The sequence below is a fragment of the Anomaloglossus baeobatrachus genome, chromosome 1, assembly GCF_048569485.1.
Source record: "Anomaloglossus baeobatrachus isolate aAnoBae1 chromosome 1, aAnoBae1.hap1, whole genome shotgun sequence".
NCBI classification, from domain to species: Eukaryota; Metazoa; Chordata; class Amphibia; order Anura; family Aromobatidae; genus Anomaloglossus; species Anomaloglossus baeobatrachus.
The window spans coordinates 368,521,501-368,665,679 of NC_134353.1; the positions used below are offsets into that span (position 1 = coordinate 368,521,501).

General features: G+C 45.7%; 1 protein-coding gene across 4 annotated transcripts; it reads right to left on the minus strand.

Moving 5' to 3' along the window:
* Window positions 1-57,195: 57,195 nt before the first annotated feature.
* POFUT3 (protein O-fucosyltransferase 3) lies at window positions 57,196-91,295 on the minus strand. 4 transcript variants are annotated; one of them, XM_075337810.1, is made up of 7 exons: window positions 91,161-91,295; window positions 89,113-89,252; window positions 84,386-84,472; window positions 82,816-83,000; window positions 81,963-82,242; window positions 75,180-76,015; window positions 57,196-58,214 (listed from the first exon to the last, which is right to left on the minus strand). In XM_075337810.1, the coding sequence occupies exons 4-7, from the start codon at window positions 82,891-82,893 to the stop codon at window positions 57,972-57,974; spliced, it is 1,437 nt and encodes a 478-aa protein (XP_075193925.1). In that variant the 5' UTR covers window positions 82,894-83,000; window positions 84,386-84,472; window positions 89,113-89,252; window positions 91,161-91,295; the 3' UTR covers window positions 57,196-57,971. The 4 variants fall into 4 exon arrangements, with proteins under 4 accessions (XP_075193925.1, XP_075193926.1, XP_075193927.1 ...); XM_075337811.1 differs by lacking the exon at window positions 89,113-89,252; XM_075337812.1 differs by lacking the exon at window positions 84,386-84,472.
* Between the last annotated feature and the right edge of the window lie 52,884 nt (window positions 91,296-144,179).

Genomic DNA, 144,179 nt, shown 5'->3' on the forward strand with positions numbered 1-144,179 from the left:
ACCAAGGACACTGCAATACTACGCCTGTGTTTTTCCTGCCAAGAGATCCAGAAATGGTGCAAAAAATTCTGCACCAAATGCGTTATGTAGGAACATACCCTTACAGTTGTTATCAAAAATCAGAAATGTCAGGGCCGTCATTAAGGCATTACTACCCTTTCTGATGTATGGGACCCGGTGAAAAGAGGGGGGACAGGCCCTGAGGTAATTACTTAGCTTTATTAGCCCCAGGCCCAGGCCTGATTCATAGCCGCGGCCTGCAGATACGTAACAGCATGGCGTCAGCACAGTTGGCCGACCGTGTCTGATGTCATCATTGATGTCGGACACTGCCAGCCTGCCTGCTATTGCTTCGACCACTTTATGATGAGTGTCTGCTACCACATGGCGAATTTGCATGTGATATACTTCACGTGGTGATGGCGCCAGGGGTGGGCTAGGCAGGGGGCATATAACTCCCAGGCCAGTTCCCAGGTAGCTTTACTTGTGGTAGGGATACTCCAGTTCTCTTCATCTTGTATCAAAATATATTCATATCTTTGAGATGTAAATACATAACAGCCGTCAGTGGGGCTGAGCAGTGTGCATCATTCTGCAGGTCTAAAATGCAGCAGTGTGATGAGGCAATCATGCTGCAACCTCATCACACTGCTTAATCAAAGCAGATCTGCGGGGATGAGGCAAGCGCTCCATGGAGGAGTTGATGATTATATGTCCTAACATTTACTGGGGAGATAGATAGATAGATAGCTTGTACAGCTATTTAGCCAATTAAATTAAAAAGAAATTACATTGTGTCCTCCCATTTGTGATAGCCAGTTAAGGAAAAGCAGACAGCTCCAGGATGATGTTATCAAGATGCAAACATCCATTGTTATTGAGCTTTTCCCAGCCTAAAAAATAAAATACCACCCTGCAGCTGCCCCAGAAGTGGCACATCACTTTAGATGCGCTAATTCCGGCACTTTACCCAGCTCCTCCTGATTGCCATTGCACCAGGGCAATCAGGGTAATGGTTTAAGGGGTTGATATCAACTGTGTAATGTCAGCTGGCATCAAGATTAGGGGTTAGTAATGGAGAGGCATCTAGCACACACCTCCAATACTAACCCAGCTACTGAGCACACAGACTGATTGATATACGCGACTAACCTTAGGCCTCCTATCCCTGTCAGCCCTGGGTGATGATACAGACAAATTAGTTACCCTGGACTGTGCACTTCTTTCTCTCTGTGGTTTTACTGCTTTGGGTTAGTACACTCCTTTGAGTTAGTGCACTTATCTCAGAACTAGGGAGGGATTGCCTAGGGCCTAGTCACCGCAGAATGGGGGCATCACTATAAATTAGGACGCCGACCCCCGTACTCTAGGAAGGGAAAGGTCAGGGCTGTGGCCCCTTTATCTTTTTCCTCTCCTATTATTGTTTTTAGTGTTGTTTATATGTATGCATGTAATTTTGATAATCAATAAAAATAATTTTATATAAAAAGTAGAAAAGACTGAGGTTTTGATAACCCAGTAAGACTAAAGATTTAAAAAACATACCAAAAAAAATATATTTAAAAAAAACACTCCCTGACTCTCTTTCTTGTTTACCAATTTATTAAAAACAAACAAAACATGTAGATTCTAAGTAGTCCATGGAATCTGACGTAGTCCACCTTGGAAACCTTAAAGCCATAAAAAGAGAGGTAGAGATAAAAACAAGAGACTCACACATTTACCAATTTATTATGAAGTAAAGTTCCCACGTCTGACATAATCTAGTGGTTTCCAGAGTTATGGAGTTATGAGCGTTGATGTTCCTGACATAACTGCTTATCACAGTGATGAGCTGTGATTCTCCTGACTTCACTACTTATCTCAGTGTTGAGCAGTAATGTTCCTGACATCACCGCTCATCACAGTTTTCAGTTTAGCATAGTGCAGCATGTGCCAGGACCGGCTGCTACTCAAAGCCTATGGAGCCTCGTTCTGAGTCTCCATAGTCTTTGATCCAGGTAATCGAGGAATGGCGTGGGAACCACTGGATTACATTGGATGTGGTAACTTTACCTTCAAAGAAATTGGTGAATGAGGGAGTCTCTTGTTTTTATTTCTCTTCTTTTATGACTTTCAGGTTTACATTGTGGACTATGTCGGACTCAGTGGACTTTTATTTATTATTAATAAATTACTGAATCAGATATTTTTATTCCTTTTTTAATCTTTACACTTACTGGGTTAGTAATGGAGGTGTCAGATAAACACCTCTCTAATACTAGCCCCTAGGCTGACAACTGACACTACACAGCTGGCATCAACTCCATAAACCATTACCCTAATTGAAAACGCATTAGGGCAATTGGGAAGAGGCAAGGCGAAGCACCATAATTGGCACATCTAATGTGATGTGCCACTTCTGAGACAGCTGTCAGATGGTATTTTTAGGCTGAGAAGGACCAAATAACCATGGACCTTCCCTGCCTGATAATATCAGCCCGCAGCTCTCTGATTTTACATTGGCTAGTTATCAAAAATGGGGGGCCCTATGTTGATTTTTTTCTTTTAATTATTTTATTTGGTTAATAGCCATAAAATCTATCTATCTATCTATCTCTATCCATCTATGTATACATCTTTGCACAAACTTAACACAAAAAAAAACCATTCATTTCAGTGTCATGCATTTTTTCCGGTATGTGTCCCATAGATGTCATGTAGATGCCATCCATGTGCTGTACGAGTTTCATCTTTGCTGCTGGTAAAAAACAGACTTGTCTCCATGTAGATCAGATGTACACGCACATGATTCACATGGAGAAATGGTCCATGTGAAAACACGATGGTGTGAACATCACTATTGATTTTAATTAGTATGCATGTAAACGTGTATCCGGTACATGTGAAAACAGGCAGCACACATACTGGAAACACGAACGTGTGAAGACTGATGGAGAGAGTTCTCAGCCAAATATGTAAGCAGTCACAACCTCCAGTACTATACTACAAAAAATTGACCAGCACCTCCTAACATAATAAGGCAAGTGTAAACAGGTGAAAGCTGCTATTACTCTATAATACACAAATAAAAGAACACAGAAGCTCTCTGTAAGCACTAAGCTGTATGCAAACTTTGAATATATGGAATTTGGACTGCATTACTGTTATATAGAATATATTTACAAAATGAAGGTACTTCGTGCATGAATTGACCAATTCATGTGAACCCACCAGCCATGACATGGCAACCTTACTTTGATGAGACCTAATATTTATCAAACATGCCTGAATGGGTACTCCTTACTGCTTCATAGTCAGTTTGCACAAACAGTGCTGTATTTAGGGCTCTGGAAGCGCACAATCAGGCCAAGGTTGCGCTATCTATCATAGCCAGTGGAAATGTTCAGTATGAAAATTGGGGAGGCATACAGGTGCACGGAGCGCTTGGCCACATCATGGGTGTAATAAGCCCCTTCACTTGCATATTGAATAAAACAAGTTTTAAAAGTAATTACAGCAATGAAATATATACTGCTGTATGTGTGCCGACCCTGCAGCAGTCGAGCCACTCGAATCTGGGGGTTGCTGCTGCTGTGGCTCGAGGGTGTCCGGACCCGGGGCTCGAGGCCACTATCAAATGAAAAAGGATATATTTACAAGGGAGAGAGAGTTCGTGACGCCACCCATGGTTCGCGGTAAGGGGAGTACCGCTGCTACCGATGGGAGCATCCGGGGGAGATGGAGCGGGGCAGCCAGATGGAGTTCCCTCCACGGGTAGGGGTGACCCCGGGACTCTGGATGGTGGAACGCTGGTGTAGGGGAGCGCAGGGCTGGTTGGAAGCATGGGAGGACCATGTACTCACTCAGGCAGTGTTGGTGATGCTGCGGCCGCAAAGCAGACTCTGACAACAAGGTAAACTAAGTCTCTGGGTGCCGCTGCCCTCTTGGGGGAGCCCGTCCGTTCCCCTATAGTAATGCCGGGTGGTCCGGAGCCTGCCTCCGTGCACAAATTAGAAGTGTTCTGGTGGCCCGTTGGCGTTAAGCTGTCCGGGCCCTGCTCCCTACTTGTTGGTAGTGTAGCTGTGCTCTCAATGGCTCACGCTTGGGATTTCTGTGGCCTGCGTGGGTTGGAAAGCCCTATATCCCTCGTTGCGCTAGTGCCCCTGATCTCTGAGCTTCTTGGGGACAGTCCATAAAGTCAGTATCCTCCGCAGGTTAATTGCCGGGTTGCCTGAAGCTACTCCCCAACCTAGGGTCCAGTACCCCGTTGTGCTTTCGGTCCAAGACCGGTTATTAGACTCGAGTTGCTGACCATCCTCAAAGACCAGGTCTAGGACCCAGCCTCAATACCCTGCGACCAGGTCTCCGACTCCTCCAGGCCTAGACCACCGTCTGTGACCCAACCTCTAACACCCAGAGAGCCACCACTCCCCTAGCTACTCACTACTTGAGAGCTACCACTGTTCTGTCTCTACTTCCCTCCCAACAGTCTGCCTGACCCCTAGGTGGGCGGCCCTATGCCAGCTCAGCAGCCCACTGGTGTGTCTGACAGGGTGTGGTGTGAGGTGTTGTTGAGATTTGGATGCGGATGAAGGCAGTACTATAGGTTGGTAACCCAGAACTATGGGAGGGTTGAGCCCTGCACAAAAGAATAGAAAGTGCAGTACCCTGTGACGCCCTGACTAGTCCTGGGGCGTCACATGCGCTTTTAATAGGGGGGGCTAACGCCATTATATAACTGTTTAATTTGTGTACTTTGTATTTCGGAGGTAACAGACTCCTTTTAACAAAACTGTCTACACAAATTATCTTTTTATGCTAATAGCCGCCAATGTAGTTTTGCCTTCATTTCTTATCATGTTCTTGAAAAAGCCAAAAGTCAGTTTTTTCTTTAAAAGTTTTTATAAATCCCACAATAAATCAATCTTAATCTACCGGTACTGCCTGAATCTCCTAATGCACTTACTTTTAGCTAAATAAGAGGCCACGGGAATAAAGAAGTGTTGACATTTACAGAGATCAATTGCTTAAAGGGGTGGTCGAAATACAATACAAAGTAATTTTCATTCATAATGCATATCTATTTAAAGGAAATATGTCAACAGGTTTTTACTACCTTATCTGAGAGCAGCATGATGTAGACAAAGAGACCCTGAATCCAATAATGTATCTCTTAGTTTACTGGAACACTTGGAGTTTTTAGATTTTGCAATACAGCAGAGCTGAGAAAGCTATCCTCGCCCACCCCAGGCTCTGTGTATACAATGTCTATAGACAGTAAGCTGACCTAAAACTGACCTAGTCTGCAAATAATAATTTTCTGCAGTTACACAATAACACACAGGGTGATAAGAGAGGCATTGATGAAATCTGTGTGTTCACTTCTGTAGCATTCTGCCTTCAGATTACATTGCAAAAACATGCTGACAGATTCTCTTTAATGCCATAATCGAATCTTACAACCTAACTGTTTTTGGGGTATTTTCTACTTCCTTTTTGATGACTCTTCATTTTAAAATCCCAGTACATGCTTGGATACTCAAACAAAGCATCATCAGGGAGGAGAGGATACGGTCATTACTGCAGGCTATGCCTCCTCCCTGAAACAAACTGTCATCAGTGGCGTTTGTTTCAGGGGCTGGGCCAGTCTCTGTGCAATATGCACTGTGTGATGTGCACAATGACAGCATACGCTCTCGCTTTCTCAGATCCGTAGTAATATAATTGTAATATAAACACCCAGTTTTCAAACAACAACTCTGCCACTGCACTTGTGGGGGTGGCGCTGGTGCCGCACACAAAAAAAATCTTACAAGGCTCACTGATAATGCACAGAGACTAGCCCCGCCTCAAATCGAAGTTCACTGATAATGCTTTCTACAGCCTCTGCCTTTTGATGATGCTTTGTTTGAGTATTCCGACAAGTATTTGGATTTTAAAACAAAGAGTCACCAAAACGGAAGTAGGAAAAAAGAGATAGTGTAGTTAGGGAAGGATAGGGCTGTCTTAATTAAAGTATATTAGAACATATTTTAGAAGGCATTAATTTGTATTTTGAAGCAGCCATTAAGAAATCCATATCTATGACAGAATCGGCTAATTGTCATCTAATATGTATGGACCCATTTACATAGATTATATAAAGAGTTCTTAGGTAATTAAGTGATATCACAGGTCTGCAAGGGTAAAATTGTTTGAAAAATAAGAGGTGATTTTTTTATACTTTTGACCATTGCAAAAAGTTCAAAAAAATTCAATCACATACAATTTTTTCACAAACACTAAAGGGGGCTTTACACGGTAGCGATATCGCTAGCAATTTGTAGCGATATCGAGCGTGTAAGTACCCACCCCCGTCGCACATGCGATTGTTTGTGATCGCTGCTGCAGCGAACATTATCGCTACAGCAGCGTCACACACACTTACCTGGTCGGCAACGTCGCTGTGACTGCCGAACAATCCCTCCTTCAAGGGGAGGGACGTTCAGCATCACAGTGACGTCACCGCAACGTCACCAAGCGGCCGGCCAATCAAAGCGGAGATGAGCAGGGCGTAACATCCCGCCCACCTCCTTCCTTCCTCATTGTGGCCGGCGGCAGGTAAGGAGACGTTCCTCGCTCCTGCGGTGTCACACATAGCGATGTGTGCTGCCGCATGAGCGATGAACCACCTGGATAAACAACCCTTACCGATTTTTGAGTTTGGGACGACCTCTCCATGGTGAACGATTTTCACCATTTTTGAGGTCGCTTAAGGTCGCTGGTCAGTGTCACATGCTGCGATATCGTTAATGACGCCGGATGTGCATCACTAACAACTTGACCCAGACAACAACACATTAACGATATCGTAGCGTGTAAAGCCCCTTAACTCCATAGGCTTTTTCTTAATCTTTAGTGGATGATTTTGGTGTCATGAGATTGGTTAGAAATGAGTGGAAGCTGTCCTGTAATTCGCTGCTGTGGGTAGAAAAGATTTTCTTAACCCAGCTTCCAAAGAGTCTGGTGGTATCCCACCATAGCATATCTTTAATTTTACCTCAGCAGTATAAGAACTGAAAGCTGTAATTTATAAGTATGGGGAATAAAGGCAGATTTTTGGATAAAGTTCATAACAGTGTGGTGCTGTGCTTACCATGATTCCTTTCAGTATTTAGTGGTTTTCATGGATTAAGCTTTTATTTCTAGAGAAGACAGACAGACAGAGAAGACAGAGAGTATGATATAATAAGGGACAATGAGAGTTTAGGGTGGCTGGGACATGCAAGGAAAGCTGGGAGGCAAAGAGTAATTAATGTGTTAATAGTAGAGATGGGCGGATTCACAGTTAACCGCGAGCGGTGGGTCCTTGTTATTTTATTTATTTTTTTCAATCCGGTTCCGGTTTGGAATCCAGTCCTCATATAGCTCTATGGGGACCAGAATACGGATATTAAAAATGTTGGTAGAAGGGATAGAATGATAGGAGCTTGCGCGCTGTATTTACCGAGGCTCTGTCATGGCGGTACACTCCTTTCAGGTAGCGCATTCACTTCCGGAGCCTATAATTAACCTTCATTGAATATGCACTGCTTTCCCCGCCCACCGGTGCCTGTAATTGGTTGCAGTAATACGCACCCCCAGATTGAGTGTCAGTTGACTGCTTCCATTCAAAGGCCCTATGCACATCTATGTTGTACAGTAAATATAGGTAAATAAATAAAACAATTGGTGTATGGTCCCCCATATTATGATACCCAGCACAGATAAAGCCCACGGCTACTTGTCTGCAGCACCCTTCCCTGCACTTATCTTGGCTATGTATCAAAATAAGAGGAACCCCATACTGCTTTTTTTTATATTATTTAAATAATTTAAAAAAAAAACAGCTTGTGGTGCCCCCAATTTTGACACCCAGCCAAGATAAAGCCTGACAGCTGGGGGCTGGTATTCTCAGGCTGGGGAGGGCTATGGTTATGGCCCCCCAGCTTAAAATTAGCATCCTGTAGCTGCCAGGGATTGTTCCATCCATTAGATGTGACAATCTTGATGCTTTACCGGGCTCTTCCTAATTGCCCTGGTTAGCTGGAAATAGAGGTAATGAGGGGTTAATAACAGCGCACACTGTTATCAACCCTAAAATTACTGACAGGTAGGTGTCTTTGAAACCCCCCAATCACTATTCTTATAACATGAAAAGAAATAAACATAAACATTGAAAAATCCTTTATTTGGAATAAAATACAAGAAACACCCTCTTCCACCACTTTATTAACCCCAAAACACCCCTTCAGGTAAAACATAATCCACATGAGGTCCCACGATGTTTCAACTCTGCTACATCAGAGTCACAGCGAGCGGCCATAGAGTGAGTGCATTATGTGTAAGTGCAGAAGGAGAATGACTAGGCTGCACTATCAGTGGTGATGTCACTCAGGTTATTTGTGGTCACAGTGGGAGGTCCCTCTTCCTGTGACTGCAGGTAACCTGACCTCAGGTGACCTCAGTAAATTCATTGACCTCACCTCAGATAAAACCTGCATTTCCTGGCAGAAAACTGCAGGGGTTTTGTGAAGAGATGTAGATTTTGTGCTGAAAATTTTACACCATATTCCTGCACCCAATCTACACCTGGCAAAAAAAACCCACACTTTTTTGTCACATTTTTGATGCGGTTTTGACGCAGTTTTCTGCCTGGAGATGAAAATTTAGTACTGAAATGTCTGCACCAGATTTCAGCACCAAATTTGTACCTCCAGTCTATGACCCATAATCATCAATATTAATAGAGATAAACACTTGAAATAGATCACTCTCTTTGTAATGACTCAATAAAATATGTTTCATTTTTTTGTATTGAATAACTGAAATAAATTAACTTTTTGATGACATTCTAATTTATTGAGAACCACTTGTATCTATATACTGCACAGTACCATTTCTGCTGTCCTGGACGGACAGCACGATGACGGGTCCACGCGATGTGTGTTATGGGCAGTGATTTGCCCACGTCACACAACTGATGGGGGCGGATACGCAGGCTAGTGATATCGGTCACGATATCGCAGTGTGTAAAGCGGCCTTAAGTGCTGTGATATAATCCCCTGTAGTGATAAAGCTCTGCAGTGGATTATAGAAAACGCAGCAAAAAATGCAGAAACAATTGACATGCTGCTTCTTTTTTTTTCAGCAACAAAATCTGCAAGGAAAAAAGAAGCAGCGTGTAAATATACAGTGCCTACAAGTAGTAATTAACCCCCTGCAGATTTAGCAGGTTTACACATTCGGAATTAACTTGGCATTGTGACATTTGGACTGTAGATCAGCCTGGAAGTGTGAAATGCACTGCAGCAAAAAAGAATGTTATTTCTTTTTTTTTTTTTTTTTTAAATTGTGAAAAGTTTATTCAGAGTGTCATTTATTATTCAACCCCTCAAACCACAAGAATTCTGTTTGGTTCCCCTAAAGTATTAAGAAGTATTTCAGGCACAAAGAACAATGAGCTTCACGTTTGGATTAATTATCTCTTTTTCCAGCCTTTTCTGACTAATTAAGACCCTCCCCAAACTTGTGAACAGCACTCATACTTGGTCAACATGGGAAAGACAAAGAAGCATTGCAAGGCCATCAGAGACAAGATCGTGGAGGGTCACAAGGCTGGCAAGGGGTACAAAACCCTTTCCAAGGAGTTGGGCCTACCTGTCTCCACTGTTGGGAGCATCATCCGGAAGTGGAAGGCTTATGGAACTACTGTTAGCCTTCCACGGCCTGGACAGCCTTTGAAAGTTTCCACCCGTGCCGAGGCCAGGCTTGTCCGAAGAGTCAAGGCTAACCCAAGGACAACAAGGAAGGAGCTCCGGGAAGATCTCATGGCAGTGGGGACATTGGTTTCAGTCAATACCATAAGTAACGTACTCCACCACAATGGTCTCCGTTCCAGACGAGCCCGTAAGTTACCTTTACTTTCAAAGCGTCATGTCAAGGCTTGTCTACAGTTTGCTCATGATCACTTGGAGGACTCTGAGACAGACTGGTTCAAGGTTCTCTGGTCTGATGAGACCAAGATCGAAATCTTTGATGCCAACCACACACGTGATGTTTGGAGACTGGATGACACTGCATACGACCCCAAGAATACCATCCCTACAGTCAAGCATGGTGGTGGCAGCATCATGCTGTGGGGCTGTTTCTCAGCCAAGGGGCCTGGCCATCTGGTCCGCATCCATGGGAAGATGGATAGCACAGCCTACCTGGAGATTTTGGCCAAGAACCTCCGCTCCTCCATCAAGGATCTTAAGATTGGTCGTCATTTCATCTTCCAACAAGACAACGACCCAAAGCACACAGCCAAGAAAACCAAGGCCTGGTTCAAGAGGGAAAAAATCAAGGTGTTGCAGTGGCCTAGTCAGTCTACTGACCTTAACCCAATTGAAAACTTGTGGAAGGAGCTCAAGATTAAAGTCCACATGAGACACCCAAAGAACCTAGATAACTTGGAGAAGATCTGCATGGAGGAGTGGGCCAAGATAACTCCAGAGACCTGTGCCGGCCTGATCAGGTCTTATAAAAGACGATTATTAGCTGTAATTGCAAACAAGGGTTATTCCATAAAATATTAAACCTAGGGGTTGAATAATAATTGACCCACACTGTTATGTTGAAAATTTATTAAAATTTAACTGAGCAACATAACTTGTTGGTTTGTAAGACTTATGCATCTGTTAATAAATCCTGCTCTTGTTTGAAGTTTGCAGGCTCTAACTTATTTGCATCTTATCAAACCTGCTAAATCTGCAGGGGGTTGAATACTACTTGTAGGCACTGTATATATAAATATATAAGAAAAACTAAAAAAAAAACAAAAAAAAAAAAAAAACGTAACTTGTGTTACGTTGCATATTTTTATATATATATATATATATATATATATATATATATATATATATATATATTTATTTATATATATATATATATATATATACACACATATACATATATACATACACACACACATACACTGTGTGAAGAATTATTAGGCAAATTAGTATTTTGATAACATGATACTTTTTACACATGTTGTCCTACTCCAAGCTGTATAGGCTTGAGAGCCAACTACCAATTAAGTAAATCAGGTGATGTGCATCTCTGTAATGAGGAGGGGTGTGGTGTAATGACATCAACACTCTATATAAGGTGTGCTTAATTATTAGGCAGCTTCCTTTCCTTTGGCAAAATGGGTCAGAAGAGAGATTTGACAGGCTCTGAAAGGTCCAAAATTGTGAGATGTCTTGCAGAGGGATGCAGCAGTCTAGAAATTACCAAACGTTTGAAGCATGATCACCGAACATTCAAGCGTTTCCTGGCAAATAGCCAACAGGGTCGCAAGAAGCATGTTGGGCAAAAAAGGCGCAAACTAACTGCCCATGAATTGAGAAAAATCAAGGGTGAAGCTGCCAAGATGCCATTTGCCACCAGTTTGGCCATATTTCAGAGCTGCAACGTTACTGGAGTATCAAAAAGAACAAGGTGTGCCATACTCGGGGACATGGCCAAGGTAAGGAAGGCTGAAAAACGACCACCTTTGAACAAGAAAGATAAGATAAAACGTCAAGACTGGGCCAAGAAATATCTTAAGACTGATTTTTCAAAGGTTTTATGGACTGATGAAATGAGAGTGACTCTTGATGGGGCAGATGGATGAGCCAGAGGCTGGATCAGTAAAGGGTAGAGATCTCCACTCTGACTCAGACGCCAGCAAGGTGGAGGTGGGGTACTGGTATTGGCTGGTATCATCAAAGATGAACTTGTGGGACCTTTTCGGGTTGAGGATGGAATGAAGCTCAACTCCCAGACCTACTGCCAGTTTCTGGAAGACAACTTCTTCAAGCAGTGGTACAGGAGGAAGTCGGTATCGTTCAAGAAAAACATGATTTTCATGCACGACAATGCTCCATCACATGCATCCAACTACTCCACAGCGTGGCTGGTCAGTAAAGTTCTAAAAGATGAAAAAAATAATGACATGGCCCCCTTGTTCACCTGATCTGAACCCCATAGAGAACCTGTAGTCCCTCATAAAATGTGAGAGCTACAGGTAGGAAAACCAGTACACCTCTCGGAACAGTGTCTTGGAGGCTGTGGTGGCTGCTGCACGCAATGTTGATCGTAAACAGATCAAGCAACTGACAGAATCTATGGATGGTAGGCTGTTGAGTGTTATATTGGTTTACCTGGTGAAAATAAACAAGTGAGATGGGAATATATTTGTTTTTTTATTAAGTTGCCTAATAATTCTGTACAGTAAGGCCATGTGCTCACGTTGCTTTCTGTACCTTGCAAAAATAAACGCATCCTCTGGCAGAATTTGTCAATGTCAAATTTGATTTTGACCACAAAAACGCTTGAAAAACGCATGCATTTTGAGTAAGTTTTCCTTGCGTTTTAGGTGCGTTTTGATTGCTTTTCACATGCATTTTTCTTGCTTTTTGTTAGTTGCGTTTCCAATACATTGTCCTGATAGAATAAAGCTACCAGAAATGAAAAAAAAAAATAAAAATAGACATCTACTGATGTCATTTCATGCTACCAAACATTTATTACATTCTGTTGAATAGGTAGAATCTCTTAGAAAAAGTCTTTGCAAAGTGGTACTCTGTTAGTTTTGGATGTGATGTAATCAGGGAAGCCCTTGAGCTCACTTCCAGGCAAAAACGGATGTGTTTTTGTTGACAAATATACATGCAGATCGCATTAAAAATGCAAGTTAAACGCAATGATTTGAATCTAGGATGCGTTTTGATAATTTTTATTGACTTCAATGTTAGCAAAACGCTGCCAAAACGCTCAAAAGAATTCACATGTTGCTTTTTCAAACTCAGAGATTTTGACAAAATTTTTGTCACAAAATATGCATTTTTTTGGATGCATAGTGCGCACACAATATGCCTATTTCCCATTGACTTTGCTTGGAAAACAAAATGCATGCATTTTGGCATTAAAACGCTGCAGTTCAAATGCTGCGGAAATCCATGAAAAAACGCAACGCACACACACAGCCTTACAGGTACCTGCAAAAACAGGTATCCTCTAAGCCAAATCTAATAAAACCCACTCCAACTTCCAAAAATATTAAGCTTTGATATTTATGAGTCTTTTGGGTTGATTGAGAGCATAGCTGTTGATCAATAATAAAAAAATCCTCTAAAATACAACTTGCCTAATAATTCTTCACACGGTGTACACATACACACACTGAACATTGCCACTTCTCCTATCCTCCATGATGGTTGTTATTCTCAGTATGTGCTCTAAACGGGGTGTTACACGCAGCGATATCGCTGGTGAAAGCACACGCCCCCGTCGTTTGTGCGTCACGGGCAAATCGATGCCCGTGGCGCACAAAATCGCTTGGGGCCGTCACACGGACTTACCTTCCTAGCGACGTCGCTGTTGCCGGCGAACCGCCTCCTTTCTAAGGGGGCGGTTCGTGTGGCGTCACAGCGGCGTCACTAAGCGTCCGCCCAATAGAAGCGGAGGGGCTGAGATGAACGGGACGTAACATCCTGGCCATCTCTTTCCTTCCGCATTGCCGGCGGCCACAGGTAAGCTGCAGTTTGTCGTTCCCAAGGTGTCAATTGTAGCGATGTGTGCTGCCTCGGGAACGATGAACAACCTGTGTGCTCAATAATCCACGATTTTTTAAAAAGGAATGATGTGTCAACGATGGACGATAAGGTGAGTATTTTCCATCGTTAACGGTCGTTCCTTGCTGTCACACGCAACGACGTCGCTAACGATGCCGGATGTGCGTCACGGAATCCGTGACCCTGGCGATATATCGTTAGATACGTCACTGCGTGTAACGGGGCCTTTAGGGTATGTGCCCACGATCAGGACCCACTGCGTCCTGGACGCGGCGGGTCCTGACCTGCGGGGCCATGAGTCTTCTCTGCAGGAGACTGCAGCTGCCTGTGTGCACGATCAGGGTTCGGGGCGCTGCAGTCTTTCACTTGTGTTCTCCCTATGAAGGACGCTTACGACTCCGTAGCAAACAATTGACATGCTTGTTGCTCGGAAAGCCACACCGCAGGTCAGTTTTCGCTGTGGGCCGCATACGCACAGTGGGAACAAGGTTTCTACAAATCCCATCTACTGTGCTTGTATTATACAACGCAGTGTTTTAGATACTGTGAAGACACGCTGAATCCAAAACACTGCAAACACTGATAGCAGATATGCAGCCTTAGCCTTCGTGTCCACGCTGCGCTTTTTTCTTACATACTGTAATCAATACTGCAAGGAAAAAGGTATCCCAGCAAAGACTATGAAAATTCTGAAATGCTGTGCCCACGTTGCAGATTTTTTTTCTTGCAGATTTTGGTGCAAAAAAAATCTGTGTTTTCGCTATATCAATGCATTAAAAAAGGCATAAAAAATGCATGGAAAATAAAAATGCTAAAACGCTGAAAAAAATGCACATTTTTTCTGTAGCCTTTTTCCTACCAAGAGATGCAGGTTTATGTGCTGAAAAAATCTGCAACGTGGGAACATAAACTTACTGTGTAATATTTTGGATATTTCAGAGGGCATGCTTTTATCAGTGGGTGTGGTTTTATCAAGGAGCGTGGCTTTATTAGGGGTGTGAGATCTTTGATCCAGTAAAAATTGAATAGTAGGTTGGAGTAGGTTAGCAATCCCGCATCTGACCAACATGTATGGGTGGGGGCACTAGGTCCACCGGGGTCCATCGGACTCCAGTAACGCCACTAAATAACACTATAGTTTTTTTAGTATTTGGTTTGGTCTTGAAATGTCAGTTACCTTTTTACCTTTTAGCAAACACATAAATTGATATTGATACCACTAATGCTTATAAAAATGTTTGAAAGAATTAATTCATGTCATTCTTTTTTATACGTCTAATTCATGTTTCCATTCCATTGAATGCCAGTGTTAAAGTTCATTCAGTTTCAAAAATACATTGCAGACGGGCTTGTGCGCAGTCTGTGCTCAGGGAGCCCACAGGAGAGACCTAGGTATTAAAATAAAATCTATATGGCAGAAATTCATCATAAGATCTGGCACCAGGGAGTCTAATCTATTTACTCAGACAGGAATCTTTAAGCTGAGCAGCTAATGCATCATTTCATGATAATAACTCTAATGAAAGAGGCGGCAATCCATGGCTGCAAATAGTATTACGAGAGAATTGTTTCAGAGGAAACTCTGACCCGAGGATAAATGTATTATCCCACAGAAGACAGAGTAGATAAATATAAGGTCATGCCAGAAAAACAGACCTAGACATTGAATAAATGTATATCGGCAATTCTCATGACAATGTCGGAGAACATAAAATAATGTGCCAACGTTCTAGAAAATCCATAATTCCTCTTCAAGAAAAAAAAAAATACTAAAATTGTTAGAAATACTGTTTTTTCATAAATGTGATCAACATCAGACATAAGAATAACTAACCAAATGGTACTTTTGTGAACACAAACTATTGACTTAAAGATTTTTGTCCAGGTTCATACTAACAACCCAATGACAATGAATACTGTCACGCTTCACTTGTGGGGAGCACAGAAGCAAGTTGGAGAGAGAGCTCCAAAATGCAGTTAGCAAAAAACTCACAAGAGGGCGATAGTGCACACAAAAGAATAGTCAGCTAGCCAAAGTCTTAGGCTATGTGCGCACGTTGCGTAAATACATGCAGTTACGCTGCGCTTTGTAGCGCAGCGTAACTGCATGCGTCCTGCGTCCCCTGCACAGTCTATGGAGATTGTGCAGGGGCCGTGCGCACGTGGCGTTATTTTATATGTCGTGACGCCACTCACGGTTTGCAGTCAGGGATGTGGATGACCGCCGCTGCAGGTTATACGAGCGTCTAGGGCGGATGGGGGTCTGCAGCCAGGTGATGTAGCCTCCCGTGAGTGAGGCAGGCCCCATGGGCTCGGGTGAGCAGAGAAGCGGGTCCAGGAATAACACAGGCTGAGTCCAAAAGTCTTTAACTGATTTCTTCTCACTCAGATGTTCTGTGAGCTAACCCGGGCGTTGCTGTGATCAACCAGGTAGGACCAGGGTCTCCTTCGGGCCAGTCTGAGGGTAACCAGTTAGCTCGCCTTCCTAGCACTTCTATGTTCGGATAACCCCCTGACTTGAAGTACCATGGGGGTCTATCCAGGGAGTTGCAACTGCCTTTTCTCCCCTGTGTTTGGCCTGTTTGCCAGCAGCGTGGACCAGGTGAGATGGCTTCAAGCTCTGTCTCCTTATGGGTCCCTGCATTGCTGCTGAGGCTCGGACTCTGTGTGGTTGGTGAGGTACTTGTAGTTCCCCTCACCGGCAGGTTTAGCAGATAGTTAAACTGGAGTCTGCTTTAGGGACCTGTCACCATACGTGCCTAGTCACCAGGAGCACCTCTTTACTCTGACTACTCGGTGACCATTCTCCCCCGCCAACTGTCACTACACTGTGCAGGGTCTGACTAGTGGCTGCGCGCGTATCCCCTGGCGACCGCCGCTCACCACTACCAGACTGGCTCGTTCCACTCTTTTCCTGACAACCTCTGCACTTTAGCTCCCAGCCCCTCCACTACACCCCTTGACAAGAATTGAAGGCCAGACCCCTCTGGAGACTGCCCAAGGGTCCCATCTAATGGTGTGGGAGACCTGGTTGCTATGTGTCTGTGCGTACACACCTCATTCTGGCCCTTTGTATTACCTGGAAGTACTGTCTCAGCATGGGTGCAGTACTCAGTGGTGCCTGAACGGGTCAGGAGCGCCACACATGTACCGGCTCAGTGGCGGCAGAGCCATGCATGAACCATGACAAATACAACTATGGATAAGTCAAGCAAGTACTTGACAATTAGCAGTTTACATACATTGATGTAGTAAACCCTAACTGCACAGCTAAGAATAGGAGAATTTTCTCTGCCTAAAGATTTAAATGGTACTCTTCTTTTTTGCAGTCATATTGGTAGAAACAGATACATCTTATTATACCGGTCTATTTAAATATATAAATATATATATATATATATATATATATATATATATATATATATATTACTAGCTGTACTACCCGGCTTCTCCCGGTTTAATAACTGCTGTTAGCAAAATAGAGTGTATTAGCAAAAATATATTCTGCACACAAAAAACACAAAACAAATAGATAGAAATGCAATTATTAAAAGCCAAAAACTAAGCTAATAGAAGCATTTCACAACATATATTTCAACACCACAGATATTCCACACAGATTTAACTAAATTGGCCAAGTAATGTGCTCTGTCTGCCTCTTTGCCCGTCTGCCTATTTGCCCGTCTGTCTCTTTCCCCGTCTGTCTCCTTCCACATCTGTCTTTTTCTCCGTCTGTCTCTTTCCCGTCTGCCTGTCTCTATCTCTCTGTTTCTTTCCCCATTTTTCTCCCTGTCTCTTTGTCTGGGTCTTTTCCTGTCTGTCTCTTTCCCTGTCTGCCTCTTTCCTTGTCTGTCTCTATTTGTCTCTTTCCCCGGCTGTCTCTAACAAGGTCTGTGTCTTTCCCCATCTATCTTTGTCTCTCTCTGGCTGTCTCCTCCTTCCCTGTCTGCCTGTCTCTGTCCCTGTTTGCATGTCTGTCTGTCTGTCTCTTTCCAGGTCTGTCTCTTTCCAGGTCTGTCTCTTTCTGTCTCTTTCCCTGTCTGTCTCTGTCTGTCCCTCTCTGTCTCCGTCTATCCGTCTCCCCACCGACATCTTATTACCTCGCATATAAGATTCTTATACTATGAATGTTTTTTGTTCCTATAGCAACCACTCACAGCTCCTACTAATAACCTGTAGTTCCAGGCCCCATTTACTTTAATGGAGGCATATTTTTTGGAGAGTAACTGTAAAGCGCGAGGTTAAATTTTCCTGTCAAAACATAGTCTGCAACGTTCCCTGGGTCACATTAGGTGTCTGTGCAAAATTTCGTGATTGTAAAAGTGACGGTGCGGATACACTTTTCGTTTCACTTTTTCCCCATTATGTAGATAGGGGCAAATTTGATTGGTAAATTGGAACACGCGGGGTTAAAATTTCGCCTCAAAACATAGCCTATGACGCTCTCGGGGTCCAGACGTGTGAGTGTGCAACATTTTGTGGCTGTAGCTGCGACGGTGCAGATGCCAATCCCGGACATACACACATACATACATACATACATACATTCAGCTTTATATATTAGATATATATACACCAGTATATTTGAGGTAAAAAAAAAAAGTCGGAGATTGTTTTCCTATAAAATTACTAAAAATATAAAAAAAAACTATTCAGATTATGTGATTATATTAAGAACATACTCTATATAACTTGTGCTGATTTAAAATTATGCTTTACACCCAATCAACTTTACACGTTTTTAAAAGTTCTTCAATCTGAATTTACTACTGCTCGAGCTGGAAAAAAGGTTTTTTTCCTCATCATCTGCTATAATTTTTAAAACCAAGTCATAATTCAGTAAACAACATAAAATCCCTGCATCCCTGGAATTGCAATAAGCAATACAATACAGTCTACACATTTTCATTGTGATCAAAAATGGATTGATTGCTTTTTTTTTTCTCTCCATGAAAGCCATAACAAAAGCTAATACAAATCTAATGTTTATACATGGCTGCCGAAATGGCCCCTAAAAAACCTGCTGCTCTTCTTGCAATAAAAAGTACTTCAAATATACAGTCGTGGCCAAAAGTTTTGAGAATGCTACAAATATTAATTTTTACAAAGTCTACTGCTTAGGTTTTTCTAATGGCAATTTGCATATACTCCAGAATGTCATAAAGAGTGATCAGCTTAACAGCAATTACTTGCAAAGTTAATATTGGCTAAGAAAATGAACTTTAACCCCCAAAACACATTTCAACATCATTGCATTCCTGCCTTAAAAGGAGCAGCTAACATTGTTTTAGTGATTGTTCCATTAACACAGGTGTGGGTGTTGATGAGGACAGGGCTGGCGATCAGTCATGATTAAGTAAGAATGACACCACTGGACACTTTAAAAGGAGGCTGGTGCATGGTATCATTGTTTAACCATGGTTATCTCTAAAGAAACATGTGCAGCCATCATTGCCCTGCACAAAAATGGCCTAACGGAAGAGTATCGCAGCTACAAAGATTGCACCTCAGTCAACAATCTATCGCATCATCAAGAACTTCAAGGAGAAAGCTTCCATTGTTGCCAAAAAGGCTCCAGGGCGCCCAAGAAGGACCAGCAAATGCCAGGACCGTATCTTAAAACTGTTTCAGCTGCGGGATGGGACTACCAGCAGGGCCGAACTAGCTCAGCAATTGCAGCAGGCTGGTGTGAGTGCTTCTGCACGCATTGTGAGGCGGAGACTCTTTGAGCAAGGCCTAGTTTCAAGGAGGGCAGCAAAGAAGCCACTTCTCTCCAGAAAAAACATCAGGGGCCGACTGATACTCTGCAAAAGGTACACGGAGTGGACTGCTGAGGACTGGGGTAAAGTCATTTTCTCAGATGAATCCCCTTTTCGATTGTTTGGGACATCTGGAAAACAGCTTATTAGGAGAAGAAGAGGTGAGCGCTACCACCAGTCTTGTCTCATGCCAACTGTTAAGCATCCTGAAATGATTCATGTGTGGGGTTGCTTCTCAGCCAAGGGAATCGCACCACTCACAGTCTTGCCTAAAAACACAGCCATGAATAAAGAATGGTACCAGAATATCCTCCAAGAGCAACTTCTCCCAACTGTCCAAGAGCAGTTTGGCGCCCAACAATGCCTTTTTCAGCATGATGGAGCACCTTGCCATAAAGCAAAGGTGATCACTAAATGGCTCATGGAACAAAACAGAGATTTTGGGTCCATGGCCTGGAAACTCCCCAGATCTTAATCCCATTGAGAACTTCTGGGCAATCATCAAGAGACGGGTGGACAAACAAAAACCAACAAATTCTGGCAAAATGCAAGCATTGCTTATGCAAGAATGGACAGCTATCAGTCAGGATTTGATCCAGAAGGTGATTGAGGGCATGCCAGGGAGAATTGCAGAGGTCCTGAAGAAGAAGGGTCAACACTGCAAATATTGCCTTCTGCATTAACTCATTCTAACTGTCAATATAACCTTTTGGTGCTCATAATATGATTGCAATTATATTTCTGTATGTGATGTAAACATCAGACAAACACAATTAAAAACCAGAGGGCAACAGATCATGTGAAAAAATATTTTTGGTGTCATTCTCAAAACTTTTGGCCATGACTGTAGTGAGGCTGACATTGAAATTAAAAAAAAAGTTATGACCGCTAAAACTATGAAAGCGGAAAGGGGAAAAAAAAAAAATCTTCTGGTTGTCTGCATCACAAAAATGCTATTGTGTATGAACTATGTGTAAATAGCTACTTTATAAATTCTTGTGCATACTATGTAAATATACTGTATGTGCAATGTGTAAATATGTATGCAATATATTAGCATGTGCATATTGTGTGAGATTGTATGATTGTATGCTTAATGTTATACATGTATGTGTGTATTTATGTTAGTGGGGCATATCATATGGGTTTGTGACCCAAACACATATCCTGCACAGGGGTCCAGTTTTGGAAAAGCCATTAAAAATATCAAATTAGAGTTTAACCCCTTTACCCCAGAGCCCGTTTTCACCTCTCTGACTGGGCCATTTTTTGCTATTCTGACCAGTGTCACTTTGACAGGTTATAACGCTTTAACAGATCCCTTTTTTCATGACATTGTACTTTATGGCAGTGGTAAATTTAAGACAATATTTTTTGCATTTCTTTGTGAAAATATCAGAAATGTAGACATTTTGAAAATTTTGCAATCTCCAAACTTTGAATTTTTATGCTATAAAATCTGAGAATAATGTCACACAAAATAGTTACTAAATAACATTTCCCACATGTCTACTTTACATAAGCATATTTTTTGAAACATCATTTTTTTGATAGGAAGTTAGAAGGGTTTAAAGTTCATCAGCAATTTCTAACGTTTCTAACGTTTCCCTCAGTCCAGTACACCACTGCGCAACCAGCTCTGTCCTCACCTATTGTACCATCACCCATTCCCTGTAGACTGTGAGCTCTCGCGGGCAGGGTCCTCTCTCCGCCTATACCAGTCTGTTTTGTACTGTTAATGATTGTTGTACGTATACCCTCTTTCACTTGTAAAGCGCCATGGAATAAATGGCGCTATAATAATAAATAATAATAATAATAATAATAATTTACAAAACCATTTTTTTTTTAGCGACCACATCACATTTGGAGTCACTTTGAGAAGTCTAGGTGACAGAAAATACCCAAAACTGTACTCCTCAAACTGATGAAAACCACATCCAAAAAGTTTAGTAATGCTTTACGTGCTTCTCCTAAACTAAACCAATGTAAAAAGAAAAAATTAAAATTTAACTTTTTCTCACAAAAATGTTACTTTAGACTATTGATGGGCACACCCGGACTGTAAAAGTCCTGATCTGTGCGGTTTCAAAGTTACCCAGGTGCGGAACCCAGGCCCGGGATTCTGGATGTTGATCTAGATCCGGCACTGGGGAAATAAAAAAAATATTAAAGGAAAAATAAAGAAAAAAGATGAAACAAGCGCTTCATACTTACCGAGGCTCCGGCCTGGCTATACACTGCTCCTGCGGCCTTCCCTTCACTTCTGTGGCTGCTACATACTGCTCATGAATATTCACTGCTTTCCCTGCCCACCGGCCATGCCAGTGTCTGTGATTGGTTGCAATGAGACTCGCCCCCCCGCCTATGTGACAGCGTCTGACTGCAACCAATCACAGGTTCTGTCTGTCAAGATATGTACTTTCAGCAGAGCCTACAGTGCATTTTTACAAAGATATTTAAAGGAAACACTGTGAGCCCAATAAACTAGTTTGTCTGACAGCTATAAAATGTATATGGCTAGCTTTAGGTCTTGAAAATCTGGAAGGAGGGGCAGCCTTAACCAATGATGATACTGGAGGTGCGATTCAGACTAGATCATATGCTCTATAGGCACTAAGCTATAGTCTCATATTATACCTCTGATTTAAACATGAGTTAAGCAGGAAGATGGGAGAAAAATAATAATAATTTTATTCATTTATATAGCGCTATTAATTCCATAGCGCTTTACATACATTGGCAACACTGTCCCCATTGGGGCTCACAATCTAGAGTCCCTATCTGAATGTCTTTGGACATAGGTATCAACCCACATATCAGTTTTGAGCTCTCAACTTGACAATTGTTTTCAATGGTTATTCTTATCTTCATAGATGAGTATTGTTGGATATTGCTTTTAAAAACAAGAACTTTGACATTTTACTGGCTGAGAATACATATCAGTGCTTACAAGAACATATGTAGTAGAAATAAAATCTTTGGGCGCACGGCAGGCCTCGGAAGGGAAGGTGCGCCATTTGACTGTAAAATTGGCTGGACTCATTAGCAGATGTAATGTCACGTTTGTAGAGGCCCTGATGTGCCTAAACAGTGGAGCTCCCGCACAAGTGACACCATGTTGGAAACTAGACCGCTCAAGGAATTTATCTAGAAGGTTGGTGAGCACCTGGAACCCCCGGGAGCGTCACAGAAATATAGAACGTTGAGACGTGAAAATGAAAAATTACATTTTTAACTTAAAAAATGTTTTTCAATGCCAAATTTTTCAAATTCACTAGGGTAATGGGAGATAATGAACCATACAATTTGTTGTGCAATTTCTCCTGAGTATACCAGTGATGTGGAAGCCCCCTATATTTGCATTAACATATGACGGAGCTGAATAGGGACTTGCGTTTTTGTGGGTTCAGTTAAACGCTCTTTGGTGAAGATTTTGGTGCAGAACATTTTGGATTAGTTCACAGTTATCTTGTGCTCTATGCTGAGCACTTACATTGGGGTTTCCATCTACATCTCCAAAATACATGATTCAGGTGAAACCCGCGATGGATTAATTCGCTAATGAGGCAGTAGAGTTTCTCTGGACTCTATTTGTCTCTGTTCAGTGGTGTCCATCATTTCAAAGATTAACAAAACTGTTGATGACTGCACTTTTGTGAGCGTATGAAAAGTGGCATAAAAAGATGGACAAAGCCGGATCACGGGCCAGATGTGAGTTCAAAGTGACTCGCTCTGCCTAATAAAATTTAATTTTCCATTGGGAATTTGTCTGAATCGGGTTTTTCAGAGATTTAGGTTATGTGCCCACGATCGGCACACACTGTGTCCCGGATCCAGCATATCTTACCCTGCGGAGACGCAAGTGTTCTTCGCAGAAGACTGCAGCTGCCCGTGCCCATGATCAGAGTTTGGGGCTCTGTGGACTTTTGCTCTGTTTTCTCAGCTGAGGACACTTATGTCTCTGCAGCATAAATTGACATGCTGCATCTAGGGAAGCTGCTCTGCAGGTCTGTTGACGCTGAAGAGAGAAGAAGCACAATGGGTAGGAGATTTCTATAAATCTATTCATTGTGCTTATATTGTACAACACAGTAGTTTGGAAGCAGCGAAAACACACTGTGTCTACAATGCTGCTATTTCTGAATGTGGTCACGTACCCTTACACATAATCCCTGGTGTAAGCGCTCAGCCTGGGGCACAGGATAAATATGAGCCATGCCATACTGCGATCTATTAGAGACAGAATGAACAAGTCAATAGTGCTTGAAGAATTGGCAGTATTGATTTATTTTTTACACCATTCATTGTGCAATATAAGTGATTAGGCGGCTTTATTCCTCGGGTCAGTATGATTACAGCGATACCAGATTTATATAGTTTTTTAGGTTTGGCGACTATCATACTAAAAACACTTTTCATAAAATAAAGGTTCTTTTGCAACACTGAATTTTGAAAGCGATAGGTTTTATATTTTTCTGCTAATAGTCATGTGAGTACTTGTTTTTTGCGGGATGAGTTGGAGTTTTTATTGGTACCATTTTTGGCCACATACTATGTTTTGATCACTTTTTATTTCTCTGACATATTCAAAATATATATCATGCAAACAAGAATATGAACATCGGGAATTTGATCATTCTGATATTCTAATTCTTTTTTTTACAAGAAAGTTAATGCTGAAATTTCTGTGTAATAAATATCTTATAGAAAGACAAAATACAAGGTAAATCAAGGATTGTTAGATAAGGCTCTGAAATAGTGTCCTTCCAGACCAACATAGTAGTAAATTCTATATATGTAAACACTGGTCATATATTGTGGAGCCAAGTTGTTGATACGCTATTTTCTTTCTTTCTTTCTAAACTCCCAGTTAATATAAATCTTTATCTTTGAAGTCAGTCCAATACTCCCAACATTCATGTAATTAGTGTAAATTTCCTTGTGAGTAGGAAAGTCTTCAGCAATAAAAATGCAATGAAATAAAGTAACAGGTCACTAAGTCTACATGGAATGTGCGCAGAATGCATTTCGTTTATCAAGAAATTTTAATGATTGGTCATTGTAAAACTTTGTGCATGGCTGTGACTATTAATACAGCTTAGCACTTATTGCAAATCATATTTCTTGCAGAAAAAGAAATGTGTATTAAAAATATTTTGCATCATGAATAAGATAAGCTATGATTTCCATGGTACAACAATGGTTATATTTACTTACTACCATCCTACTTCTCGTACTGGACATAATTATATTCCAACTTTTTTGCCCCACTCGTCTCTAAACGCAGACAATATGTCATAGATAAAGACACACAGCATTTAAATCATGTAGGACGTTTATTTTGCATTTTACTTACTGTCATATATTCACCCTAAACGACAGTGACATCTACTGGCACAATTAGATATAACTATTAAAGCATTAAAAAGAGATTCAACCCCTGGAAACAAGACAAACTATTTTTACCTCCATAATAAGAAAAACGTAATCATTTTTAGTGAGCTATAGTGGTTGTACCAATTCTAAATGCTAACAAGGTACTTCCTAACGCTATGCGCCCACGGGGAAAGTGTCCTGTGGCTATATCCGCAGGACATTCCGCAGGAGCTCCCAGGAAACCGCAGCACAACTTTGTCTGTTTTAATGCTGCGGTTTTATTGCGGAATGTCCTGCGGATATGGTGCGGGCATTCTGCATTGAGGATACAGTACCATGGCTTCGGCACTGCATCCTCAATGCATGACAGTTCCAGGAGGTATTTGTCCGGTCGTTGATTCCTGTATTACTCCTAATTACCGCTACCCTGTATAAATAATACACGGACACTGCTTATGACTTGGTTAAATCTGCCACAGCAGCCCTTTATTGCCTATTGTTTACACACTAACACAAGGGGGCGCCGTCCAACGGGCATCCCCAACATTTAACAATAGGTAATGCCATAATAATACAGTACGTAACACAATACGTAACCCTGGGTAACCCAGTCCAGAAACCACCTTCCACCACCAAAACATGATCCCTGGCCGCGACACACACACCGGGCCGGAAATGAGGTACTAATCACCTACAGATCAATACCCCAACCTTGCAAGACCCCATGCCTGCAAGATCCCTGTAACCGGAGCCACTATATCCTACCAGTGACTCTCCAATCAAATAACATTATCCGTTAAACCGCCTCTGGACCAGACCTACCCCCGCCACAAGTCCGGTCCAGAAGCCATACACCACCATCGGAACACAATCCCTGGCCGCAACACACCGACCCAGAGATACGAGGCATTAATCACCTACGGATCAATACCCCAACAAGTGACTCTCCAATCAAATATCATTGTTCGTTAAACTGCTTCTGAACCAGACCCACCCTGCTATAGGTCCAGTCCATAAACCATATTCCACAACCATACACACGATCCCTGGCCGCAACACACCGACCCAGAGATAAGAGGCATTAATCACCTACGGATCAATACCCTGCCTTGCAGAACCCCATGCCTGCAAGATCCCTGTAACCGGAGCCACCATATCCTTCAAGTGACTCTCCAATCAAATAACCTTGTTCGTTAAACAGCTTCTGAACCAGACCCACCCTGCTATAGGTCCAGTCCAGAACCATATTCCACCACCATAAACTCGATCCCCGGCCGCAACACACCGACCCAGAGATAAGAGGCATTAATGACCTACGGATTAAAACCCAAGAGCCTAACAATAAATGAGACTCAAAACCGTAAAGCCCATTACCGACTTTAATCTAACAACATCCCCCGGCCACAACCACCAGCCCGGAGATAAGAGCTATTGATCACCCACAGACCAAACCCTCCATACCATGCATAGCTCCAAGCCTGCTCACCATTACCTGTCACCAGAGCCACTATACCCAACCTGTGACTCTCGGCAACCACCAACACTGTAATCTAACCTTTGGCCACAACACTGACCCATGTAAGAGGCATTGAACACCAAAGGAGCAATCTTCCACCCTGCAGAGACCTTGTCCCTGCAAGTTACGAGTAACCACAATCACTGAACTTACTAGGGGCACTCTATCCAACCAACACTAACCATTAGAGCTCCTCTGGACCAGACCTACCCCCGCAGCTGTGACAAAAAAGAGGAAGGGGGGAATAAACCCCATTATTAATGTTGAACGTACACATATATATATATCATACACAGATACTCCCTAGTGATCTCCCATTTTGTTCACCCACTGACAAAAATTCCTAAATGACAATAGAACAACATAACCCACAAAGCAAGATTCACTTCTTTTTTTTTTTTACAATATCTCCTTTAAAATTTAAGAATTATACATGCATAAAAAACCCAACAACAATAACAGTACAATTCAGAAGGGAGAGTGGGTAGGAAGCTGTCGTCTAGGAAGTACAAGAGAAGGTAACTGACCCCCACCTCCTCCTATATACCCATTCAGCTCCTCCTTTTCCTCCCACCATACTCCCCCTCCCTAACCAATCATCATCTTCTTCCACCTGCGTATAATAATATCACCATTTAACCCCATCATCTCCCTACCCTCCAGACTACCATGTCGCCCCTACACTCTATGGGTTCCATGGCTTTCTGAACAAGTGCTGCAGTGATCGGTGAGTTCATACTTACCTCCATCACGCAGCACTTCACTTTCCGGCCGTGTCTGTCAGTGTCTGCACTGTGCAAGAGAAGGTGGGCGGGCCTGCACTAGCTCTGGCTGTCACATCACCGGAGCTTGTGCAGGCCCCGTCCACCACCTCCTTCCTGCTCCTGGTTCCACCGCGCTCCACCATGCTCCTCTGCACCGAAGGAAGTGACTCCAGTGTCTTCTATCAAGGCAGGTAAGTATGGGAAAAACCAAAAAGAAAAAACTCCTAAAAAGATATTTTATTCTAATCAATATTAAAACTTGTCGATATAAAAACCACTGCTCATCCAAATTTACTACAGTGATACATTACAGTGGGTGTAATAGGGTGATAGACTCGATTGGTGGGGACAGTGTTAGTGGTTTCCTGTTCTCAGAGTAGGAGCAACATTAGTAGTTGCATTAGTCAACTCAGATATATCAAGACGTGGTTTGGGGGATGAACTATCTATCCCTCCCTTTCTCCTACCTAACAGCGGAGGTGTACCATAAATTGTTGGGTACCCCCCGCTCCACGTCGTCTCTCCCTAATATCTCCCTCCAAACTAGTCACTCAAACCCGGGAGGCCCACCACCAAGGAAATAGGTGCAAATAATCACAATGTGTAACCATAATTAGATATATTACAGCTTTTTCTAGATATTGGATGGATCTCAGATCAAAAATTAGTTCATATATACATATGGATATATAGTCCCAGCAGGGAATGACTTATCTGCCGAGACCATCCAGTATTCTATCCCGACGCGTTTCCCCCCTATATTTTTTCTAGGGGTTCATCAGGGGACTGATCCGGATTAGATCTCTAGGAAAAACAACATATCCAAGACATAATATCATGTTCTATTCCAATAAACCAAAACAAGTTATGGAACTACTGATATCGGCATATGAGGGGGGCATACCTTATATCTTAATGACTGACGGTCACAACGACAGTGTGGCATCAACCGCCCATAGTAAGGGCATTCAGTCCGTAGTGAGACGCTGCTCTCAGTATTCTGCAGGTCCCATAACATCAGCTATCAAAAACAACATATCATGAAATACTTTCTTGTTCCCTTCCAAACAGCCATACAGTTCTCAAAAGGCTATGGAACTAATGATATTATCAACAGAAAAGAGACATACCTTATATCTAAGTGAATGACGATCACTGAGACAGTGTGGCATCAATCGCCCATAGTAGGGTATTCAATCTATAGGGAAACGCCGCTCTTAATGTCCTGCAGGTCCCATGGTATCAGCCAGCATGTCATACAGCTTCCCCCTCTCTTTCATTGTCTTATACACTATGGAACTTGTAATTCCCGCCTCCCAGTATCGCGCCGGAAGTACAGGATGTCTCACTTCCGCATCCGCTCACCGGGACTATAGCGTGACGCAGCACAGCAACCAAACGGAAGTGATCCGAAGATCACTTCCGTAGCTGCGCAGTATGGTGCGTTCCACGAAGTGCAATCCGGAAATAGTCATCCGGCGTCATTTCCGGTATGTGTCCTTCCTATTCCTCCTCATAGTCTGCCAGCCAAAATGCCTCGCTGGAAGCAGTCTGTGTCATCACTTCCAGTGTGCGGCTCCTAAACATTTCCCCCCATATGCGACATACAGCAGTTCCTGGTGAAAATTAATCAGTGTTATTCGCATAATATCAATGGAAACCTACACCTAATTACGCAGATATAAATTAGATATATACATACAACTACTGACAGCAAATATTACTGTCAGTCAATACAGCAACAAAATTATTGAAATTACCCTGGCTACATATATACTTATAATACCTCTCGGGTATAGCATTATATACTCATTTGATACTCCTAGATGAAACTGGTGTAACTAAGAACCTCATTAAGTCCTTAAGAGGTGGGAGGAAGAGTGTGTGGCCTCCTCACTTCGCTTCATGAATATCCTCTTGGAAGAGGAAAAAAAGAAATTTGAGGAGACCAACAAGACTCTCACTACCCTTAGAGAAGAGGCCCTTAAATTTAATAACGACTCTGACTTCCAGATCAAGGAATTGGCACTACAAGGTGCAGTAGAGAAATATCAGCAAAACCTTAAGAGCCGTAAACATAAACATTTTATTAGGGATCTGGAAGATTTCAAGGAGAGAAGGGCCTATAATCTGACAGAAGGGGGAGGTGACATATCATCTTCGGACCTCTCAGACAGTGAGAGCAGATCGAGAGAGAGAGGTCAATATAGATCTAGGGGAGGTACACAGTCTGCTGGACGTGGTGGGATCAGAGGATGTGGTGCCCTGGGGGAAAACAAAAATCACTATGGAAATCAGGACCAACGAGGAGCACATACCTCGGGTTCAGAATCCTCCTCTTCCTGTGGACCACCAGCCTCTTTTGTACACCAGAACAATTTTTTAGGGATGAGGGACCCGTATCCCTTCCGAAAAAGACACAACAGAAGGGCCAAAAAATGGTAAATGGAGGCCAAACAGACGGTCAACAGATTGTCAACATTTCGGACTATAGACTGTCTGAAATGGAAGAGAGGGTCCTTGGATATGGTTTATCATTCGTTCCCACTACACGTTTTGATTCTTTTGTTTGGGTCAAAGACCTTGAACTGTTTCTGAGGAAACTCAGATGGAGGAAGTACTTCAAGTATAATGATCTGAATGAGTGTCAGAAATTGGGGATATCCCCTGATATGCTCCCAGACGTCAGACTATTGGCAAGTCTATCAGAGGTTGACAGGACAGATAAGGGGGTTGGTCCATTTACCAACCTGAAACCTAAGAATAGGAAAATGCCTCCCCCCACTGAATGCACAAGTATTGACATATTTTCATCACTGGTGACAAAGGAGATACGTAAAATAAGACCTGGACTAACCAGTAGTAAAAGTAATCTTACACAAAGAGAAAGAGAAGCCCTTATGTCCCTCGATCAGAATAAAGCCATAACAATAAAGCCCTCCGACAAGGGGGGCAATATTGTGGTTATGAATACGGAACAATATCGCTCCATGTGCCTTCAACTCCTTTCAGATAGAGCCACATATGCGGTGCTATCAGGAGATCCTACATCTGAGTTTAAGACAGCCCTTACGGAAATTGTGCAGGAAGGGTTTGAGCTAACTCTCATTTCTAAGGATGAAATGGATTTTCTGGCACCAAGGGAGGTGACAATAGCGACATTTTACTCTACACCGAAGATCCATAAGGGGATACATCCCCTGAGGGGACGGCCCATAGTGTCAGGCATTGATGCTATGGGCCAAAACCCCAGTATTTATTTGGATAAAGTCTTAAGGGAGTTTGTGAACATACAGCCCTCTTTCATCAGAGACACATCAGATCTGCTGAGTAAAATAGATGGTATACATATTGACGAGGATACGATCCTTGCATCAATTGATGTCGAACAACTGTATAGTTGTATACCACATGATAATGGCATTAGAGCAGTTGAACATTTCTTGGAGACAAGAGGGGTACAATATAGAGAACATAACAGTTTCATAATCAAACTTCTCACCTTTGTGCTTACTCACAATTACTTTACCTTCCATAACAAGTTCTACCACCAGCTCAGGGGTACTGCAATGGGGAGCCCATGTGCTCCCACTTTTGCAAACATATACCTGGGCTGGTGGGAGGATGCTGTGGTCTTTGGGGACGAGGATGTCACGTGGAACCCCCAGATTATCTTCTGGGTGCGATACATAGATGACATCCTCGTCCTCTGGAGGGGGGATGCAGCATCCTTCCTGAAGTTTGTGGCACACTTGAATAATAACAGCTTTGGACTCAAATTCACCTGTGAGGTGGGAGGTGATAGATTGCCGTTCCTAGACATCCTTCTGACGAAAAATGTTGATGGGACCTTGGGAACGACAGTCTATCGCAAACCAACGGCAACAAATAGTTTGCTTAGGTGGCAAAGTCACCATCCTGAGACTCTACGTAGGGGCATACCGGGCAGTTTCTCCGGTTTAGGAGAAACTGCTCCTCGTTATATGATTTCCAACAGAGGGCAGTTGGGCTTGGAGATAATTTCAGGGAAAGGGGGTACCCTGAACACGTCATTCAGACAGCCTTTAGATCTGCCTGGGGCCAAAAGAGGGCCACACTGCTAGCCCCTAAGCCTAAATCTGAACAAGATAAGATCACTAGACTGATTGGCTCTTACGATGATGAAAATAGCAGGATCATGCATATATTAAGACGACACTGGGGGATATTAAGATCGGACCCTGACATCTGTGAGTACATCACACCCCACCCAAGTGTTACTTACAGAAGAGGTAAAACCATCAAAGATTTTGTGGTCCATAGCCACTATGTGGCGGAGAAAGCACCAGGATCATGGTTAGAAAGGAAGCCTCACGGGACTTTTAGGTGTGGGTCCTGCAAGTTTTGCCCGTACATTGACCAGAATAAAACCTTCAGCAACCATCAATCGGGAAGAGTCTTCCATATCAGGGACTTCACGAACTGCCGGACGGAGGGTGTAGTATATAGATGCACCTGTACATGCCCGCTTAGTTATATCGGCAAGACAAAACGACAGCTACGTGTCCGTATAGGGGAGCACGTGGGCGATATAATTCAAAAACGAGAGACGCCTATAGCGAGGCATGTAAATATGTGTCATGGAGGAGATTTAAAAAGTATACGTTTTTAGGGAATTGAAGTTGTCCCGAGACCAATCAGGAAAGGAAATTGGGATACTAAAATCCTGCAGAGAGAGGCACGTTGGACATTCCTACTGGAAACAGTCAGTCCAAATGGACTTAATGAGGTTGTTAGTTACACCAGTTTCATCTAGGAGTATCAAATGAGTAGATAATGCTATACCCGAGAGGTATTATAAGTATATATGTAGCCAGGGTAATTTCAATAATTTTGTTGCTGTATTGACTGACAGTAATATTTGCTGTCAGTAGTTGTATGTATATATCTAATTTATATCTGCGTAATTAGGTGTAGGTTTCCATTGATATTATGCGAATAACACTGATTAATTTTCACCAGGAACTGCTGTATGTCGCATATGGGGGGAAATGTTTAGGAGCCGCACACTGGAAGTGATGACACAGACTGCTTCCAGCGAGGCATTTTGGCTGGCAGACTATGAGGAGGAATAGGAAGGACACATACCGGAAATGACGCCGGATGACTATTTCCGGATTGCACTTCGTGGAACGCACCATACTGCGCAGCTACGGAAGTGATCTTCGGATCACTTCCGTTTGGTTGCTGTGCTGCGTCACGCTATAGTCCCGGTGAGCGGATGCGGAAGTGAGACATCCTGTACTTCCGGCGCGATACTGGGAGGCGGGAATTACAAGTTCCATAGTGTATAAGACAGTGAAAGAGAGGGGGAAGCTGTATGACATGCTGGCTGATACCATGGGACCTGCAGGACATTAAGAGCGGCGTTTCCCTATAGATTGAATACCCTACTATGGGCGATTGATGCCACACTGTCTCAGTGATCGTCATTCACTTAGATATAAGGTATGTCTCTTTTCTGTTGATAATATCATTAGTTCCATAGCCTTTTGAGAACTGTATGGCTGTTTGGAAGGGAACAAGAAAGTATTTCATGATATGTTGTTTTTGATAGCTGATGTTATGGGACCTGCAGAATACTGAGAGCAGCGTCTCACTACGGACTGAATGCCCTTACTATGGGCGGTTGATGCCACACTGTCGTTGTGACCGTCAGTCATTAAGATATAAGGTATGCCCCCTCATATGCCGATATCAGTAGTTCCATAACTTGTTTTGGTTTATTGGAATAGAACATGATATTATGTCTTGGATATGTTGTTTTTCCTAGAGATCTAATCCGGATCAGTCCCCTGATGAACCCCTAGAAAAAATATAGGGGGGAAACGCGTCGGGATAGAATACTGGATGGTCTCGGCAGATAAGTCATTCCCTGCTGGGACTATATATCCATATGTATATATGAACTAATTTTTGATCTGAGATCCATCCAATATCTAGAAAAAGCTGTAATATATCTAATTATGGTTACACATTGTGATTATTTGCACCTATTTCCTTGGTGGTGGGCCTCCCGGGTTTGAGTGACTAGTTTGGAGGGAGATATTAGGGAGAGACGACGTGGAGCGGGGGGTACCCAACAATTTATGGTACACCTCCGCTGTTAGGTAGGAGAAAGGGAGGGATAGATAGTTCATCCCCCAAACCACGTCTTGATATATCTGAGTTGACTAATGCAATTACTAATGTTGCTCCTACTCTGAGAACAGGAAACCACTAACACTGTCCCCACCAATCGAGTCTATCACCCTATTACACCCACTGTAATGTATCACTGTAGTAAATTTGGATGAGCAGTGGTTTTTATATCGACAAGTTTTAATATTGATTAGAATAAAATATCTTTTTAGGAGTTTTTTCTTTTTGGTTTTTGCTATAAATACTCCTATTTATATATGGTAGTTTTGGTTATAAAGGTAAGTATGGGACCCTGCAGAAAAATCCGCAAGAATAATTCACATGCTGGAGATTTTTCCGCAGGGAAATCTGCATTATTTCTGCTGCGGAAAAAAACGCAGCATGGGCACAGCACTAACCAAATGCCATAGAAATGGCTGGAGACTCACTGTACTGCGGATTTTTGAAAAAAAATTGCAGCAAATTCCGCAAATTTTCCGCAGCAAGGGCACATAGCTAGGGTTATTTTTCAAAATTGTGTTTATCAGTAACTAAAATTAGAATTTTATTTTATTTGTCTCTGAGAGTTGATCCCAATTATAATTGTATGTTAGAGACTACCATGCATAAGGCTCCAAAGAACTTTGATAAACATGAAATTTTGATGCTGGCTCAAAGCAAATCTTGTGGGCAGTTCCTGGTAGACAGTAATCGGTATCTATTGAACTGGCATCTCTGTCAAGGCTTATGGATGCCAACAGGGGAAAGTAACTTTTAGGGTGCTCACTAGATGAGGTATATCCTCCAAGCCTAAGGTCTGGGTGGGCACATGGGTCACAGACATCGGTGAAACACGCAACTGAAGCATGCCGGGTACAGTCAGCAGAGGGACTGTAGATGCTGTTGATGCTGGAAACCTCAGGCAGGTAGCAATACTGGAAACCACAGGCAGGTAGGTAACTGTGAACCTAGAAGCCACAGACAGCCAGCAAGATGTCCTGGAGACTGCAGGCAGGGTGTGCGATACTGAAACCACAGGCAGGTGGACCGCTGAGGAACTCGAAACCGCAGTCAGGTAGGCAGCTAAGGAACTGGGAACCGCAAACAAGTAGGTAGTGGAGTAACTGGAAACCATTGGCATATCCACGACTTAGACATTACCGGTGACAAAAACGTTGGATTTTTTCGCTGAAGGGTGTATTTGTTCCCAGTACCACTGTGGCATCATTTTAATGGCTTAAAGGGAAGGTGTCATCAAAAAAAAAATGTTTCAATAACTGAAAAAAAAGTATTAATGTTTTGTTTAAATAATATTTTGTTTTTAATTCAGAAAAATAAAAAAAAAAATCTAAAAGTTTGATATTTTCAACTCTTAAACACTAGGGGGAGCAGCTGCTGAAATCCTGCTGCAGAGCTACTGTAGAACTAGTTCACATTACAGCAGCAGTAAAAGTGGGCAGAATCTGCTCTCCTGTGTGTAATGTCACCTCCCTCTTCCAGTCTGGGTGTTTCCAAAAGGATAAGCGAATGAAGTTTAGGATCACAGTGCGGAGCCATTTTGTTGTTGGCCGCAAAGTGATTATAATAGACTGCTTTCACACTTCAGTTTTTTTCCATCACTTGTAATCAGATTTGTAACTTATGCTGACTGAAGTGTTGCAGTTTGTGGTCTAACTGATGTGACTGATCCTGGGAAAAAAACTGATCCGTTGTTTTGTTTTTTTCTCTCCTCTGTGAAAGGTTATTTTGGGGGGAAGAGAGAGAGAGAAAGAGTGAGAATCTGAGAGGTGCAGTGCAGACTGACACAGGGAGATAGAGAGATAATGAATACAATTCCAGAAGTGCAGTACAGACTGACTCATGGAGAGAATAAGAGAGAGAGAGATTGAATAAAATCCCAGAGGTGCAGTGCAGACTGACACAGGGGGAGAGAATGAAAAGAATTCCAGAACTGCAGATCAGACTGACACAGTAAGGCTGGGGCCACACGGGGCACTAGTGAGATCCTCGCATGACACTCGGCTCACGATGGCAGCACAGCAGGAGCCGAGTGTCATGCGAGTGTCACTGCGACTGAGATCCTATCATGCGATCAAACCGCAGCTGCGGGGAGTGGGCTAGCTCTGAGGAGGGGCAGGCTGGTGGTGAGAAGGGGAGGGCCAGCACTGCGGAGGGGAGAGAGGGATTTATCTCCCTCTCTCCTTCGTAGCCGGCTATTGCCATTCTCGCCCTACACTTGCGGTACACCAGTGTACTGCGAGTGCAGTGCGATTTTTCTCTCGCCCCATAGACTTGAATGGGTGCGAGAGAAATCTGGATCGCATTACAGTCTCAGCATGCTGCGATTGTTTTCTCAGTCCGATTAGGGCTGAGAAAATAATCGCTCATGGGTGCTGGCACATAGGTTAATATTGGTCCGAGTGGAATGTGATGTTTTATCGCATTCCACTCGCACCAATTTTCATGCCGTGTGTTTTAGGCCTGAGAAACAGGGGGAGAGAGAGAATCTGAGAGGTGCAGTGCAGACTGACACAGGGAGAGAATAAGAGAAAGAGAGATTGAATAAAATCCCAGAGGCACAGTGCAGACTGACACAGGGGGAGAGAATAAATAAATTCCAGAACTGCAGATCAGACTGACACAGTAAGAGAGAGAGAGAGGAGGTGACTATAATGCCAGAGGCGCAGTGCAGAAAGACACAGGGAGAGAATGAGCGAGAGGAGAATGAATAAAATCCCAGAGACGCAGTACAGACTGACACAGGGGGAGAGAGAGAGAGAAGAGGGGTCTATAATGCCAGAGGCGCAGTACAGACTGAAACAGGAAGAGGGAGAATGAATAGAATCTGAGAGGTGCAGTGCAGACTGACACAAGCAGATAGAAAGAGAATTAATAGAAATCCAGTGGCGCAGACTGGCACAGGGAAATAGAGAATAAATAGAATCCTAGTGGTGCAGTGCAGTTGGACACAGGGAAAAAAAAAAGAGAGCATGAATAGTCTTAGTGGTGCAGTGCAGACTGACACAGGCAGACAGAGAAAGAGAATGAATAGAATCCCAGAGGTTCTGTGCAGACTGTCACAAGGGGAGAGAGAATGCAGACAATCTCAGAGGCAGAGAGAGAGAGAGATTTACCAGAAAGGAATTTACACATCTGAGCATGCTCAGTTGGTATCAGATGGATCCATCACAGGAATCCGTTATTTGACGGATTCTGACGGATTCCGCCCCATAGGCTTCCATTATAACCAACTACGGACACCGATGGAATCCAGCACATTGCGTTTTTTAAATGCTCCAAAAAACGTTAGTGTCAGGTGCTTCCGCTGGCAGCTCAGTCACTCCACGACTGATCAGTTGCTCGGCGGATGCAACGCAAGGCTATCAGTCGCAATCCAACTGATTCAGTTGCAGGATTCAGTTGTTTACAAAAGCAATGGATTGTTACTGAGGCAAATTAACGGAAGTGTGAAAGTAGCCTAAAGTGTCACCGAGGACAGCTGCATAGTCCTCCACTGTATCCCTATGCCCCGCTGCTGGTTGTCTCCCTCCCTATGCTCCGCTGCTGGCTGTCTCCCTCCCTATGCCCCGCTGATGGCTGTCTCCCTATGCCCCATTGTTGGCGTTCTCCCTAAGCCTCACTGTATCCTGCATTCCCATATACTGTGCTGCCAGCCATGATCGGAGGTCCGAGGTGACATGTGGTGAGGAGGGGTGATCCGTAGTGCAGTGCCGCTCAGGCTGCAGATCACCGCTTCCAGCTGCATGCACTCACCTCAGACCTGCACCACCGGCAGCCTGTCATGTCAGCGATCACAGTAGCAGCAGCAGCAGATGGAGGCCCGAGGTGAGCACACGTGGGGAGGGGGTGGTGAGCAGTAGTGGTGTAAGCGGCAGAGCGGGAGGGGGGGCTGATTGGCAGAGTGAGACGGGAGCTGAACGGCAGAGCGGGACGGGGACTGAACAGCAGAGTGGGGAGCAGCACACCAGGATCAGTAATGGTGCAATCACCAGTGCCCAGCGTCGGTACTCACCCCATCCATCCCGGCGGGTGACAGGGAGAAAGTGCAGCACACAGCACAAAGATGGAGCTGATCTTCTCCCTTTGCTGTGATCTGGACAGCCCAGGGGGCGCGTCCATTTCACAGCAGACACCTTCTCTATGTTACTAAATGGGGTCGGAGTCCGACCAATCTTCCATACCCTGGGCAAAAAAGAAAGCCGCGGAGACACCATCACATGTTTCTCAATGCTGCCAGGAAACTAGCCAGGTCTTTCACCGGGAAGGAACCAAACCATGTTGATATAGTACTTGTTTCACTGTGGATAATGACACAATTTCACCAGCTTCCGCCAGCATTTTCACAAGGGGTATTTTTTATTGTTCCTGGATTGATATGCACAAGTCTGACCAAAGCACGTTCATCTCTAGTACACAGAACCCTTCTACTTTCTGAGCGGTATGATGGCTAAACATTCCCATCTTGTTTGTACTCGCATAGAATTGTTTGTGCAGATTAACGAGGCACCTTCAGGTATCTGGAAATTGCACTCAAAGATGAATCAGACTTCTGCAAGTCCACAATTCTCTTCCTAAAATCTTGTCTGATTTCTTTTAACTTTCCTATGATGTTACATAAATAAGCAGTGTGTTTCAGGTGTGCATTGAAATACATCAACATGTGTGTTTCAAATTAACTCAAATGCTGCCGATAAACCTATCAGAATCTTCCAAAAACATGACATCATCATATGGGCTGTCCCATATTGTTTAAAGGCATGGTACTTCTGACTTTAAAGAAAGTAATAAAAATGCCTTAAAATATTCTCTCTCTCTCTCTCTCTCTTTCATTATTCTGCCATTTGGCAAATATAAATAATTATGGTTCCTAATTGACCTAAAACAGGATAGGCTTATTCCAATTTCCTGTCAGATAGTGAGAAAAACATGCAGACGTGTCTTTTTAGATGTATAGTGTATGTAAACTCCTGGTTTCAACTGTACATATTGTATAGTCAGATAATTTCAATCTACAATAAAAATAAAAAATGTAAATGAATGAATATGTTTATATAAAATAAAAAAAATACACGGTATATATCGGCATATCTATATATATAATTGCCTTATTCTGTCTGTCTGTCTGTCTGTCATGCTCCGAAATTGTGTCCTTACGGTGACACAAAGCTGATTGGCCGCTGGGCTCGCCATGGCCCCGCCCCCCCACACGGATTGGCCTCTCGCCCCGGCTCTCTGCAGGCCCCGCCCCCCTCACGCAATGCACGCTCGCTCTGGCCCAACTGACACGGGGCTCCGATTCCCAGGTGAGTACACACACATCAGATCACACTCACTCTCACACACACCTCACACATCACATCCACACACTCACAACATGCTGGGATATCGCTTGCTTCTACACCGGCTCCGTCAGGATCCCGGCAGCGCCAGACATAACCTTGCGATGCTGGGATCTTAACGGAGGCCGTGAAAGCTGGTAACCATTATACACATCGGGTAACTAAGGTCCCTTAGTTACCCGATGTGTATCATAGTTACCAGTGTACACCGGCTCACACTCACTCTCATACACACCTCACACACACATCACATCGCATCCACACATCAAGGTCCTGCAGCTGCGGAACATACATAACATAACAGCACACACACACACACAAATCAGATCACACTCACACACACCTCACACATCACATCGCATCCAAATACTCACAACATCCTGGGATATCGCTTGCTTCTCGGCGGCGATATTGCGCTGTGAGCTTCCAGGACCTGACGGAGGATCACATGGCCAGAAGCATGTGATATCCCCGGATGTTGTGAGTATCAGCGCGTATGTGCAATATCGTCAGTGTCTGTGTGTGTGAGTGTATGCGATCGGGTGTGTGTGAGTGGATGCGATCGGTTGTGTGTGTGAGTGGATGCGATCGGTTGTGTGGGTGAGTGGATGCGATCGGTTGTGTGGGTGAGTGGATGCGATCGGGTGTGGGTGAGTGTCGGCAGAGGAGCACTGCATGCTGGAGGAGGCTGGGAGCAGAGAGGCTGATCTTGGGGAAGGCTGGGAGGGGGAGGCTGGAAGGAGAGAGGCTGAGCAAACGTGCTCCATCCGCCATACTGCGCACTCCCCATCGAGCTGCATCCCCCATGCTGCGCACTCCCAAACGTGCTCTATCCGCCATGCTGCACACTCCCAAACGTGCTCCATCCGCCATGCTGCGCACTCCCAAACGTGCTCCATCCGCCATACTGCGCACTCCCCATCGTGCTCTATCCGCCATGCTGCACACTCCCAAACGTGCTCCATCCCCCATGCTGCGCACTCCCAAACGTGCTCCATCCGCCATGCTGCGCACTCCCCATCGTGCTCTATCCGCCATGCTGCACACTCCCAAAAGTGCTCCATCCGCCATGCTGCGCACTCCCAAACGTGCTCCATCCGCCATGCTGCGCACCCCCCATCATGCTCCATCCGCCATGCTGCGCACTCCCAAATGTGCTCCATCCGCCATGCTGCGCACTCCCAAACGTGGTCCATCCGCCATGCTGCGCACTCCCAAACGTGGTCCATCCGCCATGCTGCACACTCCCAAACGTGGTCCATCCGCCATGCTGCACACTCCCAAACGTGGTCCATCCGCCATGCTGCGCACTCCCAAACGTGGTCCATCCGCCATGCTGCGCACTCCCAAACGTGCTCCATCCGCCATACTGCGCACTCCCAAACGTGCTCCATCCGCCATACTGCGCACTCCCCATCGTGCACCATCCGGCATGCTGCGCACTCCCAAGCGGATGGAGCATGATGGGGGGTGCGCAGCATGGCGGATGGAGCACGTTTGGGAGTGCGCAGCATGGCGGATGGAGCACGTTTGGGAGTGCGCAGCATGACGGATGGAGCACGTTTGGGAGTGCGCAGCATGACGGATGGAGCACGTTTGGGAGTGCGCAGCATGCCGGATGGTGCACGATGGGGAGTGCGCAGTATGGCGGATGGAGCACGTTTGGGAGTGCGCAGTATGGCGGATGGAGCACGTTTGGGAGTGCGCAGCATGGCGGATGGAGCACGTTTGGGAGTGCGCAGCATGGCGGATGGACCACGTTTGGGAGTGCGCAGCATGGCGGATGGAGCACGTTTGGGAGTGCGCAGCATGGCGGATGGAGCACGTTTGGGAGTGCGCAGCATGGCGGATGGAGCACGTTTGGGAGTGCGCAGCATGGCGGATGGAGCACGTTTGGGAGTGCGCAGCATTCCGGATGGTGCACGATGGGGAGTGCGCAGTATGGCGGATGGAGCACGTTTGGGAGTGCGCAACATGGCGGATGGAGCACGTTTGGGAGTGCGCAGCATGGCGGATGGACCACGTTTGGGAGTGCGCAGCATGGCGGATGGAGCACGTTTGGGAGTGCGCAGCATGGCGGATGGAGCACGTTTGGGAGTGCGCAGCATGGCGGGTGGAGCACGTTTGGGAGTGCGCAGCATGGCGGATGGAGCATGATAGGGGGTGCGCAGCATGGCGGATGGAGCACGTTTGGGAGTGCGCAGCATGGCGGATGGAGCACGTTTGGGAGTGTGCAGCATGGCGGATAGAGCACGATGGGGAGTACGCAGCATGGCGGATGGAGCACGTTTGGGAGTGCGCAGCATGGGGGATGCAGCACGATGGGGAGTGCGCAGTATGGCGGATGGAGCACGTTTGGGAGTGCGCAGCATGGCGGATGGACCACGTTTGGGAGTGCGCAGCATGGCGGATGGAGCACGTTTGGGAGTGCGCAGCATGGGAGATGCAGCACGATGGGGGGTGCGCAGCATGGGGGATGGAGCACGTTTGGGAGTGCGCAGCATGGCGGATGGACCACGTTTGGGAGTGCGCAGCATGGCGGATGGAGCACGTTTGGGAGTGCGCAGCATGGGGGATGCAGCACGATGGGGGGTGCGCAGCATGGGGGATGGAGCACGATGGGAGGTGCACACCTCCCCCCAACACACACACACACGCGCACTGCACAACACACACACACTAGGAATCACAAACAACGCCCTACACAGACACCCACACACACAGACAACGCTGCACACACAAATATACGCACATACTGCACAACACACACATTGCTCAAAACATACCTCCCCCCAAAACACACCACACACACACAAACCGCACAACACACACACACACACACAACGCTACAGACACACAGCGCTCCACAAACAACGCAACACACATACAACACCGCTCTCACCCCCCGCGACACTCAGAACATGTACAGCGCCCTACACAAACACTTGGTAACTACACACAACAACATATATATATATATATATATATATATATATATATATATACACATTTTATACATATTTTATACACTAGAAGGTGGCCCGATTCTACGCATCGGGTATTCTAGAATTTACGTATTGTGTAGTTCATGTATGATTTTTGTTTTATATATCTATATATATATATATATATATATATATATATATATATATATAGATATATATATATATATATATATATATATATAAAACAAAAATCATACATGAACTACACAATACGTAAATTCTAGAATACCCGATGCGTAGAATCGGGCCACCTTCTAGTGTATAAAATATGTATAAAATGTGTATATATATATATATATATATATATATATATATATATATATATATATATATATATATATATATATATACATACATATATATATATATACATATACATATACATACATACATACATATATACATATACATACACACACACACACACACACACACACACACACCGGTGTCACATTTTGGTAAATACTATATTATATCTTTTCATGGCACCACATACCCCTAAGTGAAAATTGCCAAATTGTGCCCAATTACATATTTTCCCTCCCACGTGTCATGTGACTCATTAGTGTTGCAAGATTTCAGATGCGAATGGTGAGCAAGTGTGTTAAATTTGGTGTTATCGCTCACATACTCTCTCATACTGGTCATTGGATGATCAACATGGCACCTCATTTTATTTATGTATTTATTTCATTCAATTATATAGCACCATTATTTCCATAGTGCTTTACAGACGTGATCACAGCAAAGAATTCTCTGGGGATATGATAAAAAGAATTGCTGCTTTACATAAAGATGGCCTAAGCTATAAGAAGATTGCCAATACCCTGAAACTGAGCTGCAGCTTGGTGATCAAGACCAAACAGCAGTTTAACAAGACAGGCTCCACTCAGAACAGGTCTCGCCATGGTTGACCAAAGAAGTTGAGTGCCCGAATTCATCGTCATTTCCAGAGGTTGACTTTTCAAAACAGACGTATGAGTGCTGCCAGCATTGCTGCAGAGGTTAAAGGAGTGGTGGGTCAGCCTCTCGGTGCTCATATCATACGCCGCACACTTCATAAAATTGGTCTGCATAGTTGTCATCCCCAAAGAGAGCCTCTTCTAAAGATGATGCACAAGAAAGCCGGCAAACAGTTTGCTGAAGACAAGTGATTAAGGACATGGATTACTGGAAACATGTCCTGTGACCAAGATGAACTAATTTGGTTCATATAGTGTCAAGCGTGTGTGGCGGAAACCAGGTGAGAAGAACAAAGACATGTGTGTCTTGCATACAGTTATGCATGGTGGTGGGAGCGTTACGGTTTGTGGCTGCATGAGTGCTGCCAGCTGTGGAGAGCTACAGTTCTTTGAGGGAACCCTGAATGCCAACAGGTACTGTGTTATGACAGCATATACCTAATATTTTGTTGATAAAATTTACATTTTATTGATATACATTAAAAACTTAAAACAAAAAAACACAAAAAATTATTTCACAATGTGAAGGTTGCTACAATATCATTAAATTCTAGCCAAATTCTATGAAGTCACAAGAGAGGTGAGGGGATAAGGGTTTATTCATCAAGTACCTTAAACAATTAGCACAAAAAAGAAGGAAGGGTTTTTTTTAAAAAAACTTTCTTACGCTATTGGAATATATTCCTAGCCAATGGAGTACATCCTTACTTGACCAATGCCCCCATTCCTCGGCGGCTCTCCCTTTTCCTCACCCTCACTTTCCTTCCTCAAATATAATCAATAGGCCTCATTGTGAAATTATTTTTTGTGTTTTTTGTTTTGAGTTAAGTTTTTAATGTTTAACAAAATATTAAAGTATATGCTATCATAACGTTGAATTTTGTATACCCATCCAAAAAACGTTTTTCAACATGTACTGTGACAGACTGAGGCAGAGCATGACCCCCCCTCCCTTTGGAAACTAGGCCACAGGGCAGTATTAAAATAGCAATCCAAATATAGATAAGGTACAAAATCAGCATATAAAATACACCTTTTATTCCTAAACTTGTAGGAGCAACAGTGTTTACTCCAGAACACACAAGTCAGGTACTGAAAGCCATCACTACTAAAGGTGAAAAACACCCTGGTCACGTAGGTTAACCCAAAAAGGCACGCGCCCAGAGGGGTCACGTATAGTGATGGCCACTAGAATAACAAACACATGAAAAAAACTAAACAAACATAAAGGAAATTGATGTTGCTGTAGGCAAAGGACAGTGGTCCAATTGACAGAAAAAACACAACATACAAAATAATACCTAAAAAAACAAACAAGGTGCAATGCACTCCATTGACTGACAATGGTCAGTCATACAGATACATGAAATGCAATAAATTTTTAGGCATTAAAAGAGGAATGGTCTCACCCAATCCCTTTTGATGGAGGGACACGCAGTCTCTTGGTCCTGAGTAGTGGATACGTCCGCCATATACTGGCCCTACCACCTACCAGATATAAAATAACAAAAGACTGCTGTCCCAGACTTCCGTCCTGACAAGGACGGACCACAACTAGGTCTCAGACTGGACCCCTATGCTGACCCTGATGACATCCCGGCGTCCCGACGCGTTTCGTCACTAAGACTCCTCAGGGGACATGATAGTCGTCAGTCAGGTCCTTGCTGCCAGCCCTCACCAAACCATAGTGTCAAAGGTTCTGGCGTGGTCAAGATTAGGGTCATTTAAACCTGTGAGTGATATCATTGCTCCAATCAGAAGCTACATTCCACCTGATGCTTATTCAATCGAGATCACGTGGATATCCTCATATGGGTTTGGATTAAACATGTGTAAAACACACCCCCTATGTGATGTCACCAGCATTACACCAACGTGACATCCATATCCTCAGAGGGAGCTAGTCCAATCAACGATTAGGTGTATAGCTGCGACAGGTGCATACTCAGGAGCCCTCCCCACATCCCCTCCAATCAAGTATTTACTCACATCCGGCCGGGGAGGCACATCGCGTGTGCGCCGGCATCAGGGGGGAGGGACTTCCTCTCTAATCAGGTGTTTTGCTCACCTCCGGCCAGGGAAGCACATCCAGTGTGCGCCAGCATCAGAGGGGAGGGACTTCCTCTCTGGTCGGATGTTAATCCACTTCCGGCCGGGGACGCACATCTCGTGTGCGCCGGTGTCAGGGCGGGACTTCCTCTCTCCTCGGATGATGATACACATCCGGCCGGGGAGGCACATCTCGTGTGCGCCCTTCTCAGGGGGGAGGGACTTCCTGTGGGCCGTGATCATGTGATCGGGAATTTCCCGCATCACTTCCGGTCCCTGGTGTCAATCATTCCACCGCCGGAGCAGTTCCCACATGCATAAACAGTAGGGGAGGTGCTCCCATCATGCATGGACACGTCATCGGAGGTGGGCGTCAGGACTGCACCACGCATCCCCACCCGCTCCATGCCCAGTATGGAGATAAGGGGACCGCCCCCTCTCCATGGGGATACGGTCCGATCGAAATATAAATGCCATAGCGTGCATAACCTCCCACCCCCATAAACAACAACAGTAAGGGGCAAAATATTGCACAGAGGCATATAGCCAATAGGCTTCATCGGACAGATCATCATTCTTCATATGGGCATGTTTAGGGGATATCTCCAACACCTGAATACCTTAAACATAAAGGTTACAATAACTAAATCCAACCCAACAGGATAATCAAATCCACAAGGTGTTGTTATATTATCACATATGCATGCAGCTGAGTTGCCAGATGCATACATAATACTTGTGACAATTATTAATGAAAAGTAGGAAAGGCGAGAATAGGTTTCTTGCCATAATTCCAATGAATGTAAAGGTATGATTAGAATAAGATGGCAGCGAAATACACTCCATAGGAACCTAAATAAAACTGTTGAATAGTAGCTGCTCATTTAGGCCTTTGGGGGAGAGGGTTTCTAGCTGGAAGATCCATTTTGTCTCCCTTTGCAGGATGAATCTATCCCAATCCCCCCCTCTCTTTGGTCTCAGGACTTTGTCAATTCCAGTGAACCTCAGGACACTAGCATCTCCGCCATGTTTTTCAATGACGTGTCTAGCCACCGCCGTGTCCCTACGATGTTCAACGTCACCAAGGTGCTCACCAACCCTCCGTCTGAATTCATGGATGGTTTTTCCGATATATTCAAGACCACAGATACAATCAATCTTGTAAATAACCCCCTGTGTACGGCAGTTGATAAAATGCCGGATAGCATACTCTCTCAAGTTTACATTGCTTCTGAATGTTTTGGTGGTCTGTATCACCGGGCACGCAATACAACCTGAGCACCTAAAACATCCCTTAACCCCTCTTGTCAGCCAATTCTCCTCGACTGACCGTGCAAAATGACTATGGACCAGCCGGTCCGAGAGGGATTTACCCCTCTTATATGTGATTTGTGGTCTGGTCGGGAGAATTGGACACAAGTCCTTGTCCATTTGCAAAATGGCCCAGTGTTTACCTAGTATCCGACGTACATTATCCGCCCCGTTGTTAAAGGTGGTTATAAATCTGGTTATGCCGAACTGAGTCTCCTCTATTTTTTTCGGGACCAGAAGTTCAGTTCTAGGTCTTTCCCTTGCCACATCATAGGCTCTTTTAATGATGGTATTTGGGTATCCCCTCTCCTTGAACTTAACTCCCAGGTCATTCGCCTGTGTGTGGAAATCACCGTCTCTGGAACAGTTTCTTCTAACACGAAGAAACTGTCCCTTCGGTATACCCCTTTTTAGATGTTGTGGGTGACTACTGTCCCATCGGAGAAGGGAGTTAGAGGCTGTCGGTTTGTAATAGGTGCATGTCTGTAGATTCCCCATTGGATCTTTCTGAATAAGAACATCCAAAAAGGGGAGGGAACCTCCCTCCTCAAAAGCTGATGTAAACCTTAGACCAATAGTGTTCCTATCCAGACCCGCCACATAGTCAGACAACTCATCCCTGGCGCCATTCCAGACCACCAGGATGTCGTCTATGTAGCGGGCCCAGATCTCAAAGTATGATGTTAACTCCTCCGTTTCAGATGTAAAGATCATAGTCTCCTCCCACCAGCCCAGGAGCAAGTTGGCATAGGATGGGGCACAAGGGCTCCCCATCGCGGTGCCCCTGAGCTGGTGGTAGAAACGGCCATCAAAGAGGAAGACATTCTTGGTCAAGCAAAAGTCAAGGAGTCTCAACACAAAATCATTATGTTGCTGATACTGAGTACCCCTAGTCGAGAGAAAATATCTCACCGCCTCCATCCCTTTATCATGTGGGATGGAGGAGTAGAGAGCCTTGACGTCAATGCTAGCGAGAGTAGCACAAGATTGAACGCTAATACCCTCTAACTTGCGTAGAAGGTCTGGTGTGTCCTGGACATGAGACTGCAGGGCCAGGACAAAAGGTCTCAAGATTTTGTCAAGATATATTCCACAATTCTGTGTGAGACTGTTAATCCCCGAGACAATCGGTCTCCCTCTCAGGGGATTCAATCCCTTGTGGATTTTGGGGAGACAGTAGAAAGTTGCCACCACAGGATTTTTTTGGAGCAAAAATTCGTATTCCGTTCTGTCAATAACTCCTACCGACAGACCCTCATCCAAAATCCTTCTCAGCTCTTCCATGTAGGTCCTAGTGGGATTCCCTGGGAGAATCTCATATGTATCCTTGTCACTCAATAATCCCAAACAGAGATCAACATATTTGTCCTTATCCATGACGACCACATTGCCACCCTTGTCTGAGGGTTTGATGACAATGTGGTCGTCACTCTCCAAATTTTTCAAAGCTTGCATCTCCAAGCTGTCAAGATTATACCTGGAGTAAGAGCCTGTCACAGAAAGACTCTTAAGCTCATCCGTCACCAACCGCTCAAATATATCAATCGCTGATAAATCCCCAGCGGCAGGCGGCATCTTTGAGCTCTTGTTCTTAAGATTTGTAAAGGGGCCAAGACCCCTCAAGTTAGGGTCCTCTTCCTCCAAACTACTCAAGAGCCTTACGTCTGGAAGTAAATCAGATGGGATGTCAAGATCTTGACAGACCCTGGCATCCTGCCTGAGAAAATGCTTCCTCCACCTCAGTTTCCTAAGAAACAAACTGAGGTCTTTAATAGACTCGAAATGATCAAAATTGGCGGTTGGCACAAATGATAATCCCCTTTTCAATAAACCAATTTCTATTGGGCTGAGTGTCTTATGGGACAAATTGATAATCTCTATATTGGGTGTCATTTCCCTCTGTGGAACTGCCGGTTCCTCAGAAAATGGGGCTCAAAGGATTGAGTGGGGGAGGTGAAGTCCACCCTTTCCCCAGGTTTAAAACCACCCCTGCCTCTCCCTCTGCCCTTGTTTTTGTTTTTCCTGGACTTCCTGAAGTTTTCAGTATCGGAGGTTTCAGTGTCCGTAGAAGATGGCACTGTATGAGGGATATCTGGGCCTGGTTGATTATTAAGGACCTGATAAGCTCGGTTGTCTTTAAAGTCCAAAATATCCCTATTATACTGTGTGTTTTCGTTCCTTGAGATGGTACTGGAACCTTTCCAAACTATCCTGTAATTTCTTTTCTTTACTGGTAAAGTCCGGCTCACCAGAATATTTTTTAGTGACTTCAATAGATTCCCTAAGTTTGGCGTTCAGCTGTGAGAGAGTGGCCCTCTCCTCCTCCAGCATAATCTGCATCAATCTCAGGGAGCTATTAGTGGCCTCTCTCTCCCAGTTGGCCACAAATGAAGCACTTTTATACCGTGGCCCAACTGACAGATGAATTCTCAGTCCCCTTGGGACTATTCCAGCCTTAATGTAACTCTCCAGGGACTGAACCTCCCACCAAGAGGCAATTTGGTCCCTGTATACTTGAGTCAATTCATTAAAGGCTGCCCCATAGGATGGTATATATTTCTTCTGTGTGAACTCTATCAGAAAAGACGTTTCTGGCCTCAGCCAACCATTCCTCAGTATTTAGACCAGTGGAGAGGAACCCTGCCATCACCATGTAGTAAAATAGCAATCCAAATATAGATAAGGTACAAAATCAGCATATAAAATACACCTTTTATTCCTAAACTTGTAGGAGCAACAGTGTTTACTCCAGAACACACAAGTCAGGTACTGAAAGCCATCACTACTAAAGGTGAAAAACACCCTGGTCACGTAGGTTAACCCAAAAAGGCACGCGCCCAGAGGGGTCACGTATAGTGATGGCCACTTGAATAACAAACACATGAAAAAAACTAAACAAACATAAAGGAAATTGATGTTGCTGTAGGCAAAGGACAGTGGTCCAATTGACAGAAAAAACACAACATACAAAATAATACCTAAAAAAACAAACAAGGTGCAATGCACTCCATTGACTGACAATGGTCAGTCATACAGATACATGAAATGCAATAAATTTTTAGGCATTAAAAGAGGAATGGTCTCACCCAATCCCTTTTGATGGAGGGACACGCAGTCTCTTGGTCCTGAGTAGTGGATACGTCCGCCATATACTGGCCCTACCACCTACCAGATATAAAATAACAAAAGACTGCTGTCCCAGACTTCCGTCCTGACAAGGACGGACCACAACTAGGTCTCAGACTGGACCCCTATGCTGACCCTGATGACATCCCGGCGTCCCGACGCGTTTCGTCACTAAGACTCCTCAGGGGACATGATAGTCGTCAGTCAGGTCCTTGCTGCCAGCCCTCACCAAACCATAGTGTCAAAGGTTCTGGCGTGGTCAAGATTAGGGTCATTTAAACCTGTGAGTGATATCATTGCTCCAATCAGAAGCTACATTCCACCTGATGCTTATTCAATCGAGATCACGTGGATATCCTCATATGGGTTTGGATTAAACATGTGTAAAACACACCCCCTATGTGATGTCACCAGCATTACACCAACGTGACATCCATATCCTCAGAGGGAGCTAGTCCAATCAACGATTAGGTGTATAGCTGCGACAGGTGCATACTCAGGAGCCCTCCCCACATCCCCTCCAATCAAGTATTTACTCACATCCGGCCGGGGAGGCACATCGCGTGTGCGCCGGCATCAGGGGGGAGGGACTTCCTCTCTAATCAGGTGTTTTGCTCACCTCCGGCCAGGGAAGCACATCCAGTGTGCGCCAGCATCAGAGGGGAGGGACTTCCTTTCTGGTCGGATGTTAATCCACTTCCGGCCGGGGACGCACATCTCGTGTGCGCCGGTGTCAGGGCGGGACTTCCTCTCTCCTCGGATGATGATACACATCCGGCCGGGGAGGCACATCTCGTGTGCGCCCTTCTCAGGGGGGAGGGACTTCCTGTGAGCCGTGATCATGTGATCGGGAATTTCCCGCATCACTTCCGGTCCCTGGTGTCAATCATTCCACCGCCGGAGCAGTTCCCACATGCATAAACAGTAGGGGAGGTGCTCCCATCATGCATGGACACGTCATCGGAGGTGGGCGTCAGGACTGCACCACGCATCCCCACCCGCAGGGCAGTATTCCAACATTAAAATGACCCAAAATGCACCTCCAAGAGGACCACTACCTTGATAAAGAACCCGAGAGTAAAGGTGCTGGACTGGCCAACAATGTCTCCAGACCTAAACCATATTGAGCATCTGTACGGCATCCTCAAATAAAAGGTGGAGGTGCGCAAGGTCTCTAACCTCCACCAGTTCCGTGAGGTCGTCATGGAGGAGTGGAAGAGCATTCCAGTGGCAACCTGCGAAGCTCTAGTGAACTCCATGCCCAAGCAAGTTAAGGAATTGCTTGAAAATAATGGTGGCAACAGAAAATATTTATACATTGGGCCCAATTTGTCCATTTTTACTTAGGGATTTTCTCGCTTTCGTTGTCCGTAGTTTAGACATTAATGGCTGTGTGCTGAGTAATTTAGAGGACACACCAAATTTACACTGTTATACAAGCTGTACACTGATATAACGCCCATACCAGCATCCCCTCAGTGTCCTGCCCTTCTCCCACAGTGGGGATTTCGGTTCCCTCAACTGCCTGGGACTTTCTGCAGTAGCTGCCCTGTCCCCGGTCCATTCTGCTGTATCTCCAGAGCCTGTGTGCACCTCACAGACTTCCTGGTTCTGCCCAAAGGGTGTGCGCATGGCCACGACCCTTTTCTTAAAGGGCCAGCGTACTCTAACGCAGAAGTGCGTCTCAGGTCAGCTGAGAGGTTGCAGGTACCACATCCATCCATCCATCCATCCATCCATCCATCCATGTCAAAACCTCGAAACCTGCTGCCACTGTTACCCATCATCAGAGACTGTCTCTCCTGTACCCCTCGGGCCATTCGTCACAGCACTAGTCTTCCCGCATAACACCCTCATCATTAGAAGCACTGGTGAAAACCAGGTGTGCTTCCGCAGTCAAGCCCCTCTGTGTTTTCTATGTGCTGTGGCCGTGGGTCTGTTAAATGCCCTGCTTGCCCTAGGAGCATAACAACTGACTACTTTAGGCCTCCTTCACACCTGTCTCTCCAGTCTGTGAGGTGTCCATTTTCACACATATCAGCAACAGGACACGTTCACACGCACACTAATTGAAGTCAATAATGATCTTCACAACCCCGTGTTTTCATCTGGACAAGGTGTCCATGTGAAACACATGCTTGTTCGGGTGATTCACAAGGAGATAAGTCAAGTTTTTTTCTGGCAGCATGGGTCAAATATGGACACCACATGGATGGCATATGTGTGATATGTATAGGGAAAAAATGGATATTATAATAAAAAAATTATATCTAAAAGATGTGCAAAGCATGCAAAATGATAAATAGATAAAACAGATTGAATAGATAGGTGAATAGATATAGACAGATACATATAGTGATAGAGATAGCTTGTACAGCTTTTTAGCAGAATTAATGAATGATTTTAGAAAAAAGTTGTGGGTTCCCCCCAAATTTTCATAATCAGCACAGGTAGAGCAGCAGCTGCAGGCTGCAACTCTCAGCTGTCAGCTGTTCCTTGGCTTGTTTTGAATAATAGAGAGGGTTCCATGCTGATTTTCTTAATTATTTGAACAAGGATCCTCCATCTTTCAAAACCAGGCAAGGAACAGCAGACAACTGGGGGCTGATATTTTTAGGGTTGGAAGGGCCGTGATTATTTGTCCCTTCCTAGCCTACAAATAGCAGCATGTGGTTACCCCAGAGGTGGTGCATCTCTTAGATGTGAAAAATCTGGCGTTGTACCTATTACAAATACTGGGGCTTGATGCCAGCTGGCAATTCACTGCCGGCATCAACGCCATATATATTACTCTGTTACTGCATCAGGGCAATGGGAAGAGCCGAGTACAGCACCAGATATGGTACATCTAATAGAAAATAAATCAAGCATCAGGGGGCTAGGGTACATTTGTTACTCAGCCAAGTATTGTGGGTTCTTGAGTGCCATGCCAAAGTCCCAGTCCCTCATGTTTTGTGGCTGTTAGACAGCCAATAAACATGAGAGGATTGCCTGGCCTACACGGTAATGCTGTATACATGTTGGCTACTGAAAATACTGTGATTGACTGGCCACAAAGCATTATCAGATTTTATAGGAGACCCAGGTGTGCAATGCTCGACACACTGTCCTCTGGAAGCAGGTCAGGGAGAATTGCTCTAGGAGGGAGAGTTTAGATTAGGGCATGTTTTATACACTTGTTTTTAGCCTTCTTTAATCAATAAAATAAATAAAAACTTGAAAAAATTGCCATGTGCCCCCCCCTATTTTGATAACCAGACAAGGTAAAGCATACAGCTGAGGGCTGGTATTATCAGGGTGAGAAGGTCCATGGTTATTTGGCCCTTCCCATTAACCCCTTAACGACCGCGGGCAGTAATGTTACCTCCTAGCGGTCATAGTGTTACGGCCCGCGGTCTGCTGCTGGCAGCTTGCCGCAATCGGCGCACATCTCAGCTGATTTTCACAGCTGAGGTGTGTGCCTGCCAGGCACGAGCAGAATAGTTATCCGCTTGTGCCATTTAACCCCTTAAATGGCGCTGTCAATATATGACAGCGCCATTATAACGGCATCGGCGGTAAACATGTACTTACCGGCCGATACCGGAAGTCACGTGACGTGATCACGTGACTTCTGATGGTTGTCATGGTAGCACAGGGTCATGTGATGACTCCTGTATCTCACATGAATTACTTCCGGTTTCACTCGGCCCAGAGCCGAGTGAAGCAGAAAATGAGCATATCTGCTAGGAAAACTAGTAAAATAAAAAAAAAAGTAAAAAAAAGTTTTAAAAATTAACAAAAAAACCCCTAAAAAGTTCAAATTACCCCCCTCTCGCCCCATTGAAAATTAAAGGGTTAAAAAAAATAAATATACACACATTTGGTATCGCCGCGTTCAGAAATGCCCGATCTATCACAATATAAAATCAATTAATCTGATCAGTAAATGGCGTAGTGGCAAAAAAATTCCAAATGCCAAAATTACGTTTTTTGGTTGCCACAAATTTTGCGCAAAATGCGATAACAAGCGATAAAAACATAGCAGCTGCACAAAAATGGTACCGTTAAAAACGTCAGCTCGAGACACAAAATATAAGCCATATGAGCCATAGATCTTGACAAATGAGAACGCTACGGGTCACAGAATATGGCGTAAAACGTGCGCCACTTTTTTCAGACAAACTTCTGATTATTTTTAACCCCTTATATAAAAGTAAACCTATACATGTTTGGGATTTACAAACTCACACTGACCTGAGGCATCACAACCACACATCAGTTTTACCATATAGTTAACACTATCGCACTTTTTTTTCAATTGTTCTGCATTTGTAAATTTTTGCCGTTTTCCAGTACACCATATGGTAAAACTTATGGTTTCATTTAAAAGTACAGCTCGTTCCGCAAAAAATGAGCCCTCACATGACCAAATTGACTAAAAAATAAAAAAAGTTACGTCTCTCAGAAGAAGAATGGCGGAAAAAAAACAAAAAACGGAAAGCGAAAAATCGGCCGGTTGTGAAGGGGTTAATGAATGAGGGATAGTTTGGGAGAGTTTTTATTCAAATAAAAAAAAAAAAAAAAAAACCTGCAAAAAGTTTATTTCTTCTTTAGCTATGGGGGTCTCCGATAGACACCTCTGAATTATTAACCCCTAGGCTGAATGCCAGCTGACATTACATAGCTGATAACATTGGACAAAGTAGCGGTCTTCAAGTAGGGGTAAGCTCTTATTTAGTTACCACTACCCTCATTAATACTTGTCCAGTCATACACTTGAAATGTCGTACGTATTGTGCTTTATTATGCAATATTCAAGTTGATTGAGCTGGTGCAGACATTGCCATATGTGTTCAAAAATGTGAAAACGTAGGTAAAAATACACAAATTTACATACAAGAATGTGTTATTTTTATGTACAGATATTTTACCTTATGTTCTGGGGTTTCTTCAGATGAGTAAAAAAAAAGGAAAAAAGTACCGTATATTTGGTATCATCATTAGTAGAGATGAGTGAACCCAAGGTTTGGTTCGGTGTTTATACCAAAAACAGACTTTACAAAAAAACAGAGTTCAGGTTTGGAGTTCAGGTGCTTTACGTATAGAAGCCACGTGTACAAGTATTGTTGCGCTCAGGCACATTCAGTGCTCAGCACAGTTTGAGCTGCTTACAGTGTTTGAATAGCTCTCACTGGAGATAAAAACAGCGTTATCGGATGTAGTGTGCACAAAACAAAAAAAAAGGAAAACCCTGTACACCCTCCCCCAGAGGTTATATGTTTAAGGCTACATCCACGTGACTGTACCGTTTTTTGCGGTCCACATAAACGGTCCCGTTTTTCAATGCATGCATCCGTGTGACATACGCATCCATTCCATCCCTATACATGCCCGTTTGTTGGTCAAGTCAGTAAGTGGTTTGGCAATCTTGGAAAAAAATTGTCATAATTTACAATAGTAGTTGGCAAACCCAAGAAAAGCTGCAAGGCCTTCAATGACCTAGGTTGTACCCACTCCATAACAGCCTGGACCTTAGAGAGGTTAATTTGGAAGCAATTTTTCAAACAAGATATACCTCAAGAAAGTTACTTCTTCAACCAAAAAATACACATTTTTCAAGCTTGGCAAATAAGAAAATGTCTCAGTCTCTGTATTTCTGGCGTATAAGACTACTTCTTAACCCCTGAAAATCTTCTCAAAAGTCGGGGGTCGTCTTATACGCGGTGCATGGTTCTGCATGAGCCCATTATTTAGTAATGCCCTCCTACCGGTCCCCTTCTTACACACAGTAAACATTGTCACCTGTCCTCAATTCCCGCAGGGCCGTCAGCTTCTTCTGGCAGACTGCAGGCCCATAGACCCCTCCACGACAGCATCCTGTACACAGGGCCGCCGCCGCTGCCTTCATGGCTTTACTGCAATTGAATGGTTTGCAGTGCCGTAAAGCATTCAACTGCATTAAAGCGCTGACAGCAGCGGCGGCCCTGCGTACAGCCCGCGATAATGGAGGGGTCTATGGGCCTGTGGTCCGCAAGAAGCACTCCTCCATGATCACATCCCATACACGGCGCCGCAAAGCCTTCAACTGCAGTAAAGCCATGACGGCAGACAGCAGCTCCGTGCATCGGACGCTATCATGGACGGGTCTATGTGCCTGGTCGGCTTATACAAAACAAAAAACGTGGGATCCCCCTCAAACTGGATCACCAGCCAAGAGAAAGCGGACAGCTGTGATCTGGTATTCTCAGACTATGGAGGTCCACGGTTATTGGACCCTCCCCAGCCTAAAAATAGCAGACCATAGCTGCCACAGAATTGGCGCATCCATTAGATGCGCCAATCCTGGTGCTTCGCCCCGGCTCAGCCCATTGCCCTGGTGCGGTGGCAAACAGGGTAATATATGGGGTTAATTCAAGCTGTGTAATGTCTGCTGGCATCAAACCCTGGGATTAGTGATGTTGCGGCAGTAATAAAAAAAAAAATACATGGCAAAAATTTTTTATTTGGAAAAAACACTTCCCCAACACATTCCCTCTTTCACCAATTGAAAATAAAAAACAAACCTGGGTCTGGCGTAATCCAATAAGTGGGTCCCACGACGATCCATACTCACAGTCCCAGTCAATGAAGAACAGAATGTTCCCCATTGGCTGAGAGAACAGTGCAGTGACATCATTAGGTGAGGACAGGTCACTATAGAGGCTGACGAGTACCATTGTCATGAGGTTGGCTCAGTTCATTACCTGCGGTGATGAACTCCGCTGAACTTGTGATGTCACTTCTCGTCACTGAGTTCAAGACTGCCGCGTTCTCATGTGAAGTATTGCAGGAGCCCACGACGTCACAGCCTCGGGCTCCCGCGATACTTGATGTGAGAACATGGCGTCATGGAACTCAGTGATGACCGCTGACGTCATGAGTTCAGCGGAGTTCATCATTGCAGCTAATGAACTTAGCTAACCTTATGATGTTGGCACTCATCATCCCTGCAGCTGCTCACACACTGGTGTGTAAACTTCTTCGGGGCTGGCTAGGGGAGTGGGATATTATATAGACTGCAGGGGCATCCATAGATGGAAGCCACACGGAAGTGCTTCTGTGTGGCTTCCATCTATTTTGCGGACCCATTGACTTGTATTGGGTTACGGTCTACATTTTACGTAACAGAATAGGACATGTTCCATAATAACGAAACGGACATATGGACATGAATGGCACACTGAAGTACTTCCCTTGGCATCCATTCCTACACAAACATGGTCTTGTCAGTAGGTCTGCAAAAAAAAAAAAAAAAAAAAAAAAAAAAAAAAAAAAAAAAAAAAAAAGGAACTGACCAGGACAAACAAAATGGTCATCTGAATGAGCCCTAAGGCTGGCTGCATGCGGGTGGCGACCTGAACTGCCCATTAAGTTATGCTGAAAACGCCCTCTCAGCTTATACTCCAGTGAGGGTCCCATAAAAAATTCTCATCTGTCCTCTTACCTGCTTCTTGCAAACTGCAGTCACATAGACCCCTTGATGATCGTGGCTGGTGCAGGCATCGCCAATGTTGTCACCAGCACTTTACTTCACTTGAATGATTTGCGGTTCAAACAACTCAACCGCTAAATACCATTCAGTGTAGCAGGTGATAAACAAAAATGGCTATCTTAATAGAAAAAAAAAAATCTTCATGTGACCACTCCTCCAATATTCTGGACAACCTCCCTTAATCCTTTAATTTAGGTGAACTCCATTGTGTGTTTATATATTGTACCCCAGGGAAACACTAGCCCAGTACGTTATGAATACTGTACGATACTTGCATTTAGCACTCAGAATACATTTTCTTATTTGATTTGCACTTGACACTTTTAGCATTCCAGAAAACACAACATTTGAAGATCCTCCTTTAGATTGTTTACATGGTCTCCTAAATGGAATCGTAAGGATCCCTTCCTTACAGTTTATTTTATTACTTTAAACACTGATCCCATCTTATAATCCATCCACCAGAGGTCACCACATGCTGAAACATAATGCCAGAAAAAAAAGCAAACCACTTGACTGGGTTGTGGGAGTGATGGCATTCTGTGACAGATCATTTATCATTGTAATGATATAATGCCCGATTTCTGCTACCTTGTAACATGTAATGTTTCAGTTGTGTAAATTTTATGCTCCAGCCAAAGACTGATCCAAGACCTACTGGGCAAGAATAGTGCCAGATCAAGTTCACTCAACTTTCCATAAAGGCATTTACTTAGATTACAAAATTACATGAACATCACATCCTCTGTAGATTTAAGACAATAATCAGGTTACAATTAATTAACAAAACTCTGCTCCTGTATACCTTCAGCTGGTAAACTTCTGGGTTAGCCTTAGCCCTTCAGCCATTTCTCAGGACAAAAGTCCTCTAAGTTTAGGGGGTCAAAGTCTAAGAGTCAAATTTTCTTAGATAGAACTGCTCTCGATCAGCTGTCCTCAGTTCAGGAGTTTTGTAGACTTTCCTCTGTGGGGCATAGTGCTTCTCTTGATCTCAAACATGAGCACCCAGAGTTAAAAATGCTTACATAACGTAGGAACTATTGCTCCAACCATGCATACATTTGGCACATGACGCACAGTTAACCCATTAACATAGCACAGCCTAGCACTGGTCTTTGAAACTTTATCTGGTCCTGCAGCTTACGTGATATTTGAAATTGGGTTTGTTCATTTGGCTGATGAGGATTGGCCATCAATAACATATTGTGGGCTTCTACCAAGGATAGGCCATTATTGTTAGTTCTGGGAACCTCTGAATTAAAATCTGATAGATCACGGATCCCATAGTAGAGCAGTGCAAGGATTCTTAGTGCTATCTGGTAATAACCAAGAATAAGAAAATAGAAATTACATATTGGGCTCACAAGTTGGTGAAAAAGTAAAGTCTTAAGATTTTAAGTGTTCATCATTATCTAGATTTTCTAACCTGCTTGTTAGTAAACCATATGTACAATTAAAGAAAAATCAATTTGTAATTCGTAAAGTCTGTTTGAAAACAAGATTCCAAAATTCTTGAGATGTAAAATTTCTGTTCCTGTCGACTAACAGTCTGAGTGCTTTAGCTTCTTTTTTAGATTGTTCAAAGCTCGGCCTCCACAGTTCCCTCATACTGGTCTTCAAGGAACGTTCAGGAATAAATGAAAATGGTTTTGGAGCTGGACAAGACAAATGTTTTGAATCAGCTTTCCATTGCTTAGCTTGTAAACCCTGAAAAACAAAAATGATCTTTTATGAATGAACCAACACTAAGACATTAAACTTTTTGCGGTCTACTTTTAGACTATAGTGTATATAGACACAGTCGGCAGTCTTACTATAGCTGTCTAACATTTACTTATCATAAACACAGATGAGGCAGTCAGAAAATGTGCTATATAGATTTGTGCATATTGATGGATTTCCTATTTTAGGATATTCTTGAGGTGACATACCTAGTAACAGTGTTGCTCGCCAGAAATAAATTGGGTGCACCTTATAACTCAACAACACGGAGTTTATTTTTTATTTTTTTTTAACTGTAGTTTATTGAAATTTTTCACAAATAAAAGACTAAAACAGAATTGATTCAATATCCATTATATATATATGAACTAAATAACCTTGTAATAATGCAGGGCTATTAGAAAAAGAAGAACAAGAAATTTGAAACAGATGGTAAAACTGTAAGAAAAATAATACTAGACAGGACAGACATAACACAGAGAAAAGGAGAATTCAAAAAGGGATCACATGATCATAAAACAGGGTAATCTACTCCACAATATTCGTGTGTGATAGATATTATTTGGATGCTTAAATACTCCTATATAAATCATATTCAGCCCAATAATAGTCTGACAGAAACCAAACACCATTGAAGGTGTTGACTCTAATCTGAAGTTGTGAGCTATTCTATATTTCTAACATCTTTAAACACACCACTCTGGCATTTTATTTTTCCAGAGCTGGAGTGAGGTGTTAAATCTAAGCCCACGGCCGTATAATCCCCTTCCAGCAACTTCACCTTTTATGATGCCACTCTGGTCCTGCATCACCATCTTGTGTGCCTGTAACGCCACACTGGCTGGGAGTCAAAAGTTACATCAAAAACTCCCAATGTGTCTCTATGAGAAACAGTGCAAGGTTCTCATAGAGTTGTCTTAAGTTGTGTCCTCCGGCACGCCCCATAGAACACTGGAGCTGCCGGTAGGTCACAAGTCACAGGAGACCGACTGGAGCGGATAGACGATGAAGCTGCAAGAAGGCAACTATAATACAGTGGGCACAAAATTTCAATTTAATGCACAACTCCAGCCCCCAAAAAGCTGGAGAGCTGTTTTAATGCAGGAGCAAAGTTTTAGCAATGAGGACACTTCGGGTCTTTCCTAGTTTGTTGCTATTAAATATTTTGCAGCTATCAAAAGGTGGAGAAATAACTTAGCAAATTTTTCAAAACCAAAAAAATGTGGCTGTCTCCCCACACCTCCAACATTCTTCAGGTACAGTTGAAACCAGATGTTTACATACACTATCTAAAAAGACATCTGCATGTTTTTCTCACTATCTGACATGAAATCAGAATATTCAGGTTTCAGACACTGTGGAAAGGGGCGCATAGGGGCTTACCAGATAAAACCAAGATATAAAAATAAAGGTGCACTCACCTATAGGTGTTGTGAAGAGGTCACAACATCTAAAACCGCATAAATCACAGGTGGAGATGGCTCCAGCCCCGCAGGAATGAAGATGAACCTTTCAATGGAAAAACGGGGATCATTGCCGCGATTATCACCAAAGCCAGTAGAAATTATTAATCCAAGACTTTTATTGCATGCACATATACAGGTCTATGCGTTTCAGGGGTCTCTGACCCCTTCCTCAGGACAGTATATTATAGACAAGGACAATGATTGCAATAAACGACTTGGATTAATAATTTCTACTGGCACTGGTGAGAAGTGTGGCGGTGATCCCCGTTTTTCCTATGAAATCAGAATAAACCATTCCCGTTTTAGGTCAACTAGAATTACCAAAATTATTTACATTTGCCAAATGCCAGAATAAGAGAGAACGTTTTACACCAGTTCTGTTACTAGGAATGGGCCCAAATTCCTACCAACCAGTATGAGACGCTTGAGCAAAGAGATCCAAAACATTTCATCCATGTCATACAGTTTAAGGCAGGGGTCTCAAACATGTGGCCCGCATGCGGCCCCTCAGGCGGCTTTGTGCGGCCCCCAGGCCCATGCCCCTGTTCACTATCGCGACAGATGCAGGGGCCGCAGCCACTGTCTGCACTTTATGTCAGATGAATGTATTGCCGACGCTGCGCTCTCGCGCCGGCAATACAATCATCTGACATAAATCGCTGACAGGGACTGCGGCCCCTGCACCTGCCACAATAGTGATCAGGGGCACGGGCCTGGGGGCCGCACGAAGCAGAGGTGAGGCAGCGGAGGGAGCACGGGACAGGTGAGAAGAATGGTGGCTTTGTTTTGTGTGTGTATGTGAAGGACAGCTTAACCCCTCAGCGACCTATGACGTACTGGGTACGTCATGGCTCCCTGGTACTTAAGGACCCATGACGTACCCAGTACGTCATGGCGAAATCGTGGCCCCGGTGGCTGCGATCGCTTTGCAAGTACCTTAGATTCGGGGAGGAGGGGACCTCTGCCTGACCTCAGGAGGGGTGGTGTCTCCTCCCCGGACCTACGCAGGCTGTAATTGGCTGATGAATGCAGCTCAGCCAATCACAGCCACTGTAATTTTTCAGCCATTGAAATGACTGAAACATTGAAATCCAGCCATGATCAGTGCAGCTTTACCACCGATCATTGGCTGGAGCTGGGTGATGTGTTTCACACGCCCCCAGCTCTGATTGGAGAGATAGGCCTTGTGACCGATCTCTCCAATCACTGTGGATCTGGGGCCAGTGACCGCTCCCCTCAGCTTCACTCCAGCGTCTGTGTGGAAGCGAAGGAGAGTGACTGGTAAGTTATAGCTCCACTGCCCCCTTTCAGCCGCCGCCGGCCCCCCGACCCATTACTACAGGATGGGGACAAAGTACGCACATTACTACGAGATGGGGATAAGGCTGGGGGCATTACTATAGGATTGGGACATTACTATAGGATGGGGACATTACAAGGATGGGCACAATACTATTGGATGGGGACATTATTACTATAAAATGGGGACAAGGCTGGGGAAATTACTCTAGGATGGGGACATTACTATAGGATGGGACAGTACTATAGGATGGGGACATTGCTACAAGGGGACAAGGATGGGGAACATTACTATAGGATGGGGACCAGGATGAACACATTAGTACAGGATGGGCACATTACGATAAGATGGGGACAAGGCTGGGGACATTATTATAGGATGGGGATAAGGCTGGGCATATTACTATAACATGGGGACAAGGATGAGGCACATTACTACAAGATAGGGATAAGGATGGGGAACATTACTTTAGGATGGGGACAAGGATGAGCACATTACTGTGAGATCGGGACTAGGATGGGGCACAATACTACAAGGGGACAAGGTTGGGCACGTTACAACAAGATGGGGAACATTACTAAAAGATGTTAGTCCAAATTTCTATATAGTGCTAATTGTAAGACTAAGGGGCACTTTGCACACTGCGACATTGCAGGCCAATGCTGCGATGCCGAGTGCGATAGTCCCCGCCCCCGTCGCTGCAGCGATATGTGGTGACAGCTGGCGTAGCGAAAATTATCGCTACGCCAGCTTCACACACACACTCACCTGCCGTGCGACGTCCCTGTCCCTTGTTGAGGGGGCGGGTCGTGCGGCGTCACTGCGACGTCACACGGCAGGCGGCCAATCGGAGCGGAGGGGCGGAGATGAGCAGGATGTAAACATCCTGCCCACCTCCTTCCTTCCGCATAACCTACGGAAGCCGCGGTGACGCCGGTAGGAGATGTTCCTCGCTCCTGCGGCTTCACACACAGCGATGTGTGCTGCCGCAGGAGCGAGGAACAACATCGGACCGTCGCGTCAGCGTAATTATGAATTACGCCGACGCTGCACCGATGATATGATTACGACGCTTTTGCGCTCGTTAATCGTATCATCTAGGCTTTACACACTGCGATGTCGCATGCGATGCCGGATGTGCGTCACTTTCAATTTGACCCCACCGACATCGCACCTGCGATGTCGCAGTGTGCAAAGTGCCCCTTAGTTACAAGGAAGGAATAAAATGTAAAAAAATAAATAAATAAAAAAAATTGTTATATTTAAACAAAGAATATGCACGTTTGCTATAATAAACAAGTGAAAAAATGTTCAAAATCAGTGATCCAAAAGGTGTGTAAAAATAAAATTATATTATATATGGTACCAATAAAAATGTCACTTTGTCCTGCAAAGAATGCGGCCCCCCAAATTATTTTTTTCCTCTGTGCGGCCCATACACCCAGCCGAATTTGAGGCCCCTGGTTTAAGGGCAATGGTATTAAATACTAATGAAATGTATGTAAACTTTTGACTTTGCAGAAAGTAATAAAAAATGTATTAAAACATGCTCTCTCTCCTACTCGCATTTGGCAAGTATAAATAGTTTTGGTTCCTAATTGACCTAAAATGAGAGGTTTATTCTGATTTTATGTCAGATAGTGAGAAAAACATGCAGATGTGTCTTTATAGATAGTGTATGACAACTTCTGGGTACAACTGTATACAGTGTCTGAACATTTGAATTTGGTTTGTGAAGAATAGAAGGGGTGAGTCTAGCAAGTTACCAACAGCTGATATTTTTGGCACAAATTTTTAATCAATGTGTCTAAAATTATTATTTGTTGTACAATTTTGGTGCAACCACTGAAGGAGTACTTGTACAACAATAATAGCAAATTTTCCCTACTCTAACAATTTTTTTTTCATTGATATTTTTTTAATTGCATTTGTTTTTTGTTTTATTACCTACAGAAGTCTATAGCAGAAAAACACTACAGGTACAAATGTTTTTCCTTTTACCTTAATACACATAGGTTCACTTTTATCATGTATTTACAAAGTTTCCCATGAGAGATTTTCCCCTGACATTTTGCTTTGAAATACGTAATTACTTACCGGTAATGTGTTTTTTCCGAACCCATGACGGCACCACGAAATAAGGGTGCCGTCATAGGGTGAGGGAAAAATACGTAATTACTTACCGGTAATGTGTTTTTTCCGAACCCATGACGGCACCACGAAATAAGGGTGCCGTCATAGGGTGAGGGAAAAATACGTAATTACTTACCGGTAATGTGTTTTTTCCGAACCCATGACGGCACCACGAAACAAGGGTGCCGTCATAGGGTGAGGGAAAAATACGTAATTACTTACCGGTAATGTGTTTTTTCCGAACCCATGATGGCACCCTTATTTCGTGGTGCCGTCATAGGGTGAGGGAAAAAACTAAATTATTCTAGCTAAAATTATCCTACAGTAGATTAAAGAAGCAGTGACTGAGGTCAGTATACATTGATGTATCAAGGTAATCAAATCCGGTACAAGAGAATGTGGAAACAGCAGATAAGGAATTTAGGAAATGGAATGCATTAATGTATATCTCTGGCCGAAAATCAAACCGTAACAAACAACAATACAGATGTGTAATGACTATATACTCTCATAAACTGAACTGTTTGTGTTCCAGACATCAAATTTTGTGATTGTGCATTCATTATTTCCCTACCAACACATTCAGAATATGAGACAATGGGGTGTGGAGTACTTCATTAGTTAAAATGTTGCATTTAGAGATGAGTACAGTAAATCAATTTAATATAAATAGAGATGTGCGGACCCAAACTTTAAAGTTCAGTGTTTGTAGCGAACACAGACATAACAGGAAAAAAACAGTATGTGTTTGGAGGTCGGAGTCCTTACGTATGCAAACCACTCGAGCGAGCAGCGCTGTGCTCAGGTATCCGCTGTGCTCAGTCCAGTGCAAGCCGCTTTTAGCGTTTGAACAGCGCACACTTGGGGTAACAAAAGCATGATTGGATGTAGTGTGTGCCAAACAAAAAAAAAAGATCCGCTTACCCTCCTCCACAAGTGCACAGTTTATGACTGCCTGTATGTGGGGGGAGAGCAACTGTCTAATTAGTGATTAGTGATTTCCAATGAAGTTCAGGTCAAGTACAGGGCCAGATCAGAACTATACTGGCTGAACCCGCTGAACCACACTTCAACAGGTCCGCTCTTCTCATCAATAAACCCAAAACAAATTGACCTCAAACTGTAGAAAAAAGTTTACATAAATCCAATTTTTTTGCAGTTTACTTAATACTGATCCAACAAAATTGCAGCTAGTGGTAAATGGGCCAGGAAAAAATAAAAAAAATAAATGTTCCCCTCTCCCCAAAAATACATACAGCTGTACTCTAAAATGCTAACATTGAATAAGGGAACTCTGGTATTGCATTACTGCTATAGGAATATTTGAAAGAAAGAGATACCGTATTTTTCGGACTATAAGACGCACCGAACTATAAGACGCACCCTGGTTTTAGAGGAGGAAAATAGGAAAATAAAATTTTAAGCAAAAACTGTGGTCATGACACACTGGTATGGGGCAAGGATCTGCTGCTGACACTGTTATGGGGGTAATGCCCCCAAATTCTCTACTAAGGTGCCGCATCCTGGTAATTATCCTCCTACCTTGTATATACAGTATATGTCCGTCATCCTACTATATACCGTCATCCTGCCATATGGTATATGTCCGTCATCCTGCTATATACTGGCATATGGCAGCATCCTGCTATATAACCCCATCCTGCTCAAAATATACCCCCATCCTCCTCATATACCCCCATCCTGCTCATATACCCCCATCCTGCTCATAATATACCCCCATCCTGCTGATATGCTCCCATCCTGCTGATATGCCCCCATCCTGCTGATATGCCCCCATCCTGCTCATATGCCCCCATCCTGCTCATATGCCCCCATCCTGCTCATATGCCCCCATCCTGCTCATATGTCTCCATCCTGCTCATATGCCTCCATCCTGTTCATATGCCCCCATCCTGCTCATATGACCCCATCCTGCTCATAATATACCCCCATCCTAGTGTATGGCCGCATCCTGTGGCACATAAAAAAAATAAACGTTCATACTCACCTCATCTTACCTCACTCCTTGCAGCATCGGTCGTCCTCCCGTTTGTATAGGTGGCAGCGCCGCTGAGTGGAGCCGTCCCCGTTACCCTGCTGCATCGCGATCATCTCCTGTGTCTGTGCCGGAGGCTGCGTGTGGACACGTGCGCACAGCGATGACGTCATCGCTGTGCGCGCCGCTAGTCTCCACCCAGCCGCAGGCACAGACACAGGATGATGATGCGCGGGGAGCAGTGAATACAGCCGCACATGATCACTCCAGGCCGTAGTTGCCAGGGGTGATCATGCGGGCCGGCTGTTTATTCCCCGCCCATCATCCCGCCCACCTGTCAGTGCCTGCTTCAGCGCAGAGGGATGATGGGCCGGGCATGGGCGTGCATATTAAATGAGCGGGTCCACGTGGTCATGGCAGGCTGCTACAGCCTGCTCGTGCCCCCGATGACCCGCTCCACCGCAGCACCCTCATTCCCCGCAGACCTATATTCAGACCATAAGACGCACCCCCCCCCCCCACTTTCCCCCAACATTTGGGGGGAAAAAAGTGCGTCTTATGGTCCGAAAAATACGGTACTTAGCTTATGTATTGGCCAATGCATGTGAGCCTGGTAATCACAACAAGGTGATCTCTTATATTTTTACACATCGGGACCCTAACTTGAAATGCCTCTATCTGGGTTAAAAAACTATATGTCTGGGCAGAAAGGATCCAGCTATCAAAAAAGGTGGCCATAGCCTGGTTACTGGGCGGATGCTCAGTCAGAAAGAAATTCACTACAAATATATAAAGAAAACCTGACCTGCACATCCAACAGGTGTGAATAGGTGCCAGCTGAAAAAACATTATAACTACAAAAATACATACAGCTGTATTCTAAAATGCTAACATGAACTAAGGGGCTTATGTTATTGCATTACTGCTGTAGGAATTTGAAAAAAAGAAATATTTAGCTTATGTATTGACCAATGCATAGAGCCCGATAAGAGGGGTTATGTTATGTTATGATATATATAATATATATATATATATATATATGTGATCACCTTGTCATGGTTACCAGGCACCATGCATTGGCTAATACATAAGCTAAGTAACTCTTTTTTTCAAATATTCCTATAGCAGTAATGCAACACCAGAGTTCCCATATTCAATGTTGGCATTTTAGAGTGTAGCTGTATGTATTTTTGTAGTTATAGTGTTTTCAGCTGGCACCTGTTGGATGTGCCGGTCAGTTTCTTTTATATAATTGTAGTGCACCTCCCCAACCCCCACTTTTTTGCTTAGCTCCCTGCTCATGCCCAATCACATCACTGATTCGGCCTCATACAACTTCTTGAAGAGAAGATATCGGTGTGGCGATCAGATAGGAGCGCTAGGAAACAGGAGAACAGGGAGGATTAAGATTACAAATCTATTATTTAGTTTAAAAATCCTGTAATGGCCACTAAGCATTTCAACAGCTGATTGCTGTCTTCATCAGGACTGATGAAGACAGCAATCAGCTGTTGAAACGCGTACTGGCCATTACAGGATTTTTAAATTAAATAAAAGATTTGTAATCTTAATCCTCCCTGTTCTCCTGTTTCCTAGCACTCCTATTTGACCGCCATACCGATATCTTCACTTGTACTATCCCCTTGAGGGATTAACGGCAGAAGCAGCTCTGGGAGCGGTGAGCCTTAAAAGGTACTGTCACACATAACGAGATCGCTAGCGAGATCGCAGCTGAGTCACCGTTTTGGTGACGCAGTAGCGATCCCGTTAGCGATCTCGTTATGTGTGACACTTACCAGCGATCAGGCCCCTGCTGTGAGATTGTTAGTTGTTGCTGAATGGTCCAGGTCATTTTCTTCAAAGGCGATGTCCTGCTGGGCAGGACACATCGCTGTGTTTGACACTGTGTGACAGGGTCACAGTGACTGCTGAGATCGTTATACAGGTCGCTACTGCGACCTGTATTGTTCCTGCATCGCTGGTAAGATCTGACTGTGTGACATCTCACCAGCGACCCTCCCAGCGACTTACCTGCGATCCCTATCAGGTCGCATCGTTTTTGGGATTGCTGGTAAGTCGTTGTGTGTGACTGGGCCTTAAGGGTACAGTCACACTTTAGCGACGCTCCAGCGATCCCACCAGCTATCTGACCTGTTCGGGATCGCTGGTGCATTGCTACATGGTCGCTGATGAGCTGTCAATCAGGTAGATCTCACCAGCGACTAGTGACCAGCCCCCAGCGATGCGTGGAAGTGATGCTAAGCTTGGTAACTAAGGTAAATATTGGGTAACCAAACGCTTGGTTACCCGATATTTACCTCCGTTACCAGCGCACACTGCTTAGCGCTTTCTCCCTGCACTCGTAGCCAGAGTACACATCGGGTTAATAAGCAAACCTCTTTGCTTATTTACACGATGTGTACTTCGACTACGTGTGCAGGGAGCCGGCACTGGCAGCCTGAGAGCGGTGGACGCTAGTAACCAAGGTAAATATTGGGTAACCAAGCAAAGCACTTCGCTTGGTTACCCGATATTTACCTTGGTTACAGCTTACCGCAGGCTACCAGAAGCACATTCAGATCGTTGCTCTCTTGCTGTCAAACACAGCGATGCGCGCTTCACAGCGGGAGAGCAACGTGCAAAAAAAATGAACCAGAGTAGTGTGTAACAAGCAGCGATTTCACAGCAGGGGCCAGATCGCTACTCAGTGTCACACACAGCGAGATCGCTAATGAGGTCACTGGTGCATCACAAAATCAGTCACTCAGCAGCGATCTCGCTAGCGATCTCGCTATGTGAGAAGTACACCTTACATAACATTTATCAGGACCTACGGTTGCTGGGATACCGGGTTGCTCTGACTGCATAGGACCTGCGTTGACGTACTTCCGGGTGCTCGCGATCACGAGACTAACCCGGAAGGATTCGCTCCACTCTGCTCCCCAGGATCGTCAGACAGCTCCAGGCTCCAGCGGGACCTCGTGGATCCTTCACTGCATTAACCGGGGTTGTACACAACCTCTAGAGGTGAGCAGCCTCTGGGCATTACCTTAATCCCCTTCACCACCGGATGCTAGTCAGCGCATCTCCCTCTCTCCTTTGTAATCATACAATTTCTTGACTTATATAACCTAATCAAGACAGTTGAAGGACCCCAAGATCAAAACATTCCAGAAAGAACCCTCTGGGCCCTGTGCTGGCAGGACAGGAAAACAATCCAATGGTAGGTAGAAGTGGTAGAAGAGGGGCTTTTCTCCACGACTATAGTTAACATAGAGATTTGGTCATATATTAACTTTTAATTAGGAGGGCAATCTTAAAATAAAGATTATATGCAAGTTTGGCACAATAAGACTTTTCAAAATCAGAATGTTAACATAAACCTAACCATAATTTTGCATAGAAAAATGTAGACTAAAGAAAAAACTCCAGTGATAATATATCCTTAGGTTGCATGAACTCTGCCTCCTATGTCCCCTGAACATCCATTGTTTTTTACACTGCTACTCTGCTTCTTTACTTTGGCTACTGCATTGACATAACAAGCCATCATAATTGTTGCAGAGAGTATTTAAGCCATTTTCATTATAAATCACCTCTAAAGAAAAAAATAGCATATGGTCCGTGGCACCACCCAAATGATGGAGTGTGTTACTTGCTACTCCTTGTGAATCCTCTGCAAAACTCCACTGTGAAAGGTAGTGCTCAGCTTTCAAATCCCAAATACGGGAAAGCCAAATGTCTGTATGCCAGTTAGGTTGGCGGCACTCACCCACGATAAAAAAAAAAAAAATATATCTTTATTCATCCAACTTCACAAAATTAGTCACGGAGTTACCGTAATACAGGGGGAAAGGGAGAAAAGCAGGTATACTAGGTTCGGAACAGTGCACCTGCTTTTTCCTTCTCTCTCTTGTGAGGTAGCGGCGTTGCTTGGGCAAAAACGTGAGGCAGCAGCGTGTTCACACCAACAGTCTATTTATTGTTGCAGCATAAATAGATTCAATTTCCAACAATCAAAGTCTCTTCCGGATCACAGCCGGTGCATATAGACAAATCCTTGGTATAAAAAGTCTTGTTACCTTAGGACTCAGTTTACCACAGGGGTCTTGTTAAGGTTCTCCTAGGCTCACACTCTTGGCCTGTGTTCACTCCACACAGAGCCAGCTCCGCTCACACAGCATGTGGTAGCTTCATCAAGCCTGGCTCTCAACTGAGACACACCCTGATGTACTTTGCCAGATTTAAACTAAAATGCTAGACATGAGGATTGCTACAAAACCTGGACTGGGAGGAGGGATCTGTCTCCCTGTTACCCTTTGTGCTATAGTCCCCGACATAGCTATAGCAAACTCAGAGGGTTTCCAGACACATTCTGGGGGACACATAGCGGTCTTGAAATATTACCCCTCTGTCACTGCCTCACATATCCCCCCCCTCAGTTCAAACGGGTGGGGTTGAACTTTTGCCACCATACAGGGACCTCTGGACAGGGCATCCGCATTGCCCTGCAACCTACCAGTCCGGTGTTCCACAGAAAAGTGAAAGTTCTGCAAGGAGAGAAACCACCTGGTGACTCTAGCATTTCTCTCCTTAGCATTCCTCATCCAGACCAAAGGGGAGTGGTCTGTCACCAGGCGAAAGTGTCGCCCCAGCAGGTAGTAGCGTAGGGATTCCAGAACCCATTTTATGGCCAGGCACTCCTTCTCCACTATGCTACAGTTCTTCTCTGCCGGGGTGAGTTTTCTACTCAAATAGGTGACCGGATGCTCTTCTCCATCTACCTCTTGGGACAGAACTGCACCCAGACCCACCTCAGAGGCATCTGCCTGTACTATAAACTCCTTTTGAAAGTCAGGGTTGGCAAGGACAGGCTGACCACATAGGACTACCTTTAGCGCCTGAAAGGCTTCCTCTGCTTGTGTATTCCAGTGGACCATGACCGACTTCTTCCCTTTTAAGAGATCAGTCAAAGGCGCCGACCTTCCAGCAAAATTGGGTATGAATCGTCGGTAATACCCCATTATACCCAGAAAGGCTCTTACCTGTTTTGTGGTAAGGGGACGAGGCCAGTTTTGAATGGCTTCGATTTTGTTTACTTGTGGCTTGATAACCCCTTGGCCTATCACATACCCCAAGTAACGGGCTTCTTTGAGACCCATAGCACATTTGTTTGGATTCGCTGCCAGACCAGCAGCTCTGAGCGAATCCACTACCGCTTGTACCCGAGATAGGTGGGTGCTCCAGTCACTGCTATAGATGATGATGTCATCCAAATATGCGGAGGCATACAGTTGATGGGGTTCTAACACTATGTCCATTAACCTCTGAAACGTGGCCGGAGCCCCATGTAAACCAAATGGCAAGACGACATAGTGATAGAGCCCCCCTGGCGTGACAAAAGCGGTCTTTTCTTTTGCCGCCTCTGTCAGCGGCACCTGCCAGTAACCTTTAGTGAGATCGAGAGTCGTGAAGTACTGGGCCCGTCCCAGTCTCTCTAACAGCTCATCGACCCTGGGCATGGGATACATATCAAATTTCGAAACCTCATTTAACTTTCGGAAGTCATTACAGAATCTTAAAGAACCGTCTGGTTTCGGGATCAGCACAATGGGACTAGCCCATTCGCTCGTGGACTTTTCAATAACCCCCAGTTGGAGCATCTTTTTTACCTCCTCCGCAATGGCTTGCCTACGAGCCTCTGGTACCCGGTATGGCCTCAGGCGTACCCTTACTTGAGGCTCGGTGACAATATCATGGTGGATTACGGTTGTTCGGCCGGGTAGGCTTGAGAACACATCCGTATTCCGCTGCACTAACCTCCGAGACTCCCGTCTCTGCTGTTTTGAGAGAGAATTCCCTATCCTCACTCCTGATTCATCATCAGGGGACTCCTCCTTGGTTGTTGTCAAGGCACCTGAAGAGGTTAGGTCCAACATTACGTCAGTCACCATACATTCTCTGTCTTTCCACGCCTTTAGCAGGTTTACATGGTATATTTGCTCTGGTTTTCTTCTCCCTGGTTGATACACCTTATAGTTTACTTCCCCTACTTTCTCCCGGATCTCATAGGGACCTTGCCATTTGGCTAAGAACTTACTTTCTGCGGTATTAGAACTAAGACACGATCCCCCGGTTTAAAAGACATGACGGAGGCCTTTCTATTATACTGAGTACTTTGGGCCGCCTGAGCATCCAGCAAATGCTCTTTAACAATGGGCATTACTGCCGTGATACGATCCTGCATACCCATAACATATTCAACCGTGCTTTTGTGAGGGGTGGGCTCCTGTTTCCAAGTTTCTTTAACAATATCCATCAGTCCCCGCGGATGCCTGCCATACAGTAACTCAAATGGCTAGAACCCGGTGGAAGATTGTGGGACCTCACGGATAGCAAACATTAAATAGGGCAATAACATGTCCCAATCTTTCCCCTCTTTGGAGACCACCTTTTTCAACATAGCCTTCAGAGTTTTATTGAAACATTCCACTAGACCATCAGTCTGGGGATGGTAAACTGACGTGCGTAGCTGCTTGATCTGAAAGAGTTTGCACAGTTCCTTCGTAATTTTGGACATAAAGGGAGTGCCCTGATCGGTCAGGATTTCTTTGGGTAACCCCACGCGACAGAACATAGCAAACAACTCCCGAGCAATAAGCTTCGCCGAGGTGTGACGCAGTGGAATGGCCTCCGGATAACGCGTCGCGTAATCCATCACTACCAGGATGTGCTGGTGACCACGGGCTGATTTTACAATGGGTCCAATCAGATCCATAGCAATTCACTCAAAAGGCACCTCTATAATGGGTAAAGGTATCAGAGGACTATGGAAACGGTGCGTGGGTGCGGTCAACTGACAAACGGGGCAGGACTCACAGAACCTCTTAATTTCTGCGCCGACCCCTGGCCAGTAAAACCGCTGAAACATGCGTTCCCACGTTTTCTCTTCACCTAGGTGCCCACTCATCAGGTGGTTATGAGCCAATTCCAAGGCCTGACGGCGGTACGGCTGAGGGACCACCAACAGTTCCACTATTTCCCCCCAGATTTTATCAACCCGATAGAGCAACTCTCGCTTTAGAGCCATGTAAGGAGTTTCCAGCTTGGCACCAGGCCACTGGGGAACCCCATCAATTACCTGTACATTTCCACGTCCTGGAGCCAATGTGGGGTCCCGGAGCTGAGCTGTTCCAAAATTATCTGGAGACACGTTCAACTCTGGGATTGCCTCGGGTGGCTCAACCTCTCCTGCCATTACCTCTAGGGGGAACCTAGCAGGGTTACACTCTTTCCCTATACTGGAGACCCCTACGGCAGGTATCCCTGAGTCGGGATCGTCCAGCTCAGGGCCTGGTTTTATCATACACCTCGGAGGGCTGGGTCGCCTCCCACATAATGTCCAGAACAGGGGCAAGTCTCTTCCCAAAATAACATCATATGGAAGACTTTTCATCACCCCCACTTCATGTTGAACCTCTCCACATGAGGTAGCAATAGTGACCCTTTCCATAGGGTATTCACGTAGGTCTCCATGTATACAAAGTACCCCTACGTTATGTCCTGTGGGGTTTTCCCCGGAGACCAAGGAGGCATGTACAAGAGTCACTACACTTCCTGAGTCCAACAAAGCCTCTGCTGTATAGCCATTAACACGTACTGTGCAGAGATGGGGCTCCTCCCCCATAGTAACACTGCTTACGGCACAAACAGTATGGGCATACATTGATTCCCGGCGGGCGTACCGGCAGTCCATGGGTTCTGATGTGAGTGGGCACTGTGCCATCATATGCCCCAGCTGATGGCACCGCCAGCACATAACAGCAGAGGTGTCCCTGTTTCGGGTGTCTGACTTTGGGGAACCGGGACTCCGGCTGACCTTAGTCTGGGGTTTACTCTCTGCCAGGGCTGAAGACGGGGCAGCACCCGAGGAGGGACGGGAATCTTTCACCAACTGTGAAGGGGGCATATCCCTACGGAGTGCCCACCGTGAGGCAGAGTCCCGGACCAACTCCTGGGTAGCTGTGTAGCGTTCCACCAAATTCACTAGTTGGTCTAGGGTACCGGGATCCCCCTGGCCCACCCACCGTTGAATGGGGGCTGGCAAAGTCCGCACAAATCGTTCAATCACCACCCGCTCAATCATCTGTCCGGGGTTCAAGGTCTCCGGCTGGAGCCATTTTTTCACAGGGTCCAGTAAGACATGGGCCTGTGAGCGTGCAGGTTTTCCCTCCACAAAAGGATCACTGATTCACTCGCTGGGCCCGGAGATAAGTGTTAACCCCCATTCGTGCAAGGATCTCACCTTTCAGTGTGCCGTAATCCTTGGCATCCTCCGTACTGAGATCCAGGTAGGCTTTTTGGGGTTCACCTACCAAGAATGGGGCCACGACATCAGTCCAACGGTCGATAGACAATTTCTCTCGCTCAGCGGTCCTCTCAAACACGGAGAGAAAGGCTTCTGGGTCGTCCTCTGCACTCATCTTCATAAGTGCCGCCCTTACTCTGTCCTGAGCCGCAGGAAGGACTGGATGACCTGAAGTTACCGCTAGGAGTGCATCTCGCAGAGCCGCAAGCTGCTGAGTCAACAAGCTGTTTGTCTCCTGTTGCTGAACTAACGCCTGCTGCAGCTGGGCATTGGTTTGTTGCTGCTGAGCATTAGCCTGTTGCTGCTGAGCACTGGTTTGTGCAAAAGCCTGCTGTAGTTGAGCACTAGACTGGGCCAGCTGCTTTACAAGATCCTCCATGGTGACTGCTGAGTTAAACTGTAATTTTGCAGGCTTGATCATAAACATGTGGAAACTGGGTTGTTGCCCCTAGCAACCAGGCTGCAATGCCTGCAAGCTTCGTGGACCCGCCGATCCACTGCAAACAGTCAGTAAAAAAAAAAAAAAATTCTTTTTTTTTTTTCCTTCTTTTCCAAGGAAGTACATCTTAGGCCATTGCCCTTAGCAACCAGGCTGCCATGCCCGCATTCTCCACCATAATGTGAGGTAGCGGCGTTGCTTGGGCAAAAACGTGAGGCAGCAGCGTGTTCACACCAACAGTCTATTTATTGTTGCAGCATAAATAGATCCAATTTCCAACAATCAAAGTCTCTTCCGGATCACAGCCGATGCATATAGACAAATCCTTGGTATAAAAAGTCTTGTTACCTTAGGACCCAGTTAACCGCAGGGGTCTTGTTAAGGTTCTCCTAGGCTCACACTCTTGGCCTGTGTTCACTCCACACAGAGCCAGCTCCACTCACACAGCATGTGGTAGCTTCATCAAGCCTGGCTCTCAACTGAGACACACCCTGATGTGCTTTGCCAGATTTAAACTAAAATGCTGGACATGAGGATTCCTACAAAACCTGGACTGGGAGGAGGGATCTGTCTCCCTGTTAACCTTTGTGCTATAGTCCCCGCAATAGCTATAGCAAACTCAGAGGGTTTCCAGACACATTCTGGGGGACACATAGCGGTCTTCAAATATTACCCCTGTCACTGCCTCACACTCTGTATTACGGTAACTCTGTGACTGTCATTTTATGCAGTTGGATGAATAAAGAAAAGGTTTCTTAACGTGGGTGAGTGCCGCCAACCTTATTGACATACACACAATCATTATAAACCAAAAATGGGTAAACCTTCAAAAATAAGAAGATGATAGTGGCCACACAAACTCTAGAACAAATGAGATTCAGTAATTTACAAAGTGTAACAATGCTTTGTCAGTAGTCTCCTGGCAGCTCTAAAAAAGGCTACTATGAACAGGTGCAAGCCACTCATTCTACCAGATCCCAAGGGTTGCCCTGGTCTTCATCCTTAATTGCCTATACAGTGATCTAGACTTCCAAAGAGGCTCCTAGTTTGGGGCCATGGAGTTAGCTGATGGTGCAAGCTGGCAGGAATGGTAAGGTAGCCATTCTGAAATGCATAATCCTCTACGACAATAAGAGTACACTTCAGGCTAGATTATCAAAGGTACAATAGCAAAACTGATTATCAGTCATTTTTGTTACTCCATTTCAGTTATCACATTACCCATGTATTATGAAATGTTGCACCTACCTTTCTTTGTAGACGTATGTTATCCCACACTCTTCTGCACACCATACACTCAAAGGCATCAATATAATTGTCCTGTGTTACATCTTGCACAGCCCACGTTCGGTCCTTGATTGCGTGGATTAAGGGATCGTTGTTGATATGACCTTGTAACTTCCACTCCAAATACTCCATATACAAACTATCATTTCTATCCAGCTGTTTAATGTATTGCGCCAATTCTCGAGGGTGAGAAAATCTGCCCACTATTAGCACACTTTTATTACTGGGGAGCCAGTCTTCAATATTAGTGGCCCCATAATATATGGGAACACATCCCAGCTTTAAAGGCCTCCACAATTTCTCAGTTATGTAGTCCTCACAAACTGCATTTTCAAATGCAAGGATGAACTTATACTGAGCAAGTATATGATAAAACTGAGTGTCGTCCATAAAAGATGGGTTATTGACTTGCGGAGGCAAGTCTCGATTATGCAAACATTCTCCATAGGAGTCCACAGGGACATATTTCATTAGTTCTTGTATATAAGTGTCCCGATCTGATGGAGGATCACAGTCAGATTGCACATATACCACAGGAGCAAGCTCCTTTCTTAGAATATTCTTCTTCTGTACAGACACAAAGTACTCGAGTGATGTAAGGGTCTGGAGATCCTCTAAATACTGGCTTGTCAAAGGCAAGTGGGAATGTCGGCTAAACGTAGCTGTGTGGTTAAACAAAGTAATGGTTGGTGGATGAAACAGTTTGTAGTTGTTTTTTGGGGATTCTTCATGAAACAAAGCCCATTCATGGTATGGCTTCCGAGGAAGTGGTAAGCTGTCTATGTTGAAATCTGTGCCTAAAATGGTAATAAAATAAATATATATATTGTTTGTAAAGGCAATGTCCAGAAAATCTCACTGTCCTTCATGATATGCAAAACCTGCAATTATTCAATATACAGTGGAACCTTGGTTTACAAGAACAATCCTTTCTGGGAGTGTGCTCATGTTGGGGATGAGAATTGAGTATCCAGAAATACTTAATTCAGCCATTTCATAGACTCAGGTATATAGTTTAGTAAGATGTAAACTAACACACATATCTATGCATGTCTTTGTTCTCTTTTACTCTTTTACTAATACGTTTATATAGGTATATTGCATATTCAGTGTATTCTCCCTTAAAACAATATATATCTATATATATAATTGCCTTATTCTGTCTGTCTGTCTGTCTTGCTCCAAAATTGTGTCCTTACGGTGACAACCAGCGGATTGGCCGCTGGGCTCGGCATGCCCCCCCCCCCCCCCCCCCCGCACGGATTGGCCGCTCGGCTCGCCCTGGCCCCGCCCCTCCCATGGATTGGCCTCTCGCCCCGGCCCCCTGCACGCATTGGACGCTTGGCCAGGCCCCGCCCCCTCACGCATTGGATGCTCGCCCTGGCCCCGTCCCCCCGCATGCATTCCCCGAACCCACACGGAGACACCCGACACCCAGGTGACTGCTGCAGCACCCGAAGCCCACACCGCAAGACAAAGTGGAGAAGAGCCACTAGCTTACCCCGCCTCCTGACACACGTGTGCCGGAGCCGGCATAGGCTGGTATCCATAGTACACATCGGGTAACTATAGAAACCGCTTTCCTTAGTTACCGATGTGTAAGATGGTTACTAGCTTACCCCGGCTCCCGGTACACGTCAGCAGTTACCTTTTCTCCACTTTGTCGCATTCGGCGCGCTCCCGTGCACTGTGTACACTACAGTTGCCGCGCGACAACCTCCGATCACGTGTTGTCATGTGACCAAGCTGCCTTCAAACGTCCGAGTCACACATTCATATATATATATTATGTATGTATGTATGTATATGGCTGACAAAGCTGTATGTGTGTATATATATATATATATATATATAAAGCTGAGTGGAGGATACCGGGCACCGCTGATCCCTGTATGGCTGACAAAGCTGTGCTTTCAGGCAGGTGGAGACCTGGGTGCGTGTCCCAAAGCAAAGGCGATACAAGATCCACAATGAAGAGATGAAAGGTCGCACTCCAAAGGTCGAATAAAATATTTTTCTTTTTATTCCACGATCACATCAGGGGTACAGGTAGTGAGGGAGGATGAGGGTGTGCCACGTCGGACGACGGCAGCCGTTTCGCAAGTAACCTTGCTTCTACGGGTCCAGTGCATGCAAAGGTGCTGCATCCACCCTTAAATAACAGGTGAATTGGGTGCAGCATCCTTGCGTGAATGAAGTGCAAATTAAAAACATATACCAGCTGCACATGTATCAAATTCACATAGAAACTTATTACATATCAATTCCAAAATGGATTATAAATAATCGTAACATACATGGGTATAGTTAGAGTAAAAGATTAAATATAGTGTTCATTATAGTTTAACCAGAGACATCTCAAAAAACACTATAAAAAACAGGCTTATAGGAGAAAAAAAAAAAAAAAAAAAAAAAAAAAAAAAAAACAGCATTATAGGAACACTGACAAATCATTTTTGTCGTTCAGGCCAAGAGGACCGAGAGCATTTAAGTCTATAATCAATCTTGATTCCTTTCTAAGTAAAGAACGGTGCATATCACCTCCAGTGGGACAGGGATTAATTTTTATTACGCCTGCAAATTTTAAAAGGCGTGGATTACCACTATGATGTTCCTGCATATGGGCAATTAAACGTGGAGAACCTATCCCGGAGGTTATAGACTTAAAATGCTCCCTAAATCGAACATATAAAGGCCGAATTGTTTTACCTATATAATATTTTTGACAGGGGCAAAAAATAACATATACCAGATAGTTGGACTTACATGTGATAAGATCTTTTATTTTGAATAGCTCAGTAATAGCTATTCAAAATAAAAGATCTTATCACATGTAAGTCCAACTATCTGGTATATGTTATTTTTTGCCCCTGTCAAAAATATTATATAGGTAAAACAATTCGGCCTTTATATGTTCGATTTAGGGAGCATTTTAAGTCTATAACCTCCGGGATAGGTTCTCCACGTTTAATTGCCCATATGCAGGAACATCATAGTGGTAATCCACGCCTTTTAAAATTTGCAGGCGTAATAAAAATTAATCCCTGTCCCACTGGAGGTGATATGCACCGTTCTTTACTTAGAAAGGAATCAAGATTGATTATAGACTTAAATGCTCTCGGTCCTCTTGGCCTGAACGACAAAAATGATTTGTCAGTGTTCCTATAATGCTGTTTTTTTTTTTTTTTTTTGTTTTTTTTTTTCTCCTATAAGCCTGTTTTTTATAGTGTTTTTTGAGATGTCTCTGGTTAAACTATAATGAACACTATATTTAATCTTTTACTCTAACTATACCCATGTATGTTACGATTATTTATAATCCATTTTGGAATTGATATGTAATAAGTTTCTATGTGAATTTGATACATGTGCAGCTGGTATATGTTTTTAATTTGCACTTCATTCACGCAAGGATGCTGCACCCAATTCACCTGTTATTTAAGGGTGGATGCAGCACCTTTGCATGCACTGGACCCGTAGAAGCAAGGTTACTTGCGAAACGGCTGCCGTCGTCCGACGTGGCACACCCTCATCCTCCCTCACTACCTGTACCCCTGATGTGATCGTGGAATAAAAAGAAAAATATTTTATTCGACCTTTGGAGTGCGACCTTTCATCTCTTCATTGTGGATCTTGTATCGCCTTTGCTTTGGGACACGCACCCAGGTCTCCACCTGCCTGAAAGCACAGCTTTGTCACTTTGTCAGCCATACAGGGATCAGCGGTGCCCGGTATCCTCCACTCAGCTTTATATATATATATATATATATATACACACATATACACACATACATACACACACACACACCGACGCATACACACATAGCACACATGCATGTATACACACACAGAGCACATGTACACACATAGCAGACACACAGCGCACATGCATGTATATACACACACACACACACTGAGCACACACATGGATACACTGGGCGCATACACAGCGCACATGCATGTATATACACACACACAGCAGACACATGGATACACTGGGCACATACATACAGCACACATGCATGTATATACACACACACTGAGCACATATACACACATAGCAGACACACATAGATACACCGAGCGCATACACACATAGCGCACATGCATGTATACACACACACACAGCAGACACATGGATACACCGAGCGCATACACACAGCGCACATGCATGTATACACTCACACACTGAGCACATATACACACATAGCAGACATACATAGATACACCGTGCGCATACACACAGCGCACATGCATGTACACACACACACACACACACACACACACACACACACTCTGCTGTATACTCACCCAGCGATGCGGTCCCCGGCACTTAAGTCCCCAGCGCGGTTCCTGCTTCTAGCTCCTCAGGGCACTGAATATTCAGTGAGTATAATGAGCGGCGATAAGGAGCGGGAGACAACATCGCTGGAGAGAAGTAAATATAGAGAATATTTTTTATTAAAAAGACCCATATTTTCTCTGGTATGTTTTACACTGATGTCGCACGGATCACATCAGTGTGCCATCCGTGTGACATCCGTGCTGCCGAAGATACCTGCGTGTGTGCGTGCGGGGTCATGAAAAGTCACACGGTCCGTGTGCAAACATGGACATGTGAAGCACATCATAGAATAACATGGGTACGTGTGACATCCGTGTTACAAAACGCATGTCACACGTACCTAAAACACGGACGTCTGAAACCAGCCTACAGGAGCGCGCAGGATCCGACAAAGTCAAGAAAAGCCGGATGTGTGAAACCACTAGCTTACCCCGGCTCCCGGCACACGTGTGCCTGAGCCGGCGTACGCTGGTAACCATGGTACACATCGGGTAACTATAGAAACCGCTTTGCTTAGTTACCCAATGTGTAACATGGTTACTAGCTTACCCCGACTCTAGGCACATGTGTGCCGGAGCCGGCGTACGCTGTTAACCAGTGTACACATTGGGTAACTATGGAAACCACTTTGCATAGTTACCCGATGTGTACCATGGTTACTAGCTTACCCCGGCTCCCTGCCCATTCAGATCATTGGTCTCCCACTGTCAAACACGCCAATGCGTGCTGCACAGCAGGAGACCAACAAGCCAAAAATAAACCAGCACTGTCGCTTTGCATAGTTACCCAATGTGTACCATGGTTATCAGCTTACCGACGTACGCTGGTAACAAATTGTACACAATCCTGCAACTATGGAAAGCGCTTTAGTTAATTACCCAATGTGTACCATGGTTACCACCTTACCCCCGGCACATGTGTCCTTGAGCCGGCGTACGCTGGTAACCATGGTACACATCGGGTAACTAAGCAAAGCTCTTTGCATAGTTACCCAATTGTGTAACATGGTTACCAGTGTACGCCGGCTCCCTGCCCATTCAGATCGTTGGTCTCTCACTGTCAAATACTCCGATGCGTGCCACACAGCGGGAGACCAACGAGCAAGAAATGAACCATCATTATTCAAGACTTGCTGATTATATTATTATTCAATCTGCTACCCTACATACACATTCTAGACCACCCGATACGTTAGAATCGGGCCACCTTCTAGTATATATTATATATATATATATCAGCACATGTATTCTCAAAGATGGCTGCCGTATCCTGTTTGCACCCGAGACAGATGGACAAAAGAAATTCCTGGAGTCTGGACTGTCCAATCAAAGAGAGGATATGCAGATCCTATACGTCATGAAGCCCCGACCTACGATACTTGATTGGACTAAAACTTTTGTTTACACCCCTTTTACTTCGTGGTCTAGCTGTCCAAGAATAAAGATTTCAGTTTTGCCTCAGCTTCTGTCGTGTGAGGGAGTTTTATAATTGATTTAATTAATTATTATTCTTTCTCGTTGTGCACACATGATATTTTAATTTGGAACAACGGTCAGATCGAAAAGGGATGACTTGTATCCCATCCCTTAACACTCATAAACCAAGTTACTCGTCTAGCAAAGCAAAATTTCCCATCGGAAATAATTGAAACTCAGACAATTCATTCCACAACTTGTGCAATGTCTCACCCTGGCCCCCTATTGTGCCACTCCACACACGCACAAACATATTATGCTCACCTACCCTCCGTTCCCTTGGCGGCCTCTTCCCTGGTTCTTGTAGTCCGCAGGTATGTTTATCCGGTAACCATCATGACCGATGCAGGGGCTGGCGCTGTCACCGCTTCAGCAGCAGACGTCATACGCATGAGCCATTTGCCTCTGATTGGTCAGGGTGCTGCCTTTGGGAAGCACCTGCCCATGCATCGGTCGCGATGGTTACTGGATCCACATACCTGCGGACTACAAGAACCAGGGAAGAGGCCGCCGAGGTAACGGAGGGTAGGTGAGCAAGCATAATATGTGTGCGCGTGTTTGTGCGGACTGCAAGAGAGGGTCAGAGGGCGGTGAAAGTATGGAACCGGAAGTGTGTGCGGTGAGTATTTTCTCATACAGCAAAGCATTGCTCGTAAACAGAGTTACAAATTTACAGCAAGCTTTGCTCGTATAGTGAAATACTCGCACACAAAGTTACTCGTAAACCGAGGTTCCACTGTACTATACGTTTTCAAGATGAAACATCCAAATGTGGAAAACCAGTTCTGATTATATCCTTGCACTTGTGTCAGAAGGACATGATCAGAATGGGTTTCAGGCTCTTAAAAAATGAGTTATTACACTAGATTTGTATAAAACCAGAATACCCATGAAAGCAAACCAACAATATCGGTTTTCTCATACCATAGAATAGGATAGCTTTTGTTGAGGGATTCTGAAGGTATGTCCTGTTTATAGTGAAAAAGCAGGTCTCTCCACCACATTGACCCAGCCTTCCAGTCTCACCAGTCAACGGTGACCACCACAGCATAATGGGATAGCTGCCCACTGCATGTTCTAATTTTCTGTAGAAGATGGATTCATGTAATCCTTTAAGCAATGGACTGGATTCTTTTTGTTGGTTAGCATCATGTACCAACGTGTTCACTTTCTGCTTTTCAAAATTACCCAGTTCAACTATGACCTGTGGAAAAGACAATTGTGAATCTAATTTTGAAGAAAACACATTTTTACTTCTGAGATTTGTGCAGATATCGGTTAACATGGCAATTGTTTTTCGTTATGCCATGACACTTGCCAAATCTTTTTGGAAATGTATCCTATTGATGCCATTTTAAGGAAAAGCTCTTAGAACTGAGCCATTGCTGATCTAAAACAAAACCACTAGAAACCATTTGTGTGGATAAAGATATATCCTTCTCAATTCTTAGGATATCAAAATAGTTTGCATAGTTAATAGAGCGGTCCTACATCCTGTGTCTCGGAGCGCTGAGGTGTAGAAAAACTTTGAAGGGTATGCAGCCAACTCATTCTCTTGATTGGTGAGTATCTTGGGAATCAGCCACATACTCACAAAGTGATGGCATTTCTTTACATGATGAGGATAACTCGTAAATAGGAATATCTGACAACCACAAAATTACAAAACATAAAAGTGAAATGCATTTTAATAACTTCACATTTCCTTTCTACAGACATAGCAAAATTGAATGGGTTATCATTAATTATGGAAAACATTACATAATTTTATATTTACCTGGAGTGTCACCAAGAGAAAAAAGAATGCCACGATGAGGCATGAAACCCAAAACTTAACTCCCCAGATTCTAATCATTGTTCACTGCACATCATGGACAATGAATCTCCTTCAAAGACAGGGTTATCTGCAATTATATTCCATTGACTGCACATTATGCGTCATTTAATGGCCTAATATACATTCTGAAAAACAAGAAACAGGAAAAAAATTACCAGTAAGAATGCAATAGACTGATGAACCAAAAAGCTGCTTTTGTGATATTAATCTTGTCACAATGTAGTGAAATAACTGAACTTCATATAACACTTAGCCCCTATGGAGATACAATGTCAATATTAAGGTCTTTGTAGTCCAGGGGCATTGATAGGGTCCTAAAAGATCAGGGGTCCAAGCCTCAAATTACATATCTCCCCATATGACCAGCTGCTACTTAAAGGGAACCTGTCAGGTCCCTTATGCGTTATAACCTACAAGCAGGGTGATGTGTGGCCTAGAAACCCCTTTCTACTCATCCCTGTGTTGTAATATTGTGCAATATGAATGTATAAAAAAAAAACAAAAAACGTTTTATAACTTACATGTTCCCTATGTAAATAAGCAGAAGGTCTAGTCCCTTCGGCGTCGCTTCGCCCCATGGGCGTTTGCATGCTTTCTGTGGTATCACGCCCCTGTGGGCGTGATACCATGGATTTACATGAGCGACGTCACAGTCAGCTCGAGGAAATTCTGCGCATGCGCACTTCTCATTTGCACAGCCTCTTATCTGGGTGGTTGTTTGCCGGCTTTAGATGCGCTCTGCACATGGTTGGAACCAAAGAAGTCTTCTGAGCATGCACAGTGCACTTGTGAAACTGACAAGCAAACACACAGATAAGAAGGCTGTGCGAATGGCAAGCGTGCACGCGCGGGATCTCCAGGAGCTGCCGGTGACATCACTCATGTAAATACATGGTATCAGCCCCACAGGGCGTGATAACACGGAAAGTATACAAACACCCAGGGGACTAGACCCTCTGCTTATTTACATTGGGAACATGTAAGTTATAAAACTTTGTTGTTTATAAATTCATATTACAACACAGGAATGGGTAGGAAGGGGTTTATAGGCCAAACATCACCCTGCTTGTAGGTTAGAACGCATATAGGACCTGACAGGTTCCCTTTAAAAGAAGATCTATACATATATAATTACAGTATATCACTGTTGCTAACACTAAAACACACTATACAAAGACCAATATTACAAAAATTACTACTATACAGGACCAAAAATATTACTGCTACCCAATACCCACTACCATTACCACTATATAGTGAGTACGTAATATTACAATTTGACCATTACCTCTACAAAACAACACACATTATACAAAGACCAATAATACCACCATACACCACTACACAATACCTGAAATGCAATAAGCTGTTACTAAACTAAAAAAGAAAAGAAAAAAAGTGCTATTAAAAAGACTATTACCCCCATTTGGTGACCGTATAGTGGTAGATACCAGTCCTGCCAACCATATTACTGAGTTTACAGTATAACATATACAGTATAGTGACTTACAGCTGACGTTCTTTCTGATTGAGTCGTTCACTTTTCTCGTCTTTTTCATCTGGTCCGACACGACATCGTCTTCCAGCCGGGTCTCATCTGCAGAGATTACAACAAAGACACATCTGACTTCTCACATTTCCCACACCATCCCCATTGATTCCCAACCTGCACAAACCTATCATTCTGCCTGCTCTTCAGCATGGAACAGTAATCCCAATATTATAAAAATTATATGATTACCCCTCCACCAATTAATGCTACAAAGACAGTGTGCAAGATAGAAAAGGCCTTTAAAAATAATTGTGTCCCGTAAAAAGTACTAAAGCCCCCACTGTGCTACATAGCAAGTAATAATGCCTTTAATTCTCCTTTAAAAGTTATAATACCACAGGCACCATCTTCAAAGAACAAATACCATTGAATATTCCGTTTAAGTAACATTTCTCCCTCCACCCCCCCAAAAAAAGTTATAATTCTCCCTGAAATCACCAATCAAAACTAATAATGCATCCCACAGCTCCCTATACACTGTATTGTGGTCCCCACAGCTCCAATACACTGTAAGATGGTCCATACAGCTCCATTTACACTGTATGACAGTCCTCACAGGTCCAAATACATTACCATATATGATGATCTCCTCAGCTCTGTATACACTGTATGATGCCCCCTATACATAATATGATGGTCCCTACAGCTCCCAATATACAGTATGATGGTCCTTACAGCTCCATATATAGTATGATTACCCCTACAGCGTTCAATACACTGTATGATGGTCTCTACAGCTCCCTATACACTGTATAATGGCCCCACAGCTCCCTATATGCAGTATGATGGTCCCCACAGCTCCCAATGTACATAATGATGGTCCAGACAACTCCCTATATACAGTATGATGATCCCTACAGTTCCCTATATACTGTATTATGATCCCAACATCTCTCTGTACACTGTAAGATGTTCTTTCCCATCCCTATACACTGTATGATGGTCTCCAGTGCTCCCTACATACTGTATGATGGAACATACAGCTTCCTATACAATGTATGATGGTGCCCACAGCTCCTCTACACATTGTACGATGGCCCCTACAGTTCTCTATACACTGCTTGATGGCCCCCATAGCCTCTATAGATTTTATGACGATCCTCACAGCCCCTTATATACTATACTTTGGCCCATTCCCCTTATCAGGTTTTTTTTTTGCATTGTCTTCATTTTCTGTGACTTGCAACATTTTTATTTTTTGGGATATGGGGCTATGTAAGGGATTATGGTTTGAACCCACACCTGATGTTTTTACTAATATCATTTTTCAGTAGATATGATGTTTTGATTGCCTTTTGTTTCAAGGTTGCAGTGGCTAAAAAACCCCGTCATTCCGTCATTTTCATTCATTCATTTATGGATTAGATTTATTCATTTTACATCTTGATAGATCGGACATTTCTGAAAACATTGTTAACAAATGTGTATTTTTTTAATTGTTGTATTTTAATGGAGTAAAGGAGGGTGAGTTTTAACTTCTGCATTTTTTTTCTTAACACTTTTTTCCCTATTTTTTATTGTATTTAACAGTTCCCCTAGGGAACATAAAGCTGAAATGGTCTGATCAGTTATGCTATTCATAGCATTGCTTCAACACAGCTATGAACAGCAGAAATCATGATCTCCTATGAATGCCAGCCACGGGCTGGCATTCACAGGAAATCCGTAATTTATCCGGAGTTATCGGCAGACCATCGAGCTAGCAATTTACAGCTGACATCAACCACAAAAATATTATCCTGATTGGCACAGGACCAGGGCAATCAGAAGAGCTGGGCAAAGCATCAGAATTGGCACATCTAATGGATGTGCCAGCTCTGGGGCGGGTGCTGGCTGCTATTTTTAGACAGGGAAGGGTCAAATAACCATGGGCCTTCCCAACCTGATAGTACAAACCCCAGCTGTCTGATTTACCTTGGCTGGTTATCAAAAATAGGGGAGGACCTCACGCCTTTTTTTTAAATTATCATTACTTTTAACTACTTTAGGTTTCTAAAAACGCCAAGTGTTTAAAAGAAGTGACAAGTTCATTCTTCAGAAGTCAATGAGAAATCTCAAAAGACCACCGAAAATTTTTGGGGACCATTTTGCGATAGTTTTTACTTCAAATAACACTGGAAATTTCTTCACTATTCGGTCGGAGAGACACACGCGAGTCTCGCATCACCCGGCATGGCCACACACTCTCTTGACAGCAGCAGGTCGGTTGCATGTATTTCTATGCAGCTGAGATGCTCATGTCCAGAGAGCGGCAGGCCATGGCGGGTGATGCGATCCGAGACTCTGGCAAGTGTGACTCCGGCCTTAAACACAGTGGAAAAAAATGACAATCACAGACAAACCGACATGGCAGTCGGGGGAGAAAGGGGAGACAGGTGCTGCAGACCTCAGAATGGCTGTTTTGTGCCACCAGAACGCTAATTTTTTGGCGATTTTATTAACTCAAATACAGCAAAGTGGCAGTTGACTTAATGCCTTTTTGGGGCGTCAAGGCATTAAAAATATAGTACACACATCTTGCCGATTTCCTGTTCCGCCACCGCAGCTCCCCGCCTACTCCTCAGTCTTTTCTCTTTGTGGCAGACTAGGCTTCATGTGACATCATGAATAGAGATGAGCAGTTCCGTGGAAGTTCGGTTCACCAGCAGCAAATGAGCCAAGCCTCCACTGGCTCGAGCTTGATCCGAACCCGGAGCAAGTAATTGATTGGCAGATTGAGTCTCCGCCCACAAACAGCCAGCCATGAGCAGATCACTTCCAGAGGAACAGTTTTTTGGGTGGCACACAACATGTAAGCATGCTGATGTTACCATCAGTGTGCGTCGTTCAAATACTGCAAGCGGCTCGCACAGGGCTAAGAACCGAGCGTACCTGAGCACAGTGTTTCTTGCGCAAGTGAAGCTTGCACATAAAGCATCCAAACCTTGATTTTTTAAAGTTTGTGTTCGGTTCGAAAATCAAGCCTCATGTTCGCTCATCTCTAGTCATGTAGGCTTACTCAGCACCAGAGGCAGCGTTGAGTGAAGACTGAAGAGACAAATTCGCTCCTCTCTAGCTGTATGGTACAGCTAACACTTGATGAAGGATAGGCCATACAAACTGAGACTAAGCGATTAGTGCATCATAAATTATTGCAGAAATCAATTGCATAGAAATATATTTAAATTCAGGTTACTTCTCAGAATCATTACAAGATACACAGCTATGCACTTCCAAACATAACTTTTTAGTACACGTTCAAGTCAACTGTGAAAACTTTACATGGTGTTCCCTCTTGTGATATAAAGTACAGTACTTGGAAAGTGCCTTTATTTCCCTTGATATGATCACTAAGGCCTAAACTAAACATCATTGATTTTAGTCGTATCCAAACAAAACCTGTCCGATTTTCAGCACTTTGTGAAATGTGTCAGTTCTTTCCATCAGTGATTTTCTTAGGTCTAAGACACACGGCATTAAAATCGGACCGAGTGGATTGCGATAAAACATTGCATTCTACTCGGACCAATATTAGCCTGTGTGCCCATGAGCAATTATTTTCTCAGCCCTAATCGGACCGAGAAAGCAATCGCAGCATGCTGTGACTGTAATGCGAGACTCTTTCTCTCACACCCATTCAAGTCTATGGGGTGAGACAAAGATCGCACTGCACTCGTGGAGTGCGAGAATTGCAGTGCGAGTAAAGTGCGAGAATGGCAATAGCCGGCAACGGAGGAGAGAGGAAGATAAATCCCTCCCTCCTCTCCTCCGTGCCGGCCCCCTCCTCCCCATGCCGGCCCGCCCCCCCGCAGCTGAGGTCCGATCGCATGATAGGACCTCAGTCACAGTGACACTTGCATGACACTCGGCTTCTGCTGTGCTGCCAGCGCGAGCCAAGTGTCATGCGAGGATCGCATTAGTCCCCGTGTGGCTCCGACAGGGACGGACTGGGACTAAAATTCAGCCCTGGCATTTGGGGGTACACAGGCCCACTTGGTGAATGTGTAATATCTTTGTGCACTTGTAGGTTGTGTAACACGACCATATAACATGTAGTAACAGCTGCGTTCAGTATTACAGCTCAGGCCTATTTATTGCTCTTAGTAGCAGGACCTGGTGAAGCCGCTATTTTCCCTACAGAGCTGGGTCTCGCAGATAATGAAGAGGATGGAGCTCTCCATATAATGCTGCGGTCACACAGCTGATGGGCAGGGATACAAAATCAGATTCCCTAAAACAAATACTGATGACCTATTCTACAGATAGGTGAACAGGGAATCTGTCGTTTTCACTGGTGACAATTTTGGACACATACCACTTAGGGAATGTGCAATGACATTTTTTAGGGGCAGATCCCACCATGGAAGCTACTATGAAAAATCCTGGAATGACCATCTGCATCACCTCGCTGTGCACAGGTTCAGGCTTTTGAGCATCTTTTACCCACTTCAGGTTTCTAAAACCACCAAGTGATTAAAAGAAGTGACCGCTCCATTCTTCTGGTATTTTCCACTCGGAAAACGTTCTGTATTTTACAATGCAAATCAATAGGAAGGCTCGGAAGATGCCGGAATCTAGAACTCCCAGCTTGTCCTTAACAATGGAAAGGAGATGCTGGGAGTTGTTATCAGACTGCGGACCATACAGGAACCACAATACTGATAAAACGCAGGCAATATCACAAATAATCATTTACATCCAGGTACCTTTATAGGTGACATCTTCTGAGTCGATCCCATCTCTTTTGTCTCCACGCAGTACAGACGCCATGATGAGGTTTTTTGCCCGCTGCTCGTCTCTGAAGAGCTCCCACTTAATTCTTCAGCAGCACTTCCCCACACAGCACCTTTAAAAATAAAAGTATTAATATACTGCCCCATAAATATAAATATCTCCCATGCTGTGTCCCTGAATAAATAATTGCTGTGCTTCCTTCACAAAATATCCCCCCACACTGCCCTTATCTAAAATACCTCCCACACTGCCTCTCTCCTTAATATACCCCCACGCTGCTTCTTTCCATAATGTCCCCATAACCAGCTTCTCCCCATAATGTCCCCTCCACACTGCTCTTTATAATATACCCCCACACTGCCTCTCTCCATACTATCCCCACATATTGCCCATTCATTTTTATTATTATTTAGTTATATATTCCCCCCAAACTGCACTTTTGTAATACCCTCCACACACACAATATAATGCATCCTCCATTACCCCTTCCCCCCCCCCCACACACAATACAATACACCCCATTACCCCTCCACACACACACACAATGTACCCTCCATTACCCTTCCCCCCACAAACACAATACAATGCACCCTCCATCACCCCCACAAACACACAATGCACCCTCCATTACCCCTCCCCACACACCCACAATACAATGCACCCTCCATTACCCCTCCCCACACACACACACACACAATACAATACACCCTCCATCACCCCTCCCCAGACATAATACAATGCACACACCCCCACAAAGCGGTGTTCCTTCACAAATGTTCCCCGTTATGTGTCCTCAGCCCCTCCCCACTCATCCCCATTAATTAAACCTGTCTCTTCGGCTCCTAAATGGAGTGCTTACCGCTGCCTGATGCATCCAGTGTGGCGCCCGCAGCACTATGATGACGTCAGCAAGGTGCTGATGTCATCATAGTGCTGCACGTCGGGGGCGGGGCCCAGTCCCAGCGCACTGTTCAAATGTATTTACATCTGAAAGATGCAAATACATTTGAATATGAAGGAGGAAGCTGCGGTCACCAGTACCGCAACCACCGCGCTCCTCAGCAGTGTGTGCATGCCGGGCACACACACAGCAGGGTCAGCACAGCACAGCGCGCTGCCTCCTGATCCTGATGCAGCTAGTGTGCGCACAACAGATAATGCAGCCCGGCCTGCACACACTGCTGAGGAGCGCGGCGACCCACTACAGGGAGCGGCCCATCTGGCATTTGCCAGAATTGCCCTATGGTCAGTCTGGGCCTGGGCCCCAACCTTAAATGCAATATTTTTCTACACATTACAAGGTTAAAAAAAAAGGACAGCCTCTGGATTGTACATGGCTGCAAGCAATGTGCTATCCATGGGCCCATAGACTTATATGGGTGATTTTGATCTATTTTCAGGCTTCTTTTTTGCAGACCACTTTATTCACAATAAACAGACACGTGAACAGCCCCATAGACTATAATGGATACATGCATGTTACGTGAAAAATACAGACACAACATATCCATGAGACGTCAGTATGAGACCTTATGGGGATGACCTTTGCTACATTAACAAATTTTGTTTTATAGAAAATTTGTGCCAGGAAAGAGACTGGAGGCCTGATTACTGAGGCTCCAGACTGAGCACATTATGTCAATGAAATGTCAACAGAAAAGGAACATAACACCTATACCCCGATATGATTTATCAAAGTCAGAAATGAATAGAAGTCTCACTTAATTGCAAAGCGTCTTTAACTATTGTGTGGTCAGAACTTTGAATTGTAAAGTGCTGCGGAATATGTTGGCGCTATATGAATAGAAATTATTAACCCTTGCAATAGCAGATATGTGAGGCAGATCTCTGCATCATGGCCACATTGAGAAACAGCATAATGCTCTACCTCGTTATGTTAGCAAAAAGGAAAACAAAGGCCTGACAGCCAAAAATCACACATCAATAACAAGCAGAAAAACCGGAGTGACCGTATACAGAGAGTGAAGGGTGACAAGAGCAGGCATGCTCCATTACTAACCAGCCTCCTGCTGCCTCTACTTCCTCCATGGCTCAGCACTGCCAGCAGTAAACTCTGGCTACAGGCTTCCTCTCCCAGGCTGGAGACTAGTGTGCCATTCACTCACAGAATCCAGCTCACAGCTTGCTGGATGAAGTCACAGCATCTGGGAATACAATGCCAGCAGGCCTGAGAAAACCTGAGCTGGACTCTTTATGGCTGGAGCTAGAGGTCTCCAGGATTTCCCTGAAATGGCTGCCTCAGTTACAGTGGATCACATCCAGAGTTTTCGGATTACTCCTTGTACTCTGGAAAGCTGTAGGAGAAAGTGTCTGGAAGTAGGAGCTTTGAAAGCCAGCAACTGAGGAAAGCAAAACTCCTAGCATTTCTAGTCTAAGCCATCCTTTTCTAAGTCTCTGTACTATACTCTTCCATATATTAGAAGAAACCTGCCTATTCAAATCTCATTTGAATATCATACAGATCAACCATGTAGAATCTGATTTTTACAGATGCATTGTCATATTTAACATAGGAAACTGTATTTGGCCTTGTAAGCTTTACTCACTGCTGATTAGAGATGAGCAGATCTTTTCAAATTCAATGACTAAGGGTACTTTCACACTTGCGTTAATTCAGTCACAAGCCGCCCTTTTGGAAAACAGCAGAATCCATTCACAGATTCCGCTGTTTCCCATAGACTTGTATGGATGACAGATTGTGATAGAAGTACCTGCGTTGCTTCCGCCGGGTGGAAGGAACGCAGCATGTAACTTTTTTGAGCAGTGCAATCCGTAGGATTTCACTGCTCATGCTCTCTCTGGCTCCCTGCACACGTAACCAGGGTACACATAGGGTTACTAGGCAAAGTGCTTTGCCTAGTTATCCGACATTTACCCTGGCTATGTGTGCAAGGAGCCAGCACAAAGCGGTGTAAGCTGGTAACCAAGGTAAATATCGGGTAACTAAGCAAAATGCTTTGCTTAGTTACCCGATATTTACCCTGGCTACTCGTGCAGGGAGCCCGACACTTCCCCGCTCGGTTCCGCCCCCTCCCGAACTCCGCATGTGTACACACACACACAGACACACACACTCACCTGTCCCCAGAAATGCAGTCCCTGCAGCACTGACGTCCTCAACGCCATGGCCCCGCTCGGCTACACCCACTCCGCACTCCGACCCCCGCACACATTCTCGGCGGCCGAACGATCAGCTGATCACCCGGCGACCGGCTGCTGTGAGCGATCAGCTGATCACCCGGCGACCGGCTGCTTTGAGCGATCAGCTGATCACCCGGCAGCCGGGTGACCAGCTGATCGTTCACAATAGTTTGCCGTCGGTAAAATTGTAAAGAAAAAAAAAAAAGCAGATTCCGTTGTTTTGTACAATCCGTTGCATCTGTTGTGCCACTATATGCAACACATCCGTTGCATCCGTCACACAACGCAATGCAACGGATGCCGTTCAACGCAAGTGTGAAACTAGCCTTAGATACTTTGTCTCCAAAAAGTTGGTTCAAATAAATTCACTCAAATCACACTCCAGGAAACCTTGTAAGTGCTTGGAAAATACCCATGAGAGAGAGAAAGCAAACCTCGCTGTCCATAAGAGCTTACACTTTACAGGTGAGAGAATATCTAGCTGACCATAAGAGCTTACACTCTATAGAAAAGAGAAAGAGAGAGGATCCCACTGACCATAAGAGCTTATACTCTACAGGAGAGAGACAGAAAACCCTGTTGGTAATAAGAACTTACACTTTAATGGCAAGAAAGGGAGGATCCTGCTGATCATAAGAACTTACACTCTACAGCAAGGGTGGGGAACCTTTTTTCTGCCGGGGGCCATTTGGAAATTTCTACCAACCTTCGGGGGCCGCAAAAAATTATCAGCTTAAAAATCACCCTAATATATTTGGTAAAACAATTAACTAACCCCAGACCCCTACTGTGGTGGCTGGAGCTGCTTCTCTTTGGTACGGCTGTGATGTTCGATGATATTGATCATGTTGCTTATCACAACTGCTTTTCCAGGTTTGTCTCAGTCTGGAGCGCAGTCAACGGATTGGTAAATCGTATACATTACATAGGAGACGCTGAAGGCACATACATCACACAAGGGGCTGGGGACATATATACATCACAGAAGACATTGGGTCCTATAAATTACAGGAGATGCTGGAGGCATGTATACATTGATATAGAAGGGTTAATAGTTTCTATATTTCTTCATTAAAGATATTTTATTGTTATTAGTAAGTATATCTGGTGGTAGTTCATAGTCATTATGGAGCCTTCGGAATAAGAGACAGGCTCAAGGATTATTATTGTCTCTAAATGTTCTTCTTATCTTCTTCTTATCTCATATGCATGACTCTACATTTTTGTTTTGCTAAAACTTAAAGGTCATATGAGCAACTTGTAAAGTCCAGCTAGAAGCTTTATTTGCAATATCACATTGATCTGTAAATGGTATAAATAAAGTGTACTTTGGTTAAATAAACAGAAAATTGATCATGCCCACATGGATGCTGGTCTTTTTCTCCGAGCGCTCGATCTTGATTAGGTCTGAAGAGGCCTAATTGAGAAGACCTCACTGGTGATCCCATAAGCTGACTTGTGACAAAACAGAACAGCTACAACAGTTTTTGGTGCCCAACGTGGAGCCGTGGCCAACCAGCCTATTCGGAAGAAGTTTTGGGGACTCTTGAGACAGTGAAATTTCAGCTGCAGCAAGGTGAGAAGCTTTATTCTTACACTTTACTTCACTCTCTCTGATTTCCCGAATATTCTGGGTAAGGCTGTACACACGGTTCAAGAACTCTGGCATCACCAGTGAGTATTGTTTTTTCATGCATGTCTGAATGAGAGTTGAAATATAGAGTAATAAGATAATCTGTTGTCCGTCTATTAACTGATTGCATAGATTGCATAGCACGGAATTTGGGACAGTCTCTGTATAATTGCATTTGCTGTGTTGCTGTGTTTTGTGTTTTGCTTTGGCCATCTTTGCATCTTTGATGGGCAATACTCTGGTCTAGGGATATGTGTTCATAAGTGGTTTCATATTAATGCCTAGATAAAGTAGGCAGGCAATAGGTTGTTGTATATTGATGAGAAGTTTTTGAATAACAAAGTGATGAGAAATTGAGATAAGAGACTTGGTGAAATAATATGTATGTATAAGTTTAATGGTTATAGGTCATACTGTGGACTGTGAAAAGATGTTCCGGTTGTGAAATGTCACAGGGCATAGCCATATAGAGTATTTGAGTGGATACCTGACATATGTATTTTTTTTCCCATCAGTGTCAAGAGCGGTTTAGATAATTTTATTTGCATGTGAGGTTAACTGATCCTTGGAAGGTGTATTGTTACATATGTTTCTAGAATCAATGAATGAGTAGGACAAGTGGTCATGGGATCTGTCCTTATAGTGAGATATTGTGTGTTTCTTCCCCTCAAAATGGGGATGAAGGTTTTATAGTAAAGTAGAATATTAGTACTGTGAAGGTATATAAGTAGTCTCAATTTTCTGCTGGGATTGTGTATTATACCAGTGGGTATTAGGATTGTGTTTTGGAAAAACTGAATCTGGACGAGATAAGACTCTTGCTAAACAAACTGTGCGCTGCCATTCTGTCATTCTGTTGGGAGGGGTCAAGTGAACAGCTGCGCGATTTTCTGCCCTCTGTGAGAAGTCAGCTCTGTTAATTGTTTTGGTTTAACTCTAGTTTGCGTTCGTTGCTGGAATACTTTGTAAAGGACTAGCATGGAGTACCCAACTGCACATCAGGTCTAAGTAGGTTAGAGAGCATTTGTGGCCTTCCCACTTACATGGAGGTGGTCTAGCAGGTGAGAGGACTATCACACCTGGTCCTTCCTGCTTTAGTCATCTGGTCTATTGGGTGAGAGGTGTTTTTTAACCCTTCCCAATACACCCTACAAGTGTAGCAGGTGAGAGTGAATGCTGATTGAGCCTTCTTGCTACCACTTGAGAGCCCATTCTGACTTGCCAGGAGACGTGTGGCCTGTTAACAAGGTTCAGGGACACTGAGAGGGCATTTGCAGAAAGGTGGGCTGTGTGGGAATAAGTTGAAGCCATGGGCAACTTGTTCAGTGTGCAGCGTGGGGCTCCAGCAGGATCCAAAACAGCCAAACAGATAGTGCAAGAAAGAGAAGGCAAAGAAGCAGTGAAAAATGTCAGACTAATACTCAGAAAGGCAGACATGCCAGAGTGTGGGTGTTTGGATGTTGAGAAATGGCACAGATTCAGGGAAGAGGTGCAGCATTGTGGATGTAAAGAAATAACAGTGGGATGTATTATTATATTATTGTTATGTAAAGTGTATTATAAATGTTTTAATGCACCAAGAGCAAAAACTGTGACTGCTACCGCCCCCCCTTCACATGATCAGAAACCCAGACCAGATGAATGGACTTGTAAACATTGTAGTCAGAAAAACCCAGACTGGAGAAGTACTTGTGCTACGTGTAGTGTTACTCGCCCTAAGCAGATTGCACTAAATCCTGTTCGAACCAGATCACATGTGATGACAGAGGACGCTGACACTGAAACAGAGGTAGTGAAGGAATTGAGTTTTGGGGAGGAAGCTGGACATTATTCTGATGGTGAGGAAAGAAAACAGTTATCTGACCCTGAAGAACAACCTTTCCCTCTTTCCCTGACTGACGTAATACAGCAGGAAGGGGAGAGTATAGAGACGTACCTTTGGAGGTTACAGCTGAAGTGGGCAGACGTGGGGTACAAAGTCAGAACCTCCCTTAATGACAAAATACTGATGAGTATATTTGTTAACGGTATGAATAAGTTTTTACGAGAAGCAGTACAGACAGCCAGACCTGAGTGGAGAAACATGGACCCAACAGACCTTCTGCAAGTAGCTAAGGGGGTTGAACTGACAAAATGCAAGCGACCAGTTATGTATGCTAGAGCACAAGGAACACAGTGGAAGCAGAGAGGGGGGGGGCACCAGGTGACCTAGCGACCGTACAGTGCTGGAATTGTGGACAGAATGGACATTATGCCAGACAGTGCAAAAACTCCAAAAAGGAGAGTGAGCAGACTGATTTCCCTCTTCCCTTGCCTCTGACCTAGGAAACTGGCAACCCAGTGACAAATGTGTACCCTGTTTTCGTTCCCTCAGGACCTGGTCCCACCTTACTTACGACCATAACCATGCCAGGGGGGAAGGAGGCAGAATTTTTAATTGACACTGGGGCAGCCGGCACTGTGGTACATAAAGACCTGATAAAGCCAGAGATGATCACTGACGAGACTGTGGAGTGTGTCGGGGTGGAGGGATTGGTGTCTGAAACTCCCTTGACAAAACAGATGAAGCTGAGATTACAAGATAGCCAGGAAATTCTCACAAAGCTTATTGTTAGTGAAAACACTCCTATGAATTTGCTGGGGGCTGATGTGTTAAGTGCTATCCAGGCTACCATACAATACACCCAAGAAGGTATTACAGTCACAAGTCCCCTCTCTGACAAACACTTGTGCAAGATTGCAGCAATGGTGTACATGTCCAAATCTGCGAGAGTGTCCGATACCAGAACTAGTGAAGACATAGCAAGGCAACAAGTTCCAGACATTGTATGGGCAAAGGGAAAAACTGATGTTGGTCGGCTTCCTATTCCCCCAGTCATGATAAAATTAAAAGAAGGCTCCACTCCTCCTTGTTTAAAGCAGTATCCCTTAAGCCCAGCCAAATCAATGGCCCTGACCAGAGATATAAGAGAATATGTGGAAGCAGGGGCTCTAGTACAAAGGTCCTCCCCCTGTAACACTCCCTTGTATCCAATCAAGAAAAAAGGGCCCAAAGGTTCCCCTGCCACGTACAGAATGGTGCATGATTTGAGAGCGGTCAATGCTGTCACTGAGAGTAACACCAATTGTTCCAAACCCACATACCTTAGGCTAAGTTCACACATCCTGTGTTTTGCATCAGTCACAATCCGTAGCCTTGAGGAATTACGGTATCCTGCAAAATATTTTGCAGGAATCCTGTATTTCCCCATAGACTTCTATTAGTGACGGATTGCGACTGATGACCCTGCGTTGCATCCGCTGCGTCGCGGTCCGTCGTTTTTGACTGACCGCCGAGCGGGGAGCAACGCAGAATGTAACGTTTTTCGGGCCGTCAAAATTAACGCGCCGCGCAGGAATCCGTCGCCATCCGTCAAGCTTGTAATGCATGTCTATGGTGCTGGATTCCGTCGTAATCCGTCTTACAACGGAATCCAGCGCAGGATTCCGTCATGCTCTACTGAGCATGCCCAGCATGCTTGGCACGCCCACTGGGCTGTCCCAAACACAGACGGATCATGACTGATCCGTCAAAAAACGGACGCACAGCGGATGTAACGGACGCAACTGATCCGTTTTTTCACAGGATTCCTGTGAAAGGAATCCTGTGAAAAACACATCAGTTGCATCAGTTGACATCTTGAAAATGACTGATCCGTTGCTGACGGACCTGACGGATTGAAAACACAGGATGTGTGAACTTAGCCTTACTGTCACAAATCCCAGGGACCTCCAAATGTTTTACAGTAATTGATTTGGCAAATGCATTTTTCTCTGTGCCTCTACACCCTGACTGTCAGTATCTTTTTGCCTTCACACATGAGGGGAAACAGTACATGTGGACAGTCCTCCCGCAAGGAGGAATGAATTCACCTACCATTTATTCTACAGCTATGGCAGGAATTCTGGAACAGTGGCAACCGCCTCATCCACAGGTTACGCTATTGCAGTACGTGGATGACCTTTTGCTCTGCTGTCCAGACCAGACGTCCTGCAAGGAAGCCACAATTTCTTTGCTGTGTTTTCTGGCAGAGAATGGTTACAAAGTTTCACGTGAAAAAATTACAGTACTGTAAGCAAAAGGTAACATTTTTGGGTCACTGTATCTCTGAAGGTACAAGACACCTGACTGAGGAGAGAAAACAAGCAGTCCAAAATCTCTCCTTACCCAGGTCCCACCGGCAACTGCGCACCTTTTTGGGCTTAGTGTCATACTGCAGGCCTTGGATAAGGTCTGCCTCGCAAATGATGCAACCCCTCTATGATTGTCTGTCATCTGACCCCTTTGACCTCACTCAGGAAGCTATTGATTCCTTTCATTCCCTTAAACTACTCATTGTATCTGCCCCGGCCCTGGGTATTCCAAATTACGATCAACCATTTTCCTTGTTTTGCCGTCCTCACACAGCAACATGGTGACAAACAAAGACCAATAGCTTACTACTCAGCGCGATTGGACCCAGTTGTCAGAGGGTCACCCACGTGTGTCCGTGCTGTAGCGGCTGCTGCAGTACTGCTAGGGAAAGCTTGCGAGATCACATTGATATTTTCCCGCTACAATTTACTCCCCGCATGACATCCATGCTATACTTGTGCAAGTCCAACCGAAACACCTGTCTATGGCCAGACAGCTCAGACTTGAATGTGCCCTTCTGATTCCTGAGTATGTCACCCTCAAGAGGTGTAATGTTCTGAATCCAGCCACCCTTTTGCCAGTAGATTCAGAAAAGGCGGAATTGGTGACAATGGTAGCAAGTGAGGATGAATACTTTGACATGACACACGAGCATGACTGCATAGAGCTGATGAGTCAGGAGACAGCAGGTTTTCCACATGTCTATGATACACCTATTACTAATGCAGATTTTGAGTTTTTTGTAGATGGTTCCAGATACCACCTGGATGGGAGATTCTACACTGGATATGCAGTAGTATCCTCACATGAGGTAATCCGAGCTAAACCACTCCCGCCGCACATGTCCGCGCAGGAGGCGGAGCTAACAGCGCTCATTGAGGCGTGTAGAGCGGGATCAGGTAGGAAAATTAATGTTTATTCAGACTCAAATTATGGATTTGGGATCTGTCATGATTTTGGCCCTATCTGGAGAAGTAGAGCTTTTCTTACGTCAGCTGGTAAGCCTATTAAAAATGCAGAATTGGTAAAACGGTTAATGGAGGCACTAATGTTACCAGTCCAAGTTGGCATCATTAAGGTGAAAGCACACACAAAAGGTGACTCACTGGAGGTAGCGGGCAATAGAAGGGCGGATGCAGCTGCGAAAGCAGCGGCAAAGAGGCCTAGGGATCAGAGGATAGTGGCAGGGAGCCAGCAAGTCCCAGCCACAGTGAGTCTGGATGTCCTGAAATCCCTCCAGCATCAGGCTGCCCAAACAGAGAAGGAACACTGGGAGAAAATGGGAGCTGGGCTGAACTCGAATGGAGTATGGGAAAGTAAGGATAGGTTGTGTTTACCAAGGTCCCTGTTCCCTATGATGGCACAAGCAACACATGGCCCCATTCACGCCTCAAAAAGTCACATGTGTAACCAGGTGAATGCCTTCTGGATCGCTCCTGGCTTCAGTTACGTAGCCTCCAAACACGTACAATCCTGCATTATCTGCACACAACACAACCCAGGTAAAACAGTAAAAGTCCCTAAGAAAGCAACACCCAGACCGCTCTACCGTGTCAACGACTGCAAATAGACTACATACAACTACCCAAGGTAGGAGTGTATGAATACGTCCTGGTATGTGTAGATTTCTTCTCAGGATGGGTTGAGGCCTATCCAGTAAAATGTGCAAATGCTAAAACAACTGCAGGAAAACTGATGAAGGAACTAGTCTGTCGGTATGGCATCCCAGAAGCCATAGAAAGTGACAGGGGTACACACTCCACTGGAGAAATAATGAGGGACATTATGCAGGCCCTGGGAATAGAGCAGGCATTCCATACCCCTTATCATCCACAGAGCAGTGGAAAAGTAGAGAGATTAAACGGGACACTTAGGCCTAAGCCACACGGCGAGAAAAACAGTGCGAGTGGAGTGCGATAAAACATCGCATTCCCCTCGGACCAATTCTAGCCTGTGTGTCAGCACACATGGGCGATTATTTTCTCAGCCCTAATCGGACTGAGAAAACAATCGCAGCATGCTGCGATTGTAAGCTGAGTCTCTTTCTCTCGCACCCATTCAAGTGAATGGGGCGAGAGAAAAATCGCACTGCACTCGCGGTACACCGGTGTACTGCTAGTGCAGTGCGAGAATGGCAATAGCCGGCTACGCAGTAGAGAGGGAGAGAAATCCCTCCCTCCCCTCCTGAGTGCCGGCCCGCCCCCCGCAGCTGAGGTCTGCTCGCACGAACGGACCTCAGTTGCAAGGACACAGGCATGACACTCGGCTCTGCTGTACTGCCAGCACGAGCCGAGTCTCATGCAAGTGGATCGCAGTAGTGCCCGTGTGGCCCCAGCCTTAAACTAAAAATTCAAAAGGCCATGGCAGAGACAGGAAAGAATTGGGTAGAGTGCTTATCGGTGGCACTCTTTTCAGTCAGACACACTCCATATAGACAGACAGGCTTGTCTCCTTTTGAAGTCCTGTTTGGTAGTGCCCCAAAAACAGGTCTCTACTTTCCACAAGTGTTACAGATGCAACACGGCACTATGACAGCCTACGTCCAGGCCTTACAGGAAAGACTTAATGTGGTGCATAAACATGTCTTTTCATCCATTCCAGATCCCAATGCAAGTGCAGATGTGCATCAGCTGAATCCAGGTGATTGGGTGGTCGTGCGCAGACACGTGAGAAGGGCCTAGATCCACGCTCTGATGGCCCATTCCAAGTCCAGCTGACCACATCCACCTCAGTGAAACTTGAGGGAAAACCCACCTGGATCCACGCCAGTCACTGTAAAGAGGTCACTCCACCGGCAGAATGACAGTTTTGCTAATTATCCTGCTAGGTGTAGCAGGGTTGCTGCGCCAAACAAAGACACTGAGCGAACTTTTAAATATGGACTGGGATAATAAACTCATTCGCCACCATATTTCTCTTACTGAGGACATGGAAGGAGAAAAGCCAAAAGACTGTTGGATCTGCACACACAGTTTTATTTTCTTCAAAGACTATGCCTTATTTAGCCTTACCTCTGGAACCACAGGAGGTGTTGATATCAGACTGTATGTACAATGAAACCTGGACTCTATCGATATTCTGGTGAAAAGATGTATTTGCCACCTTGACTATAGCTGGAAACGTCACTAATCCCTGGTTCCAGCTAAATATCACACAGCCTAGGGGACAGTCGTGGTGGATGGAATACAATCCGGACATTGAGGGTGTAGTTACCAAAGTAAAGACTAAGATCCCTCATTCAGGCCCCATTACCTACGATGGATTATGGTTCAGTCTTCAATATAATGATGTTGCTATCTGTGGAAAGGACAATGATTGTTTCCGTGTGTTTGTGTCTATGTGTGTATCTACATACATGGTCACCAGTTTTTGTCTGTTCTCCTATTATATGTATATACATGTGTATGTATATATGTATATATATGGATGACTCCAGCGAAAACTCCTGGTGAGGAAATACATTTTCTTTTATGAATCCAGCTAATTGGTTTAAGGGCCTAGCAGGTTGGGTTTCTGGCATTATACAGTCCTGTATGCAAATATTGTTATTCTGTCTATTGCTTTATATAGCTGTAAAAGCATTGATATATGCGTTAGCTAAACTATTGAATAATGTATGTTCTAAGAGTTTCAGTATTGAACCCTCTGTAGTTTACTACGGACCCCAAATGGCCTCTACTGACGGGGAGTAGGTGTCCACACTGAGGGTGGATGGGTGAAGTGGTAGGAAGACCCCTCATGGGTACTAGGCCCATGAGCCAGCAGCTCCTGTTTGGACGCCTACTGACCCTGTAGTGAAGGTTATACCATTTACAAAAGGGGGAAATTGATATAGAAGGGTTAATAGTTTCTATATTTCTTCATTAAAGATATTTTATTGTTATTAGTAAGTATATCTGGTGGTAGTTCATAGTCATTATGGAGCCTTCGGAATAAGAGACAGGCTCAAGGATTATTATTGTCTCTAAATGTTCTTCTTATCTTCTTCTTATCTCATATGCATGACTCTACATTTTTGTTTTGCTAAAACATAAAGGTCATATGAGCAACTTGTAAAGTCCAGCTAGAAGCTTTATTTGCAATATCACATTGATCTGTAAATGGTATAAATAAAGTGTACTTTGGTTAAATAAACAGAAAATTGATCATGCCCACATGGATGCTGGTCTTTTTCTCCGAGCGCTCGATCTTGATTAGGTCTGAAGAGGCCTAATTGAGAAGACCTCACTGGTGATCCCATAAGCTGACTTGTGACAAAACAGAACAGCTACAACAACATCACAGGAGGGGCTGGGGGCATATATATATCACAGGAGGGGCTGGAGACATATATACATGACAGGAGGGACTAGGGACACATATTCATCACAGGAGGGGCTGGGGACACATATACATCACAGGAGGGACTGGGGCATATATAAATCACATGACGGGCTGGGGGCATATATACATCACATGATAGGCTGATGAATATATAAATCACAGTGGAGGCTGGGGGCATATATAAATCACAGGAGGGGCTGGGGGCATATATACATCACATGAGACATATATAAATCACAGAAGATGCTGGGGGCATATATACATCACAGGAGGGGCTGGGGACACATATACATCACAGGAGGGGCTGGTGACACATATACATCACAGGAGGGACTGGGGCATATATAAATCACATGAGGGGCTGGGGGCATATATACATCACATGATAGGCTGATGAATATATAAATCACAGTGGAGGCTGGGGGCATATATAAATCACAGGAGGGGCTAGGGCATATTTACATAACATGAGAGGCTGGAGGCATATATAAATCACAGGAGGGGCTGGGGGCATATATACGTCACAGGAGATACTGGGGGCATATATACATCACAGGAGGGGTTGGGGACATATGTACATCACAGGAGGGGCTGGGGCATATACATCACAGGAGATGCTAGGGCGCATAAATTACATGAGATGCTGGGGTTCGAACCTGTCTGGGGGGGCCACGGACAGTACTGCCGGGCACGGACAGCATTGGTGGCAGCAGGGACAGCACCAGAGGGGCACAAACGGGGCTGGGGAACATGGACAAGACTGAGGGAGCATGGACATCACTGGGTTGGTGACACACAGCACTAGGTTGATGGCACACAGCACTGGGGTGCTGGCACACAGCACTAGGGGAGGGCTGAAACACAGCACTGGGGGAGGGGGTGACACACAGCACAGGGGGAGGGGTGACACACGTCACACAGCGCCGGGAGGCAGCATGACACACTCAGCACCAGGACACAGCACGAGTCCCACAGCATGACTCACTCAGCACCAGGATGCAGCACGAGTCCCACAGCGCCGGTACGCAGCATGAGTTCCACAGCGCCGTGACGCAGCATGACTCACCCAGCACCGGGACGCAGAATTTGTCCCAGAGCGCTGGGATGCAGCATGACTCACACAGCGCCGAGACCCAGCATGACTCACACAGCGCAGGGACGCAGCACGACTCACACAGCGCCGGGACGCATGTACTGCAGGTAGGCCGGTGAACCTACTGCTCCTCTTCTTCTGTGGGACTGGAGCGCAGGGCATCTCTCTCTAACAAGGTACGTTCTCAGTATGCTGGCACAGGCTACCATATGGAGAACCTAATGATATGTGCCCCACACATTGTGATTTAAAGGGGCAGCAGCCGACAAGACCGCGGCTGCCGGCCAAGTACTGCGAGCCCCAGGAATGTGCCCAGGGGCAGCATAAAAAGTCATCGCGGATCGTATACGGCCCGCGGGCCGGAGGTTCCCCACTCCTGCTCTACAGAGAGACCGAGAGGAACCTGCTTACACTTTGCCGGAGAGATGACCCCACTGTATAAGAGCTTACACTCAACAGGAGAGAGAAAACCCTACTGATTAAGTGCTTACACTCTACAGAAGAAAGAGCGGACCCCACTGACCAAAAGAGCTTACACTCAACAGGAGAGATGGCCCCACTGTATAAGAGCTTACACTCTACAGGAGAGAGAGGACCCTACTGATTATAAGACCTTACACTCTACAGAAGAGACAACCCCACTGACCATAGGAGCTTACACTCTACAGGAGAGAGGACCATGCTGACCATAGGAGCTTACACTCTACACAAGAGAGAGGACCCTGTTGACTATAAGAGCTTACACTCTACAGGACAGAGTAAGAGAATGCGCTATAGTGATTTAATTTATTAGTGAATTAGAACAGCAGAGGCTCTGGTGAAAAGCGGTGCTTTATGTCACCGTGTCTGAAAGAGAAGGGGGAAAGCTTATTAGTAACCAAATATAAATAAGAGGTTCTCATACATTATAAAACTACTGTATAATCATATATGAGAATAATTTGACAATAATAAAGCTTATTCATAATTGCTCAAATAATGAATCATTATCCATAAAAGGGAGAATTTGACAATTTTAACAGTCATGCCCCTGTTAACCAACATTATGTCAGATACTTATCAAACGTAATACAATTGTTCAGTTTGTATTTATACATTAGTACATTATATAAACAGGTAAGGATGGACCTCATTGCTTTCATGACTTATCTAAAATCTCTTTCAGACACCTTGACATAAAGCACCGCTTCTCACCGGAGCCTCTGCCGTTCTAATTCACTAATAAGGTAAATCACTATAGCGCATGCGCGCACTTCCGGGTTACACTGCGCACGCGTGGCGTGCACTTCACACACTCTAGAAGCTTGCGGTTCAAAAGGCGGAAATGGTTAGCAATGCCCGCTCATCCTCAGCATTTAAACCCCAGTCCCGTCACTTACTCGCACATTTCACCACTGATCACCGGCCACACAGGTAACTCCTTGGGATCGTCTTCACTACTACTTCTAAACCTTAATAGTATGTTTATTTTCTTCAAGTCTGCCACCAATACCTTAATCCTGTGGGTAAATATAATAGTTCTTTTTAATCTCCTTTTTTTAAATCTATACCAAGTGTGGTAAAATCCTATGTCTTTCTCTTTCAGTAATTGCCTTTCTATAGCGGTTTCTACTAACAGTATTATCCACTTGGGATTTCCTGTATAAACTGCACAGTATGAATTCGTCCCATTTCCCTCAATTAGCCGTAGGCAAATCATTTTCATGGAAAATAACATATTATTTTCATTATATGGTTATACTCTTCTTATTTTTACAAATATGGACTGTTTCCCATAGGACTATAGGCATCACAATATAACGAGCAGTCTTATGACAATTAATAAAAGGAGCCTTTTGTTCCAAAGTGCTCCTGATAAGTACGTTTCATTAAGATACTCATTTATGTTCACTTTTTGTATATGTATCAGATCTCTGATTTTATATTGTGGGCATCACTTTTATAGATACACCTTGATTTGAAGCACGCCTGAGGTTCTTCTTGTGTTTAATATAACATCAATCTAGGTAATCACACTATTAATTTCATAATACAAATAATATAATTTACATAGTATACATTGATATGAATATTGGATATGACATAATATCTATGTATGTTCATGGTACTAATTGTATATTTTGATTTTCATTGTATATATCTTCAGTTTTTGAAGAAGGCATAAGCCGAGATGTTATGAACATGAATAACTGATGATTACTGTTTAATAAATACAAAAAATGTTTTTCACCATTTATGAGTGCCGGAGTTTTTTTCTATATGACCAGGGAACTAAACAGCCTGGTGGGAGGGGACAGCAGTCAGAAAGTCAATAGCAGTGAAAGTGGAAAGACGTGCCTAGAGCTGGGTCATGTAACGCTGACCCAGGGGCAAAGGAGAGTGGTCGCCAGGGCTGGTACACCCGAGTACCGCTGGGACCAGAGCACGCATGGGGCACAGGGCCCTAGGTCAGGCGACAGTTTCAGACGGCCTGGCAAATACCTGCACAGTGAGGGGACCTTCACGGACCTCACTGACCCACAAATCCGGGGGCATCAGCAGTAAAGCAAGGATCAGGGTTCGGGACACAGAGCAGCCCTACAGGGTCCACACTGCCCGCCGTACGGAGAAGGAGACTGCCACCGCAAAGGGACATCGGGCCCCAAATGCTCCATGCTACGGGGACCCAACCACACTGAGAGTGCCAGGGACAGAGCAACTGGCACTGGGAATACAGGGACTGGAACCAGCCATCCAAGAGTCCAGAGTGAGTAGAGACTGTTAATTACAACCCCGGTGTGGCCTCCCTTATTACTGCATCATACATCTCCTAGGCTCAGGCCTACCTGAAGAGGGCCTACCACCACAGCTGACATTACCACCAGTCCTGGGGATAACCAACTCAGCAGCAGCGGTTCCACCATCCTTACTGCAACCCGCAGGTGGCGTCACACAAATTACTTTAATCTCCCCTGTAAATACTTCCCATTAAAAAGCACCCAGGGCACGGGACCAGGCAATGGCTACCAAAGTGACATTCCCCAGTTGTACACTGCCCGGAACCGAGTACCCCATTCCCTGGGCGACACAATTTGATCACCATCATTCATATTTGCAAACACCAGACCTGTCAACAAAACACAGAACAGGTGTCAATCTTTCAATTATAGTTTTTCTCTGTAAGTTCCACTCCTGGGTTTGGAATACAAATGCAAAAATGTTGACGTGTGAATTAGGCTGCATTCACACATTCGTGTGCAGTGATGTAATTAGAGTTTGATGGGCCCCAGTACAAAGTTTGGAACTGGGCCCCCCCCAACCATACATTATCGGGGTACAGGATAATTATGCTGACACTTGGGACATGGGATAGTGTTACTGACACTTAGCTCTTTTCCTCAGCCTCATGTTTCCCATGATCTGAAATCCCTCTTTCTTTCAGCACCCAGCTTTCCTGTGTTTCATGTGTTCTTGTCCTGAGCATGCACCTTCCCCATGCTCTGCTATACATCTTTCCCTCAGCACGCAGCTTTTCCATGCTCTGATATACATCCTTCCCTCAGCATCCAACTTTACCCATGATATCAGAGCATGGAAAAGCTGGGTGCTGAGTGAACGATGCATAGCAGAGCATAGGAAAGCTGGGTGCTGAGGGAAAGAGCCTCTTTCCCTCAGTACAAAACATTCCCATCCCATGCTGTTATCTTTGTCCCCCCTTGTATATAGCTTTCCAAATACAATAATGGCCCCCACATAGATTTCCATATAGTATAATGGGTCCCACATAACCCTTCATATATTAGAATGCACCCCCATAGTCCTCCATATAGTATAATACACCCCCATAGTCCTCCAATTATTATAATGCACCTTCCATAGTCTTCCACATATTATAATTTACCCCATAGTCCTCCATATATTATACTGCGCCCCATAGTCCTCCATATATTATAATGCATCCCATAGTCCTCAATATACTGTATTATACTTCACCCATAGTCCTCCATATTTTATAATGTACCCCATAGTTCTCCATATATTATAATGCAGCCCCCATAGTCCTCCATATTTTATAATGCACCCCATAGTCCTTCATATTGTCGTATGCAGCTCACATACTGTTTAATGCACACCCATAGGCTTCCATATATTATAATGCAGCCCCATAATCCTTCATATTATATTATGCAGCCCCCATACCATTTAATGCAGCCCCATAGTCCTCCATGTTTTATAATGCAGCCCCAAAGTCCTCCATATTATATTATGCTGACCCCATAGTCCTCCATGTTTTATAATGCAGCCCCATAGTCCTCCATATTATATTATGCAGCCCTCATACCATTTAATACCATGGTATTACATGTTTTATAATGCAGCCCCATAGTCCTCCATATTATGCAGCTCCCATACCATATAATGTAGCCCCATAGTCCTCCATGTTTTATAATGCTGCCCCATAGTCCTCCATGTTTTTATAATGCTGCCCCATAGTCCTCCAAAATATATTATGCAGCCCCCATACCATTTAATAAATCCGTTCATAAGTCAGTGAAGTATTAATGATTTACCATTTGCCAAACGCAACTAAACCCTTATACTAAAGACTAATTATAAAACTTAACTTTTAATTCATATAATAAACATCAGTGCACAAAAAAAGCACATATTGTTGGACAGCTCGTGCTACTAGCTTAGAATCATTCCGTATATTATCATTTTCTTATGGATGTGACATCGGTCGTGTGTCAAAGTTATTCACAATAAAGATCAGTATATGTACAGTAGTTAAAAGACTAAAGGCGCTTTACACGCTATGACATCGCTAGCAATGTCGTTAGCGATCACACCCGCCCCCGTCGTTTTTGCGTGACAGGCAAATCGCTGCCCGTGGCGAACAATATTGTCACGCTTCCCGGTCCCCTGGTCCCGTTCTCCGGTCCCCGTGGCCCGCTCCCCGCTCCCCGGCGGTGTCCCCTGCTCACCACTCCGGTCCCGGCCTCCTCTTCCCCGCCTGCGGCCTCCATGCGTCCAGCTCCCCGCTCCCGGCGCTCCTCTGCGACGTGGGACTTCCAGCCGGGCGCTCCTGCTTCCTCCTCACCGCTTCCTGGACTGGCTTCTGGCACACGGACCTCGCGCATGCGCATTAGGGCGCGCGCGCGGTCATTGACCCTTTCTTAAAGGGCCAGCACCCAGAAACAGGATATTGCATAGACAGGTACAGGGTATATTAGGGTTCTCTTTCCTGGTGGGCGGGGCCTGTTCTACGTGTTTAGCAAGCTAGTGTTCAGGTCCCCGTATTGCTTTGCCTTGTGCTTTGCCTTGTATTAACCCTGTCCTGTCTCGTAGAGCCTGTCCTGCCACGCCAGTCGCTCCGAACCAAGTCCATCCCTGGACCCTGACGGTGACTTCGGCGGATGTCCCACCACCTCTGCAGCTCCGCCAGTCTCCAGTCCCTGGCTCCGTTCGGTGACCCGTTCCATCGCTCAGCAGGTTCCGGATCCCACCTGACCCTACAACCCGGCCTCGGACCCTGAGCCTCGTCACCCGGACTCCCGTCCAGAACTCCATGGGTTCAGCATCATCCACCTTTCCTGCTCCTCTACGGACTGTCCAGCTACCTATAGTGCTTCGGCTGCCGTGCATCAGGACCCTCTGGTGGGGTGACCGGCCTGGCTGCCTCCTCAGGGGAAATCGGTGTACGGTCCAGTGCTTCCACCACCCGGACGTAACAGCTAGAACAGGCCATGGATCCCGCCGAAGCACTAGCGGCCTTGCAGCAGGAACTCACACGCCAGCGCGAGACCCAGACCTGCATGCTGAACTTCATGTCTTCTGTGGATACCTGCCTGAACACGCTACAAGCGACGGCCACATCCTTGGCATCTCAGGTTTCCACTGTACAATCCACGGCCACAGCTCCCGTGGCAGCCTCCTCGGATGCTTCCAGGCTTCGTTTGGCTTCACCACCCCGGTACGCCGGAGATCCCAAGACCTGCAGGCAGGGGATTCATCAATCAATGCTCTCTCCATTTCAAGCTGCTGCCGCACCTTTTTGCCTCTGACCAAGCCAAGGTCGCGTTCATGATGTCCCATCTAGAGGGAGAGGCACTGGCCTGGATGAACCCCTTGTGGGAGAAAGAGGATCCGGTAACCACCAACATCCAGGAATTCCTGCAGGCATTTCGTGGCACCTTTGACGAGCCCGGACGCGCCTCCGCGTCTGCCTCATCTCTCCTTCGGCTACGTCAGGGGACTCTGACGGTGGGCCAATATGCCATTCGTTTTCGCACCTTGGCTTCGGAACTCGGGTGGAACAATGAGGCCATAACCGCCGCCTTCTGGGAGGGACTCTCGGGTCGTATTAAAGATGAGCTGGCTGGTCGTGACGTGCCGTCCACCCTGGATGCCCTGTTTGCCCTAGCGACTCGAGTGGATCTTCGCTTTCAGGAACGATCCAAAGAAGTGTCCCGCGAGAGGCGTCCGATACGGCACTCCTCCCCACCACAGAAGTCCATCGCTCCCCAGTTGGCGTCACCTGGCGTGTCTACCTCCGAGCCCATGCAGACTGACCGCATGAAGCAGTCGGAACAACGCCGAGCAGAACGACTAGCAAAGGGTCTCTGCTTCTGCTGCGGTGATGGCACACACCTGCTACGCTCTTGTCCCGAGAAGCCGGGAAACTCCAAAGCCTAGGCTTGGTAGGAGAGGCCACCCTAGGTGTTGGGACTCTCTCAGACTCCGTTACCTGGACTATTCAAATCACTACAGAAGAGACCCGGTTCACGGCAGAGGCGTATCTCGATTCCGGAGCAGCAGGCAACTTCATCCAGCAGACCACGGTGGATAAGTACCAGGTGCCTGTCCTCCCACTAGAGAAACCACTAGTGATTGCCTCTGTTGATGGGAAACCCCTCTCTGACACCGTCTCACTGATCACCAAGCCTGTGGAAGTACGGATCGGTGCTCTGCGCACCGAGAAGATCACCTTCTATGTCCTCCCGCGCATGTCTCATCAGATCCTGCTGGGACTTCCATGGTTACGGACACACGAACCATCGGTCAGCTGGAGTACAGGTGAAATCACCCGATGGGGCTCCTCGTGTCACGAGAGATGTCTGAAATCCATCCAGCCCGTCCGACACCCTCCGGTTCCAGAGTCTCTACCAGGACTGCCTTCTGCCTACTGGTCCTTCACGGACGTGTTTGATAAAAAGGAGTCAGAGGTACTACCGCCTCATCGTCCCTACGACTGTGCCATCGAGTTACTGCCAGGAACTACGCCTCCTCGAGGACGGATATACCCCTTGTCCCCTGCTGAAACACGAGCTATGTCTGCCTATATCACCGAGAGCCTAGCTAAGGGGTTCATTCGGAGGTCCTCGTCCCCTGCCGGAGCAGGGTTTTTCTTCGTCAAGAAGAAGGAAGGTGATCTGCGCCCTTGCATTGACTACCGGGGATTAAACCAGATCACCGTAAAGAACAAATACCCTCTGCCGCTTATCCCCGAACTATTCGATCGGCTCCGAGGAGCCCGTGTATTCACCAAGTTGGACCTCCGTGGGGCCTATAACCTGGTTCGCATTCGCTCTGGAGACGAATGGAAAACCGCATTCAACACTCGGGATGGGCACTACGAGTATTGTGTCATGCCCTTTGGTCTGTGTAATGCTCCAGCAGTCTTCCAAGAACTGGTGAACGACGTGTTCAGAGATCTCCTCTATGTCTGTGTCGTGGTGTATCTGGACGACATCCTGGTCTTCTCTCCGGATCTACAAACCCACCGAGAGAACGTGCAGCTAGTCCTCCAGAGGCTTAGAGAGAATCGTCTGTACGCCAAGTACGAGAAATGCATCTTTGAAAAGTCGTCACTTCCCTTCCTGGGTTATGTAATCTCGGACACTGGCCTGCAGATGGACCCAGAGAAAGTGTCTGCCATCATCAACTGGCCTCCTCCTTCCGGACTGAAGGCTATCCAACGCTTTCTCGGCTTTGCGAACTACTACCGTCAATTCATCCCGCATTTCTCTGCCTTGACTGCACCTCTCTCTGCCTTGACTAAGAAAGGAGCTAATCCTAAGGACTGGTCCCCGGCGGCCGATGCCGCGTTCTGCTCCTTGAAACAGGCGTTTGCTTCTTCCCCGGTTCTCCATCGCCCTGAATTGAACCGACAGTTCACCTTAGAGGTGGATGCCTCCTCCTCAGGAGCCGGGGCAGTGTTGATGCAGAACTCCCCCTCCGGAAAGATGGTCACTTGTGGATTCTTCTCCAAGAGCTTCTCGGCACCCGAACGCAACTACACCATTGGGGATCGGGAGCTACTGGCCGTGAAGCTGGCCTTGGAGGAATGGCGCTACCTCTTGGAGGGAGCTGTATACCCTGTAATCATATACACGGACCACAATAATCTGGAGTACCTGCAGTCTGCCCAAAGACTGAATCCACGACAAGCCCGCTGGTCCTTGTTCTTTGCTCGATTTGATTTCCAACTCCATTTTCGGCCTGCGGATAAGAACGTGCGGGCAGACGCTCTGTCCAGATCCTTCGTGCCCGTGGAGTTGGAGGAGGAGACATACCAGCCCATCATCAACCCCAGTAAAGTCGTTCCGGTGACTCCTGTCGCTCTAACTCAGATACCCCCTGGGAAAACCTATGTCTCAGATACTGACAGACAGAGAGTCCTGCACTGGGGCCATGCTTCTAAGATCGCCGGCCATGATGGTCAGAAGAAGACTTGGAGTACGATTGTCCGTCACTACTGGTGGCCGTCCCTCCGTAAAGACGTCGCAACCTTCGTCTCAGCCTGTCCATCCTGTGCCCGGAACAAGACACCCGAGCACCTACCCTATGGACGTCTTCTGCCTTTGCCCATTCCTTCCGTTCCGTGGCAACATATCGCAATGGACTTCATTACGGACTTACCCTTATCCTCCGGACATACGGTCATATGGGTTGTGGTGGATCGCTTCTCAAAGATGGCCCACTTCGTTCCCATGGCAGGGCTGCCCTCTGCCCAGGAGCTAGCTGACTCCTTCATACAGCACATATTCCGATTGCATGGCTTCCCCGCACACATTGTGTCTGACAGAGGAACTCAGTTTACCTCGCGCTTCTGGAGGGCTCTCTGCAAACATCTGGGAGTGTCCTTGGACTTTTCTTTGGCCTACCATCCTCAGTCGAATGGCCAAGTGGAACAGGTCAATCAGATCCTGACCTCCTTCCTGCGCCACTACGTCAACATCCATCATGACGATTGGTCCACGCTCCAGCCTTGGGCTGAGTTCTCACATAACCAGCACATGAGTGAGTCCACCTCCAGCTCTCCCTTTCAGATCGTTTATGGACTGCAGCCTTCTGTCCCGTTGCCAGTATCCTCGGCTTCCGACGTCCCCGCAGCAGATGCTCTGGTCCGGGACTTTTCAGCTATATGGAACTCTGTCAAGTCGTCCCTAGAACGTGCTTCATTGCGGATGAAGAGACATGCGGACAAGAGGCGCCTGGATCCCCCGTGTTTCTCCCCAGGTGATCTGGTCTGGCTTGCATCCAGATATGTCCGATTGAAGTTACCCTCGTACAAGTTGGGTCCTCGTTACATTGGGCCGTTTAAGATCATAAGCAAGATCAATGCAGTCTCCTACAAGCTGCAGCTCCCGGCCACGATGCGGATACCCAACTCCTTCCATGTCTCCTTACTCAAGCCTGTTGTTCTTGGTCCCTTCTCCGCTGAGGTCGGTACTGCTCCCCCTCCTATTGCTGACGATGACATCTATGCGGTAAGGGATATCGTGGCCATGAAAACCATGCGAGGTCGGCAATACTTCCTGGTAGACTGGGCGGGTTATGGTCCCGAGGATCGGTCCTGGGAGCCCCGGGAGAATGTTGGCACTCCTCTGATTCGTGCCTTCCTGTCCCGTTTGCGGGGAGGGGGGCGTGGGGGAGGGGGTACTGTCACGCTTCCCGGTCCCCTGGTCCCGTTCTCCGGTCCCCGTGGCCCGCTCCCCGCTCCCCCGCGGCGTCCCCTGCTCACCACTCCGGTCCCGGCCTCCTCTTCCCCGCCTGCGGCCTCCATGCGTCCAGCTCCCCGCTCCCGGCGCTCCTCTGCGACGTGGGACTCCCAGCCGGGCGCTCCTGCTTCCTCCTCACCGCTTCCTGGACTGGCTTCTGGCACACGGGCCTCGCGCATGCGCATTAGGGCGCGCGCGCGGTCATTGACCCTTTCTTAAAGGGCCAGCACCCAGAAACAGGATATTGCATAGACAGGTACAGGGTATATTAGGGTTCTCTTTCCTGGTGGGCGGTCCTGTTCTACGTGTTTAGCAAGCTAGTGTTCAGGTCCCCGTATTGCTTTGCCTTGTGCTTTGCCTTGTATTAACCCTGTCCTGTCTCGTAGAGCCTGTCCTGCCACGCCAGTCGCTCCAAACCAAGTCCATCCCTGGACCCTGACGGTGACTTCGGCGGATGTCCCACCACCTCTGCAGCTCCGCCAGTCTCCAGTCCCTGGCTCCGTTCGGTGACCCGTTCCATCGCTCAGCAGGTTCCGGATCCCGCCTGACCCTACAACCCGGCCTCGGACCCTGAGCCTCGTCACCCGGACTCCCGTCCAGAACTCCATGGGTTCAGCATCATCCACCTTTCCTGCTCCTCTACGGACTGTCCAGCTACCTATAGTGCTTTGGCTGCCGTGCATCAGGACCCTCTGGCGGGGTGACCGGCCTGGCTGCCTCCTCAGGGGAAATCGGTGTACGGTCCAGTGCTTCCACCACCCGGACGTAACAAATATTGCCGGTACGCGTCACACATACCTTCCTAGCGATGTCGCTGTGGGCGGCGAACAACCTCTTTTTTAAGGGGGAGGTTCGTGCGCCGTCACAGCAACGTCACACAGCGGCCCGCCAATAGAAGCGGAGGGGCGGAGACCAGCTGCATTAACGACACACCCACCTTGTTGCCGAAGGACGCAGGAACGCTGTTATTCGTCGTTCTCGGGGTGTCACATGTAGCGATGTGTACTGCTTCAGGAATGACGAACAACCTGCATCCAGCACCAGCAACAATATTTGGGAAAGGAACGACGTATCAACGATGTGGTGAGTATTTTTGATCGTTAGCGGTCGCTCGTAGGTGTCACACGCAAAGACATCGCTAACGATGCCGGATGTGCGTCACGAATTCCGTGACCCCAGCGATATCTCGTTAGCGATGTCGCTGCGTGTAAAGTGGCCTTAAGAGTCAAGCCTCCCCAACATTTTTCACCTATATAGGCGTTATCAGGGGGAATGAGGATCAAATGGATCAAACAGAAAAAAATATGCCCTTATAAGCCCTGTGTTTGTGAGATCATACAATCAATTAGGAAATCTTATAGTGTGTACCAATCAGGGCACTTCACACTATTAAAGACATAACCAATGCTAGATGGACATTACAAGTCTGCCTTTCATTCGCAGTATACTACTGGTCAGATATTTATCAATCACACTTCAGTGATCATTCACTGCTCTCACTGACCAATAAATATAATTTATCCAAGGCCAATCAGGGTGCCCATATCGTTGTCTCATGTGCTACCTACCTATCAATCCAGGTCCTCTGATCGCAATCGTACAGGTTTCGCTATCGGGTATTGGTCCCGGAAAACGTGTTACTGTGCATGTCCACAAAGATAATTAATAGCTGCTCAAACAATCATCCCTAGGTATACCGGACGACTCGATCAGTCGAACTCAGAGCTGAGCCCTACTGCACCTGTCATTAGTAGAGATGAGCGATGTTCGAGGTTCGCCAATTTCATGTTCGAGTGATTTTAGGGGGTGCTCGAGATCGAACTCGAACACGAGCTTTTTGTTAAAAGCTCGACAGCCCGAGTTACGTTCGAGAACGGTTCGCTCAGCAAAAAGCCTAGCTAGTTACTAACTGGCTTTTCACTGTAATAGTGTGAGTCACTCTGTGATTCACACTCTTATCAAATTTCAGTGTATATTGTGTGGGGGGGCCGCGGTTTAGATCTGTGGTTCTGAGAGAATGCCGATCGCTATTTTTTTTTCCTTTTCCTAAGCATGGGTGCAGTGGGGCAGGCCAGGATGTCAGCCAATCACAGATACACACACAGCTAAGTGGATTTTTGCCAGACAAGCAAGGACATGTGTCATAGATTGTGAATGTCACATGTCCTTGCCTTATAAAATGCTTCCATTTTCCCCGTCGCCGCCATTATCTGCCCTTTGCGTCTGGGTGTCAGTCACCGCTCACGCTGCTGCTACACAGCGCTGTAGGGATTAGGGATAGGGACTGCTGTTTATTTCAGCCCTTTTCAGGGCTGATTTCCAGGCGTTGATAGCCATAGCTGCTAGGCAGGTTCGTGCAAACGCTGTATACAGCTTTAGATAACAGCGTCTGTGTACCTCAGCTCAGGGAATTCCTTGCTGCATTTCATCATTAGGAGGGATAGAAAGTGAGGCTTCCTTTCCTGTCCTGGTGCTCACAGAACCCGGGCACTGTACCCACTTGCACACATTTGCCACGCTATTATATTTGCCCAAAGAGCTGACACTTTTTCTGCCCTCCTAAAAGTGTCTTGAATACTAACTTAGTTTTCCTTTCCTGTCCTGGTGCCCACAGAACCCCGCCACTGTACCCACCTGCACACTTTTGCCACGCTATTTTTATAGCAAACAGTGCTGAAACTTAGTGGCATCCAAAAAGTGTCTAGAATAGTAACTTAGTTTTCCTGTCCTGGTGCCCACAGAACCCGGCCACTATACCCACCTGCACACTTTTGCCAAGCTATTTTACTTGCACAAAGAGCTGACACTTTTTCTGCCATCCTAAAAGTGTCTGGAATACTAACTTAGTTTTCCTTTGCTGCCAAGCAAGGTACACCACATGTGCATTCTACACTCCTCTCCATTGCTGCTACGTAATTATTAACTGCAGGTAGTCCAGCCAATCTGTGACGAAGGTGCAGGCATGGATATAATGTTGCCTTCATCCAAAGGTGGTTCTCTTGATGTCTGAGAGAGCTCAACACCAGCAGCTGCTTCCACTTCAAAAACAATTGACAACCTGCCAATCACACTGCCTGTTGCGGGTAAAGGGGTTGAAGTTCAGCGTGAAAAAGCATGTGTGACTGCTGTCCCCACAGTCACAATGGAGGAAGAGCACGCAGATGCACTTGATGGGGCAGGCAGTGGTTGCACAGCCCCGCTGCATAAAACTGAAAGAATAGAACAATCTATTCAGTTGCCTATTACCTGCTAATCCCTCTGAGTAGTAGGAGTAATTGTGTGTTTGTGTGTGTGTGTGTGTGTGTGTGTGTGTGTGTGTGCGTGCGAACACGACTTACCAGTGGCGCATCACAAGAGCTTACAACTTATCTACCTAAACATAGACAAAACCCATTACCCCCCCTGAATACCCTTGTTAGCTGAAGCCTCACAGATAAGGCAGATGATAACAGTGTGAATGCAAACCACATAGCTCAGCAACACAGTCATGGAAATCTTGTAAAGCAACAGTCAATGCAAACATGTGTCGCTGTCCCTCTATGATTTAAACTGTACGTGACAATTTGACAGTGCAGAGGCAGCAAGTCTTATTGTCTATATACTCAGCCTACCCAGAACAGATATGTGTTTTGCTAATAAAACAAAGTGTTGCGTGCACGCATTACTGTCTGGGCCCAGCCTACCATGCCCGGATACTGTAGTGTCCAGTTGCCATAAATACAGACGTTACGCTCCTCTCACGGTAAACAGTATAGACAGCATCGGAAGAATGTTGGTCTGTGGCACAGGATGCTGCTCACTGGCGTTACGGAACTCCTCACCAAACTCCAAAATGACTCCCCTCACAATTGACTGAAGTGTTTCCGCGGTGGCTCCTTGCTGTAACACACACCTTTAGCTTTTCCTTCTGTTCATAGACAGCATCTCCAAATCCACAGCCGAAGACTGTTTTGCTATTGCTATAGTGACCAAACAGACAAAGGCAGATGCAAAAAAACAGCAGCCCCTTGTGTGTAGTCTGCAACAATGCATGCAATGAACGGCAAATAAGCATGTTACATTGACAGTGGATAAAGCTGAGCAATACACACTCATGCTATCAATTCATATCCATGTGACACTTGATGGACGAAGTACTCAAAGTTGTGAGTTTTTGCCTACTACTTAGAGATTGTTGACAAATCTTACAGATTACATGACTTGGGTGATCCTTTGCGATGTCAAAAAAGCACCAGGCTAGGCATGGCTTAGAGCCCATGCGACCTGCAGAGCCACCACGACTTCTGCTCAGAGGCAGAGTTGTGGCTGAGGATTCAGTTGTTGACGTGCTTCTTGTACTTTGTCTCTGTCCGGGAAGACGCAACGTAACCCCGTTGTCAATCACATCCTCCTCCACCTCCTCTGCTGACCTCATCGACTGGGTGACTTTGGTTTGACAGTACGTGTGGTCTCCAACCTCATCATCACCCTGTGTGTTTTCATTCCCCTCGTTCTGAGTCCTCCGAGACAACCTCTATCTGCCGTGACCGAATAATAAAGTTGTTGTTCAAATCAGGTATCTGACTCCCTACATCATGTTCTCCATTGTTTCCACCAGGAGGATTTACTGTTTGGGAATGATTGTGTACATTATGCTCAGCACCTTATTCATCGGTGCCTGAATCCGATTTACAAAGCTTCTGGGCATCAGTGCAGATCATTTCCCCTGTCTCCTGGAACTCGCTGCCTCAACACGTCAGATTATCTGAAACACCCCCAAGCTTCAAACGGAACCTGAAAACTCATCTGTTCAGAAATGATTATAACCTTCAATGACCCCACCACCGTGCGGAGCTGCCACCCAACCTACACCCCACCTACTGTCTCCTCCCCAAAATCCTTTATAATGTAATTTCGAAAGGGCAACCCCTCTTCCCTCTGTACCAGTCTGTCTATTGTTACTTGTATATGTATTCTGTATGTAACCCCCTTCTCATGTACAGCAACATGGAATCAATGGTGCTTTATAAATCAATTATAATAATAATAATAACTTCCTTGTCTGTACTCACTGCAGCTTTGGAGCAGACCTCTGATTCACAGGCTATAGTGTGACTGAACAGCTCTGCAGACTCAACCATCTCTGTTACCCCATACTCAGCAGGGCTGGTGGAAACTGGAGAGCTGTTAGGAAGCAAGTGCGATTGGGTTGACACCACAGAGCATTGGAGTATTTGGGATATTGAAGTTGAGGTGGAGGAGAGGCCACTTGATGGAGCACTTGAGATCCATTGAAGCACCTGCTCTTTTGGTGCCTCATCTACATTTGGTAGCGATGGTCGTGTTCGTAAAAAATGTGATCATATCAGATTATCCACGGGAAGAAGTACACCTGTGATTTTGGCTGGTATTTGTTGTTACGAATCAGTGCCGCCGTAAACGCAAGCAGCCTGCTGCGGTTCCAGTTGCGCCCAGGCGTCAGCTGCAATTTTGGGCTGTGCCTCGGGTTGTCCAGCTGGCTGGTTTATCCTTCACGTCTAAGTGTGGAGAGGCGGCTAGTACGCATGAGTATGCCGATTTACCCCAGCCGCAGCCTAAGTCCATTGTTTCGCCTAATGAATATGCTCAGCTTGACTGTGCCATTCCTAAAGCTAAGTCCTCAGTTCGGCTACAGCGCATGCTTCCGCACTTAGTGCGAAAAGCCTCTTTGCACAGGTACTTGGACTCCGTGCCGTGTCTAAAGCCCGCTTTACACGCTGCAATATATCTTACAATGTGTCGGCAGTGTCACGTCGTAAGTGACGCACATCTGGCATTGTAAGGTACATTGCAGTGTGTGACAGGTACGTGCGATTGCGATTGAACGGTTAAACGTTCATCGCATACACATCGTACCTTTCTCTAGAATTGCACGTCAGATTGTTCATCGTACCCGGGGTAGCACACATCGCAGTATGTGACACCCCGGGAACGATGAACAGATCTTACCTGTGTCCTGCAGCTCACGGCTGACAATGCGGAAGGAAGGAAGTGGGCGGGATGTTTACGTCCCGCTCAGCTCCGCCCCTCCACTTCTATTGGCCGGCTGCCGCGTGACGTTGATGTGACGCCGAACGTCCCTCCCACTCCAGGAAGTGGACGTTCGCCGCCCACATCGAGGTCGTATGGACGGGTAAGTACGTGTGACGGGGGTTAATCGTATGTGCGGCACGTTCAACAAATTGAGCGTGCCGCACATACGATGAGGGCGTTGCAAATCGCATACGATATTGTATGCGAGATTGCAACGTGTAAAGCAGGCTTAAGTCCTGTGTTGTGCCTAGACAGCATGCTGAAGCTGATAGTCTTTTTCTGAGACTGTTGTTCAAGCTACTGAGCATGCTCAGGCACTTACTGCATCAGAGGCTAGGTCCGCTAATGAACTGTTTGGTCCTGCCCCTGATGTGGCAGGCCCATATAGACCACAGGGCATCAGGTGTCCTGACGATGTGGCCAGGCCACTCCGGACTGGCTTGCAGAGGCCCGCCCCTATGACTTGTCACCTCATTATTGTTGGTCAGACGATGACTGTTGAGGTGTTTGGGTCGTAGCTGCCATGAGGTCATCATTGAAGTGGCGGTTCAGAATAGGCTGCTGGTTATGCCACTCATGACGTGTCACTCTGCTTTTGTCTCCAGGAGGTGCATTGTGGTCCACCCTGGGTTGTGGCGGACCCAGGTTATAAAAGGGTCTGGAGCCAACAAGGAGGTGTGCACTCTTCTATTATGCTCAGAAAGAGCACACCTCCATGTGTTCAACCCATTGCGGCTTTAGGCCAGAGGTAGGCAGGGATAGGGCGTCGGGGCAGGCTGCCACCACACTTGGTAACGCAGAACGGTTAAGACCAGCTCCTGTCTTACCAGTCCTGCTAGTGCAGCACAGTGACATTAACTGGGCTGCTGCTGCTGATGCGCCTGGTGTCCACAGGTGTGGCCCATACGCACACGGACAGCGTACCCAATGGCCCCTGTGTTGTTAACAGGGAGTTTCTGGGCTGGGTGGGTGTGTGGACCCTGTGACGCTAACAGGGATCCCAGTCTCCAGATCTGAGTGTCGTCTAACTCGGTTCAGGCTACTATTAGTTTCAGAGCCACCCAGCTCTGTATCCTCCGCCTAACCTTCCTGTTGCCGGCATCTCCTTTTCCATCTGTGAGCACTGTGGACCCCAAGTGGCAATTGGGATATATACCACGTTATCCTAATCTGCCAGCCCCCCGTAACAAATGGGGTTTCTTCTTTAGCAGATGTTACTGTTGCTTATCCACCAAACCCATGGACACAACCTTTTTTCTCCTTTCCAACACACCTGTTCCCCTTTCCACCAGCATATAGCCTTTTGCCACTCATTTTGTATATTTAAAAATTTGCAACTCTGCAGGGACACCTTAGTCAACGCCATCTCAGCACAGCAGCCAGCCCTCGGTCCCTCAGATGTGGACAAGTAAAAGACCATTTCCTCCTAGCCAGGACAGATTGTTGAAATTCACTCTGTGCAGCACTGGTGTTTAGTGGAAAAGCAGATCTAAGATTGCGTACCTGCTTCTGCTGATAATCCTGCATACATGCGTCCCTTTCTATGGCAGGACTTATTTCGCCAAATTTTGTCTTGTACCGGGGATCTAAGAGTTTGGCAACCAAGTAGTCATCATTACTTCTAATTCGGACAATCCGAGGGTCATGTTGTAGGTAGTGCAGCAAGAAGGCACTCATGTGTCTTGCGCATCCAGGAGGACTAAGTCCTTGCTGTGTTGGTGGTGGAGTGGTGTCCTCTCCCCCCAACCTCACACAACCAAAATGTGAGCAAGCTCTCACTCATCTGCTGAGTCTTCCATGCCCATCGCCAGTTCGTCCTACATTTCTTCATGGGCTCCTGCACCTTTCTCAACAGTTTTGCTGATACTATGCGCCCTTGTTAAGCCCTCTCCCCCACCGTCCCATGCCTGCCGCCTTGGTGCCGCTGACCATCTGGACCTTGGAGATCTTGTTATCCCTTCCACATATGACTCCTCCTGTACTTCCTCCCCTTCCTCTTGTCCCCCCCTGAATTCGAATAATGTTTAGAGTGTGCTCCAGCATGTAGATGACTGGAATTGTCATGCTGATAATGGCATCGCCAGTGCTAAACATCTTCGTCGACATTTGTAAACTGTGAAGAAGGGTGCATAGGTCCTTGATCTGACACCATTCCAGCAGCATGATCTGCACCACTTCTGGATCTAGTTAGCCCAGGCTATACATCATAACGTATTGCAGCAGGGCTTGGCCGTGCTGCCACAGATGCTGCAACATGTGCAGATTCAAATTCCTGGGTGTCGGAACATCGCATTTCAGGCGGTGAACCACCAGACCGAAAGACTTCTGGAGCGATGCAAGTTGTTGAGCTGCTGGGTGTGAATGGTGGACGTGAGCACATAGCGAGCGTGCCCGCTGCAGAAGGCCAAGTAGGCGGGGATGGTGGTTTAAAAATTGCTGGACAACCAGGTTCAACACGTGAGCCATACAAGGCACGTGTGTCACATTGCCCTGACGAAGGGCCGCAGCCAGGTTTGCATCATTGTCGCACACGGCTGTTTAGTCACCACCGGAGTCCGCTCCATCAATTTGTACTCCGGTCGCCAGGTGACACCATGTTCCTTTCGTGCATAGTGCTGATGATGGGAGAGGAGTCTATGCCAGCGGCGCAGGTGGACGCAGGTTTGGCTCACCCACTGGGCTGCGTTACCTTGAGATATGCAGAACCACTGGATGAATGTAGGTGGTGGGTGTCTCACTGATGAATTACCATCATTCAGCTACAACCAATGGGAAGACACTACACCCTTTTTTAGGCCCATCCTGTCTGCTGACCACTGCCAGACATAGCTCTGAACCTCTGTTTCCTGTTCCGCCCAGTTCTGTTTTGTGATTTTGTGTGCTTGTTTCCTGACTACGTCTCCTGCCTGCTGTTTATGTACCTCGTTGCCCGATCTGCTTTTGACCTCTGCTTGTTTTCTGATTAAGTCCTGGCCGTCCCATTCTGTTCCTGTTCCTTAATTCATGGTTTGACCCTGCCTGACTACTACTCTCTCGAACTGCAGCCTTCCACAGGTATTGATCACCTTGGGCCCTGTGTAATTCCAAATCCCTGTATAGGGGTTAAAGGGTTTCAGGGTTCTGGGGGTCCTGCTTGGTGAGTGGCTTCCCTCTAGCCTATCCTTTACAGCCCGTCTGTGTGTGTGGATCCAGGCAGGCATTACACCGTGCCCTCTGCAGAAGGCCATGTAGGTCGGGATAGTGGTTTAAAAATTGCTGGACAACCAGGTTCAACACGTGAGCCACACAAGGCACGTGTGTCACATTGTCACGGCGAAGGGCCGCACCCAGGTTTGCATCATTGTCGCACCTCGCCTTCCCTGGCTGCTGGTTGATTGGAGACAACCATTGATGAAACTCGGTCTCACTCTCCAGAGCTTACCGTCCACAACTCCTCAGCGGTGTGACTCACATTTCCCAGACATTTCAAAGTTAAGAGTCCCAAATGTCGTTGCTGCCTTTGGACGCATGTTGTTAGTCGTTCCTGACGCAGCACACATCGCTACGTGTGACACCCCAGGAACGATGAACAGCACCATACCTGCATCCTCCGGCAACGAAGTGGGCATGTCTTTCATGCGGCTACTCTCCGCCCCTCCACTTCTTTTGGATGCCTGCCATGTGACGTCGCTGTGACGCCGCACGAACCGCCCGCTTAGAAAAGAGGCTGTTCGCTGGTCACAGCGACATCGCTGGGAAGGTAAGTCCGTGATATTGTGCGCCACGGCCAGCGATTTGCCCGTGACGTACAAACGATGGGGGCGGGTGCTTTCCCGAGCAAAATCAAACAGCGAGGTCGCTGCATGTAAAGCCCCCTTTAGTTTATTTGTGATAGTATCTCCACTGCGCATGCGGTAGAACTTGGTCTTCCCTGCAGATTTTATGTCTTAAGGCTACTTTACACACTGCGATATCGGTCCCGATATCGCTAGTGTGGGTACCCGCCCCCATCTGTTGCGCGACACGGGCAAATCGCTGTCCGTGTTGCACAACAGCCGTCACACATACTTACCTGTCCGGCGACGTCGCTGTGACGGGCGAACCGCCTCCTTTATAAGGGGGCGGTCCGTGCGGCGTCACAGCGACGTCACTGAAGCGTCACTGAACCGCCGCCCAATAGCAGCGGAGGGGCGGAGATGAGCGGGACGTAACATCCCACCCACCTCCTTCCTTCCGCATAGCGGCCGGGAGGCAGGTAAGGGGAGCTTCCTCGTTCCTGCGGTGTCACACGCAGCGATGTGTGCTGCCGCAGGAATTAGGAACAACTTCGTTACTGCTGCAGTAACGATTTTTGAGAATGGACCCCCGTGTCGCCGATTAGCGATTTTGCAAGTTTTTGCAACGATGCAAAATCGCTTATCGGTGTCACACGCAACGGCATCGCTAATGCGGCCGGATGTGCGTCACAAATTCCGTGACCCCAACGACTCCGCATTAGCGATGTCGCAGCGTGTAAAGCCCGCTTTACTTTGCATGTCTACGGACTTAGTTATATTGTACCAGTGAATTGAATCTCCGACCAAAGACATTATTATGCCTATGATTGAACTTAATCTATTTAAGATACATTAATACTATGCATGCAGAAGAACTTAGTCTCTCCGCACTTTATAACTATACTGCACATGTCAGCGGACTTAATCGGGCTTTACACGCTGCGACATCGCTAGCATCGGCTAGCAATGTCGAGCGCGATAGCACCCGCCCCCGTCGCACGTGCGATATTGTGTGATCGCTGCCGTAGCGAACATTATCGCTACAGCAGGTTCACACGCACATACCTGCTCGGTGGCGTCGCTGTGACTGCCGAACAATCCCTCCTTCAATGGGGAGGTGCGTTTGGCGTCTCAGTGACGTCACCGCAACGTCAGTAAGCGGCCGGCCAATAGAAGCGGAGGGGCGGAGATGAGCGGTACATAACATCCCGCCCACCTCCTTCCTTCCGCATTGCCGGTGAAGGCAGGTAAGGAGATGTTTGTCGTTCCTGCGGTGTCACACATAGCGATGTGTGGTGCTGCAGGGACGACAAACAACATCGTACCGGCAGCAGTAACGATATTAAGGAAAGGAGCGACGTGTCACTGATCAACGATTTTTGACGTTTTTGTGATCGGTGATTGTCGCTCCGTGGGTTTACACGCTGCGATGTCGGTATCGGTGCCGGATGTGGGTCACTAATGACGTGACCCCGACGATATATCGTTGCCGATGTCGCAACGTGTAAAGCCCCCTTTAGTTGTATTTTATTAGTAAACAGTTTTGAAATATACACTTGAGTTGAATTATTCATCCTTTCAATATTAATTTCTCATATAAAATAGCTTATTAGATTTATTTTAAATTAAATGACATCTCTATATTATCTGAACATTGTCCAAAAGGACTAACATTAAATAAGTTAGTGAAACCTAATAAGATCATCAACTATCGCATTTATTTATTTAAATGTATTCATTATAGATATCTAGTCTAGCTAGTATACAGTCAGTAAGGCCATCTCTGTTTTTCTCAACCCACCCCTGTCTTATTCAAAGACCAATCATTTCTTTCTGTCTGTTTATGAAACCACCAAAGATTGTGCAATTATATCTCATTATCATGTAAGAATAGGATAATGGCAGGAATTTTTTTTCAATTTCCACATATTAATGTAAATATACATCATAATGAAGGCTGTGAAGGTGAATCCTTCATTCAGCCCCATTGGATTTATTGCCTGAAGCTCAAAAATCAATCTTGCTTCCTCTTTTAGAAGGTCCTTATCCAAATTACCACCTCTTGCTTTCATGTTCACCTGCAAATACCCCAAAATCTAAGGTTCAGAGAGTCCTGACAATATACAAATCTCATGTGTCTTGATAGAGGAGTGTGTTTTTGTATCTATTGAGCTTCCGTGCTTAGATATTCGCCTCCTAAACTCCTGGATAGTTATTCCTACGTATATTTTAGGGCAACAGCACATAGCAACATAGACAATTCCTCTCAGGTGACTCTGCAAAATCCCTAAGCCACATCTTTCTCAATCCACCATAAAATTTCCGCCTATACCTCCCTTACATTCCACCAGTTTGTTGCGTACAGCCTAAGCCACCCTTTCTCAACACAGCAGCCTGCCCTTGATGCTGCAGTTTTGGTCATTTAAAAGATTATTTCCTCCTACACATGCCAAAGCTAAGAGCTTGAACTTCACCTTATCCAATCTGTTGGCAACGGAAATGATGCCTTTCTACCTGATGGATACAGAGGGTTTCCGAAAGCGGACGGACGTCGCAGTCCCCCAGTACCAGTTGCACAGTCGCCATTACTTTTCTAATAAAACTGTGCCTGGTCTACCTCAGCACAATATCACCTCTTCCTAGGTCTCTGACAGGGTGCATTTCACCACTGACACCTGAACAAGCAAGCATGGCCAGTAACGTTACATCTCGCTGACTGGGCACTGGTTATGTACCGCCCCACGCTCGGCTGCAGCCGAGCCGCTCGAGTCCGGGCTCGTCGGTGGGTGGCTCGAGCGCCTCCGGACCCGGGATCACTTCGCTCTGAAAGGGGACTGGCGCTTTGAAAGGGTAGGTTCACGGCTGGAGCCGTGGTTTTTGGGGTTAAGTTTGTGACGCCACCCACGGGTTGTGGTGAAGATGGGCACCACCGCTGCTGTTTGCTGGGCACCCGAGGGAGGTGTTACGCAGCAAGGTGTTAACCCCTCCGTGGGTAGGGTGATGGCCCCGGGACCCGTTTGAGGAGAAGGATGTGTTGGTGTGGGGCAGTGCAGGGCGGTGCTGCCCGAGGGCACAGTTGTACTCACGAGGATTGACACACATGAGTCTCTGGTAAACAAAGATGATGGTGGTCGGTGCCCGCAGCCGGCTGCATCTGGTCCCTCACCCGGCTTGATGGTCTCTGCCTTTCTCCTGCACCATGTTGTGTAGCTGTGGACTGCCTGCAATTCAGCGACGAGAGTCCGCTCCCCGGCGTTGTGAATGTCGGGAGAGCCCTTTGCCCGCAGACGCTGGCCCGTGGGATCTCTGCCTGTGCGGTGGCTTTCTGTCCCCCTCGGTGGGCTGTTGTCTTCAGTCGAGACTTGGGTGGGAAAGGACCTAAAGTCCAGACCTCAATCAGTTAATTAACTCGGTCCGGTAAATTCGGGACCTCATTTTAGGGTCTAAGTACCCCCCTTTGTGCTCCGGTTTCCAGTCGGTTGCCCCAACCCAGGACACCTGTCAGACAGCTGCAGACCTGTACACAGGTCTGCTTCCTCTCTACTCCACTCCTAAAACTCATCTCCTTGTTTTTCCTGCCTCAGGGCCTGTGAACTCTGTAAGGGGTGGACGGACCCCTTACAAGGAGGTGCAGTTTTCCCCCTGAAGATACCCCACGCTGGGGTAGATAGTAATGTTAATGTTAATGTTATTGATAAACTGGTTTTTACTGTGTCAGTGGGTTTTCCCCCAGAGGCCGGGTGGGACGGCTGTCCCTATAGAAACAGTGCAGGAGAAAGGAGGAGCCGGCAGCAGAAGGGGGAGGGAGAGAGAGTGGTAGAGAAAAAAAGTTTGAGTTTGAGGCAGTCGAGTCCGGGACAGGAGAGAAGGAGCAGCGGGGGCAGGGTGTGGGAGCTAGGTGAACAGTTAACGAAGGAAAGAGAAAGAGAAAGTGTCCTCTATGGTGAAGCAGAGTTGGGTGGGTCAAGTCTGTGGTAGCCGGAGTGGGAGCCCAGGTGAAGTAGAGTAGCCGGGCACATCCCCACGAGAGGAGACGACAAGAAGAGGTTTTCCCCCCCAGCAGAAGTTGTGAAACGATGCTAACCGATTGTTGCCACTGTTGTGAAGATGTGTGCAATAAACATGCCTTCTGATTCAACTGATCTTCGTCTGCAAAGTCTTTATACATCTGACAGCGTTTTCTGTACCACCACACTCTGCCCCACCAAGCAATCTCCTGTCCCAAAAGTGACGGCGGAGCCGGGGGTAAGCCTGATAGAAAAAGGGGCCACGACTACAACCCCCGAGGCACCCCCGGCACCCCGTTACAACTCCTCGGTGGGTGTGGTCAACCACCTGGCTCTGCCCCCCTTGTGTGAACATCAAACCCTGAGGGAGGTGACTAGGGTTTTAAGGTTGGCTGATGACAACTTTTTAGGGGACAGGTGTTGTGCAGGGGCCTATCTGTGACTACCTGGCTAGTCCAGGGCATCACAATTACTCTAATAGCTGTGGGGCCAGGCGTGGAAGGAGCTGATCAACCAGTCTTGAAATTCCCAAGGCTTGAGGGACAAACCGCTATATCTACCACTTCCTCTACTGCTTCTGCCTCCTCCCCCGCCTCTAAAGCCTCCACCTGTGCCCTCATCCTCTCCTTTAAAGGGAACCTGTCAGGTCATTTATGTGTTCTAACCTAGTAGCAGGGTGATGTGTGTGCTAGTAACCCCTTCCTACCCATCCCTGTGTTGTAATAATGTGTAATGTGAATGTAAAAAAAATGTGTTTTATTACTTATGTGTACCCTACGTAAATGTGCAGGGGCTCTAGCCCCATGGGCGTTGAATCACCCCGTGGGCGGTCGCATGATTTCCATGGTATCACGCCCCTTTGGGCGTGATACCATGGATATACAGTTAGGTCCAGAAATATTTGGACAGTGACACAAGTTTTGTTATTTTAGCTGTTTACAAAAACATGTTCAGAAATACAATTATATATATATAATATGGGCTGAAAGTGCACACTCCCAGCTGCAATATGAGAGTTTTCACATCCAAATCGGGGAAAGGGTTTAGGAATCATAGCTCTGTAATGCATAGCCTCCTCTTTTTCAAGGGACCAAAAGTAATTGGACAAGGGACTCTAAGGGCTACAATTAACTCTGAAGGCGTCTCCCTCGTTAACCTGTAATCAATGAAGTAGTTAAAAGGTCTGGGGTTGATTACAGGTGTGTGGTTTTGCATTTGGAAGCTGTTGCTGTGACCAGACAACATGCGGTCTAAGGAACTCTCAATTGAGGTGAAGCAGAACATCCTGAGGCTGAAAAAAAAGAAAAAATCCATCAGAGAGATAGCAGACATGCTTGGAGTAGCAAAATCAACAGTCGGGTACATTCTGAGAAAAAAGGAATTGACTGGTGAGCTTGGGAACTCAAAAAGGCCTTGGCGTCCACGGATGACAACCCATTCACAACATCAACTGAAGTCCAGAACACTCTCAGTGAAGTAGGTGTATCTGTCTCTAAGTCAACAGTAAAGAGAAGACTCCATGAAAGTAAATACAAAGGGTTCACATCTAGATGCAAACCATTCATCAATTCCAAAAATAGACAGGCCAGAGTTAAATTTGCTGAAAAACACCTCATGAAGCCAGCTCAGTTCTGGAAAAGTATTCTATGGACAGATGAGACAAAGATCAACCTGTACCAGAATGATGGGAAGAAAAAAGTTTGGAGACGAAAGGGAACGGCACATGATCCAAGGCACACCACATCCTCTGTAAAACATGGTGGAGGCAACGTGATGGCATGGGCATGCATGGCTTTCAATGGCATTGGGTCATTTGTGTTTATTAATGACATAACAGCAGACAAGAGTAGCCGGATGAATTCTGAAGTGTACCGGGATATACTTTCAGCCCAGATTCAGGCAAATGCCACAAAGTTGATCGGACGGCGCTTCATAGTACAGATGGACAATGACCCCAAGCATACAGCCAAAGCTACCCAGGAGTTCATGAGTGCAAAAAAGTGGAACATTCTGCAATGGCCAAGTCAATCACCAGATCTTAACCCAATTGAGCATGCATTTCACTTGCTCAAATCCAGACTTAAGACGGAAAGACCCACAAACAAGCAAGACCTGAAGGCTGTGGCTGTAAAGGCCTGGCAAAGCATTAAGAAGGAGGAAACCCAGCGTTTGGTGATGTCCATGGGTTCCAGACTTAAGGCAGTGATTGCCTCCAAAGGATTCGCAACAAAATATTGAAAATAAAAATATTTTGTTTGGGTTTGGTTTATTTGTCCAATTACTTTTGACCTCCTAAAATGTGGAGTGTTTGTAAAGAAATGTGTACAATTCCTACAATTTCTATCAGATATTTTTGTTCAAACCTTCAAATTAAACGTTACAATCTGCACTTGAATTCTGTTGTAGAGGTTTCATTTCAAATCCAATGTGGTGGCATGCAGAGCCCAACTCGCGAAAATTGTGTCACTGTCCAAATATTTCTGGACCTAACTGTACATCAGCAACATGACCGTCACTACTTCAGATCTCATGCATGCGAACTTACCATTTCCGCAGCCTTGTTATCCGGGTGCTTGCTTCTCGTCTTCAAACATGCTCTGCGCATGACCAAAACGACAGGAGTCTTCTGAGCATGCACAGAACATTTCTGAAGACAAGAAGCAAGCAAGGCTGCTGGAATGGTAAGTGCGCATGTGCGGGATCTGAAGTAGCGACGGTCACGTTGCTGATGTAAATTTATGGTATCACGGCCTCAGGGGCGTGATACCATGGAAAACATGCGAACGCCCAGAAGGCGATGCGACGCCCATGGGGCTAGAGACCCTGCACATTTACATACAGAACTCATAAGTAATAAAACACATTTTTATACATTCATATTACCCATTATTACAACACAGGGATGGTAGGAAGGGGTTACTAGGCCACACATCACACTGCTACTAGGTGAGAACAAATAAATGACCTGACAGCCGTACAGTTGTGGACAGCTAACCATGCTGAGTTTGAGCAACCTGTCACGGAAGGCTGTGTGCGATAACGGCGCAAACCTGGACATTATCCCAACCTGGATGCACTTCTGCAGAAGGCACGGTCGCTGTGTGCTCAATTCCACCATTCAAACTCTGCGGCTCATTGACTAGCATCTTTCAGCCTACCAGTTAACCGGTTGATATGCGATGTGCCGACATGGTGGAATTTCACTATGCACATGTTGCCGCAACAGTGTCAGTAGCAATGAGCCCTGGTGCAGTATGTCATGACAACCCCCTCTGATTAAGCATCCACTTAACGCGCGTCAGGGGATGCAGCCTTGGTAATGGTGAGAAAAACGGTTAATTATGCTTCTGTTAGTAAGATATAGATGGAATTGATGACTACAGTGCCTTGAAAAAGTATTCATCCCCCTTGAATTTTTTAACCTTTTTCCACATTTCAGGCTTTAAACATAAAGATAAAAATATTAATGTTATGTGAAGAATCAAGAACAAGTGGGACACAATTGTGAAATTGAACAAAATTTATTGCTTATTTTAAACTTTTTTAAAAAATAAATACATGAAAATTGGGGCGTGCAATATTATTCGGCCCCTTTACTTTCAGTGCAGCAAACTCACTCCAGAAGTTCATTGAGGATCTCTGAATGATCCAATGTTGTCCTAAATGACTGATGATGATAAATATAAGCCACCTGTGTGTAATCTAGTCTCTGTATAAATGCACCTGCTCTGTGGTAGTCTCAGTGTTCTGTTTAAAGCACAGATAGCATCATGAAGACCAAGGAACACAACAGGCAGGTCCGTGATACTGTTGTGGAGAAGTTTAAAGCCGGATTTGATTACAAAAAGATTTCCAAAACATTAAACATCCCAAGGAGCACTGTGCAAGCGATCATATTGAAATGGAAGGAGTATCATACCACTGCAAATCTACCAAGACCTGGTTGTTCATCCAAACTTTTATCTCAAACAAGGAGAAGACTGAACAGAGATGAAGCCAAAAGGCCCATGATCACTCTGGATGAACTGCAGAGATCTACAGCTGAGGTGGGAGAGTCTGTCCATAGGACAACAATCAGTCGTACACTGCACAAATCTGGCCTTTATGGAAGAGTGGCAAGGAGAAAGGCATTTCTCAAAGATATCCATAAAAAGTGTTGTTTAAAGTTTGCCACAAGCCACCTGGGAAACACACCAAACATGGGGAAGAAGATGCTCTGGTCAGATGAAACCAAAATCAAACTATTTGGGCACAATGCCAAACGATATGTTTGGTGTAAAAGCAGCACAGCTCATCACCCTGAACACACCATCCCCACTGTCAAACATGGTGGTGGCAACATCATGGTTTGGGCCTGCTTTTCTTCAGCAGGGACAGGGACGATAGTTAAAATTGATGGGAAGATGGATGGAGCCAAATACAGGACCATTCTTGAAGAAAACTTGTTGGAGTCTGCAAAAGACCTGAGACTGGGACGGAGATTTGTCTTCCAACAAGACAATGATCCCAAACATAAAGCAAAATCTACAATGGAATGGTTCACAAATAAACGTATCCAGGTGTTAGAACGGCCAAGTCACAGTCCAGACCTGAACCCAATCGAGAATCTGTGGAAAGAGCTGAAAACTGCTGTTCACAAACGCTCTCCATCCAACCTCACTCAGCTCCGGCTGTTTGCAAAGGAAGAATGGGCAAGAATTTCAGTCTCTTTATGTGCAAAACTGATAGAGACATACCCCAAGCGACTTGCAGCTGTAATCGCAGCAAAAGGTGGCACTACAAAGTATTAACTTAAAGGGGACGAATAATATTGCACGCCCTAATTTTCAGCTATTTATTTAAAAAAAAAAATAAAATAAGCAATACATTTGTTCACCTTCACAATTGTGTCCCACTTGTTGTTGATTCTTCACCATAACATTAAAATTTTTATCTTTATATTTGAAGACTGAAATGTGGGAAAAGGTTGAAAAATTCAAGGGGGCCGAATAATATTGCAAGGCACTGTAATTGCATGTGACTGTTCTGCTTGAATTTAACATGGTTAGACTTACACCCAATAATACATTGTAGTTATAAATCCTGTAGATTAATTACATTATTTGCAGCATTATGTGTTTATAGTAAACAGTGGATTCAATTCTAGAGGTGATAGTTTTATAGCCAGTGAGCTTTTCTCTAATGGACACATGTTGTTATATTGAAATGCTTTTGAGCACTGGCGCCATCTAGTGTTTATGTAGATTAATACCATTCATATTTTTTAATAAGCACAGGAACTTTATGAGTAAATACATTTTTCTATATAGTTGGTAGCCTCTAGTTGGATAAAAGATAAAAAGAAAAATAGTCGCACCTTGCTGTTTATATATATTTTGAGTGTATAAGCAAAATTATATTACATTGTCATTTTCTTTAATACCTGTTGATGTCCTTCCATTTGCATACCATATAATGTTTTTACTGCAATGTGAATTAATGATATGACTGACTCTGTGGGTTATTCATTTTTTCTATGGTGACTATTTGTGAAAAATTCCGGTTTCAGTTTTTGTACACCAAGGAAGCTGCTTTATTATCAGTAATACCTGTCTTAGTATTTTTTATTGTATTTTGTGTGTAAAAAAATAAAGACATATAGAACTTTGTTGAGAAAGTTGTGCAGACTCTTTGTTTTGTATGATTTGTTGCTTAGCAGTAAGACCCAAGTAATAAGGGCAATTATTTAATTGTCATGACGTATAGCCTGGCCCTGTGCAGTCCGGAGGTGGGGCAAATCACGCTTGTAGAGTGGGCACAGATGAAGGATCTCTGTACTTTCTGCACATTTTCAAAATGCCTACTAAGATGGTAATCGCTAATCATGCCATCATCATAATCAATATTCCGGTCATCTACATGCTGGACCACACATTGCAGTTAATGTGTAGATGATCTGCTTGTGTCTGATGTCTCCTCTCTTCTATAGGGCATGTCAGTGTTTTACTGAATGCACCCTGACTACTGTGCCCTGGTAGTAAGGGGTTAAGTTCCCTCTCATGTCCGATTCTCCCTCCTCCCCTTCCAGGGGTGTTATCCAATGGGAATGTTCCCATGATCCCACTCTTTCCCCTATATATATTCCCCCTCTTCCTGGTTCCGGTCTCTCCTCACCTTGTGAGATCCGGACGCTGCTGTCGTTCCCGGTGAGAGATGGCTGACATGCTGGACAAGGCTGTCAGGGACAGGATCAGGAGGGAGGGGGTGACGCGTGGCTTGCTGCTATTATAGGTGAGCAGCGTTCCCCTCCTCCTGAGGCTCAGACTCAAACTCCGGCCGGCAGGCGGCCTGCTCGTCTAAGCCGCCCGCCGGAGCGTCTGAGTCACACACTGCGCACGCGCGCGGGGCGGCAGCGAGCGCCCCACGTGCATGCGAATAACGTGCGTGCCATGCACGTTCCCCCGCTCAGTAACACCCACACGCCCGACCACAGTAACACGCGCGGCGGCCGCAAGCCTCTCCTGTCCTACAGGCAAAGCGGCGCCGGTGTAATTAATAAATCAAATCCGTGCGCTCCGGAGGCAAGGCTTAACCCCATCCTTGCTGCTTAAGTCCAACACTCCACCTGTAATAGCGCCCCCACACACGGCCATGGGAGGAAATAATAGCTGCAGATCCTCCTCAGCAGAGGAGTTTGCTAGTAGTATGCAATTATCTACTCTTACCTCCCCTGCCACAATGCACTAATGGAGAAGCAGGCAGGGTGGGGGCAGCTGCTCAACACATGGGCATGAGTGGGGGAATGACTTTGCCCCCTGCGATGGCAACAGTGATGGCTCTGGCTCCTGCAGCAGCGATGATGGCTTTGCCGCTTGCTGCTCCTGCAACTACTGTTGGGATGGCTTTGCATCCTGTTGCTCCGCAGGTGCTGGCATTGCCCCCAGCGGCACCAGAGGGGATAGCCTTGCACACGCATCACATACAGTGTCGGCCTTGCCCCCGGAGCTGCAGAACCTAGCCCGGGTCCTCCCTGTCCACGATGCAGCGGGTGCTGGAAGCACGGCCCATGGTAGGCGACGCCTGGGCGCGGACACCGCTCCGCTGCCTCCAACTCCTCTGACTCCTCACATTCCCGTAGCCTATATAGACGCAGGCGATCCAGTAGGGATCGCGATCGCCGCTCTGCCTATTCTGAGCGACGGTCCACATCCTCTAGCAGAAGCCGTCGGTCTCGGTCATCAGGATGGCGTTCGCCATCAACCACGGCATCAACGACTCCAGGACATCCTGCAGGCACTCTCGTCGCAGATCATGCCGCCAGAGAGATGCCGAACCCTATGTGGCTCAACCACATGCCGCCGGATCGGTAGCGGCTCAACATATATCGGTGAATCCCACGGATGCTCCAGCGGTCGGTGAGTACAATTATTCTGGGGCTTGGGGAGGTGCCGATACTACAGCTATGTCATTGAAAGCTCTGTTAGCCCATTTAAATACCCCGAGTAAAAAAAAAAAAAAAAATTCTGGTTAACCCTTTATTACTCTGAAATCAACCTGAAAAGAAATACGAGCCCCCTCCTAGGGCTGATATACATAAGGATACATTCTTTTGCGGTATCCCCCCCCCCTTAGGCTCTCACCTTGACCCAGAGACTGTAAAAAAAAAAAAAAAAATTGGGCAAATGATTATATAGACATTTGGTCGCTTGTTTCCACTGATCAATTTACTGTAGACAAGGAGAGGGTTCTGCTGAACGGCATTTAAAAAAAAAAAATTAAAATAAAAAAAAAAAAACAACCCCAGGGTTGCACAAACTATTAATAATTGGCTGCAAGCCTTTTTTCGTATTAGGGTGTGCATGATCAGAAACATCCTGACCGTTGTCCTGAGCTTTTTATATATGTTGACTCCATATATAACGTGTACAAGGCGCACGGCGGGCTGCGTGATGGCGTTATGATGAAGATTTCAGGCGTCATCTGGCCCATCAACCACACTTAGGGTGGGGGGGGGTTAAAGCTACGGACTCCTGGTTGCGCTTCATGATGACTCCTAAAGTCCCCTTTCATGTCGCGGCCCCTGGCAGCTCTGCCGGTTCCAGTTCAGTGGCCGTGCGTAGACCCAGCGGCACTGCCGATTCTTTGGTCTCTGCAGATATAAGCTTGAATGCTCTACCTGCGGAGGCCCCCATGCAGCAGCAAAATGCTCCCGCCCTTCGGCAAAATTGCCAACAAAGTCGTCAAATTCACCTGAAAATCGAGACACCAGTGAGCGTATCAGAGACGGGGCCGTGGCTTGATCGGTACCTCAATAAAGAGGCGGCAGCTCAGCTGCGCTTCAGCTTCACTGTTGGATTCTTTACCCCCTTTTTAACCTTAACAGACAACCCGTTTTTGTCCGGAATCTAAAGTCGGCGACGGAACTCCATGAGGTTTTGCTTGATAAACTAAACAGCGAGTTAGATAAAGGCAGGTTTAAGGGACCCTTTAAGGTGATACCTTTTTACAACTTTCGGGTGTCTCCGTTTGGGGTCATTCCTAAGAAGGAAACAGGAAAATTCCGTCTAATTCATCACCTGTCTCACCCGAGAGGTTCATCCATCAACGATGGTATACTTGAATTGGACATGTCAGTCACGTAGGTCTCTTTTGACAAAGCTGTAGGTTTAGCTCACCAAGCGGGACCGGGGGCGCTGATGGCCAAGTCAGATATTGTGTCGGCTTTTTGCCTCTTCCCGGTCCACCCTGATTGCTACCAGTTGTTGGGATGTTTTGCAGACGGTTGTTATGACAACGATACGTGCCTTCCTATGGGATGCTCAATCTCTTGTTCCTATTTTGCGCTATTTAGTTCTTTTTTGGAATGGGTTGTACAAGTTGAATCCGGTTCACAATCCGTTACTCATTATCTTGATGACTTCTTTTTGTAGGCCCCCAAGATTCCACTCACTGCCACTTTCTATTACATATGTTTTGCAGCTTGATGTCAAGATTCGGTGTCCCGTTGTCAAAGGGAAAAACAGTCGGTCCTTTGCCGGTCCTTTCTTTTCTTGGTATTGAGATAGATTCAAATGCGATGGTTTTTTCATCTCCCAGATGACAAGGTATTGAAGCTGCGCTCACTGATCATGGGGTTTTGTTCGGTCCGTAGAGTGACCCTCCGTCAGATGCAATCTTTCTTGGGCCTTCTAGTATTGCCTGTCTCGTCATGCCAATGGGTCGAGTTTTTCCCAGAGGTTATCACTGGCTACAAAAGGCGTTTGGCTTCCCCATCTCCGTACCAGGATTACATCCCGCCTATGGGCTTATTTGTTCATTTGGAACGATTTTCTATCCAGGTACAATAGGCAAACTTGTTTCTAGGATAACTTTGTCTCCAATGAAGAGCTATCACTCTTTTCCGACGCATCTGGATCGTTGGATTTTGGTGTTATTTCCGGTGTTCAATGGTGTGCTGAGCATTGGCCCCAATCTTGGCACGCCAATGGTCTCGTGTCCAATCTAACTCTCCTCGATTTATTCCCCATTGTGACAGCGGTCGCGATCTTGGGCCCGCCCTTCAGAAATAAACGGATTTGATTCTGGACTGAAAACATGAGGATGGTGCACGCGATAAATCACCTGACTTCATCCTCTTTGCCAGTTATAAAATTACTTAAATTTTGTGCTTCAAGTTTTGAGCTCAATATTTGGTTCCGGGCTCGCCATGTGCCTGGCAGGTGCAACACTATCGCCGACTCACTTTCCCGTTTTCAATTTCAGAAGTTCCGACAGCTCTGTCCTTTCGCCTAAACAGAGGGAATATCGTGCCCACACAGCATATGGGATCTGTTGGAATGCAGCTGATGCCGTTGGTGACGTCTTCAGGGACCCCGGCTGGCTTACGGTAAGGCATGGGCGGAATGGTTAGTTTTTTCGCAGCAAATTACACGGTTTCTACATTTGATTCTGACAGATTGGATGTTACCTGCCAGTACCTGTATCACCTGTACTAGCTGTCGGGGCTTGCTTTCCATTTCAAACTACGAGGTTGGCTGGACATTACTAAATTTTTAATAGTCCAACAAGTAGTTAAGGCGTGGGGCAGGGGGCAGCCTAGAAGGGAGCGCAGAAGGCCGGTTTCTTTTAGCCTTCTTCCTAGTATCATCGGACACATCTCCGCCGTTTGTCCTCCTCCTTTCGAGTCTGCTCTTTTCTCTGCTTCTTTTGCTACTGCCTTTTTTGGCGCATTGCGCATTGGTGAGTTGCTTTCTCCTGCCGGAGGCACCTACGGGGGCCTTCGGCACGATGACATCACATCGGGTAATGGGGGTTTAAGGATAAGAATTCAGCAATCTAAGACTGATCGAACCGGGAATGGCTGCTCGTTATTTTTGTTTCTATTCTTGGCCCAGTGTGCCCTGTTAGACTGATCCGTAACTACATCACTTTGCGCCATGGTATCTCTTCATTCTAGTCCATGAAGACGGTTCCCCTCTGGCGAGATTCCAGTTCTTAGCGGTTTTTCGTAAATGTTTAACGTTTCTGGGTCTGCCCGCCAACGAGTTTGGTACTCACTCCTTTGGATAGGGGCGGCGACTGAGGCCGCTTGGGCGGGATTGCCCAATGCATAGGCCGGTGGTGTTCTGCATGTTTTGCGAAATGTTTTAGTCCGGAATTATTGCTTCTTTAATCAATTACTTAAACAGGTTTGCCTTATTGTATACGTGTCACTAACAGTTTTTTTTCCTTTTAGGCGCGGCTAAGTCTGTAATTTGGTTACTGGGCCACTCCTATATTTGGCTTTCGTGGCTTCGACGTGAATTGGAGAGGCATCAGGGGTCTCATATGGGCTCAAGTTATACCTGAAGTTGTGGAGATTGCCAGGTCTGCCTTAACTCCAGTGGTCCTCGTCATTCACGCTGGGTGAAATGACCTCGGTTCCCGCCGCAAGATGGTATTGAGCAGGCTTTGTTCTTTATGGGTGGGGGTCGGAGCACAGTCTAGGGCCTCTGCTCCTCCGTGGCGGTTTTGAGCCAAACAGTTATTCGGTTACGAAAGCTAAAGTGCGCCGGAAGTCCGGCCTGGCACAAAGTTTCGTTTGAAAGTATTGATTGATAATGGTTAATTGTGCTGTGACCGACCTCCATCCACAATAAAAGATGAGAGTTGTTTAATTTTGATAAAGCTCTCCTAATAAAGTTTGTATTTTGGTTAATTTGGTCTCGGAGTGGTTAATCGGACATGGGAGGGTCTTGTTTGTGGGGTGTGGGTCTCAGCAGTCTATAGGGCATGTCAGTGTTTTTACTGAATGCACCCTGACTGCTGTGCCCTGGTAGTAAGGGGTTAAGTTCCCTCTCATGTCCGATTCTCCCTCGTCCGCTCCCAGGGGTGTTATCCAATGGGAATGTTCCCATGATCCCACTCTTTCCCCTATAAATATTCCCCCTCTTCCTGGTTCCGGTCTCTACTCACCTTGTGAGAGCCGGACGCTGCTGTCCCACCTTCCCTCCCTCTCTTTTGGTTAATCTTTTCAAGTCTCGGAGTGGTTAATCGGACATGGGAGGGTCTTATTTGCAGGGTGTGGGTCTCAGCAGTCTGGGTTTTTGATCCTAAACTTCACCCTACCTTATCCTTTTGCACAGGGCAGAGACATTACTGGTAACTGCAAAGTGATACTGACATGTGGACAGCTTCACAAAGGACGGCTGGCAGGACTGATTGTTAGTTGGTACTATATCACAGAGTCACATGTTGTGATTACATATACAGACTATAAGACCATGGGGTTAGATACAGGGATATTGTAGTGTATCACACAAGATGGGATTAGATATGTGGCCCTGCTTCATACACTTCACTGGCAGCAGTGGTGTAATGTGTGACTGCACCATCTATTTCTATGGGCATGGTAATGTAATATGACTCTTATGCAAGTGGTGGAGCAATGCTGTCTGCCCCTAATTTTTGTAAATGGACACAGAGATATCAATTAGTATTTATCTTCAGTTATATATATGTGTTGGAGACCCGCACAAGTATCCAAATCTTTTTATCTCTGCTAAGATACTGTGGCAGGAGCACAGTATATTGCATGCCTACTTTTCTTTACTGTGGCAATGCGCACGCACCACCAACAGCAGCAATGGTAACGTGGTGCAATATTTAACCCCTTCACGACTGGCCGATTTTTCGCTTTCCGGTTTTTTTTTCGCCATTCTTTTTCTGAGAGATGTAACTTTTTTTTTATTTTTTAGTCAATATGGTCATGTGAGGGCTCATTTTTTGCGTAACGAGCTGTACTTTTAAATGAAACCATCAGTTTTATCATATAGTGTACTGGAAAATGGCAAAAAAATTCCAAATGCAGAAAAATTGCAAAAAAAGTGCGATAGCCCTATGGTTTTTGAGATATTTTATTCACTGTGTTCACTAGATGGTAAAACTGATGTGTGGGTGTGATGCCTCAGGTCAGTGCGAGTTCGTAGACACCAAAAATGTATAGGTTTACTTTTATATAAGGGGTTAAAAAAAATCGGAAGTTTGTCCGAAAAAAGTGGCGCACGTTTTACGCCATATTCCGTGACCCGTAGCGTTCTCATTTTTCGGGATCTATGGCTCAGTGATGGCTTATTTTTTGCATCTCGAGCTGACGTTTTTAACGGTACCATTTTTGCGCAGATGCTACGTTTTGATAGCCTCTTATTGCATTTTGCGCAAAAGTTGTGGTGACAAAAAAATGTCATTTTGGCGTTTGGAATTTTTTTGCCGCTACACTGTATACTGACCAGATTAATTGATTTTATATATTGATAGATCGGGCGTTTCCGAACGCGGCGATACCAAAAGTGTGTAGATTTTTTATTTTTTTAACCCTTTAATTTTCAATGGGGCGAATGGGGGGTGATTTGAACTTTTAGGTTTTTTTGTTTTTTTTTTTAATTTTTTAAAACTTTTTTTTAACTTTTTTTTTTTAATTTTACTAGTCCCCCTAGGGGGCTCATGCGATCAACAATCCGATCGCTCTGCAGTATCTGCTGATCACAGCTACACAGCTGTAAACAGCAGATACGCTCTCTTTCTCTTTTGCTGTGCCGCTGGCACAGCGAAAGTGAAAGCAATTCATGAGTAGTACAGGAGTCATCACATGACCCTGTGCTACCATGACAACTATCAGAAGTCACTTGATCGTGACTTCCGGTATCGGGCGGTAAGTAAATGTTTACCGCGATCACGCTTATAATGGCCCTGTCACGTTTTGACAGCACCATTTAAGGGGTTAATCGGCACGAGCAGATAACGATGCTGCTTGTGCCTAGCAGGCACACATCTCAGCTGTGAAAATCAGCTGAGATGTGCGCCGATTGCGGCATGCTGCCGCCGGAGGACCGCGGGCAGTAACATTATGACATTTAGGATGTAATTTTAATGCTCGCGGTCGTTAAGGGGTTAAATAAAGAAAAGAAGGTATGCTATACAATATGCCAGAGAGGGAATATAGATCAAGAACTCGACACAGATGCATATATCAATCAAAGGTGCATTGCATTTCTGCAACTTTGATTAAAGATATTTCAGCAATCAAGCATCTGATCGTTCAACAAAAGATATGCTTGTGTACCACCCCGCTCTCAGCAGCCGACGCTGCTCGGATCCGGACCTTCTGTGGGTGGCTCGAGGGTCTCCGGACCCGGGGGTCTCGCAGTCACTTCAATTGAAAAGGGGGTTATGGTGTATGGGGTTTTAGAAAGTTTGTACGTGATGTCACCCATGGTATGTGGTAAATGAGGTACCACCGCTGTTGTTATGGGGACTCCCGGGAGCATTGGGCTGGCAGCTGGATGTTATTAACCCTCTGTGGGTAGGGGGGGCCCAGTGGGAGTTGTGGTGGTGGCAGGGATTGCAGGGAGTAGGAAACTCACAGTTCGGTTGTCCTGGTGTTGGATGAGGCTGCTTTCATGTGTAGGGTCAGGAAACACAGAGTCCAGTACTTAACCAGAAATTGCCGGTGTCCGTAGGCCTTTGGTACAGGGTGTTCGGATCCCACACCTGATCTTCTGCACTCCAGCTAAGAGTCACCTTCTCTGTTTCGGACGGGGGAAGTCCTCTCTTTGCACAAGTCCGGGGTCCCTTGCACACTACCGGCGGGCCACTACCCTGTCCCGGTCCACTACAGGTTCCCCTGAGCGTACTCTCCACTTCAGCTCCAAGACTTCTGCTTTCTCTTGGCTTCACTTCCCCTGCAGCACAGGGGCTACAACCCTGTCTGCACTCCTCTCCCTCCTTCCACCGACTGACTCAACTCCTCCACTCCTGCTCCTTTTGTTACACTGGGGGGGGGGAGGTGCGGCTGCTTCACTGTACCAGTGTGGGATCAGGTGGTACCAAGGAGGTTTAGCTCTTTCTGTGACTTCCTGGTTTTGCTAGGGTGTCACACTTGGATTCAGTATCCTAGTACCAGTATAGCACTGCCTTTAATTCATATAGCAAAATCCTGGTGGTTGGTTTCTTTTAAGGTCATCCGACCTTCATGGTAACCACATATGCCAAGACTAAAGTGTACTTATGCTTGATAAACCAGTCACCTTACTAGCACGGTCTTTTTAGATAAAAAAGATACTGAGAGCTGTAGTGAGCTATACTCATCATAGCCTATCACTCTACCAGCAGTATAGGCACAATATTTAAATGTCACAGGCTGAAATATGCCATGCTCAATTTGCCAAAATGTATAAATAGGACAAAAGGGGATAAAAATCCTCAACTGTATCGCCAATCAGACTCAAAGCTTCGTCAGGGGTGAATGCAGTTTTGTGTGCCCGCATATGCTCTATTTATGAAGAGATAATTACCTTGAGCGAGAAAGTCTGCGTCTGCCATCAATCAAAATCCCTGCCTGTATATGGTATGAACCGAGCTAGATTTGGTATTTTGAAAGAGTGCGCAAGCGTACAGCTCACATATCATTCCCAAGAGAAGAGATGCCGATATCAACTGCATAAATGGACATATGCTGTTTTCTGCTTCAATATACTTAGTTTACAAAGATACATGACTCACCCGCCCCAGGTCCTTAGGTGACTCGGTGTCGGGCCGGACTAGTCCGGGGTAGCCAGCGGTGGAGGGGCCCGACTCCGTGACCCTGGCGAAGTCAATTAAAAATGGCTGATGGATGAGGATGGTAAGAAAGTTTATATAAAATTTGTGACACCTGTGGGAAATTGGAGCTATGGAGCCACAGCTGCTGGAAGGGACCTCCGGGGCTGATGTTATGGCAGCTGAGGTGTTTCTTGCTCTCCACAGGTAGAGCGGGGACCGCGGGGCAACCTTTGGTGCTTGGTAAAGTCTATGGTGTTTGTTGATGAGATGCAGGGCCGACAGGACAGTATAAAGGAATGGGCAGACAATGAGTTCTTTTGCCTTCTCGTTTACTTCTCCTTAACAACCAGTGAAGTCCTGGGAGCCTGTCACAGGTGGTGATGGCGATCCGGTAGCCTGGAAGCAGTCAGGGGGCTCACACTGGCCAGGTGAGTAATGAGGCCTACTCCCTACGCTCTGCCTGGTTAAACGGTGTCCCACTGTTTCAGTAATGCTGAGACCCGTTCTGTTGCTCTCTGAGGTAATTTAGTACCCCCCCAGTATAGCGGGCTGCGTGGACGGTCAAAGGTGCCGCGCATTTTATCCTGGCTCCTAGTCCTGGCTCTACAGCTGCGCCTCCAGGTGTGGGGTGGACGGAGACCTGCAGTCCTCTCGTCCTCCGGATATGGCCCCCAGCACTCGAGTGGCCCCGAACTCCAGTATTCGTTTTTTTCAGCAGTGACGTCGGGGTGAGCTGGCTGCGCTCCACTCCTTAATGTCCTTGTCTTCTTTTGCCTCTCTGTGGACTGTGTTTTCCTGGGCTGAGCGATCCGGCTTAGCTCCCAGCCCACACACACCACACTACTCGAGTTCCTCTCTCACTGAACTCTCCTCACAGACTGAAAACTTGAACTAACTGTTTTTTCTAACCACTCCACCGACTCCTCCCACACACCCCCTTACCAGGCTCCACCCCTTCTGGCCAGTGAATGGGACTTAAGGCCCCATAACCAGGTCTACTGGTCGCTACTCTCAGCATTAATGGAGTGCCTGCCTTAAACCCTGACCCAGTGTGTGACCTAACAATTGGTGTGTGACGCCCTGGACTAGCCAGGTAGTCACAGTTAGACCCTTGCACTACACCCATCCCCAAATAAGGTGACAGCAGCCAACCTATTAAACCCTAGTCACCTCCCTCTGGGTTTGATGTCCACACCAGGTGGGCAGAGCCAGGCAGTTGGTCACGCCCTCCGAGGAGTTCACAGGCCCAGAGGCAGGAAAAACACGTTAGATTAAGTTAGGGAGTGAAGGAGTCAAGTTCAAGAGCAGACCTGGTCCCAGGTCTGCCACTGTCTAACACCAGTGTCCTGGGTAGGCACCCGGGCACTTTGGCTAGGAGGCAGATGGTGGTGGCTGTCTGCAGGAGCCGGGAAGACAGCCCGATGGAACCATAGGTAGCCGGGACAGGGTAGTGGCCCGCCGGTACCGAACCGGGGAACCAGCTGTAAACCGGAGCACAAGTGGGGGTACTCAGACCCTGAAACGCGGTCCCGAATCTACCGGACGCCGTTAATTAACTGATTGAGGTCTGGACTTTAGGTTCTTTCCCACCCAAAGTCCCGAAAGAAGGCAACAGCCCACCGATTCCGGATAACGGCCACCGCCAAGGGCCAAGAGATTCAACAGGCCAGCGCCTGCGGGCAAACGGTCTCTCCCGACGTACACGCTGGGGAGCGGGACTCCCTTCGCTAAAGGGTGGTTGTCCAATTCTACAAAAAGGTGCATGAGAAAGACGGACACCATCAACCCATTTGGGGACCGA

What these genes read in the sequence shown, in the direction of transcription:
- POFUT3 (XM_075337813.1), bottom strand. Translation starts at nt 82,893, where the DNA reads ATGATTAGAATCTGGGGAGTTAAGTTTTGGGTTTCATGCCTCATCGTG. An exon ending in AAAAGCTATCCTATTCTATG is followed by an intron (nt 76,016 to 81,962) that starts GTATGAGAAAAC and finishes TTACCATTTTAG; the next exon opens with GCACAGATTTCAACATAGAC. An exon ending in ACATACGTCTACAAAGAAAG is followed by an intron (nt 58,215 to 75,179) that starts GTAGGTGCAACA and finishes TTTGTTTTTCAG; the next exon opens with GGTTTACAAGCTAAGCAATG.